Source organism: Phocoena phocoena, chromosome 16, assembly GCF_963924675.1.
Source record: "Phocoena phocoena chromosome 16, mPhoPho1.1, whole genome shotgun sequence".
Lineage (NCBI taxonomy): Eukaryota > Metazoa > Chordata > Mammalia > Artiodactyla > Phocoenidae > Phocoena > Phocoena phocoena.
In genome coordinates this window covers 27,974,637-28,086,463 of record NC_089234.1, presented here as the reverse complement: position 1 = coordinate 28,086,463, position 111,827 = coordinate 27,974,637, and the positions used below count along the sequence as shown (strand labels likewise).

General features: G+C 41.3%; 4 protein-coding genes, 2 non-coding genes and 1 pseudogene across 9 annotated transcripts; 2 read left to right on the top strand and 5 right to left on the bottom strand.

Moving 5' to 3' along the window:
* Nucleotides 1-2,460: 2,460 nt before the first annotated feature.
* Nucleotides 2,461-35,764, bottom strand: CHUK (component of inhibitor of nuclear factor kappa B kinase complex). Of its 2 annotated transcripts, XM_065894914.1 has the most exons (21): nt 35,660-35,764; nt 31,126-31,220; nt 28,867-28,981; nt 28,151-28,220; nt 27,211-27,299; nt 25,944-26,033; nt 25,680-25,804; nt 25,384-25,491; nt 24,645-24,780; nt 20,640-20,834; nt 19,509-19,611; nt 16,783-16,906; nt 16,243-16,394; nt 14,458-14,519; nt 13,387-13,496; nt 12,671-12,720; nt 7,041-7,137; nt 6,601-6,748; nt 5,531-5,661; nt 3,456-3,555; nt 2,461-2,490 (listed from the first exon to the last, which is right to left on the bottom strand). In XM_065894914.1, exons 1-21 carry the CDS (start codon nt 35,762-35,764, stop codon nt 2,461-2,463), a joined length of 2,235 nt encoding a protein of 744 aa, XP_065750986.1. The 2 variants fall into 2 exon arrangements, with proteins under 2 accessions (XP_065750986.1, XP_065750987.1); XM_065894915.1 differs by lacking the exon at nt 2,461-2,490 and having other exon boundaries at nt 3,487-3,555; nt 5,548-5,661.
* A 2,746-nt stretch (nt 35,765-38,510) lies between these two features.
* On the bottom strand, nt 38,511-63,470 carry CWF19L1 (CWF19 like cell cycle control factor 1). 2 transcript variants are annotated; one of them, XM_065894223.1, is made up of 14 exons: nt 63,384-63,470; nt 60,529-60,613; nt 59,219-59,297; nt 58,505-58,606; nt 56,871-57,085; nt 54,816-54,934; nt 51,876-51,960; nt 50,107-50,247; nt 49,086-49,200; nt 48,249-48,328; nt 43,788-43,997; nt 42,058-42,177; nt 41,512-41,609; nt 38,511-38,674 (listed from the first exon to the last, which is right to left on the bottom strand). In XM_065894223.1, exons 1-14 carry the CDS (start codon nt 63,404-63,406, stop codon nt 38,530-38,532), a joined length of 1,617 nt encoding a protein of 538 aa, XP_065750295.1. In that variant the 5' UTR covers nt 63,407-63,470; the 3' UTR covers nt 38,511-38,529. The 2 variants fall into 2 exon arrangements, with proteins under 2 accessions (XP_065750295.1, XP_065750296.1); XM_065894224.1 differs by lacking the exon at nt 42,058-42,177 and having other exon boundaries at nt 63,384-63,406.
* LOC136136777 (small nucleolar RNA SNORA70) lies at nt 39,405-39,539 on the top strand. Its single transcript, XR_010656706.1, has one exon. It is a non-coding gene; the product is annotated as a small nucleolar RNA SNORA70 (small nucleolar RNA).
* Nucleotides 42,369-42,516, bottom strand: LOC136136732 (small nucleolar RNA SNORA12). Its single transcript, XR_010656671.1, has one exon. It is a non-coding gene; the product is annotated as a small nucleolar RNA SNORA12 (small nucleolar RNA).
* Nucleotides 63,471-67,227: 3,757 nt separating the features above from the next.
* On the bottom strand, nt 67,228-73,669 carry BLOC1S2 (biogenesis of lysosomal organelles complex 1 subunit 2). Of its 2 annotated transcripts, none has more exons than XM_065894677.1 (5): nt 73,615-73,669; nt 73,124-73,240; nt 69,658-69,777; nt 68,879-68,983; nt 67,228-67,259 (listed from the first exon to the last, which is right to left on the bottom strand). In XM_065894677.1, the coding sequence occupies exons 1-5, from the start codon at nt 73,667-73,669 to the stop codon at nt 67,228-67,230; spliced, it is 429 nt and encodes a 142-aa protein (XP_065750749.1). The 2 variants fall into 2 exon arrangements, with proteins under 2 accessions (XP_065750749.1, XP_065750750.1); XM_065894678.1 differs by having other exon boundaries at nt 67,228-67,256.
* A 2,406-nt stretch (nt 73,670-76,075) lies between these two features.
* PKD2L1 (polycystin 2 like 1, transient receptor potential cation channel) lies at nt 76,076-109,724 on the bottom strand. The gene is given in 14 exon segments (XM_065893895.1): nt 76,076-76,249; nt 76,928-77,051; nt 77,305-77,423; nt 78,197-78,323; nt 79,476-79,597; nt 79,807-80,011; nt 80,986-81,167; nt 81,350-81,517; nt 82,198-82,426; nt 82,595-82,819; nt 83,771-84,021; nt 84,486-84,613; nt 108,965-109,078; nt 109,490-109,724. Coding segments are annotated over 14 exon segments (2,403 nt in total).
* On the top strand, nt 99,575-100,179 carry LOC136136316 (ras-related protein R-Ras2 pseudogene; annotated as a pseudogene).
* Nucleotides 109,725-111,827: the final 2,103 nt, after the last annotated feature.

Here is a 111,827-nt window from a genome sequence, read left to right as displayed (position 1 = left end):
GCTCTGTAACCTCTTGGGCAGGGAAGTATGGGAAAGCAGTACCTTAGGGCCAGTGAGTCTACAAAATGGCTTAGAGTGGAGACAGGAGACAGGGAAGCCAAGTTGTTAGGAAACTGCAGGCCCAAGGTTACAATGGTAGTAACAGTGGAAATGGGAAGAGGTAAATAGAATCAATTAAAATCTTCTTTAAAGGAAGCCCTCCCAGACCACCGTACCTTCTCCTTTCAATAAATGCACTTACCCGTATCATTCATTTGACTTCTACTACCTAGGAATGTATGGGACCGTGTCTGTACCAGATAAATGTTATTTGCAGAGCTTAGCTATTTTAACTGATAAAAAGCAAAGAGAATAAAAAATAACTTGTCCAGCCTGTTTTCTGGATGGATTCTCTTAGTTTTTCATAATATTGCTTGAATTAGGGAATGAAATGGATATAATGCACAACTGACACTTAACTCTGAAAAGTTGTCAGCCAATAAATAGTGTTCAACTCATGTATCATAAGCAAATTTGAGGTGCTCGCACTATAAAAGACTGTTCTGACTCACACCACTTGCCCTTACGTATCACACAGATCAGGCTAGCCTGAGATCATATCAGCCACAAACCACAAAAATGGTCCCACCCTCTACCAGATCTTTTATCAGTTATTACAATGATATTTAGAAAAACACATGATCATTTAAAAAATCCTTTAACAATAATTTCATTCCACATAAACATTCTTATTGTACTGCCTGTGTTAACTTTTCTGATCTTCCCATTTTGCTCAATATCTTCCAAGCAATAGGTACCCAATAAATGTTTATTGATTAAAACCTTCTAGAACCGGAGAAGCAAGAGAGAGACTGCCTATTTTAACAGCTGGTAGTCAGAATGTCCATATTCAGAGAAACAGTAGTACCAGATAACTAGAGTTAGGAGAAGACAACCCCAAGGTCTCAAACTTAGATGACTGGGAAAATGACACTACTAGCAAAAATGGGGATGGTGTAACTAAGACAGCAGTTTATAGGGCAAGGTATGAGCACAGTTTTTAGATATGGATAGTGTTGATAGGACATCTCAGGAGAAAAGAGTATATTAAAGAAGCTACCCAATACTGTCTTTACCATAAGTCCTGTTTCATTCCTAAGGAAAGTACATTATGAGAGCCCATTATGTTATTCTGTGCTCCAACTCTGCTTCACAGAATCTTCACATTTTCCCAAAGCATATTCAATTATTATAATCTGATTTTAGTGAATAGAGGTTCAAAAAGTAATTTAAAAATTATTTAATACACAAAGTGAAAAACTGTCTAGAATACAAAAGAATTTCACATTTTTCTTTAAACAAGTAACACCTTCTAAATTATTTAACAGATGATAGATCCACAATCCTTTATCTGAAACCCTTGGGGCCAGGTGTTTCAGAATTATGAAATTTTCAGATTTTTAGAAAGGTAATTCAGTGCATATACCATACTACATAAACCCCAGGCAGGGTCTGTGGCAGCACCCTACCCCCAAACAAGCAAACACGTTAATATTTCTACAGCAAAAAAAAAAGAATATTCACACTAAATGGGATAGATTCAATGTCAGTTCACGTTGGATGTGCAAGCAGGTGAATTCTGTCACCAAACTTATGAAAAACCTTGTTATCAGAGCTTCTTGGATTTTGGAATTACAGATCAGGAGTATAGACCTCTATAAATTTATATGACAAGACATGAAAGAGTCCTTAAACAAAAGACCCATTTATACAAATTAAAACATAGATAAGCTTTCAAATACATTATAAATTAACAGGCATCTTTTCTTTGATATTATTAAATGTACATCTTAAATACATATACACATAGCACACTTAACAAGATTTGAAAGAATCAACTGGTATTAAAGGCACAGATGCACAATCCCTTCTGTACGAAAGGGATACAGTCAAATGTACCTTTGGGATTGAAATTGAAAATGGGATTAAACTAACTCCTTATGATGCCGGGAAAAGCACTGTTGAGTGCAACACAAGGAGGTAGGGTTTATTCTTCAAGAAGTACAATTCTACTTGCAAACTCTCTTCCACAGAAACACAGGCAAACAATTTTTACTTAGAATACATGTTAGTTGAGATTTTCTTCTCTGTATACATTACTTTGGCCTTATGCCCAAAAGTTAAATGTTGAAAGATAGTCAAGTTAAATAAGTAATGTTTTATCAAGTTTGAAGACAAATGGATTCCAACGATGCTCCTAAGTAGCTGTAGTATTTAAACAAGTCCACTGAGTCATTAAATTCTATCTGTTCAGAGGTTAAAATTACCCAGTCAAAATATTGCACTGTGAAATCATGTGTAGTTTCTGATCATAGTCATTTCTTCCATTGATGGGTGTCTGAAGAATGGTTTCATAAGAGAAAAACGAACTTCCAACATTTGCAGCAACAACTTCATACGTTTGGGTCAGTAAGTGGCAAGTCATTCTGTTAACCAACTCCAATCAAGATTCTAAAACCAGGCATGAAAAAGATACAATTAGATATTGACTAAAAGTGGTAGGTATATGGGTGTTCATTTCTGCAAGTTTTCTGTATATTTGGACATTTTATAATCAAAAGTTGAAAAACCAAAAGTACAAATAAGTTGCAATTAAAGAGTTTAGTTTACCTTTTTTGCTAACTAAAAAAAATATTTCAGAGTTTTTATAAATATTTGAAGCAAATAATTAAAGAGGAAATAACAAAGAATTAACATCAAGACTAAATGTAGTGAAAGTTAATCCAGTAAACATTTTATTGTAGTTTCTCCAAGTTTTAACAAATCAATAATTCACAGTAACCAAATCTTCATATAAACACTTCTATAAATTATAACCATATTAACATTATTCATTTTGCATACAGCAGTTACTATATTTGAATTACAGTACAAATCATGTCCAATCTTTTTTTTTTTTTTTTTTTTTTTTTTTGCGGTACGCAGGCCTCTCCCGCCGCAGAGCACAGGCTCCGGACGCCCAGGCCCAGCAGCCATGGCTCACGGGCCCAGCCGCTCCGCGGCATGTGGAATACTTCCCAGACCGGGGCACGGACCCACGTCCCCTGCATTGGCAGGTGGACTCCCAACCACTGCGCCACCAGCGAAGCCCATCATGTCCAATCTTATTGGAGAAAACTGATTGCTGAAGCAAAAAGTACAAACCATTCGATTTCAGTGGTCACACTGCAAAGAAAGCTCACTACTCATTTAACTTGACCAAAAATGCTATTGTTGAAGATAACTGATGACATAATCCTAGTATATCCATGAATAAGAGAAGATGGGGAGTTGAGGTCAAGCATTCCTCAAATGCTCTTTCCTCTGACTTCTATTCCCCATCTGCATCCCAAATGCCAGATAAATCTAGCATGGAAAGTTAAATCCTTTGCACCCAACATACCTAAAACAGACATCCGTATCCATATAAAACTTACCATCATACTGTTGCCCTGTTTCTCATTTGCTTCATGCATAATAGTGCTTAAATGGCCAAGACAGTTCAAATTTTCTTCTATTATTTGTGCTAAAGTCTCCCTGTGGAATGAAAGCAAAGAGGCATACGAATTTCCTCTATTTTCTGGTCTTCAGGGTCAGGATGATTCTGCCCTTCCGACAACACTGCAACCCTGCAACCCAATGCGGCTGATTCCTGTAGTCTTCAGTTTCCTCATCCCTCCCACCCAGAGGCAAGAGTCCTGTTACTCCAAGCTGCTGCCTCTGCCCAGCTCTAATAATAATGAGTCCACTATAACTGCAATCTGATTTTCCTCTAAAATATAAGTGGCACTTATATACAACATTTTCCCCCTGAAAATGCTCACTGCGGGGAAAAAAAAAGAGATCCTGTGGCACAGCTAGATGAAAGATCTCTTTGTTTCTGAAACATTTCCCTTTCCTTATAAGTAGTAAAAACATCAGCATGCTTACTTCAGAGATACACATGTAGGGGAGGAGATACAAAAGTACAATCTTTTCTGCAAATATCAGGGAAGGTGAAAAAAACTGTTTGGAAAATACAGATGACAGCAATGAGAAAGCAAACAAGCAAGCTGATTCCTGAGGACAGCAGAAGAAACCTGTGACAGGGGAGCTGCCCAGAACCAAGAATTATCCCTGAAGTTTGTATTTGAAGGAAATCCTGAATTTGGTTTCCACCTTCTACACTTCCCTCTTCCATATGGCCTCCATCCTTACCTTTTACTAACCCTCAGTCCCTACCCGACTAGAATCAGTTCTAAGCCATGGAAGATAGTCATTATTAGCTTAGAACTAAATTCTCATTCAGCTTATTCAACAGATAGAAAAACTGAGGCCAACAGTTCCCAATCCTTGGTGGTTAAGTACCGCAGGTACATTTGAAGTTTTCCTTTATAATGTATTCCTACTGGAAAATGTATTTAAAAATTCCTGTTGAATATACTTTTGCAAACAACCACAACCTCACATTGAAAATCACTTGTACAGAGGTAACATTTGCAACCATTTGCATCCCCTAATAAACCTACATGCCTTTAATGAAAGCAAAAAGGTATTAAATGTTATTTGTGTCAATTCTGATTAATGGAATATTTCTTCAAGTCCATATAATTAATTATAGCCTATGCTGTAGCTGTGGATGTATTACATTGGGCCAAATGTATAATGACCCCGAGATATACCCTGGAGCTTGCTTTCTTTAAGAAGATAAAATACCTGGTATCAGCTTGCCTTCCTGCCATGTGCTTTTCTCTCATAAAAAGCAGAGTACAGAATGTGCAACTGCATGACCTCCTGAGCAGTGATGTTACATGGCTGCACCTCTGCAAAACTAATTATGGGCAGAGCTTCCAGGAAATGCTGGTATTATAGAGGTCTCCATGAGTTGTGAGAAAAGTGACAATACACAAGCTAGCAAAGAGCCAATGGCTCTGGATATGGCACATCTTATGCTGAGAAAAATAACAGAAATGGATAGTCATTCAGCTTTTAGCAGAAGAGTAGGAATTAAAAGAAAATATAGGACTTCAAACTTGAGTTATTTGCAAAAATGATTTAAGGCACTGAAAAAAGTCATTTTAGAAATACTAAGTTATAAAATGAGTAGATTAAACTCAATTCCATTAGAGGGTTGATCAAGGGCCCTAAAATGATAACTTCAAAAAGATAGCATAATTTCTCAGAGATAAATGGTTAAGTGAGGAATATAGTTTGGCTAAAAGATTTGATAAGCCAATAACAGATAAAGAACTTAGAACCTGGACTGAGCTAATAAGAAGTAAGATTTGCTGAAGATTCACTTCCCAAGCATTTTATATACACCGTCTAGCTGAATTTTCCTATTTTACAGGTAAGGAAATGTGAACATTAAAAGAGTCAAGTTAACTGTATAAGGTTATTACAAAAAGACAATCAGGATTCAATCCTGGTCTATAAGGCAGTGAAGAATATGTCTTAACCACTGCACTCTACTGCCTCATTCCTACCACTGCTCTTGAAAATACAACTATCTATTTTAACAAAGTGAACCCACCCATCTTGAGGAGTTACCACGCATGACAGAGGATGTTCACGTTCTGCTGAAGTTGTGGGCAGCCATGCTGATGCCTGAGGGGTTACACCTTCTAGACTGGATCCTACAAGGGACCGAGCAGAGCTCTGTGTCTGAAGGAAAAAAAAAAAAAAGATTACAGGCAAGCACCTCCACACATTCATATTCCTAAGACTTAACATTTCTATCACTACTTTTATGCATAACCAGACTATTTCTGTATGAATCTATCTCTACTCTTACACACCCCTATTAACTATCCTGTCCTTGACCCCTTTCTTCATTGACTAAAACTAAATGTATCTATCCTTCTATTCTACTTTAGTTGGAAAAAAACCCTCCAGTTGAACAAAGGACTGGTTTTTTAAATCTAGTCAGGCACAGCTACCCCCAAATTGGGTTGGGATACCACAGTGGTCTAGGGTTGAGGGGAGTATAAAAACAGGAAACCGGAAAGGAGAGAGATAATGAAAGATGATCAGGAAGTCCTGTATCAGAATTGCTAGGGAGACACCAAGCAAAGAACATGAGCATCAACCCAACATAAAATACACATGTCCTTATATATGGAATTTAAGAAAAAAAAAAGGTCATGAAGAACCTAGGGGTAAGACAGGAATAAAGACACAGTCCTACTAGAGAATGGACTTGAGGATATGGGGAGGGGGAAGGGTAAGCTGTGACAAAGCGAGAGAGAGGCATGGACATATATACACTACCAAACATAAGGTAGATAGCTAGTGGGAAGCAGCTGCATAGCACAGGGAGATCAGCTCGGTGCTCTGTGACCGCATGGCGGGGTGGGATAGGGAGGGGGAGGGAGGGAGACGCAAGAGGGAAGAGATATGGGAACATATGTATATGTATAACTGATTCACTTTGTTATAAAGCAGAAACTAACACACCATTGTAAAGCAATTATACTCCAATAAAGATGTAAAAAAAAAAATACACGTCTTCAAGAGGACACAGATCATGCTGATAAAAATCCCTTTTGCAGGGAGTAACAGCAAATCAATGTCATATTACATAATTCATTAAAAATTACTTACACAGGCAATTTTAAGGAGATGCCATATTTCTTTCTGCCTCTTTCCCTGCATAAACATGACAGTATTGTCAGCTTCTTTGATGTTACTGAGGGCCATTTCCACCTTGGGCAGTAGATCAATAATCTTCTGCTTACAGCCCAACAACTTGCTGGAGAGGTAAAATCTGTGTCAGACATTTATACATCCCCCAAGACTGTACCCCATACTCCCAAACCCAGCTGGGGGAATGAATTACAATCAGCATAGATTTAATGACTGATCTGCAAAGCAATGCACACAAACAGGACACATAAATGCATGCAGCTGTGGTCAGGGTTCCCAACGTACTGCCAGTACTCTTCCTGGTTCTAGTATATTTACCAGAAAAGGGTATTACACTTTGAAAGGAACATGATAAAAGTATCCTGGCTTTTCAACAGTAAGGAAAACAATATTTCTACCTCAAATGACCGAACAGCTCCTTGAGAACCCGGTCCTGACTCTGCACAGTATGCACAATGATTTTCACCATCTCCGTGCTGTCGCTGTAGGAGTGATCTATAAAAGATCTCAGTCAGTAGGTATAACCTCTCTTCTGCGTGAACATATCAGCCTCCAAACAAAAAAATTCCTAAAAATCTGAAACTAGTTTTAATTAACATCTCCATTTAATTTCAAAGCTAAATTAAGATAAAAGATTTTAAGATTATATATCTATAAATAATCATATAACTAAAAATGAAGTCTGTGTGTTTGTGTGTATATAATGTATATACAGATTTATCACTGTATCTTCAGTTTTAAGAAGAATCATCTTGGCTATCCTTAACCCATACTAACCCAAGCCCCAGACACATATGCAGCTTTCTGGACAAGAGATCATTTTTTCTTGGATGATTAACATAATTTGTTTAGAAGCAGTAAGACAATTCATCAAACTTTCACTGACTTAAAGGAAGGAATCCCAGCTAGGCTTGCTTGGAATTTCATGTTTATCCACCTGTTTATACCTATGAAAACGTTGAAAAAAGGTGACCAACTTAAGCCAAATCTGATGCACTAATAAAAGGACCTGTAGACACCTTGAAAATTCAGTTTGAGGGTAGTATGAAATCTTAAAGCAAACTGGCAGCTGACAAATGTCCTCAAATGGGATGGCTGTGTGGTCACAGTGAGTAGGTTCTACCGTTATAGATGCCATCTCATCATTAGTTTCAAATGCAAAACTATTATTATTATTTGCTATTCTCTACTTAAAATTTTCTCATTTAACCCTCACAGGAGTCCTGTGAGATGGCTACTGTTGTTACCCACATTTTACTATGAAAGGAGTATCGAAAGGTTTAAAAAAAGTTGTCCTTTGTTAGCACTGCAAAGACCTCGCCTAGCACTCAACTTGATTCCCCACACATCTTTTTCTTTGTCTCTCCCTCAACAACAACCAGATACAGAGACTCCAAAAAGGCTCCTCTCCAAACAGCACTTCTTCATAAATTCCACGGGCTAGGCCCAACAGCTTTCCCATATAACTAGCTCTTTTAGATGGTCAAAGACCTCAGAACTTTAACCTACTCCAATATAAAGAATGAAGAAAGTTGGTTTTCACCATTTTCAGCTGAACAAAAGCCTCAAGGCAACTCTAAACTGGAAAAGACACCAAAAACCATACCTCAAGTGTGATTACATAAGCCCCAACAATAGACAAAACTTCTTGTCACAACTAGTTTGTCACTCAAGGTGACTATCAGTTCAAAGAAGCTATCTGGATAGCAAGTTTATTTCTAGGCCCTGTGATATGCATGGCTACTGCAAAGTTTTTATAAAAATAATCCAAACAAATGTTATCAATGACTGTGGAAAGTTAATCCACTGAGTCAATGGATGGAATTTTATATACCTTCTTCTGCAATATCTGATTCATTGGCCAGAAGAGAGTAATGAATATCGATTAAAGAAAAAAAAATTAGCCTTGCTCTATTTGAAATCTTAAATTTCAATATTTTACTCTAACCACAACTTTATCACTTACATCACTTTTTTGTCAATATCTTCAACTCTTCTGTCCTCTTACTGTCAGCAAGATCCTAACCCTACATCAGTCTAACCACCTGCTCTATCAGTTTCTGTATCCAAGCTACTAACCACTACCAACAAAAAAAATTATACTATCATTCTCTCTGTTGTAACTACTAATTCACAGGGTTTCACTTCTGCTCTGGATTATTTTTTTTTTTTGCGGTATGCGGGCCTCTCACCGTTGTGGCCTCTCCCGTTGCGGAGCACAGGCTCCGGACGCGCAGGCTCAGCAGCCATGGCTCACGGGCCCAGCCGCTCCGCAGCGTGTGGGATCTTCCCGGACCGGGGCACAAACCCATGTCCCCTGCATCGGCAGGCGGACTCTCAACCACTGCGCCACCAGGGAAGCCCTGCTCTGGATTCTTAATAAATATCTTGGATCAGCAACATCTGCCATTGCACACACCAGCTTTCAAAAATCTTTAGCATACTCCTTAAATCTACGACGTCACACCTCTTCAATTACAGATAAACCCACTTCTTACTTCGGGATAGGAGGACATAAAGCAGTAAGATCCTCACCTTCCAACCCCTATACCCACATAAGTGTCTGTATCCACACACATTCCCCGCCCCCGGCAATTATCAGTGGCAACAAGCCCAAACCTTCCTACTATTCTCTGGAGTCAGCCTCTCAAACTTGTTCAGAGACTTCCCTCTCCACAGGCTTTTGGCCCCAAGCACATAAATAAGCTCAAGTCTTTCTTCTGAAAACTGACCTCCCTTGATTCTTCATCTCCTCCTAGCTGCTCACCTCTCTTCTTTCCTTAACAGCCAAGCTTCTGGAAAGAATAGCCTAGATAACCAGTTCTCAAACTTACTGGTCTCAGGACACCTACACTCAAAAATTCTTAACAACTCCAAAGTGTTCTTCAGGAATTAAACTGAGAAATACAAAAATATTAATTTATTCATTTAAAAATAACAATAAACTCATCTATTAATACATTTTTATTCAAAATAACTGTATTTCCCCCTCAAAATTTAGTGAGAGCATTGGCATTGTTTTAAATTTTTGCAAATCTTTTTAATATCACCACCAATCTTATCAGAAAAGCATTTAAGTATTGGGAAGCTGATAAATTTCAGCTGATGGATAGACATTTTCCTACATTTTAATTTTTTGCTGGAAACATGGAATTTTATCACTGACAATACTGTTGGTTTTTTTCCTTCAAGTGATAGGTATGATCCATTAATTTTTAGAAAATATCTGCCTCATAACCAAATCTGAATAACCGTAGTTTTTCTGACAGTCACTGTTCCAAGTAAAAATGGTGTTCCATTAAAGAAGAGGCTGGTCAACAGCAATGTAAACAACCGCCGAAGTGGTTTTCCTTAAGACAACGATCATACCTCAGTATGTAGCAGAAGCACTTTATGAATACTTCCCATTTTGTCACACAGAATATTGAAAAGACATATACTCAAGGGTTGAGATTTAAATAGAAATTTTACTGCTTTACCAAGGACACTCTTAAATAAAACTGGTATTTTTTTTAAACTATGAATGCATGTTAGTGAAAATCAATGACTACTAGCATACTTTGGTGCTCATGCCTTCATTCATGCTAAGCAAGGTGCAAGCTGTTTACCCACCAATGCTTTTGCAGCATCAGTGAAAATGTCAACATAGTAAAAAAGGCAAATAACATCCTAGTATTATGCAAACAGTTTTGACCTCACTGACTCCTCTGAAAAGGTTTCAGGAATCCTCAGGGGTTCATGAGCCACACTTTGAGAATTGCTGATCTAGACTGACTTCTCCATTCCCTCCTGTCCCGCTCCCTCCTCAGCCAACTACAATCTGGTTTCTGTTCCCAAAAGGCCGTTATTTTACCAAGATCACCAATGATATCCAAACTACTAAGTCCAGTGAATATTTTCATTATCATTTTTATTACCCATATCTCTGTAGCATTTCACCCTACTGATCACTTTCTTCTTGAAACTCTCTCTGTCCTATTCCAATATCATTCCTGCTACAAATTTGAGCCATTTCTCAATATTTGTAGGCTCTTCTGCTTCTAGCCATTTCTTGAATGTTGGTATTCCCTATGATTCCATCCTTGGTTTTCTTATTCAACATACTTTTTCAAGATGATCACTTTATTCCTATGGCTGATTACTCTCAAAATAGCTAAATATCTAGCCTGGACTTCTCTACTAAATCCATATATATATGTACACGTCTCTGTGTGTGTGTGTGTATGCATGTATATGTATGTATGTTTATATATACATGCATATATACATATATACATATATAATACTACTAGACATCTCTATTTGAATGTCCCACTGACACCTTAACATCAACATGTACAAAAATGAACTCATGTTCTTTTCCCATTAAGTCTGTCATTTTCCTATACTTCCTATTATGGTGAGTGGTCCTACCATGCACCCAGCTGCTCTAGCCAGAAACTTGGCAGGCATCCATGATTCTCTACCCCATCTACTCCCACCCATATTAAATCCATCACCCAATACTATCAGTTCTACCTCCTAAATCTCTCTCTTGCCCTTACCCTCCTCCTCTTCACCCCACTGCCACAGTTCAGGCTCTTTGCCTTAGCTAATGACCCACCTTATCCTGAGCCATGATTACTTCAACAACCTTATAACTAATGAGCATCTCTAGCGCAGCCTCCCTTTAATCCATTATCCACAATGCTACCAGAGCAGTATTTCTAAAATGCTAATCTGATCATGCCATTCCCCTGCTTAAAACTTTTTAGGGTTTCTCTTTGCCAACATGATGAAATCCAAAATCGTTACTATGACATACCAAATCCTTTATTATCCAGCCACATCTCTCCTTCTGAAACTACAATCCAGTCACGCTGCATCTCCTCAAACATGCTGTTACATGTATATGTCTTTACCCATTATACTTACATATGCAAGAGCCTACCTCCTTTCACTGAGCTACTGCTACTTATCCTTTAAGGCTCATCTCAGATATCATCTCCTGCAGGAAACCTCCTCTAACCAACCCTGACCTCCAGTCAGGGTTAGATGCCTATTGTATACGTACCTCATAAATGTAGAAATTAACTGAACAAATTCCACTACAATAAAAACCAACATAGAGGAGATTTTGATATTTGTTAAAATACAATTTAAGATGTATATTAATTTGCATGTGTTTGTAAATTTTAAGGTGTAAAACTTATGGGTTTTGTTTGTTTTTTTTTAATTTCAGTATATAGCAAATTAGGGCACAGACTTCACCTTTTATTTCTTCTATAACCCTTCAAAACAAATCAGTTTTTAACTGAAGGATAATATCTTGCACATACATAATACTTTATAGTTTTCAAAGCACTTTCACAAACATCCTCTCAAATACATTGCCACATACAGTCACTGAGTTAGGAAAGCTAGGTTTCAACCCCATTTTGCAGAAGAGGGAAATGAGATACAGGGAGAAAAGGTTATTTGCCTGAGGTCACTTGGTCAGTAAAGTGCCCTATCTAGAATTCAAGCCTTCCGATTCTCAATCCAGTGCTCTTTCCAGCAGAACATGCTCTGTATTCAGCAGATGTTCAACAGAATTGTTTTGCCAATGAAATAAGCAATCAGCGACCATGTGCAGATGAAGGCATTTTCAAAGTAAATGCTTTGGCCTACCACATGGGCATCCCTCTGCCCATTCCACACCTGAACACACAATATCAAATTCTTTCCAATCTCTTTAATTTTAAGCAGCACTTATTTTTTCCCGTCTTTCCACACATTTTCTTGCTTCCTCTTTCCCTTCTTTGAGTTCCTTTTTTCTCTTTCATTCCTTTCTTTCACTTCCTTTTAAAGTTTTTTCTCTTTCAATTTTCTTACTTTGCCTTCCTAATTTCTTAAATTCTCACAAACTTAAAAGCTGTTGTACCATAAACATCTCAATGGCAATACCAAAACTGGAATTTATTCTGCAGCTTATTTAAAATCCAGTCTCCTAGATTTGCTAGTGATGGTTTCCTAAAATGCCTTTGTGTACTGTGAAAAATTGTCTTACCTGAAGGTCTGTGCTTTAACTGCTTATATAGATCAATGGCACGCTGTTCCCTATGAAAGAAAAAGAAAGGTTCTATATGTGAAGATAGTTTAATGACTTTAATAATCCCCAACTTGAAATGAACAACATTATTTGAATAGAGTAATGATCCCATTTTAAAGCAAGTACATATTGCCAATGAATATTTTACAGAGCATTTCACTGGGTAATAAGCAAGATCTTAAGATGCAAAGTTTAATATATTAATACTTCATATCTGCTCTGATCTACTATCACATATATAATATCCTTGCACCAGAAACACTTAAATGGGAAAAAATTATGACCTGTGATTAGAGAAAAAAATCTCAAGTTTCTAATCAAAACACTTAGGAGGTTAACCTTATTTAGGGAATCTAATAGACAATATCTTCCTTGATCCAGAAGTATGGTAAATAGGGAAATAGTTTGTAACTTAGAATACTTGAAAATTTCTTAACACTCATATGAAAAGATGCTTCGATTTAAAAAGCAAAGATCAACCCAAAGAGTTATTTCCAAAATTTCCTGTGACTAAGAAAGAGCTTCCTTTTTAAATATGATGCCAATATATTTGGGGAAAGGAAAACTGCAGAAAAGAATCACATATAGACTTAATCTGCCAGAAATACAAAGAACGAATAATCTGCTACCAAAAATTACAGACACCAACACCAACAACATGAGTTCACCCTTACAGAGATTCCATCAAGTCTCCCTGACGTCGTCCATAGGGGCTCTTCTGTAGCTCCATGATTTCAGTGTGCAGGGACATTATCTGATCCTCCAGGTATCCAATGACACCCACCTAAAATATGATGAAACACAAAAGAAATGACAGGCTCACCACCACACAACACAAAGAACTCAGAGAATGACTTGCTGCAGTAACAGAACTAAGTGATTTAATGCAAAACACTGATTTTGGTGAACCCTTTTTATCTTTCAGATTATGACATGTAATTTTCACATGAGCCCCAACTTATTCCTAGGCTTCTCTCTTTTTTCTCCTGACAACAGTAGACTACTAGCATTTTCTTTTTCCTCCTGAGAAGCAAAAAGTTAAAAGTGTCACTAACAAGAAAAAGTGGCCATCAAAACCACTGCATCTCAGTTCTATGATTTTCATTGCCTCTTGTTCCCAACTGCCTTGAATAAGGATGCAGAAAGAAAAAGACATGGGATTCCCCAACCCAGGATACCAACTGCCCCACCCATGTCCTCAGGGAAGTGCTGGCATCAAGAAGAGCAACAACTTAGTGGGACCACAGACAGATGTACTGGATAAGGAAGGAATCTGCCACCTAGAGAATGATTTATAACTAGTGTGACCATATAATTTATTGTCCGAACTAGCATAATTTTGAGAGTATTATTGATAATTATGGCAAGACAGGTATAAACTGAAACTGTCCCAGGTAAACCAGGATGTCCAGCCATCCTATCAAAACCAGTCATAAAAATAACAGTGATAACTACCATCTGTTATTCACTCCCATTTAATCTGTATAACCCTATTTTAAAAAGGTACAGTCCCTATAATATCATATGGAAACTGAAGCTCAGTGCGACTTCAATTTAGTCTCTTTTGCCCAAAACCTTGGTTTTCATCCACTATGGTACTTCCCTTTATATATACAAAGTATCGACTAGATATTTGGCTGATATTCAGGAAAGACATGAAAAATACTCTACAAACCAAAACCAGACAATTTCTAAGGAAGCCCTCAGGAATTAATAAGCACACAAAGTGAGCTCAATGATTTTACCTCAGCATAGTGGATAGCCTTTTCTTCCATTTCTTTCCATGCTTTTAACATTTTTTCTGAGGCTAAAAAAAAAGTCTTAATTGGTTATCTCAGAAACAGCCATAGCTTTAATTACTGACCTACCCATCTCCTTGCCATATCAACATCAAAAACAGAGTTATGAGTTGAATTGTCCCCCCCCAAAAGATAGCTGAAGTCCTAACTCAGTACCTCAGAATTTGACCTTATTTGGAAAGAGTCACTGCAGATGCAATTAGCTAAATTAAGATGGACTCAATCCAGTATGACTAGTGTCCTTATAAGAAGAGGAGAAGAGACACAGACACAGACACATGAAGGGAAAGCTCCATTTGACAATAGAGGCAGAGATTTAAGTGCTACAGCTGCAAGACAAGGAATGCCAAGGATTGCTGGCAAACCATCAGAAACTAGGAAGAATCAAGGAAGGATTCTTCTCCACAGGTTTCAGAGAGAGCACGGCCCTGCCAACACATTGATTCTGGACTTCAAGCCTCTGAAACTGTGAAATGATAAATTTCTGTTGTTTTAAGCCACGCAGTTTATAGCAATTTGTTATGGCAACCCTAGGAAGCCAACACAGATGATTTTCTCTTTAAAAAAAAAAAAAAGAAAGAACATTTAAAAAGTAATACATGAACATGATCTTCTTAAAAAATCAAATACTATATTGGGGTATAAAAAGAAAAGTCTCTCTCTTCCCCTCCATCCTCCACCCTCAGGGATCCCTTTGTTAGTCATTTCTAACATAGACACATATCCTTTTCTCTCACAAATGGGACCATCTCTATATACTTTTCCTTCTTTGCTTTTTTCCCCAACTTAAAACATTGCTGCTGTTAAAGACCTAAGTGATCTTTTAACATCAGCACACATAGGGCTACATCACTCTTTTTAAACAGCAGTATAAGATATACAACTGACAAGTCAAAGATAATTTGATAAAAGAATTATAATGTTTTGCCATTCATCAGAATGCCTATAATATACAAATAGAAATAAAACATCAATCATAGAACCTGCTTTAGTGGGTAAACTTATTTATCCAACTAGACACTGCTGATCATTTATTCTGAAATACACATGCCTTGCTCAAGATAAATATACAAACCAGATTTATTTCCCAAAAAAAGATTTGTTTCATGAAAGAAAATAGAAATGCTGAAGGCGACCCTTTTGGTTTATTATTTGAATTTTAACTCTGCTTTTCACATTTCCTTAGTACATCTGAAGGGAGATAAACTTGGAGTGAAATACTGAAAAACTGGAGGCTGCATACAATAAAAAACAGTGGGACTCCACGGTAGGTGGTTTGGGGGAAACAAAAACTCTGGAATTATTTGTGTTATTATTTATAGAAAGATAAGTAGTTTAAGACTTCCCAGGCTATGAAGTCACCCCAATACAGATTTGGTATCTATTTTCTAAATGAGGTTTGACAATTGCAAATTCTTAAATCATTTTTGTATTTTTCTGAAGGTGAACAATTTTAGCCCAACTGTGGTGGTGGTGGTGGTGGTGGTGGTGGTGGTGGTGGTGGGGACGGGAGGTGGGGAGGGAGGGCAGGGGGGAAATAAAGTTGCTCAACTAAAGGTTAAAAAAAAAAACAACTAACATTCAAACCAAACAGGGTTTATGATGATCTGAGATGTCCTCTCTCTTGTTTTAGTATGAATGTAAGTGAAACAACTGGCTAAGAAGAAGGCAACATAGCAAATGGCTTTAAGAGACTAGACACTTCTTTCAAATACATTACCCAACACTTACATATCCCATAAGTCATCTGCTCACTATATCTTTCCAAGTCAAGCTGAATGCTTTTGTGAAAAAACTCCAATTTAGCTTTCAGTTGCTGAGATGCTGAGATTAAAGTGTTCTTCATTTTTGTCAAGTTAGCATTATATCTAAGAAGACTTAACCTAAACCAGAGCAAGAAAAAAAAAAAGATATAAGCATTTCAGAAACACCAGACAAAAGTTTAAAGACTCAAATCCATAAGCCTAAAGCCTATGTTTCTATGAGAAACAGCTGATCTCTAGAATCTGGTCTCTAAAGACTTCCTGCCCATGATACTCTGATAAAACAATCTTCTTATACTAGGACTGTTCAGGAACTACTGTCAAGCTTTTACAACTAGATGGTTTCAGACCATTAGTAAGAATTCTACAAGTCTGATCAGAATATTACATTTCAAATTGGCCCAGTATATAGTATTGCATGGGATATTGACTAGTGAAAACTGGCAAAATTAACTCTTGAGCATTAATGCACATGACATTGTGCGTGTAAACAAGAGAATCCACTTACATTGCTGCTCTCTGTCCCTGAAAGAGCCTGCTGTAGTCTTCTTTTAGCCCAGACACATAGTGCACTGCTTCGGCCCATACTTTACGCAGCTGTATAATTGGAAGCTGTATTTTGCTGTCCTGTACTATGTGTAAGAAGTTGGGGAAAAGAAGAGGGGAGTTACTTTTTAAGATTCTAGAGTTCATTTACTATTCTTTGTGATTTCCTGTCCACACAAATAGCATTCCCATAGATACTAGAAACAGATGCTAGAAAGAACCACTTGTTACTGTTTCATTCAGTCAATGTACATTTACCGAGCACCTGTACACCTAACATGAACCCTCCAGATACAAGGGGAAATAAAAATGAAGAAGACATAATTACTACATAATCGCAAAGCTTACAATGATTCCTGTCTTTTTTTTCCTTGCTTCTCTCCAACCTGGAATACTCTTTTTTCCTCTCCACTAATTCAAATTCTTTATTTCTCTGAAGATCTAAATCAAGTCCCACGTCCTCCACAATCTGCCACAGTCTTTTCTGCTTCTGAATAACAAATTTCATCTCCTGGACTACCAACCCAGCTTCAGGAAAACTTTATTTTTTACAGTATATGATTACAGGGTAAATAGCAGCTTAATAAGAAATGCCTTCCTCAATGTAAGACTTATGAAATTATCTATTTATGATTAGCTCTTGTCTTTTCTTTGGTAAAGGGAATGCTTCTTTCTAAAACCATGGCAGGTGTACATATTAAGTTCAATGAAATTCCATTTTAACATTATAAAATTCTCCAAGATTGAAGAGAGATTCATCTCATACTTAAGGTGGCAATTATATTCTCTGTCATTCTTCTCCAATGAAAATCTTCAGAGAAAGGTCACTACACTGGATTTCATATTGAGAAAACACATTATCTGAAACAGACTTCAAAAAAATAAAGCTGTGTATCTGGAAAAATCTTTGCCTCCCCTAATAATGATTAATAGCCTCAAATAACTTTTCTTCTGTTTTTATATACCCACACTTACTCCTGAGGCTTCCTATAACAGACCAAACAAAACAAAACAAAACCCACACCTTTTAAAAAAGAGTCTGGGTGAGGAGAGTCTGGAAAAAAAAATCATATACTGTCAAAAATAAAGTCTGAAAGGGCCTAGAAATGATACCCCAAGTATCATGCCAAGTATCCAGATTTTGGTTTCTAATACTATTCTCAATTAAAATGAAAGGAACCAGGGCCCCTTGGAGAAATGGCCGATTTTAGGACTAGGGCAGGAAGTTTAAAAGATGGTCCTGGAATACCATGTGGTGCCAGAAAGTAAGGAAGTGCTTAAAAAAACAAAAACCGAAACACCTTATTGATGGAGTAAGTAAAAGGGGCACAGGAAGCCAACTGAAAGAGCTCCTAATGTAAGCTCCAACAATTTGAACAACAAAATAAATAAACTAGTATTGGATTATAATCCATAATATAAAGTAAATATCCATGAATTCAAATTGATATAATAAATAATTGAATAAATTAATAAATGGGAAAGAAGAGATAAATCTTGTGTGCAAAAGAATTCCAAATAAATTATGTAGATACTCTACCCTAAAGGAGGGGGAGCATAACTCCCACTCCTTAAGTGTGGGTTCTTGCATAGTGATTTCCTTCCACAGAGTATAGTGTGGAATGGGGGGGGAAAGACTAAACTTTACAGTGGAGCAAGCTGACAAACACTACTTCAGCCAGGTAAGCAAGGCCAATACTAACAGTCATTAATCATGTTGACAGTATGTACCCTTTACATAATGTGAAGAAAACAGCACTTGAATTCTGTGATCTTTCTCTCAAAAATCCATTTTCCTACTCATGAGAAAAAATATCAGATAAATTGCAACAGTGGGGCATCCTACAAAATATTTGACCAGTACTTTCAAGGTCATCAAAAACAAGGAAAATCTGAGAAACTATCACAACCAAGAAGAGCCTAAGGAGACATGACAACTAAACATAATGTGGTAGGGATTCTGGAACAGAAAAGGGACATCAGATTAAAAACTAAAAGAAATCTGAATAAAGTATTAACTTCAGTTAATAATAATATATTGGTTCATTAATTGTAACAAAAGCATCATACTAATGTTTAAGTTGTTAACAACAGGGGAAGCTATATCTGTGGGGGAGGGGAGTAACATAAGAACTCTATACTATCTGCTCAATTTTTCTATAAATCTAGAACTGCTTTAAAAAAAAACTAATGAAAAGGAAGGATTATATAATTTCAGCCCTTATGCCCAGTTTTGTTCTTGATTTTATAATTTTGTGCTTGTTTTTAGTTTTGGGTAGACAGAAATTGATCACTTAACTTCTTCAAAAGAAAATAATTCTCTCAGGATAAATGAAATCATTTGAATGTTAAGCAGTATTCATAGGATAAAATGAAGTATTTGAACATGCTTAAATAATGAAGGAGAAACTAAAAAGTGGGCTTAATTAATAGTGAAGATTCATTTTTTTATATGTGAGAACCCTATCCACAGGAAAGTAACTCTTCTCTCAAATGAGGGATCTGGTGGTGATTTAGAATCTACCTCTTCACCTTTCAAACCATACAAACCCATCTTTCACCACATATAGAAACCTGAAGCATGAGACACAGAACAGAAACACCAAAGGACCATTTCTACTAGTCATTTTGAGTCAAAATTATATTATTTCAGATTTAAAGCTCAGTCAGTAAATGAACTATACTTACCAATATAATTTACACAGTCAGATAAACTTCTGGAAGCAAATGGTCCTTCATATACAGTCTTACTTTTATCAAACAAATAAACCATATAGCTATCACAGCCCCTCTGAAAGAGAAACAAACAATTAAGAAAAAAGATCCTTGAAAATCCTAGGTTCTCTGAGTACCTAAGCACCAGATTTCCTACTTTGAAATGCCAATGGTGAAGTCAGTTTCATTAGCATACATCTCACAGATTTAAGGTCTAAACTTTTGTTTAGGAAAAATAAATAAATAACTGTAGTATGGACTAAAGTGGAAAACAATCACCAAACCCAAAAGGACAAAAGCAAAAAGTCATAACAACATATATCCATAGAATGGGAACACTATTCAGCAATCAAAAGGAATAAAGTAATGATATATGCTATGACATGAATGAATCTCAAAAATATAACAGTATGAAAGAAATCAGACACAAGAGATTATAGATTATATGTTTCCATTTACATGGAATGTTCAGAAAAGGCAAATCTATAAAGGTAGAAAGTAAATTAGTGATTTTTCTGGGGTGGACAGAATGGATATTAACAGTCAATGAGGGCTTCCCTGGTGGCGCAGTGGTTGGGAGTCCGCCTGCCGATGCAGGGGACATGGGTTCGTGCCCCGGTCCGGGAAGATCCCACACGCTGCGGAGCGGCTGGGCCCGTGAGCCATGGCTGCTGAGCCTGCGCGTCCGGAGCCTGTGCTCCGCAACGGGAGAGGCCACAACGGTGAGAGGCCCGCATACCGCAAAAAAAAAAAAAAAAAAAAAGTCATGACCAAAATCATATTTTACCATCCATCTATCCTCTGACAGGACCTATGAGACTGCTGGTCTAATTTGAAGGTTCTAGGCTTTAGTACAAAAAGGGTAAAAAAAAGGGAGGAGGGAAGTGGCACCAAAGAGAAAGTCACGCATAGTTCAAAACAACAAATGTTTCATTTCTACCTTTTCACCTCGCAAAGCAATAAGCGTAATGAGTAGGATAAAACTAAAAGAAGAATTCTAAGATGTGGACCATCCCCCAAAGGATTCCAAGTATACATCAAAAACGCAGGGCATGCAATCTCTCTGTGACTTCTTATACTCTAGGTATATTAGAATTGTCTTACAACTCCATCCAAAACACACTGAGAGGCTGGTTTCCGAGGATCCAAAGAAATTCCCGTCTCTGAAAGAAGCTCTTGAGAACAAGTATTTATTCCAGTTTCACGCTCAATACGAGACTGTAGTGAATGAAGACTTTCATCAGGTGGTAACAGAAAAGAAATGATCTTTGCAGAAGTCATATTTAGGATGTGTACTATCTGTTTAAATAAGAAAAAAGAGAAATAAGTATTGATCGTTTGCTACATAAAAGATTCAGTGCTAGATACTAAAGAGAATTTAAGCAAAAGGCATTATCTCTGCATTAAACAAGGTTCATCCATTTTCCAAAGTGAGATCTCCTTCTATAATTATAGAGTGACAGTCTGAAAACTGAAGATAGAGTTTACTTTTCTACTGCAACAGATGTTAGTTCCAAAGAATAAAGTTTCAAAGTTCTAGGGATGCACAAAATCAAGAAATAAAACCCCCAATTTAAAAAGGTAACACTTATAGAAAAATGGTACAGATGAACTGGTTTGCAGGGCAGAAATAGAGACACAGATGTAGAGGACAAACGTATGGACACCAAGGGGGGAAAGTGGCGGGGAGCGGTAGTGGTGGTGGGATCAATTGGGAGATTGGGATTGACATATATACACTAATATGTATAAAATAGATAACTAGTAAGAACCTGCTGTATAAAAAAATAAATAAAATAAAATTCAAAAATTCAATAAATAAATAAAAAGGTAACACTTATTTTGAGAACTATATCACTGACCTGGAAGGAAATGTTTATGAATTGCCTAATAGATGCCAACAAGTTAAGTGCTTTCACATAACATCCTATTAATTAGATCTTCTAATCTCCATTTTGGCAAAGACTGAAACCAGAGCTCTGAGAACTTCTTGCCTAAAGCCCCAATGAAAGTAGCCTGATATAGGCCAAGTAAGTGTGAAACTGAGTTAGGCGGGGCTCTACCCCGGTAACCAAGGACAGCCACAGAGTTAGAGGTCAGTCTTTTGAACACAACGTAATTTTAAATCCTTTTCCTTCTACTGTCCTTAGATAAGCCATACAAAGTTAATACCTATGTTTCCCCAACGCCTTATATTGACCAGTGTATACAAATGATTAAAATTATCTCTGCTAGAAACGTTTATTACAGAAGTAAAGCACTAATTTTCTTTTAATATACAATAACCTTCTAAGTTTAAAAAACGTGGGGTGAAGAGAAGGTAATTTTCCAAGTTGACATGGATTACGGTACAAGCATACCAGCTGAGACCTTCCATTCCATCCTGGCCTAGGCAGATTTCACACTGTGACAGTGACCACTAAGAACAATAGCAGAAATTTAGTATGAAAATCCTAAGGTGGACATTTACTTTTACACAGGGTATATTTCAAACTAGGGTGGGGTGATCATAGCATCCCACTACTAAAGCCAAGCTAGAAGGGAGCAAAAGAAAGGGTGAGGAAACACAACCTAAATTAACCTTTTTGTTCACTCAAATATTTGGTAAGTACCTACTATGGTACATACTATTTAGTGTGTTGTGCTAGTAATGGGTATGCAAATTGAGTAACTTACTGATCCTTGCCCTCCATAGGATAACAGTCAAATAAAAGATATTAAAGAAACATTGAAAGAACTAAAATACAATGCAAAATGCAATAGGTACTGTAATGATGTAAAATATTGTGCCAATTCCAAAGGAGATTACTTGGTGGGAGGAGAGGGATGCTTTATAAAGGACGCACTATTTGAGCTAAACTTTGAAAAGGAAGAATGATTAGAACAAGAAAAGATTAAAGAAGAAAGGTTCTTCTAGGCAGAAAACAACAAGGTAGGCAGAGAGGTAGAAGGGGATGAGCATAATCAGAGAATAAAAATTACCCAGTTCAAATGTACCTAAAATGATGCCCCCTTAGGGCATAACAGGAGCTAAGCCTGGAAGTGCAGGATGAAATGAGACCAAGATAGATTCTGAATACCAATGTTAAGAGTTTGGACTTTGAAAGGGAACTATGGAAGGCTTTCTAAATTGAGAACCTGGCAAGTTCAGAATTGTTAAAACATTCAAAAGATACATGTCACAAAATAATTGGATATGTAAATTGAAGGACATGGAATAATCAGATAGCCAAAGTTTCCGACCTAGGTAACTGGAAGGGTGACAGTGCAAGTAAGAGGCACAGGAAAAGCTGCAGAAGTAATTAACGGAGCAAATGTGCTCAGTTTTTAATGAATTATGTCTTGGATAAGTGGGACCACCAAGTGTAGTTATAAATACTCTGCAGAGAGTTGTATAGTCACAACTAAGGAGATAAATTTGGAAGTTATCCATACTCAGTTTATAGTTAAAGTTATACAACTGGAGAGACTGCCAAAGAAAAGGAAGAAAAGTAATATGGAAGAAGAGAAAGCTAAGGAGAGACTGTTAGTGGCAAAGAATGTTCAGTACTCTTTCCCCATGCTCTACAACAAGCACATGCTCACAGACCCCTTCCAAGTAAAAGTGATGCTATGATTACCATGACAAGGCTAAAAAAAATCTGAGATAAAAACCGAAATTTTTTGAAGGCAACAAAAACTAAAGAGTGTCACCAAGTCCTGCTTGTCTAACACATTAGGGGATGATTTATTCCTTGGCACAGTAGAAGAAAACCAAATCATGATATCAGATATCTCTTCAATGTTAGCCAAGAATGACACCAACATGGCCTCAAGTTCCTATTTAAAAAAGTATGTTGGGCTTCCCTGGTGGCGCAGTGGTTGAGAGTCTGCCTGCCGATGCAGGGGACATGGGTTCGTGCCCTGGTCTGGGGAGATCCCACATGCCGTGGAGCGGCTGGGCCCGTGAGCCATGGCCGCTGAGCCTGCACGTCCGGAGCCTGTGCTCCGCAACGGGAGAGGCCACAACAGTGAGAGGCCCACGTACCACAAAAAAAAAAAAAAAAAAAAAAAAAAAAAACAGTATATCAACATGAGAGTAAAACGTTATATGACTAGTTCTTTCTCATTTCAATTTTAGAAATGCTACCTGCTACAAGCAATCAACAAATATGAAAAGACCATAGATGAGAGTTGTTTTGGGGTATACAGCATAATAGAACCTCTCATTCATATCACTGGATATTTACTGAGAACCTGGTACATGCCCTGCTTTGTACACAATGCCGGCATAGGGACGGTGTGGTGGTAGGGTAGACAACTGTTAATAAAAGTAGTAAAAACAATCCCAGCATTGAAAAGACAATCTGTATAGAGAGGCATGAGTGGAAGATGAGAAACAATTAGAGAATATATAATAGTAAAAATGATTAAATGACAAACTGTGAAGTAGAGACCATTCAGAGAAAAGGAAAGTTGAATACATGCCAGTGTAGGTGAGGAGATACACAGAGATAGATATCAGTCTGGGCAGAAGCATCTGTCAAAGCACAAAAATGCATAATGGACTTGATGGCATAAGGAGCAGTGACAAGCTGGTCCTAAGTGAAGTAAAGGGTAGAGAAATGAAACAAGCACTTGGATGGGGTGGACCTGAATTAAAAAGCCCCCAAAAGCCAAGCAGATCAGTTTAGACTTGACTTGGTAGGCAAGAAAGAACTGTTAAGTTTCTTAGACAGGAGAATAAAAAAGCATTTTCAGAAGATGAGACAGGCAGTTCATGTTGCATGGACTGTAGGATGGAAAGGAAATATAGAGGCATGAAAGCCAGGTAGGAACCTTCCTCACTAAACCAAATCTAGTACGATTAGACCTAAATGAATGAAATGGTACCAATATGAGAAAGGGGAAAACCCAAAAGATGCTACAAAGGAATAATCAACAAGACCATTTCAAAGTAAAACTGAGAACGCTTACTAAAGAAATAAAAATGCATCCACTCTAAGAATATCATCATCTTTTTCATATAAGCATCAGGAAAAGATTATTAAAATATATTTATGCCCATTTTCCAAATAAGTTTGTTAACTTCAATGCAAGTCTTATGAAGTAGACCCCATTCAAACTAACCTTCAAATTCAGAATGTGATCCATTAATACAAAACATCTTGGCTGCTTCAAAGTAAGATCAATAGGTCCTCCTCTCTGCTGAGGATCCCAGTTTAGCATCAACTGTAGCCAGTTTTCCATGGGTTCTACTATTAAACTAGAAAACATACAAAAATGGGATAAAACTCATTACGTTCCAATTTTCTTTTAGTTTTGTAAAAAAAGAAAAGGTAGTTTTACAAGTTGTCCATTTCCTTTGTCATTATTTGCATCATTTCATATCTTACTTTCAAATAATTCATGAAATGACACATGACAAGGCTTTTTTCCATAAAAAACAACCCCAAACCCACATATGCAAGTTACCAGCAACTCCAACAGGTGAATCCAGTTCCATTCCCTAAGGAACCCATTCACCACAGTATCCCAAGAGTGTTCTTAGCACCTAAGCCAATCAGTTGAATGGCAGTTCTTGTTCCCACTAGACCTGTGCTGTCCATATGGTGGCCACTAGTCACAAGTGGCTATCTGCATTTACACTTAAGTTAATTAAAATTAAATAAATTTCAAATTCAGTTCTTCAGTCATACCACCCACCTTTCAAGTATTCAGATACGCATGTGGCCAGCACAGATATAAAAATTTCCATCGTTACAGAAAGTTCCACTGGATAATGCTGTTTGAAACAGACAACTCTACTACTGTTCTTTTAAAACCCTGAAGAAACTGAGGCAAACTTCCTCAACTAAAATATACATACCTACAAAGGCTATTTGGTTGAGGTAAATGGCTACTAAACCGAACTTCTCCTGTCATCTCTTCGCATGCAAATATACACTTTGGATCCTTCTTCTTAATCTTCTCATGCCTATAAAAACAAAAGCTACCTCAGTCGACAACCTGATTCTCACAAACACTAAGAATTTTTGCCTTTTAATTTTATTCCACTATGTGTTAAAAAGCAATTATACCATTTAAAGAAAGGTTGGGGGGGAAGTGGGCAACTGAAAATTTCCATTCCCATTAATCATACCAAAGTTCTCTTCCATTTCTTACCAGGTAAATGGCTGCAGATGATGCAAAAAAGGCCTATACCCAGCAATACACTCAAACACCATGGTCCCAAAGCTCCAATAATCAACAGTGGCTGTGTAAGGCTTATTCTCAAAGAGCTCTGGGGCCTTAAAAAGAAAAAATGCTTTAAACATCAACACTGTAAGAGAAAAGCTACATGAGTTTTGAACTATTATATTCACGACCTTCAGAAATAAGAATGAGAATCCTGTACACTTAAATTCAAAGAAACAATACATGTCTTACCAGATATTGCAATGTTCCCACAAAAGATGTACACAGACTTCCTTGATCAACATCTTTGGCATATCCTAAATCAATTATTTTATGCATAATCTGCAAAATAGTAAGTATTAAATGGTTGAGAAATTTGAAAAGGAAAGGCAATGATGTCCTTATAAGGCTCTGGAGGAGAGGGTGGTGGTGAAGAGCATGGGCTCTGAAATAACACGAACATGTTTCAGGCCTGAGCTCCATCACTTAAATAGCCATGTGATCTTGATGAAGTTACTTAACTTCTCTCAGTTTCCTATGTAATGGTATTACTAACAATCCCTACTTCACAGAATTGCTATTAGGATTCAATGAAATAGTGAAAATAATTTAACAGTGTCTGACGTATGGTAAAAACTACATATAGACTGGCTATTAATTTTTATTTTGGTATATTCAGAATAAGCTTGATTCATTAAAACTGGAAGGCAAAGGCAACTTCCAAACTTGTAAGAAGCATCATACCATTTTAGAGTGGATCAATGTGAATAAACACCTATCTAACTTCAAGAATATCCTGAAGTCTCGGGATACAAAAAGACCCCAAATAGTTGGTGCAAAGCATACACAAAGAGCTTCTAAGAGAAGATGCATCATCAAGGTTTCATCATCTCCAACTGATCATTATCTTCACTACTAAGGCCACACAATCCAATTCAAGGTTTAGATTCTTGGCTTTATGCCTTTATTGGAATGGAATTTGGGCACCGGAAGCAAGAAAACTGCTCAAATTACTTTGATAAAAATATACGTTCCAGGAATCAATTCACAATTTCTGGTTCTTCTCAAGCTGACTCTTTTAGGAATCTGAGAAATCAAGGTTTTGAATTTTAATTAAACATAGAACTTAGGACTTTTGGGGAGGAGAGTTTTGTTTTGTTTTGTTTTTCTTAAATAAGAAACATACTTTAAACATATTTTTTTCTTAAAGCAGACCGAGGATGTGTGTGTTTTTTGGATGTGCTTTGTAAGGATTAACAAATTACTTACTCACTGCCTACTACCTCTGCTAGATACTGTGCTGGAAAAAAGAAATGAACAAGACAGGGGTAGTTCCTTCTCTAATGGAGCTAACTGTATTAGCAGAGGAGACAAACAACTAAACACAAAACCACACTTCAGTGTAGTGAGGGCTGGGATGAAGTACAGAATGCTATGGAGGGCACCAAACCTCAAAGACTAAACTACATCATGGAGACTCTATTCGATTGGCATGAACATTTCTTCAGGTTTTACCTACCTTTCCACCAACATCCTGAAGAACTATGTTTTCAGGTTTTAGATCACGATGTATAATTTTGTTTTCATGCAAATATCGTATCCCAGATCCTAAATAAAGTTTAAAATGTATTTTGAGGTAATAAACAACACTGAATTAAAAACAATTCATCTCACATTTTGTACAGATCTGCTCTGATGCTCGAATTTATATGGACCATCATAACTACATGATTAATGATTTAATAGAAGCTCAGATTTTCTCCACAGAAAATACAGTAACAAATACTGCAGAATTGTAACATGTATTCATTTAACTTATGAAAATTAATATTAAAAAGAAATGGAACAAACGATTGAGAAAATCCATGTATTTATCATTGGAGCCTTTCCTTCCGACCTAGATCACCCTCTTCAACTAGACTTTTGCCTCCATGACCTAAGAAAAGAAGCAAAACCAAAATATACAGAGAAACATAGTCTGGGCTTTTGAACTTCCTCCAAGGGCCTACGTCCTGGTTATTTTAGGAACTTTGCAGGAGTAATTATGATTAAAAAGAGACTTCACCCTAAAAGAACCTGGGCCCATGAGATGAAATGCCCCCTGGTAAATAAAGTTACTATGTTAATCAGGGAGGGAGCAGGAGTACAACTCAATAAGGTCATTTCACACCGTTTTTTTTTCTGGCAATTGGAACATCTATTAGTCAAATGGACACCTAGCCAAACACAAAAAATAAAAAAACAAAATATCCTAATTTTAACTTAGCATCAACGGTAATAGTTAAATTTTTCTAATAATTTCTTACAGATAAAAAATTTCTTATAAAGTTTCTTATAGTTAAAAACCTATGCTTTGTACAGTACATCAACAATTCTCCTAATTCCCAAGTAGTATATGGAATCTTTTATAGACCAAAGGGGCATTAAATTATGATGGCATTTTCATATTGATTACATACCTATATCACTCAGTAAAGAAAGTATCTGGCTTTCTTTAAGTCCACAGCAATTTTCTGGTTTGTTGAGTAGCTAAAGAAAAAAAAAGTCTAAAAATGTATATTGCCAATATTGCTGGGCAGTAATACCGATACATTAATCATTAATCATTATACTCTGAGAGAATACTCAAATAAGAAAATAAGTCATGATTAAGAAAATATAAGGAGGAAAATTACCAAATCCATACCGAGGACATGTAAATTTCATGACAAGGTTTATACAAGTAAAAATAAAGGGAGAAAGTTTTTGAAATCGAAAAAGTTGAAAAATCTCACAGATAAATATGTAAAGATAGCCATATGGTAGGCTTAAAATGAGATCAGAAAGATTTGCAACAGAGAAAACAACTTATTAATAAACACTTTCAACACTGATACTGTGGACTAAAACCATCAATACAGTCCCATCCTGAAAACACCACCACCAATAATAAAAAATGCGTGTTGTAAATCAGAGGTCAGCAAACATTCCCTGCAAAGGGCCAGAAAGTAAGTACTTTAGGCTTTGCAGGCCATATAATCTGTCACAATTACTCAACTCTGCTGCTATAGTAAGAAAGCAGCCACAAAAGCAGAGAACAGGCCATACACTCCTGACTCTTACTCTATTAAGTGGGATTCGAACACTGCTAAAGTTCATGATTTACTATCTCATCATCTCAAAACATCCACACTACCTTCCGGAGATCTCCTCCAGAACAATATTCCATTGCTAGAAGAGGCACATCATTAATCAAAAAATTCAATTCCTCAGGAACATCACAGGCCTTTACAACATTGGCGTGGTTCAACCTAACAAGGGGAAAACATTATAATAAAAAATTTGTTTCCAATGAAAAGGGACTGAGTTTGAAATGGTAGTTAATTGGGGGGCAGTGAGGGGAAGAACGGCTGACATTGTTTATAATATTCTAATCTCTCATTTGTATAATTAAAAATTAATACTTGTTAAAAAGAAAATTTAGATAAAAATACTATCACAATTACTACTATTACATTTTTATATGCCAAATAGTAAGCACTTTACATACATTAACTCATTTACTTATCACAATAATCCTACTATAGGTAGATTTATTAAGAGTTTCATCACACAGGAGAAAACTGAAGCACAAATTGGTTAAGTAACATAAGATCACACAGCGAGTAAGTGGTCAAGTAAGGATTCAAATCTGGCAGTCTGGCTCCAAAGCCTATATCATACTACCTCTCCCATAATCACTTACAGTGTCACCCAGCTGTGATCACTATTAAAATTTTGGCATATTTCCTCCCAGTTTTTAATTTGTGCACAAATACATTTTTTTCAATAAATATCGAATCACATTATATATTATTTCCTAACATCGTTTTTTAAACTTAGCAATATATCATCCCATCATCATCATCATCATCATCATCACCATGCAGTGGATCTCAAAACTGGAATAGATTCCCAGGGCCTAGGGACCTAAAGAAACAGAATTTCCATGTGTAGAGCCTGAGGATTTATATTGTTAACAAGCTTTCCTAGTGATTCTGCCACACAGCCAAGTTTGAGAACCATCATCGTGCATCAAGAACACTTTAGTCAGAAAGTACTTATTTCAAATCCAGACTCTTATTACCTACCAGTTGTATGACTCTATAAGCTTCAACTTCCTGCTTTATAACATAGAGATAATGCCTAAACTCAGGGTTGTTGTGACAACTAGAAGAATTATTTGCAAGCACATATTAGCACACTACCCGTGGAGGTTTTAAAATATGTCCACTTCTCCCTTCAAAAGCTTAATTCTCTTTCCCTTGAGTAGAGGCTGTATTTAGTGACTAATTTCTAACAAATAGAAATTATTTGTAGGACGTCCCTGGCAGCGCAGTGGTTAAGAATCCGCCTGCCAATGCAGGGAACACAGGTTTGATCCCTGGTCCGGGAAGATCCTACATTCCGTAGAGCAACTAAGCCCGTGCACCACAACTACTGAGCCTCCACTCTAGAGCCTGCGAGCCACAACTGCTGGGCCCATGTGCCACAACTACTAAAGCCCGCGCGCCTAGAGCCCGCGCTCTGCAACAAGAGAAGCCACTTCAATGAGAAGCCTGTGCACCACAACCAAGGGTAGCCCCTGCTCGCCGCAACTAGAGAGAGCCCGCACGCAGCAAGAAAGACCCAATGCGGCCAAAAATAAATAATAAAATAAAATAAATACATTTATAAAAAAATTATTTGTAAAGGATGGAGTGTTACTTCTGAGGAAAGATCATAAAGATATGTCAGCTTTCAACTTGCTCTCTCTCTCAGATCATTGACTTCGGAGAAAGCTAGCTGACATGTCATGAAGACATTCAAACTTCCCTATGGACAGGCCCATATGGTGAGGAACCGATGCCTCTAACGAACAGCCACTAAATAAGCTTGGAAGTGGATACTCCAGCCCCATTCAAGCCTCTGGAAGACTGCAGCCCCAGTCAACATTTTGAGATGTTTCAGAAGGGATCTCCTGAGTCAAAACCACCCACCTAAGTCATTCCCAAATTCCTAAACCACAGAAACTGTGAGATGCCAAGTTTGTTGTTTTCAGCCACTAACTTTGAAGATAACTTTTTACAAAGTAATAGATACACTGTTTAACAAAGTAGGTGAGAGTAAAGAAATGAGAGTAGTGATTGTTATTTAACTATAAAGTGTAATAGACGAGCACTGCCCAAGATCTAGAAGAAACAGATTCTGCTCTCAGAAAGCTGAGTCTGATAATACCTAGCTGACTTTTTAAACTAAACCTACTTAAGCATGATGTGATGTTATTATCTGAAATAGAACACATATATTTAATGAGAAAGAGAAAAATATGTTCGTCAAAATATCCTAAGAAGAATGGATTCCTAGCCTCCTTCCCTATGATGACATCTGGATGGGCTGCAAAACTGGGGAAACTTAAGTCATCAAGTACACTTACTTCTTCATGATCTGGATTTCATGGCACCACCGTTCTCTGTTTTTGGTGCTTAGCTCCAAGCGACAAGACTTAATTGCTATTTTGAGATCAAGTTCCTGCCAAAATAGAAAGTCAACAGAAAATTATAAATTAGGTTCTTGTGCAGATTTACTTGCTAAGAAAGAAATGCCAACCTGGGGAAACAAAACTCTTTAGCTTTACTAATTAAACATATTTATCCACAGTTCTCTTGAGCCAATGCTTTTGCCAGGTAAACCATGAGACCATTAAACTAATGCTTTAAAACTGACCTTCAAACACACCAAAGCACACAAGCAAAAAGTCACTGAGGCTGATCCTATAACAGATCTCTTCAGAACACTGTCTCATATATACTGCTAGAATAATACAAAGGCCCTGTCTCCCCAGTAAACTCTTTTTTGAATTTAGTCAAGACAGCTAACAAGGGCCCCAGGCTCCAGCATAACTAGAATGAAGAGAATAACTCAGGGCTCCCAAGCTCAACAGCAAGAAATAGTTTTAATATGACCAAATCTAGGGCTTTCCTGGTGGCGCAGTGGTTAAGAGTCCTCCTGGGGCTTCCCTGGTGGCACAGTGGTTGGGAGTCCGCCTGCTGATGCAGGGGACGTGGGTTCGTGCCCCGGTCCAGGAAGATCCCACATGCCGCAGAGCGGCTAGGCCCGTGAGCCATGGCCACTGAGCCTGCACGTCCGGAGCCTGTGCTCTGCAATGGGAGAGGCCACAACAGTGAGAGGCCCATGTATCGGAGTCCGCCTGCCAATGCAGGGGACGCGGGTTCAAGCCCTGGTCCAGGAAGATCCCACATGCCGCGGAGCAACTAAGTCCGTGCTCCACAACTACTAAGCCTGCACTCTAAAGCCCGCAAGCCACAACTGCCAAGCCCACGTGCCACAACTACTGAAGCCTGCGTGCCTAGAGCCCGTGCTCTGCAACAAGAGAATGAGAAGCCCCCGCACCGCAAGGAAGAGGAGCCCCCGCTCGCCGCAACTAGAGAAAGCCGGCACGCAGCAACAAAGACCCAACACAGCCAAAGATAAAAATAAATTTATTTTTTAAAAAATGACCAAACCTAATACAAAAAAACTCCAAAATTAGTTCCTAATCTTTGCATTCCAAATGACATTAAAAAAATCTTAACAATGATTGTATATTTCCATATCTATAAAATGAACCTAACAGCTCCTGCCTCTATGACTAGTAATTTAGCCAGTTCTAACTGAAATCAAACCCAACCTGATGCACATTACAGGAAGTAGCCAGGCCTCATCACATTCTGGCAACAGTAATAATGCAGCCCAGGAACAGGAAGCAAGACAGCTTGTATGGGATGGTATGAAATGGGGGATAGCTAGAGATAAGACAGCTGATGTATAGAGAGAGAGTAAGGAACTAGGACAGACTAAAATCCAACCTAACCACTGTCCTCCCTCCCTCCAACCTTTCTTTTGTTTTGCGTAGGCACCCGGTTGTTGCTAGGTCCCATGTAAGCTTTTACTACCAGGGAGTCAATCTAACCATGAACAACATTAAGTCCTAAATTATCATATATGAATAAGGCAGGAAGCTATCTATTTCGAAAAGATCCCACCCTATAGGATCCTTCAACTTCTCAGTTTATATTTCACCTACTCTGTGAAGGCCTTCTTCACTCTACCTTTTCACAAAGAACGTTCTGTGGAAAGTTTATGGATGTCCAGCAAAACAAAAAAAAGAAGAGTTCTGTGTTAAAAAAAAAAAAAAAGAAGGTAATATTCGGGAGATGGATGGGTGGTGATGGCTGCACAAAATGTGAAGGTACTTAATGCCACAGAACTGTACACCTAAAAATGGTTAAAATGGCAAATGTTATGTATATTTAACCACAATAAAAAAAAATTGGAAAATACTAAGTTAAATTAATTTCTTTACTATAGGACTTCACAGAGCTTTTAATACGCTAATGTGGGTTATGACTCTCCAAATGAATAAATATTATATGCAGCATTTATACAGTGTATTGATCACTGTGTCCTTTTTTCAAAGCATTTCACAAGGTTAGTTTTTCCAAACACGTTTTGAGATGTGCCACCCTATTCCCTAGGAAGAGTTCTTTGGTTATTTTGCCATGCTTCCACATCACTTTATCAATACCTTCATTATATAGGGTACCAAATTGTACTTAAAGTGTCTACTTTTCCCACTAGGCTTGAAATTTCCTTGAGGGTAGAAAATACTGTTTTTGTTGATTCTGGTACCATCAGCACCCAGCACAGTAATCAGCTAAATAAACCATCTCACATCCTTTTCCCTTTCTCGTTGTGATTTAAGAAGCATAGGTGAAATATTGAGATGTGGCTTCCACCAAAACACAAGGATCTTGAAAGCTGTAAACTCAAAGCTGTAAGTGAAAAAGTAATGATGCTGTTTCCAAGTCTTATGACAGAGTATTTCTTCTCTTCTCACTACAGGCTCAGTTGTCAAACGTCCCAGTTCTGGGGAAGGGTCACTGTGGACATCTGGAAAGTTTCTGAGAGATTTCTAAGATTCTAGAGGAACCCAAATCTCTTCCATTTAAAAAGTGATAAATTCCATAGAGACAGAAAGTAGAATGGTGGTTGCCAGAGGTTGGGGGGAGGAGGAAATGGGGGCAGAGGGGTGTGTTATTATTGTTTAAAGGATACAAAGTTTCAATTTGGGAAGATGAAAATGTTCTGGAAATGGATGGTGATGACTGTTGCACAACAATGTAAATGTACGATGCTACGGAACTGTACACTTAAAAATGGTTAAAATGGTAAATTTTATGTTATATATTATACTTTACCACAATTTTTTTTAAAAATTGATGTATTCATCCATCCCCAGCCAGGGACCAAGCAAAGCAGTCACATAAGCATGCTAGCATGCATGCTTCTTTTTCTTATGACCAGACTGAGGGGCAGGTTTAGAAAAAAAGACCACAGTCAATATTCTGCTGAAGTATTTGGCTCTCTCTCTTTACTCTTTAAGTGCCTTATGTCTGATGGTGAAAATTATTAAATTTACTACTTGTCTGGCTGTCAAAGTACTTAATGCCTTAGTCCTTCACCTTCCTTTCTCCCTGTCTCCGAGATTCCCTCCTATGCTCTATCTAGAAACCTGCTTCACAAAATGTCCTCAGTTATATCAGTGACATTTGTCATTGCAACTGCCACACAAACAAGCCTATTCCTCCCAGGTAGATTCCCATCTACCCTACCTCCCACCCTATATGGTGGGCTCTCTACTCACACCCATATTTCTTAGGACAGCAAATCATGCTTTCTCCTCTTCAACCCACTTCTTAATTCATAGGCCCATGCAAGCATTTTAGTAATACCTTAACTGTTCATCTTGTCCCATCTGTTTTTCCACACAGATTTATCTTTTACAAAATATCTTTGAGAACACCACTTTTACCTTGACATTTCCTTTTTTAATGTCAATTAATGATGATGAAGATGACGACAACAGCAACAACAGAGCAGCAGCAGGAGCTAACATCTGAGGGCTTACCATGGGCCAGGTACTCTATTTAGCTTTAGACATATCATTACCTTATTTAACTCTCAAACAGACCCATGATGTATATACATTATTATAAACATTTCATAAATGACAAAACAAAAGCTATACTGCAGGGATTATTATTCCAGGGTCTATAAACCTAACAGGTCTGTGAACGTCCTTCAAAAGAGCATGGACCCCCTCAAACGGCAATGCATAAAGTTGTGTGGGTGTGCATTTGTCTGGGGAAAGGGTTCATAACTTTTATTGGTGTATCAAAAGACTGGCTCAAACATGATTGTTAGCTGCTGCTACAATGGTTAAACATTTTCAGTTAAATCAAAGCACAATTCCCAAGTTTGATGTTGACTGTCTTCCACCTGCTAGAGCACCTCACCCTCAATCTATCTCCTTCCCTTGTGAAGCCATGATCATTTTTACCAGCTGATCCTCATATTGTTCATTACCTAGAACGCGTCCCCAATTCCGAAGCCTACCCAATGCGTCCAAAAGCTTAACTGTGGACCCACCATGACACCGTCCTTACCTACTCCAAGCACTACAGACATCACAGGCCTCCAGGTACACACATGAACACACATTGCAACAGGCAGGCCCATCTTCTCCCCCACTTATGCTCATAACACGCACCGATGTGCGTCTGCCTTACACACCCTGACCCTGCATTCAGAGGGACACATACGAACCGTCACGCTCAGTAAACACTTTGTCACATTTTGACAGTCATAACAAAAGTTCCCCATAATAGCTCTACCTCACACACACTGACCAGGACCTCTGGTACAACCTCGGACTCACACACCAGGCTCACAAACACAACTTGTGCGCTCTCTCTCTCTTACACACACACAGACACACACATACACGCTCACTGGCCCACAATACTGCCCAAGGTCTCACCACCAATCTCTCACATACTGACAGTCACTGTGTTCCACAGGCGCCCTGACAAACACGCACCGCCGCTCCCTCGCGCGCCCCGCCTCACCCGATGTTGGTACAGGCAAACATTCCCGAAGCCGCCGGTGCCCAGCCGCTCCCGCATCTCCCAGGGCCCGCCCGCGCCCGGCCGCAGCCCCGGGGGCCGCTCCATGGGGCGGGAGGGCTAGAGTCCTCAAGTCCCGCCACTGTTCCGAGGCCGGTTCCGGGCTGCCGAGGCTCGCGGGTCTCTCTTCTCGCGAGGGGATGCGTCACTTCCGGTAACTGCGGCAGGAGAAAAACCCCGCCCCAACTTCTCCCGGGGGCCGCAGGAGCCCAGCCGGGGAAATGGTAGTGGGAGGAGGTGAGCGTTTTCAATCCATTCTAAGTGCCCCGGGAATTTTCGTGGCTGAGAGAACCCATATGCGTTTTTCCAGTCTTCAAAAATATAAGATCCCTCCAAACCCTTCATTCCCTTTAAATCAGTTTCCAAACCAGTCTTTCCCGTATTCGTCTTTTCTAAACGTCACGTCGTCTCCACCCCTGTCTACACTTCACCTTTCTTCAGACCTCTGCCATCTATCCTCCAGCTTCACCACCCGCTGAGGTGGCACTGGCAAAGGCCACCAAGGATTTGAATATTGCGAAATCCGTAGAACTAGAAAGAATTCTGCACTAACAGGCCCACTGATGCATTAGGCTTCATAGTTTTTTTTCTTCTCTTAAATGATTAATCATCTTCCATTGACAGGTCAGCTCTTCTTTTGCTTGACTTCCTATACACCTGTTCCAGGATCTCCCCTATAACCCCAAACAACTCAAGGATGTGACGCTGTTCCGGAGTAAAGAATGCTCCTCCTGACTTCGGGAGCTTTTCCCTAAACGCCCTCACTGAGCTTGCTGTCAGGCATACCCCCAGTTGTGGGTTTGCCAGCTCGGTAGTTCCTCATTGTGGGGATTGTTTCCCATGAGCAATGCAGGGCTGCAGGGGCAAGCTTCCGAATGCTATTGGTGCAACAAGAAGTGTTTGAGTGGCAGATTGCCTTAGAATAGGGGAACCAGCTCCCCGTTTTCACTTTGAGTTGGTTGTGTGCTTCACGGAACTTGGGGATCTCATCAATCACTCCAAGGTATAACATCAGCATGGAATTAAATTCTCTAAAGAAATGTGTCAGCTGTGCTAAGTGTGGTCATTTGAACCTCACTTGAAATCATGTGCACTTGAACCATCATTTGCGCAGCCCGGCCTGTGAGCTACATAGAATTCCAGCTAACACTTTGTGACACATGACTGTGCCACAACAGATGCAGCATGTTGAGACTTCTCAAGGTGGATACAGCATGCACCCCACAGCAGTGCTACTGGCTGCTTTGAAAGCACTGAATAGGCTTTGGCAGAGCAAATGTCTGTTGTCACCAGAATCCCTGAATATTGCAATGAGAATGTTGAACACTGTATGATACAAAACGAGTCGTGTTGTAGTTGTTCATCAGTAACCTGTGTGTGGAATCAGAGATTCTGGTTTCCCATATGTGCTTGCTAGCCATGGAGCTGGAGCATCAGACTTGGAAGTGGCAAATGGTACCTCCAAAAACATGTCCCTTAGAGCTGGGCAGACTGCACAGATGATTGTGGCAGCTTGTTCTAATAGTATGAAGCCCTCACTTGCTAGGTGTATAGCATCTAGCTCTGGAGTGTATCTGATTTCCACAGGTGGGGCCAAAATCCCATAATTCTCACTTGGAAGAGCTGCGAAGGGATGCTGAGGACCTGAAGACCCTGAAGCGGCCATTTTCGCAGGAACTGGGTTGTTTCCCATAGTTCACTTTTTGAGGTTTTTCTGAATTAAAAAAAAATCCTGGCAGGTTAACTTCAGGCTCCGTAATCTTCAAGTTTGCCAGTTTGTTTTCTTCGTGAAAAAAATGGAGGTAATAATACCTACCTCGTAGATATTTTGTGAGGATTAAGTAAAACAGTGTCTGGGCCATAAATGCCCAGTAAATAGAAGCAATTATTTTTCTTTTGGCTTCCAAGATCTGGCATTCTCCTGTGATCACTCTCTGTCTCTCTCTCTCTGCTCTTTCTCCATGTACTTATTGGATCACTCTATTTCCGAGCACTCCTTAAATATTGACATTTCTCAGGTAGTCATCTTCAGCTTAGGACTGTATTCACCCTACTTCCATCCATTCTCATAATTTCACCTATCCTATACCCTGATGAGCCCCAAAACCCTATCACCAAACCAGATCTCCATGAATTTGTAACTATCAAACAGCAACTAAAACTCAGTATCTAAAGGAGAACTCGTCTTCTTTATAAAAATCTGCCCCTCCTCTTCCCAATTAGACTGTAAATTCTGGACAACAGGGATCACACTGGGACACGGCTATACTCCTGGAGCCTGAAAAACACCTGGCACATTGGAGTTAAGTATTTGCTGAAGGACTGAATGAGCTCTTCTATATCAGTAAGATGACTGCTATAAGAGAAAAATGGCAAAGGCCTTCATCCTGGGTTGTTCAGTGAGAAGCCACCTGTGAGATCCTGGGATAACACCTGGGCCTAAAGCCCTGGCCCCTCCTACTATACACACACACTACTTCATTTCAATGGTTATAGGTAACATGAACACAAGACACTTCCCAACCATGAAAAAGCATTTGGATTTTATATGATAGTTTAAATATTTTTGAAAATGTTGATAAAAACAAGCTGTACTTGGAGTTTGATGACGGACATGCTTTTAACATAAGATCTTCATCCTAGAATGTGACTTTTTCTAAAAAATATTCAATCTTAGGCCTCTTGCTGCAGGCAGGTTCCATGGGAATACACAAAAAAGAGGCAGGGAAACAGTCCCCATGGGAGACTGTTGTTTCTCAAAAAACAGGCTGCCATTACATCCTGTGAAGTTCATAAAGTGCTCTTCCCTTTGCTCAGTCATCCAGAGTGAAGTCAAAGGGCTCAAAGTCTTTCCGGAAGTGACGAGCCAGGGTCTCCTCCTCTTCCTTGCTGATCTGACACTGCCTCCAGTCAGACTTGTCAGGAATATTAAGGATAGCTTCACTAGCCAGGACCTCCCTGCAGAAAAAGCACAAAGAAGTCAAAACGGACAGTATCAGTCCAAAACCCCCTCCTCCTTTGATTCCTCTCCAGCCAGAGAGCTCCACTCAGCATCACCCAAAGAAGGTATGCAAATTTCTCTGACTTAGCTCATACCATTTTCTCTGCCCTGAGAGCCGTCTCTGCCATTCTATCTATCAAAGTCATGTCTGTTATAAGTGACCAGCTCTTAGCTCTTCTAGCCCCTCAAATTCCATTTACTTCTCTGAACAACTTGGAACTACATTACTGGTACCTAGAGAAGCAACATGGCACAGTAGAAAGAGGGCATCCCCTGATATCAGAAATATCAGGGACTCGATTCCATTCCTAGCTCTGCCACTTGCTATCTGTGACTTGAACAGATTACTTCATCACTGTGCCTTGATTTCCTTGCCTATGAAATGCAAAATAAGGGTTTTCTGATGTATGGAGACAACATAATCAAAGCACCAAACTAGCTGTAATTTTACATCCTGCCTTAAACTCTAGTTCTGCCATCTCAGGTCATTAGTGTGCTGAGGCGAAAAGTCAGGCACCTAGTCTCATATCCCACTCTGACTTTCTGCCTCTCTTTCTAGTGCACTCAGGCCTACGTAGGCACAACAGCACAGGCTCAATGTCAACAAAACCACCACGTACACAAGCTACCTTTTAAATGCCACTGCTTTATACTTTTACTTATTTTGATATATTAGAAATAACTCCTTTGCAGCCAATTAAGCTGACTGTGCTCTTTTCCCCATGGGGCCCCAGTGTGCAATGACTGCAAACAGCAGCATTCTTAGTAGTGTATGCAGCCTGTTGCCTCTATGGGTTGCCCTAAGGGACCCTGGGGACAGCCCTTTCCAGTGGACATTCATGACTGGCATGCTGTCCCCTATCTAGGCTCCAGACAGGTACGCACGGTGCCTTGGGAAAGCCCCAGGGCACAGTGGCCAGGGTCCACATTGGCCAAGTCATAATGTCCATCCACAACTGTTCCTGCAGAACAAGGAACATGTGATTGAGGCCCTCCACAGGGCGAAGTTCAAGTTCCCTGGCTGCCAGAAGATCCACGTCTCCAAGAAGTGGGGCTTTAACTAAGTTTAAATGAATCTGAAAACATGGTGGCAGAAAAGCAGTTCATCCTGGATGGCTGTGGGGTCAAATACATCCCTAATCGTGGCCCCTGGACACATGGTGGGCCCTGCACTCGCGAGAGCCTTGGCACCGTCCCCTCCTTACTCGTGCCCACCAATAAATCCTTTCTTGTCAAAAAAAAGAAAAGAACTCTATTTGTACATTTGTATGGTTCATTTTCCACTTTGAAGCTACAGTAAATAGAAAGGCTGAAAACAAATCACATGAGTCTTCTAAAAGTCAAAGGACCTAAGCTCAAGTTCTAGTTCTCTGGGCAGATCATCAGTCTACCTCTTCATCTGTAAAATGAAGACAGAACCGCCCTTCTTGTGCAGCAGGAAAAAAAATATGTCTTTTCAAGTATTTCGTTAACTGTAAAATGCTATGTAACTGTAAGTTACTATTGTGAAAAATAATGTTGAAAATACAACCAACTACCAAGAGCACAAAATCATTCAGAGACTCTATCCTTTGTGAGCTTATGTGCCTGTGTCATCAGTGTCCACACCTGTGTCTGTTGCTGAATCAATAACACAAAGATAATGTCAGATGTTTGAAGCTCCTAACACATTTCTTCTCATTTATTATCTTTTTGAAAATGTAGACAACTACGTTTACTGGACTTATCCAATGGTGGCAATCTCTTGGAGGCTTTCCAAATTGCTCCAAAAAGGGTTCAAGATTGACTCAAAGCTCAGTTCTAACTAGGGAAAAAACCACTGCAAATCACAGACACCAGCATCAGATAACCTGTTCCGCACATTTTCAACTCCCCTCCATACTCTCTCTTCTTGCCAGCAAATTCCTGTCTTCATTCTCTACCTAATTTATACCACTCCCTGTATAGTTCTGCAGTCATGTTCTCCATGATATGAGGAGCAAAAATGAAGCCTCATCCAGACCTTTAGGACACTACAGAGTAGTGAGTTAAGACCTCACATCTTTGGGGTCCAGCAGGCCAGGTCACTGTGTGACCATGGACAAGCTACCTAACCACTCTAGAGCCATGCTGTCCACTATAGAAGCCACTAGCCTGACATATTTAAATTTAATCCTAATTAAATTAAATTAAAAATTGAGTTCCTCAGTCATATTAGCCACATTTCAAGTGCTCAGTAGTCACTAGTAATGTGGCTGGTGATTACTGTATAGGACAGTGTACTTTTATAAAACATGTCCATCATCATGAAAGTTCCATTGGCACTCCTCCAGAGCCTCATTCTTCATACTGGTAAATTGGGATGACAGTACTTACCTTACAGAGTTTGGAAGATTAAATGAGGCAATGCATGGAAAGTTCTTGGCACAGTGTCTGGCACAGAGCACACGTTCAATTAATAATAGCATTTTCCTCCCTTGGGCTAGAATGCCCACATGCCAAAGTTTACCCTCTAAATATCTCTCTCAGGCTCAACTTCAGCCCTTTCATGACGCCTTCCACCACGTAGAAATGGGCTCTCCCTTCTCTGAATTTCTAAAGTACACTGTTCCTCAAAACTTTGTTACGGTACTTTTCACACTCTGCATTGCATTACTGTCATATATGTAAACATCTGACTTGCCCTAAGACTACTGGTTCCTTGGGGCAAGGACTGTTCCTTGTTTGGCTTTTTACTCAACTGGCCATGCAGCCCACTACTTCGTTCAGAGTAGGTCTAGTGAAAATACATTTAAAATAAGAAAAATGTACAAACCTTCCAAACTGCAAAGGAAAATTCTTTTTAATTCTGTGGAAAAGTTTCTCTCCTGTGTCAAGTTCAACATAAAAATATGCTGCTCCTGGCTGTGCAATCTAAAGTAAACAGAGTTATATGAGGACATGCAATAGTGCTTTAAAAGTCAAAAATCCCAGCCCATCTCTTTAAAGCTTTAATTTGGCAAAGAATTCAGCTTAGAAGCACAAGAAAAAGGATGTGAGCAGATATAAATCCCAAGTCACTTAGTGGAACTAGAGTTTAAAAAGCCAAACTGGCAGACATTACAAAGATCCTCCCAGTAGCACCTACCTTCCTAAGTTCCTGCCTTAGGAAATTTCTAATTTCTTGCTCTTCCCAGGAAAGCATTAAGGCACTGATGTAATACCATCTTCATCTCTAGTCTAATCAATACCCCATGCTCTAGTACCAAATTGTCACCTGCCCATTTAACATTTTTTAAACACCTTTGAGTACCTCAGGCTCAACATGTCAGAAACCAGGTCTTTACTTCTCCTGGAATATGACCTTCCCCTCCTGTTTTACCTGCTTGATGTCTGAGTGCTCTGGGATTTCCAACAGCTCTATTTGTTGCTCCTGTGCCTGAGTAATGAAGGCATCTTTAATGTCATCAGTAGCACAGCGGCTGAGGGGCACAGGAATGACCTGGGGTGGGGGGGGGAGCAGGAGAAATTCTTCATGCAGGTCTCAGAGAGCTCATGCCTCCTGCACAGTCCCTGAGACGTAGCAAATCCATCACAGGGGTGGAGAAACACCCCTCAGCAGAGATTCTCCTCAGGCCAGACAGGTCTATGTCAGCCTGTCTGTAAGGACTTAAACTTATGAGCTTGTCTGCCACATGTGGGAGCCCATCTCTGATGTGGGAAAGGCTAGAAAGAGATCTCTTTGTCATTAAGCCTTTGCCAGCTCCTATATAATATATGTGGCAGAGTCAGGCCCATTTGAAAACTTAACAAATGTGCCAGAAAGAAAACCACCACAACGACAATCAAATTATCCATAACAGTCTCTGAATTTCTGAGCTGCTAGCCCCAGGCAGGATCTGAGACTATTTCCTACCTCTGAGCTGCCACTCATGCTGAGCTTCACACAAAATACCCACTCTCTTCCAAACTCTATCTATCAAGGCCCACACCTTTCTTGGAACCTTCCTCGAATACCCATTCCTTTTCTCAACAAGGCACTTACTATCTGTGCTATTCACTTGTACTGCCATGCACTACCCTGTGAATCCCTATAAAATCTCTGGACTTATCACCAGAAACTCTTTAACCTTTTAAATGAATATTATTTAAATATTAATATGAAAATTCATATTAAATATTTTAAATATGAAATCAACTATTTAAATACCTAACCTTATATTAGAATCAAATACTTAAATATTAATTAAAATTAACATTATTTGTTGATGGGCACTTGGGTTGTATCCATGTCTTGGCTATTGCAAATAGTGCTGCTATGAACACTGGCACACATGTATCTTTTCGAATTAGAGTTTTCATCTTTACTGGTTATATGTCCAGCAGAGGGAGTGCTGGATCATAGATAGCTCTATTTTTAGTTTTTTGAGGAACCTCCATACTGTTTTCCATAGCAGCTGCACCAATTTACACAACAACCCAAGTGCCCATCGACAGACAATTGGCTTAAGAAGATATGTTATATATATATATATATATATATATATATATATATATATATATATATATATATATACACAATGGAATATTACTCAGCTATAAAAAATAATGAACTATTGCCATTTACAACAACACAGATGAACCTAGAGAATATCACACTTAGTGAAGTCAGACAAAGAAAGACAAATATTATATGACATCACTGATATGTGGAATCTGAAAAAAAAAATACAAATGACTCTATATACTAAACAGAAACAGACTCACAGACATAGAAAACAAACTTATGGTTACCAAAGGGGAAAGGGAGGGGAGGAAGGATAAATTAGGAGTATGAAATTAACAGATACAAACTACTATACATAAAATAGAAAAACAACAAGGATTTACTATATAGCACAGGGAATTATATTCAATATCTTGTAGTAACCTATAATGGAAAATAATCTTAAAAAATATATATATGTAAAACTGAATCACTTTGCCATATGCCTGAAACTAACACAATATTGTAAATCAACTATACTTCAAAAAAATTAACATTATTTAAATATTTATCAATATCCAGGTCCCCATACAGCCTTTCCAAGTTCTTGGGCAGAGACCACCTACCTGTAGCTGGAGGTGATGGCTCTTATAATTTCTCTCAAATAGAATACATCGTTTGCCTTGACTCTTAAAGAAGCGCCTCAGTGTAGCCTTATACTGCTCAACCTCTTCCACCACCTCTGCTGAAAGCTCCACCACTGACTGGTAGTGTCCAATGGGCAGGATGAGGACATGGTCATCAGATAAGCCTCCTTTGGCCAGGGCAAGGTAGCACTGAAGAGGAAGCACACAGAAGTGAGACATCAATACTGCATGTGTGATTCTTCAGGGAGAAACGCCTCTACAGAGCGTGAGCCCAAGGGTGTGGGAAAAGTGCTCAAGAGGCTCAGTAGAAATTCTCCTCTTAAAAAAAATCTGATTTTAGAGGTTATAACAACAATGTTGTCAAGCACCTGCTGAAGAATGAGATTAGATGCAACAAATTTCTTTTTTTCTGGCTGCACGGCTTGTGGGATCTTAGTTCCCTGACCAGGGATTGAACCCGCACTCTCGCCAGTGAAAGTGTGGAGTCCTAACCACTGGACCGCCAGGGAGTTCCCAGATGCAACAAATTTCTATGCAACTATCAAATGAACTGGGAGCCAATGAGCAGCACGCAGACCGGCTTTTGGCTACAAACACACCAGAGCTGAAGGAGACTGGAACAGATGGTTGGTTTTTCCTCCCAGGCTCCAAACTTGAAAGCAATTTTTCAGTTTATTATCACCTCCAGCCAAAGAAAGATACCACTTCTGACTTCAAATGAACCACTTTCCTTACAGTGACACCCAACCTCACCCCCTAAATACACCTCTTAGGCTCACAAAAAAGGCGAAGATGACATGATTAGCATCCAGTGTCCCTACAGCCTTAAGCTGCTGACTAACCTCTACAAAATGAAAGCAAACATAACCTAACAGGGAAGGAAGAAGAAGAAACCTCAAACTCAGGTACATCCCAAAAAACTGTAGTTCCCAACAATGGCTGCCGGCAGCTAAACAGCAACTAAAAATATTTCTGTCAAAACCTAAACATGCAAGACTGCTCTACCACTCAGACATTCTTTGAAGGGAAGACACTGAGTGAGTAGAGAAAGGGCCAGTGAATATCAGCGCAGGCAAATGAAGGTACTGGAGCTTTAGAAAAACAATCCAAAGTATACTTTTAGTGTGGTGGGTTCAAAGTTAAGGCTGAAGGAAGGAGTCATTTATTTTTCATCTACACTGAGAAAGCCCAATAGAATGACAGGATAAGTATCAGAAACAAACTAAAGCATGATCATCCTTGATCTCCTTGGCACAGAGGACTGAACACATCTATAGAGTTAATATCCCAGATGACTAAAGTTCATCAAAACCTCATATGTGCTAAAACATTAAAAAAAAATTTTAATAACCATTTTGATTGTGTTTGTTTTAAAAGGTTACTCTAGAAGCCTGAGTTTTCTAGCCTTTCCTTTTTATACTGTGATGTGCACTGAAGTTTCTAGTCTAGACTAAATAGCACCCCCCAAGGCAGTACCTTCTAGTTCTTGTGAATAGTTTCACACTTGGCCGATCTCTTCCCTTCTTTTCAAACTCTCAACTTGTAATCTGTTCTATACTTGAATTATCTCTAACTTTATCTCAAATGTATAAGTAGGACCTGAATGAATATTTCTCCTATAGACAAATGCATGGATTTTGCAATAGTTATTCTGGACTCTTAGCAGCCCGCACCTGCTTTTACCAATTTATAGCCATTAGCATACTTCTATGTATATTCCTTGAGGAAGGCATGGCAAAGACGGAGAAAAAGCCAGGGGAAAAAAGTAATGAAAGGAGATCAAGAGGAGTGGCTACAGAGGGGACTCCAAGCCCTATGCCAGACACCCACAGGTCACCAGAGGTTCCCAAGAGGTTTCTAACAACAAAGGACAGCGCAGGTAAGTGTAAACTTGATTACTAGGTAGGCTCTAGGCTAAAATCATCATGTGACCTCCTACTTGGGGTGCTGGGTTGGGCCACAATCAAAATCTGAGATACTTTTTGCCCCTCTAGCTTTAGGTCAAGATGAGAAGCAAACAGGTTTCCTGATTATCCCCTAGGCTCATACCCTAAGCCAGATACCCTAGGCAATAGAAAGGTACAATAAATGGAAAGGAAAGGCCATCTCTCCTGGAGGCCCAGAGCAGCACGGAGCTAAGTCACCCATTCCAAATCTCTTGTGCCCTGCATGGCATTCTGAACCTACTGTTTCCGAAACAGAAGGCAGTCTGAAGCCTTCTCCCATACCATACCATATGGGAGAGAAGGATAGCATATACTAATCCAAGGAGGAAACCAAGACCCAAGAGAGTTAATCCAAAAAGGTATTCCTATAAAAAGAAGTTTTTGAGTTTGCTTCTCTTCCCACTGAAGAGTTCATCCACAGGCTCTATGGCCCAGCTGTGTCACAGGCCTTGACCCCATTCATGCACCCCCTACCGACAGGAGTGTGCCAATATGCAAGACATAAAAATTAAATGTAAATGACTGGGACTCTTCAGTCAAACAATAATGGCAGGAGAGGGATATGACTTCGAGTGTAAGATGACACAGATTCTAGTCAGTCTACAGGAGCCCACAGAAGAAGGCCCTCACTGTCAGGATAAGCTGAGGAAAAGGTCATCCCCAGGAAACAAAATTAGAATAAATCAGTGAAAAATGGATGAAAGTATCTGTCCGCAGAAGCATCACACACTAAGAAATGATTTGTAAATATTTTCCTCAGGGGCCTTGGGAAATAGCCAATTCTAGTCATGGGAGACTAGGGTGCAAATGTTAACCCTGAAAATTAAGCTTCTTTCATTCTAAATGAACGAAAAAGAAGAATAATGGTCTATATGAATCCCAGAGGAATGAGGGTCAAAAACTAATATTATTTAATACCTAATCAAGCCCTGCCCAAGGAAAAGTATCTGGGGAAATCTGAAATAGGATGACTTTACAGTGAGACACACATAGTTCATCAGAACTTTCCACAGCCTGAATAAAATCCTTCTCAAAATCATCCAGTCCTCATAGTCTGATTCAGTGCTTACCAAGCAATCTTGTAATTATTATCTTGGGTTCCCAGATACCCATACCAGGAATGTGGATGTGGGTATTCCCGTCATTAGGAAGCTATATCCTCTACTACTAGGCAAAACTGAGAATTTATCACTTTAGTCTTTTATATAATCAGTGTAAATCAGTTCTCAACATTGCATAATTATCACAAATAAAAATTAATAAACTCAAGTTTTTAAATCTGAAGATATAAAAAAGAATACCAACATTTTTAGTCAAATATGAGTGTAAAGGCAACAGAAGACTCCCTTTTTGGGACAAAGAAAATCCTTGTGTTTGTACTTCCCTGGTGGCACAGTGGTTAAGAATCCGCCTGCCCATGCAATAGACACGGGTTTGAGCCCTGGTCCGGGAAGATCCCACGTGCCATGGAACAACTAAGCCCGTGTGCCACAACTACTGAGCCTGTGCTCTAGAGCCCGTGAGCCACAACTACTGAGCCCGCGCGCCTAGAGCCTGTGCTCCGCAACAAGAGAAGCCACCGCAGTGAGAAGCCCACGTACCACAACAAAGAGTAGCCCCTGCTCACCTCAACTAGAGAAAGCCCGTGCGCAGCAACGAAGACCCAACACAGCCAAAAATAAATTAATTAAAAAAAGAAAAGAAAACCCTTGTTTTAAATAGTAATTCAAAAAAGTAACTCATCACCCCCAAGTAGTATGAAATAAAAACACATAAAGTTCAAGAATTACATAAAAACATCACCCTAGGAGAGCCATACCTATTTGTCAGAGAGGAGGGAGAGAAGGAGCAATCTTGTGAAACTGGCTCTACTAAACCACAGGAGAATTGCTATAGTTGCTCTAGTCAAAAAGATAGAAAATAACAAATGTTGGCAAAGGATGTGGAAAAACAGAAACCCTCATACATTGCTGAAGGGAAAACAAAATGGTATAGCCATTTTGAAAAATAGTTTGGCAGTATCTTAAAAAGTTAAACATAGGGCTTCCCTGGTGACGCAGTTGTTGAGAGTCCGCCTGCCGATGCAGGGGACACGGGTTCGTGCCCCGGTCCGCGAAGATCCCACATGCCACAGAGCGGCTGGGCCCGTGAGCCATGGCCGCTGAGCCTGCGCATCCAGAGCCTGTGCTCCGCAGTGGGAGGGGCCACAACAGTGAGAGGCCCGTGTACCACACAAAAAAAAGAGACTAGTGGTTGCCTGGGGCTGTGGGTGGGTATGGAGACTAACTGTAAATGGGCATGAGGAATCTTATTGGAGTGATGAACATGTTCTAAAACTATTATGTGATGGCTGTACAATCAGGGAGTTAACTAAAAATCACTGAATTGCACACTTAAAGTAGGTAAATTTTATGATATGTAAATCATGACTCAATAAAGTTAACAGAAAACAAACAGGTGTCTCCTCTGTAAAAGGTTCATGGAAGTAACTCACATGTGTGCCAATGCTGACCACCAAATGCTTTTCCACTTCAGGGCTGGCAAGGCAAAACCAGCAGGGTCCTGGAGGCTGAGCTTCATGTGGAAGAAAGACAAATGTTACCATGGTCCAAGCACTCCAGCACATAACCACCCTATAGAATTCAGCCTTGTCTGATCTTTGCAACCTGCAAACACTGATATGTACACAGTACTGCCACAACGGACTGTGTCTGCTGTGCTCCCACTATGACCCCTGCCCCCATCACCATTATCAATGAAACTAAACCTCTATTAAAAGTTCTGAATTTGTAACCAATCCACAGGTAGGTGATCCATGTGATAACCATATATTGACTAAAGTAGCATGTAACTGGCAACTAACTGCAATGAGAGAACACTCAACTGGGTGTCTGGAGCCCCAATTCCAGTTCTAGTCATGCCACCAGCTATCCACATGACCCTGGGAGTACACGTACCCTCCCGAAGTCAGCCTCTTCATCTTTGAAACAAGGGGTGGAGAAAGAGGATCTCAATGTAACAGCTGTAAGTCTTTTCTACCAGTTTGATTATTCTATTATTTTATAAACCCAAACTGATTTTGTAGGCTCTTAACCTTACGTTTACAGACATGACGGAAAGGAGCTTTTTCCATAGTTCTGACAGGAATAGCCTCAGACAGCCTCAAAGTCAGGCCACCTTTGCATTCTTTTATTTTTCTTATTGGTCCTAATGATTCAATATACAATCTTCTTCTGCCAGAAGAGGCTCTCTTAGCAATGCTGCTTCCCAAACAAGACCCAAAATAACAGTTTTTGCTCACATAAGAGACCTCTGGAACCAAGGTACTTACGAAGTTTGCGAGGCTGCTTTGGGTGAGGAGAAGACTTGCTATCTCTGCCTGTAGATGAACGCTTCCTTCCCTGCTTTTCATTTAAATCAAAGAAAAACTGACAGGCTGAATCTTCCTGGAACAGCCAAAGGTAGAAGAGTAAATGTTATTAAACTAACCTTTAGACAAGTAGCCAACCATCCACATACAAGGGAATGTTCCTGCCATGTCATGTCTTTCCTCCCTGCCCTTTCTGCCTATTCTAGAGAAGAAAAATATTTTCCCAATCCTGATGCCTGGACTCTCAGTCATACCTCTCAACACTTATCCAAGCTACCACCAAATTTATCCCTTTGGAAAAGTGAATTGAAATGCAAGTTATACAGCAACTCTTGCCTAAAACAGAATAGCACGAACCCACCCACATTCCTTTCCCTTTCTCTCTCAGTAGGGCCATGGTGCAGTCTTACAATTTCACAGATCAAACAATTCTGAGTTTTAATTAAAAAGATAAGAAAAAAAGTCTGAGAAAGTAGACAATGCATACTAGTAAGGAAACTTGACATTCCTTGCTTTAGTGAAGGGAAAACGAATTTCAGAAAAGTCTGCTATTAAGAAATTTCTTCAGAGTAAATCTTATTCACCTATACCACTCATTATAAAATCACAAATTACATTGCTACCAAGCAGTTGGGATCTTTGCCTGAAGAGTTAAGAACAGAGAATTAACTTTAGACAAGGAAAGACTCTACATGTGTAACGCCAACATATGAACCAAGTTTAGACAATGAAAGACTAAAAATATGAAACTGTTAACCCCAAACTATAATTTAAAAAACAAACAAAAACAAAACAAAAAACACATTGAGCTTACTGGAAATCTACTAAGGCTTTCTAATCACCAGCATGATTATCCAAAGGAAAGAAAAAGATTTAGATTCGAGGGATTAAACTTGCCTTATGAATTAAACTATAACTAGGAAAAGGACACCTGTAATGGGCAATCCTGCCCAGAAAATGCCACCTCTCAGTCAGAACATACCTCAGGGGCAGGTATTTGCTTTTCTAAGGATGCTTGCTTCACAAACTTTCTGTAAGGGTTTTCAGTGACATCTGGAGGCTGTTTTACCAGTTCTGCTACATCCATTAGTTTCATAGGAACAATACTGAATGCATAAAGATACTTTGGGAGAAGAACAACATAATATTAAGGGAAATACTGTTTGTGCAAATGTAACCAACCTATTTTATTATAACATTTCACATAAAGCTTCAGAAACTGAGTAAGATTAAAGAGCAGCAACCAGCCCATCTGTGGTTCAGAGAATCCATAGCAATGCCATTTCAGTGATCTCTGCAGGGGCAAACCAAGGGCTGATGAAGTAACAAGCAACTAATCAAAGCCCAGCCCTTACACAAAACAACTATCACTGCAAGGCCCAGAGGGACTTGCTCCATAACCCTTGAAGACAAACTGCTTCTGTCTCTGGGTCCTTTATCTTTGTGCACTTTGTCCATAGTCACTGCACTGCCCTTCTTTTTTTCTAATGAAAACTAAATTGGACAACTTAGTGTTTCCCTCTGATTTTATACAATTTCTGCTGTATATGCTGATAGATTTTCTTAGGGATTAGTAGCAAAGAAATAAATACTCACATAAATATCTAAAACCATGGACTAATGGCACAGATACTGAAAACTACGTGAGATATCAATAGATGCTTAACCTCACTACTGATCAGGGAAATACAACTAATTAACAATGATACACAACCTTCTTATATCATAATGGCCAAAAATGTTAATAAAAATTTGACACTACCCATTGAGAAAACAGACTCATACACTGCTGGTAGGGGTGTAAACTGGAACAAAATTTTGAAATGAATTTACTAATACTTTCCAAATTTTAAAATGTGCATATTCTTTGAGTGAAGTATGCATTGCTTAGGGTTAAGGCTAACATGTCCCTGAAAGTAAAGCAATAGACTAAAAATACTGTGAGTGATGCTCGGTCTTGAAAGGGCAGTTTAAAAAAAAGGAAGAAAGGAAGGGAGGGAGGGAGGGAAGGAAGTTAAAAAAAATTACAAATCTAAACTTGCTAAGAATGCATTGGGCCTAAAAGTTTAAGATATTATGGAAAAAGAAACAAAATACTTGTTTATCTTTTGCATGTACATTGTTTATGGCATATTATAGTAGGATAATCTTCAGATAATTTATATATTTTCCCACGTGACTGACTGTTCTGATCTTTAGCTATTCCAATCCACAATATCCTGCTTTTGGCCCTACAGAATCAGAAGTGCTCTCAGGGAAGTGAGAACAATATACTTTTCTGGTATACCCTCTTTCATTCACCTGCACTGTTTTCCAGTATAAAGACAGATTCAAGGTATCACTAAGATTCCCAAAGCCAACGAGGGCTTAGGTAAATCCTTGGGAAGGTTTTATTATTTCTGCTAAAAGAAGTTGCTAAAAGAAGCAAAACAAGAGTACCATCTGAGGTCAAACTCATGAAAAATACCCATAGAGACGACCACATGGATGTGGGAAGAAAGACATCATTCATTTGAAATTTTGCCTTTGTTCCACTGGGCCTATTTTCCCAAACCCTTCTCTAAAATCTCCTACAAAGGACCCAAGGAAACCTGACCTTTCATTACCATATTATTATAAAGAGTAAAGTCACTGAAGTACTGGGACATCGCAGTTGGGGAGAAGAGAAGATCTGAATGCTAAACTTGGCAAGAGGAACATTTATCAGGCAGACAATGAATATTAACCAAACACCAAATACTCAAAATTTACCTTTTTCTTTTCTGGATTTCCAACATTTGCCAGAGCTATGAACCTGGTGGCGTGCTGTGCATTTTCCTGCAGAATGATGTGGTTTCTATAACATATTGGAAAGATAATAGGTTACCAACAAACTTTACCTTTTTTTTTTTTTCTGGCTGCACCTCGAGGCTTGCGGGATCGTAGTTCCCTGACCATGGATTGAACCCAGCAGTGAAAGCGCCGACTCCTAACCAATGGACTGCCAGGGAATTCCCACCAACAAACTTTACTTTTGATCTGCAATTATGAAATATGTAGACTCCACGGGGCCATGAAAAAAGCACAGGTCCTAAGTCTATCACTACATCACCACCAGTAACATCTCAGATGTTACCTGTCCATCTAGTAGAATAATCACCCCTACTTCCCGGGGCTGCTGTTAGGAAAAAAATGAGGTCACGTATTTGAAAAGCACAAAAAACTCTAAATTTGGCTTTAAAAGAGTCGGAAAATTGGCAAAATGTTGATAATTGCTGAAGTAGGTTATGGGTTCAGGAGGGATCATTACACTATTCTCTCTTCTTTTATGTAATAAAAAACTATAATAATGAAAAACAAAGAGAAATGAGTTTTAAGTGGAAAAAAATGCTTCAAATGGGGCTTCCCTGGTGGCGCAGTGGTTGGGAGTCCGCCTGCCGATGCAGGGGACGCGGGTTCGTGCCCCGGTCCGGGAGGATCCCACATGCCGCGGAGCGGCTGGGCCCGTGGGCCATGGCCGCTGGGCCTGCGCGTCCGGAGCCTGTGCTCCGCAACGGGAGGGGCCACAGCGGTGAGAGGCCCGCGTAACGCATAAAAAAAAAAAAAAAAAAAAAAAAATGCTTCAAATGGCAATACATAGCATGATTTCATTCTCCTAGGAAAAATATAAAAATACATGAGTGTCTATGTTCCCTGGAAAAAAAATGCCAGTATTTTTATTATGATAGGTATGGGTTTTTGTTACAGCTCTGGTCAAAAAGTTGTACAGGGAAGAGATATGGGAACATATGTATATGTATAACTGATTCACTTTGTTATAAAGCAGAAACTAACACACCATTGTAAAGCAATTATACTCCAATAAAGATGTAAAAAAAAAAAAGTTGTACAGGGTTTTTTGTTGTTGTTTTTTTAACAGCTTTATTAAGATCTATTTCAAATACCATACAATTCACCAGTTTTTAGCATATTGACATATACTAAGCCACTAACACTATCTAATTTTAGAACATTTTCATCATCTAAAAAAGGAAACCCTGTATCTATTAACAGTCACTCCCCATTTCCCTCCAACTAGCCCCTGGCAACCGCTAATCTACTTTTTATCTCTATGGATTTGCCTATTCTGGACACTACAGATAAATGGAGTCATGTAATATGTGGTATTTTGTGTTTGGCTTCTTTTATTTAGAATAATCTTTTCAAGGGTCACACATGTAGCTTTTATCAGTACTCCATTCCTTTTACTTACTGAATAACATTCCATCATATGGATATACCACCATTTATTTACCCATTCATCTGGTGATGGATATTTAGGTCATTTCCTCATTTTGGCGATTATGAATAATGCTGTTATGATCATTTGTGTACAAGTTTTTTGTGAACCTATGTTTACATTTCACTTGGAATAGGAGTGGAATTGCTGGGTCATATGGTAGGCAAATGCCAAATATTTTTGCAAAGCAGCTGTACCATTTTACGTTCCCACCAGCAACGTATGAGGGCTTCAACTGCTCCACATCCTCATCAGCACTTATTATTTGTCTTTTTGATTATAGCCATCCTAGTGGGGTGAGAAGTGGTATCTCATTGGTTTTGATTTAGATTACCCTAATGGCTAATGATGCGTGAGCATCTTTTCATGTGCCTATTGCCACTGGTTTATGCTCTTCAGAGAAATGTATATTTGGATCCTTAAAAGTTTTGAGTGGCTTATTCCTATAACCTTTCTGTTTTTAGTGCATGGTTTCAGAGAACAAGAGGTTTTTCTGGAATGCATATATGGAGATATAAAAGAAAAATCCGTAGTACCTATGGTTATATCTTAGGCTGTGGGATTATAGGGAAAGGGCAGGTTATATTCTTCTTTTTGTTCACCTATATTTTTTGAACTTTCAACAACACATATGTTGCTTTTGTATATTAAAAAAAAAGGTTTTTATAAATCATTTTAGGGATTACCCATGCCTTTAAAGTGAAGATCTTTCAGAGTTAACTTTACTTAGCTCTATTACTTATAAAACACTGGTTTTATTTTCTCTGTAATACATCCTTTAAAAACTCCATCTCCAAGCTATACTGAAAAAAGAGAGAGAGAAAAAAAATTGATACAAGTTCTTGATTCCTAAATTGAAATACTTCTTAGGTGATTATCCTGAGTTTAAGACTATACAAGGGGGCTTCGCTGGTGGCGCAGTGGTTAAGAGTCCGCCTGCTGATGCAGGGTACACGGGTTCGTGCCCTGGTCCGGGAAGATCCCACATGCCGCGGAGTGGCTGGGCCCGTGAGCCATGGCCGCTGAGCCTGCGCATCCGGAACCTGTGCTCCGCAACGGGAGAGGCCACAACAGTGACAGGCCCGCGTACCGCAAAAAAAAAAAAAGACTATACAAGGAGTAACGTTTAACCTGATCAAAACAGGACTTACTGTACATCAAGCTATGATAGTTAAACAGCATTGTTATGTCAGACCCTCAAACCTTTAAGGGGCTTTAAATGATACATTGGATGATACGGTATCATCCAATCCCTTGTATTTCAAATTAGGAAACCAAACTCAGAGAATTGGAATGATTTGAGAGTCACTCATTTCATGCCTGAGTAACTAAAAGAAACCAAGATATTATATGGCTGAAATGAACATGAGAAGTTTACACAGAAAATCCAGGCAAATTCTTCAAAAAAACAAAAAGAATGAAATGCTACTCACCGATATGGAAGCCTCTCATAATAAGTCTTTTCCAATGCAGCAAAATGATATCTTGGTTTCAAGCCTGTGGCAAGACTGGAGATCAAAGCAGAGCCACATTTTTTGGTATCCACTTCTCCCTAGTAAATAGAAACTTAGTCATCATAACAGACCTAAGAGTTATCATGAAATGCAGAGATATAACAAGATACTTTGAAATGTCTTTGGAATATTTATGTGGCTACAATGTGGGCAGCAGGATTTGCGTCATGAATTCCATACTTATGGCAATCAGAGAAATCTCAACACATAAGTGGAACTGGGCTATTACAAATGCAGAAATAGGAACAGTTGTTGGAAGCCAGAGGTTAAGGGAGAAGGTAACTCCTCCATACTAATACCCAAAACAAGGTTTATTACAATCTTTTTTTGGAAAGTAACACTCTCTCTGGAGCCCACAGACAGTAGTACATCTATAAGTTGCTTCATTGTGCTCCTGTAGTTCTGACAATGCAGACAGTCATAGTCATTGCAGAAGATCAAAATTAAAAGCTAGCTTTCAGGGCCCCTAAGATCCATAGAATATTTGCCGTAGAACATTCAAGGACTTCATCACATAACCATACAATCCTTTATTTTGCTTCAGTCAAGGAAGGTGTGGCTTGTGGAAGGGCACAACCGTGCCCTTGTCACAGTTTGTAATACAAAGTCTGTCAAAAGTTAGGTTTGTTCCCAGAGCTTCCATTAACAATAAATTATGTGCTCTCTCATCCATAACGTTATTTATGAACTTCATTCTAAGAGAAGGTATTAACTGGAAATAAAGAAATTACCAGAGTTAATTTTCCACTAAGTAAAGCAAAACCTTCCTTTTGTCTTATGCTTGCCTCCTTCAGGTGTCTGCTGAAGGGCAGGGAACTGGCCTTGAGGTTAGTTACAGTACCTTAGGGACTAGTGAGATATACTGTTTTCTCCCCTATAAATACCTTGTATGATTACTTATAAACTTTCATCAAAATCTACTTTAATCAAAAATTGTAAACTTTTTTAGCACTGCTGTTCATTCTTCCTTATAGACTATCACGTGTCTTTCTCTCATCACCACTTTAGTAGTCTTTCTCTGGATCTTCCCTAGTTCTGCTGTATCTTCTCTACGCTGCAACCAGCACTGCCTATTGTATACTAGTGGCAGAATAACCATAGGTTTGTGGAAGGGGAAGAAAGTGTTGTCCCTTCTCCCTTCAAAATCCTGACAATGCCTGGTATTTTGTTGGCCTTTTTAGTCATGGACACATTATGTTGAAGTTGGCAGAGTGGTCTACAAGGCCCTTTTCTGGATCATATCTGATAACTCTACATCTAGGAGTTGATATTTGTCCCTAAATGCATTCTTACATTTTCCTTCACTGAAGTTCAGCTGATGCTTTCTGCGCTCACATACAACCTTTCAAGGTCTTCCTTAGGCTGATATCCACCAAGGTAGCTCCCCATGATAGCTGTCACTCACCAACCTGGTGTACATCCTCTTCCTACAAAAATATTTAGATCGAACGCCATGGCACGCTCCAATACATTCCAACATTAAAGCTTTCCCGTTAGAAAAGTACTAAGTTTTCAATATATTGTTTCCCAACTTTAGATCACTATCCTCAATCCCATGATGATTCCACCTTTTAAAATATGTTGATAGCCAAAAAGATATAATCTGGAATGGAAAGGTAGAAATAAAACTACAGAGCTGCCACTAGCTATAAATCTTTTCACTGAAAATTAGTGACCCCTCAAAACTTCTTAAGAAGAAGCTTGAGAAAGGGTACTTGAAGCAGAGAATATAATTTTTTTTTAAAATTCATTTATAAGTAAGACTTCAGCATTCTCTCTTCAGTGAATCATGCTTTCATTAAGATCAACTTTTGCTTTGGTCAGCCAATAAGGCTTTAAGTAACCTGAAAAATTCATAAAAGATTTCTACTGAAAGGAACTAAGAGCTGAAATAGTCACATAAAGAGCAAAAAACCTCAAATTAAGCCACTGCAATTTGCTTTTAGAAATTCCAACTGAACAAATACTACTCACAGAAGAATTCCCAAAGTTCCCCACATACTTGGGCCATGGGGATGTGAGCAAGATATCAACACCCTTAAACTGGGAGGTTGACCACAGCGTTGTTCTCAGGGAAAACACATCCTTGGGACTAAAACTGTAACCTGGGACAGGTTCATTTAAGGACTCTGTCCCACTGAGGTACACAATCTGCAGCCCCGAGCTTCCAGTGAAGACACCTTTACGACCTGGGTTCAAAGAAAAATGGACAAGTTTTAGTCAAACTGCTGAATGAAATGTCACTCTGGTGATGAATCTCTTTCCCCATGCCCCACTTCCAGCTCCTAGGTCTCAATGTTGGATGGCTACAACAGTATTCCTGTTCAGTAAGTAAGAGCAGTCCTTATGTGAAGGCTGCTGGAGCCCACAGTCTGATTGCCCCAGGTGCCTCGCAAATGAAAAAACCTAGGAAGCACTGATTAAGAAAAAGGCTTTCTGCCTTCTAGAGACTCCAAAGGGACTAAAAGATCTAGACACCTGGATACAGGGAGAGGCACTGAGAAGAAAAATAAATAATTGCATCTGTGAGTAAGCTATAGTCTAGAATAAATGTACTCTTCATGAAGGTAGAAGCTTCCAAATGAAGGAAAACATTTGGAAAAAGCAATTACTTGGGAAAAATTAAGAGACTCTGCCATCTTCTAAATTTATTCATAGCTTGTGCCCTTGATTCCGTTTCCTTCTTGTTGCCGCCAGAACCCTGTTCCTTCAATTTTCACTTCCCTTTCATCTACTGAGTCTCTTCTTCTCAAATGGTTCTTTCCACATACTAACTCATAAAGGAACACACATACTAACTAATAAAGGAACACACATATTGACTAACAAAGAATAATAAAGTAAAAAAGGAACACACATACTAATAAAAAAACTGTAAAAAGAGCATTTATAGCAAAGGAAATGTAGAAGCTTTCTAAAGAAATGAGAGACCGAGAGGAAATGTGAAGACCAGTTGAGCCATTTTAGATAAAAGTGAGTTGAATGATCCAAGAAGCAGTAGTGGTGGGGGGAGGGGAGCAAGTGGAGAAGAAAAGCAAAATTTGACAGTGCTTTTTACAACAGCCAGACACTGAAAGAACCACTAAGAGTTTCAGGGGGTTGTGGAGGAACAATTTTAACCTGGAATTGAAGAGTGGACCTGGAATCAGAAAAAGGACAAAAGCAGTGAAAAACCCAAGTATCAGCACTAAAAACTTGAGTTTTTCAAAACCTCAGTGAAACCTAGAGCTATAGCAAATTAGGAGTCCAATTAACAAATAAGCTGTGTACATCTAGCAATGTTATATGGTGAGATCACATACATAGAATTTTTTTTAACACAATTTATACCTGAAGTACTTCAAACACTGTAGTCAAATATTTTATTCCTCTAGTTGGCTGAAAGAGTATATATTGGGTTGTGAAAGTACAAGGAGATTGGGGAGAGGTGGGAGACAACATAGGAAAAATGACATAGTCTTAAAGGTATAGACACTGACTTTAGAAAAAAAACCCTGATCCCCATTCTCTCAGGCAGTAATGGCAGATGAATCCAGCCACAAATTTCCTGGGAGGCTAATTCCTGGGACACATTATGTTCATTACAAACACACAAGATATCAACTTACCCAGATAAGTAATGTTTTCAGCTAATTCACACCCATCAACATCTTGGAAATATTTTACTGTTTCCTGGTTATTGGCACCCAGCACATATGTCTGAATAGGAGCTAGTGAGAGAAACAGACATGACACCAGCTAGTTACCAGATCTGCTTTGGAACCTGAGAACTGTATCCCCATAGGAAAAACACTTGTAGCAAAAGTAAAGAGTCTGCAATTCTAGGGAATTCCCTGGCATGGGTTTGATTCCTGGTCCCGGAACTAAGATCCCACAAGCCACATGGCATGGCCAAAAAGAGTCTGCAATCCTATACATGGAACATGGTCACCACATAGGATATCCTACAACCAACCTTGTGGCTTGACTATTAAATGGTATCACTAGGCTGATGAAGTAACATCTTGGAGAGGATAGTCAATGTATAGTTAGGAAAACACAGACTCCAAAGGGCTTAATAAAAAACACTGAAACTAGGGGGGAAAAAGAACACATATGGTTGCATTATTCAATTCCTTCCTACTGAGAAGAGAATTCTTTTTCTAGAACTAAATCCAACCAAATTCAAAATGTGAACATTTAGATATATAGGCATTCTTCCCAGGTCAATGCAGAACTCAAAGGCAAACTCTTCAATCACTAACGTGTGAAAAACAACTAGGCAAGAACCATGTAGCCTTGAAACTTTATTAGAAATCATATGTTAAAAATAAGTTCTGTACCTTTCTTGATGCCAGTTTTATATTCCTCCCATTCAGCATCTGGAGTGGAGCCAAAGAAATTTCCTACACACAACAGCAGCTAAAATGAGTTTTTTAAACAGATATATGAGATTTTTTAATAATATCAAATAGTACATAATTAATTGATAATAACGTTATTGAGCTAATTATCCTATTTAATGATCTCAGTTTTTTCCTTAATCAATTTACAGAATTTCCTTAATCAATTTACAGAATTTCTAAACATAATTTTTTTACAACAATTGTAGTAGTTACTGATTCTATAAATTCCTAAATTTTGGCTCCCTGGATGTCAAATACAAGCTGGGGAAAGAGACAAGAGGGTCAGGGAAAAATGGAGACATCAACCTTAAAAAATCTCTCTGCAAAATACAAAACAATATTAGATACCCTGAGAGATACAGGGCATAAAGGACACATTTCCTGCTTGTTGTCTTACTCAACCTTTAACCCAATGAACAAATTATCCCCATAACTAGAATACTCTTCTGTACTCTAAAAATTTACAGTCTAGCTGGCAACAACACATAACAATTACATAGGACTCTTTAGTCTGTGAAGCATTTGCACATATGCTACCTGAGTTCACTCATACCATATACCCATGAAATAGATCTGTGCTTCCCAAACCGAGGGTCAGAATCACTTAGGGAGGTTCTGCTAGTCTGTTTTCAGTTTTGCGTACAGTAATAAAGTAACAAAATTCAAATTCAAAAAAGTATAGAAGGGTCTACAGTAAACACATCTCCCTTCCCACACCACTTTTCAGCTACTAAATTCCCATGCTCAGAAAAGGAATTCAGACTTCCCTGGTGGAGCAGTGGTTAAGAATCTGCCTGCCAATGCAGGGGACACGGGTTTGAGCCCTGGTCCAGGAAGATCCCACATGCTGTGGAGCAACTAAGCCCATGCACCACAACTACTGAGCCCGTGCTCTAGAGCCCACAAGCCACAACTACTGCGCCCACGTGCCACAACTACTGAAGCCCGCGCACCTAGAGCCCATGCTCCGCAACAACAACGGCCACGGCAATGAGAAGCCCGTGCACCGCAGAAAAGAGTAGCCCCCGCTCACCGCAACTAGAGGAAGCCTGTGTGCAGCAAGGAAGACCCAATGTAGCCAAAAATAAATAAATAAATTTGTATACATAAGAAAAAAAAAAGGAACTCAGTCTAACAAAAAAGGAGAGTATGTGTTCGACTGAGAAATGTATAAAGGAGCCCAAACTTTATTTTACTATGTTTGATTACAACAGTCAAATTAAATGCAGTAAAAAGAAACATCTTACATCAAAGTTTCCACTTTTCTTCTGAATTGTTCGAACTCTATTGAATAAAACATCAAACTTTCCTTCAACATCTCCACATGCCAAGCTGCAAACAAGACATAAATGTTAAGGCAATGCAGGACACACAAATAAGCCTGCCAGGTTTGGTATACACCAGTCTTCCTGGATTAGGGAGATATGTGATCCAGTCTCTGAGGTTACCTGAGAGGTTCACTGCATGTGCACTATTAATGACCACTGGGCAGCTCCACCTAAAGGTCTCACCAATAACTTCACCATATCTAAAATTTAACTTATCATTTCCTCCAAAATTGAACCAGCTTATTCTCACTTGCCAAGTTTTGTGGCTGAGTCTACTGCCAACTTGGTTACCAAGACCCAAAAATCCCCCATCCAGTCATCGTCTCCTCAATTCCTTTTTACAAATATCTTTCAAAGTCATCCTGTCCTTTTCGTTTCCACTACCACTATCTTAGCACAGGGCTTCATTCATCCATTCAACAAACACACTCACGACATCTACGACATGCTTGCTAAGTGCAGTATGCCAAGTACTATGCTAAGAACACGTTAGGAGTATAAAGAAGAGGGAGACTCAGTTCAAGCCTCAAAGAGTACACAATCAGGGAAGGGGAGATACGCTGATAGTTATAAATTTATATGAACAAGGGCAATAATAGGAGGTATGTGTAAAGTGTTATGGGGTAGGGAGATAGAAACCGACAAGACCTGAGGTTTGTTAGGCAGACTGACCCTACGTTTTGAGGTAACTTGTTCTATAATCTCGTTTCTGAGTTTTTATACTTTTGACTTACATGGTTTTTCCACTTCTCATATCATTTTCTTAATGTCTTTTAACTCATCTTGAAATATTATAGTTCTTGTTTTGTCAGTATGTCTTTCTGGTGTGCTTTACTATCCATACCACTGAACATTTTCAAGGTAGTGAAAATGCGAGTAGTGAAACGATCATATCTGTTTTAGAAAGATCATTTTAGTAACAGACTGAAAGATGGTCTGGAGGAACAAGTGACTACAAGCAAAAATACCAGCAAAGAGGGCAGTGTCAAATGAAGATGGGGAGGAGAGAAACAGACGAGAAATTTAGAATTCTGAAAACTTGAACACAAATTGGAGTGGAGAAGTAGGAATGGAGGATAATTACAAGGTTGAGCAACTGAGAGTCCTGTAGTTTATGCAGAGGCAGAATCGGAGAGAAATACGGCGAATCTGGTATTGGATACAACGCAGAGGATATACTTACATTTCCTCTAATATTCTCCCTTCTTCCTGTCCACCCTACATAAAGCCAGCGGTTTAATGTTCTTTCCTCAAAAACATTAAGACAACTCCACTGCCTGAGGAACCACAGCTTTCCACAAGTCCCTGATCTCTCTTCCCAATGCTTTCTCCAAGTTTCCATAACAGAAACCTTCCCTACTGTCGATCTGATCACTCTCTGTCTCTGCCATTCCCTTGGGGTAGTTATTTCTCCTAACAGTCCCACACTACCCATCTTGAGTCTAAAATTTTCCCATCCTTCAAGGCCTACCACATCTCTAAAGCCTTCCTGACCGCTCAGAAAGTCCTCTTCTCAAAACATCAGAAACCCATATAGCTTTTCAGAGCAATCTCTGTAATAAATTATTACCACTTTCACTTATTTGCTGAGCACCACCTCTTCTAGGAAGCCCTCCAGCCCCTATCAGTCACCAAATCCTGGTGCTCCCACAGGATCCTGCACTTCCTCTCTCATAGCAGTTGTCACATGGAATTATCTCTGTTTTGGGGAGAGCCATTGTCCAGTTTGTACATCATAAGACACCTCCAAGTTCATCATCTCCTCATCTGGGCCCTCTTCCAGTGTTTCCTACCCCACTGAAGAAAGAAATCTAGGACCAGGACAATGCTGACACCTTCTCACTCATAACCAAACCACCTCCAAACCCTGCTGATGTCCTCTCCTTAATAAAGCTTGAACCTCCTCTGCCTTTACGCTATCTAATCCTAGCTGTTTTCTACTTTGGCTATAAATTTTTCTTCACGTTGCAACCAGAATCGCTTTCCAAAATGAAAATTTGATCATGCCAAGGCGTTCTTAAACATTCCAGTGATCCAGTGACTTTTTTAGGATAAAGACAAAACTATTAATCAAGCCTCAATCCTCACTACCTTGATTCCTCACATTAATCCAAATACCCTATACACCCTCCCAGAACCGTGAACCTTTTCCTCCTGACATTTATCAGGACCGTAATTCAACATTTATCTGGATTATTTGATTAATATACGTTTCCCTAAACTGTAAGATCCATTAGGGCAGGAACTCCATCTGTGCAACGCCTAACACAGTGCCCGGCACACTGCAATTGTTCAATCAATACTGTCGAATGAATGAATGAATGGAAATCCTCTCTTCACCATCCCCTCAAAAAGCGCGCCAGGGCAAAGGCCCTGTCTCTCTCTCCTGTCGACCACTGCCCAGAGCCCATCAATGGGCCCCATGCCTACAATTTTTGGCTAGTAAATATACTGCGAGGAGAAACGAAGGGGAAATGATGTCAGAGACCAAGACGGCCTAATATGGAGAAGGCCTGACGCTAGGAGCTTCCTCCTCTCTCAGCGAGTGTCGCCAAGAGTCCCCCTCTTCAGAAGCGAAAACGGCCAGGAAAAGAGGCCGGCAGTGGCCAGGCAAAGACGCGATCGAAGCTCACCAGCAGCCGCCGGGCTTCCGCCCCCGCCTTTAGAAAACCCCCTCCAGCGCGCGCGCGCGCACACACACACACAGACACACACACACCCCGCTTCAGGCTCAGGGTCACACACACACATGCTTCAGACTCAGGGTCACTCACAGGCGCAGCGGTTTCTCAGCCATCTGCCCTTATAGCCTGGATTGGGACGACCACCGAAAATACGGAAAACGAACCCACGCTCCTCCGGAAAAGGCGGCCGCACTACGATAAGACGTCAGCGCTCCCAGCCAATGAAATCTCAGTTACCTACGGAGAGCGCCGAGGGACAGATACCTCTCTCAGGTGGTTTTGCCTCGAGCTGGAATCAAGAAACCAGGAGCGTGGACAAGAAGGGACAAAGGACGAAAAACATTCCGATTGTAATTTTTTACTTGGGGGCAGTTGAAATTATTGAATTGCTAGAAAACTCTCTGCACGGTGTTGGCCCCAACCTAATGATGTAACTCTCGTGGGCAAGACAGACCAAATAAATAAATATTTTTTTTAAAAAAAGAGTACATGGGAAATTTGTAATACACGATTTTATTTTATTTCATTTTTTTGGCCACACCAAGGGCACCTGGGATTTTAGTTCCCCTACCAGGTATGGAACCCGCGCCCCCTGCAAGTGGAAGCACGGAGTCTTAATCACTGCGCAACCAGGGAAGCCCCTCTAGTCTCCTTTAATCTACAATGGCCCACCTACCTTTTGTTTTTCATGACATTGAGTTTTTTTGAGAATTCAGGCCTTATTGGTTGGAGACAACAGTGTTTAAGGAAATGGAAGAGTTCCTGACAACTGAGGGGCATGGGAGACTCACGAAATGCAGCCAAGCAATTCAAAATTAACTAAAACTTAAAATAAGTTTAAGGAAGAACAACAAAGTTCTGATTTTCCTCACAACTTCTACAATGCTTTTTTGGGAAAAATCAAGTTAACTGCCTCAAAATATTGATGGCTCTGTACTGCTGTCACATTGATATTCTTTCTGCTCTGGGGGTAATACAGCCCAGCCTAGCAGTGGAGGTCAAGATGGAATCTTGAAGAAGAGTAGAAGTTTATCAAGCATGGGCAGGTGATAATTTCAGGAATAGGAAACCTCAGTTAAGATATGAAAACTCATCCATAGAATTCTGTGTTATATTTTTTCTAAATTGAGGTATATGGAATTCAGTGTTATCTTTGCAACTTTCCAGCAAATCTAAGTCTGTTGTAAAGTAGAAAGTTTATGGGAAAAAAACTCATCCATTCGAATTTAAGGTAGCTCAAGATAGCCCAATACAGTGTTAAGTGTCAGAGTAACAGGGAATGAAATTGAAAAAAGGAATAAAATAGGGGCCTTGTATGCATGCTAGGAAATCTGGCTTTAGAAAACACATTCTTCCCAAGCACACATGGAACATTCTCCAAGATAGATCATGTATTAGGCTTCAAGTCTGAATAAATTCAAGAAGATAGAAATTATATCAAGTATCTTTTCTAAGCACAATGGCATGAAACTAGAATCCAGTAATAGGAGAAAAATTGGAAATTCACAAAAACATGGAAATTAAATACCATACTCTTGAACAACAAATGGACAAAAAGAGATCAAAAGGAAAATCAAATGAAACAAATGAAAATGGAAACACAACATACCAAAACTTGTGGATATAGCAAAAGCAGTTCTAAGAGGGACGTTTACAGCTGTAAATGCCTATATCAAGAAAAAATAACCTCAAATAAACCTCAAGGAACTAGAAAAAGAACAAACTAAGCCCAAGGTTAGCAGAAGGCAGGAAATAATAAAAATTAGAGCAGAAATAAATGCAATAGAGAAATGGAGAATAATGAAACTAAGAGTTGGTTTGGAAAAGATAAACAAAATTGACAAAACTTTAGCTGGACTAACCAAGACAAAAAGAAATTAGGACTCACATAAATAAAGTTATGAATTAAAGAGAAGACTACAGAAAGACAAAGACTATGGAAGCAATTATCTGCCAACAAATTGGACAACCTAGAAGAAATGGATACATTCCTAGAGACATATAACCTACAAAGATTGAGTCATGAAGAAAAAATCTGAACAAGTCAATAATATGTAACGATTTTGAATCAGTAATCAAAACCTCCCAACAAAGAAAAGCCCAGGATCAAATGGTTTCACTGGTGAATTCTAACAAACACATAAAGAATTAATGCCCCCCCCAAAAAAGAATTAATGCTGATCTTTCTCAAACTCTTCCAAAAAAATTGAAGAGGGAACACTCCCAAACTCATCTTATGAGGTGAGCATTACCCTGATACCAAAGCTAGATAAGGATACTGAAAAGAAAACTACAGGCCAATATCCCTGATGAATATAGATGTAAAAATTCTCAACAAGATACTAGCAAACCAAATTCAACAGCACATTAAAAGACTTACATGCCATGATCAATTGGGATTTATCCCTGGGATGCAAAGATGATTCAACACACAAATCAATAAATGTAATATACTACATTAATAGAATGAAAGATTAAAACTGTGGTAATTTCAGCTCTATCTTGGGAGAACCCTATATCATAAATATAATTGGGGATGTTGTCCACTTTATGTATATCAATTTCAAAATGCTAGTTTGTGTCAGGATGTGTATCCGGCTAAATACGTCAAATCTTGTATGAAAAAGTTATAGAAAGTTTAATAAAGAGCCAAAGAGAATTACATTAGACTAGTTCACCCTCAGAAACACAAAAGTAATACGAAATATTTATTTAAAGTTTGGTTTCTAAGTTTAAAAAGTCTGGCTTTTTCAAAGAGGCCAGGAGAAGTCATGAAAGAAATCTAAGCAGGAGAAATGTGGCCAGTTTACATTTTAGAAAGATTGGTCTGCCAGCAGCCTGGACTGCAGGTTGGAGGGATATGTAAGGTAAGACCACAGCAATAGTCCAGAGAAGAAGGGGATACATGATGGTGGACTAGAACTTAAATGGTGGGAAATGACAAAAACAGAATTAAGAACTCTTTTGGAGATGGAATTGGGGACCTCAGGCACCTTCCTAACCACTAACACCCAACTCTGGATATGGTTGACTGTCTTCCAGACTAGACTGGTCAGTCAGTATCCTCCATCCACTGATGTCTTTAGTCTGAAAGGAAAACAGGTCCCTGCGAGCCCCCGCTGACCCTGCAGACACAAGTAGGAAGATATTTTATAAAAATGCTTTATTTAATGAGTAGCAGCCCGAGTGGCAGCCCTACCTCCCCACCTAACACGTACACACACGTACACATCCTGTCCTTATATTTCCAAAAGGGAGCACATGCCAAGATGATATCCATCCCCAGCCATCTGACTCATACAGAGAACAGACAGGAGGGGCCCATCACATACACCAAACTATCGCAACAACACTCCTTTCACTGTTTCTCTTCAGTCTGGAAGACTTGGCCTGAAACTGTTTTAAGATTTTCTGTTATTTGCAATGTTATGGAAATGTAAATTACTGACATTCACAAGGTGACAAACTGTCAAGAACAAGACTTTTGTTTTCCTTTTTAAATTTAGAATCTTGTTAGCAATACATTACATCCTTAATAGAAAAAAACAACCATTTACACAGTAACTCAAAAACCAACCATTTAAGAAAATAATGTAGTAATCAACTGCTACCAGGGAAAACAGGCCCGCTCATTTGATTCTACTGGCAAGTCCAGGTTTATGCAAATTTGAGAGTGTCTCTGTCCTGAATGGATGATGAAGCATTCAAGTAAAAGGTAAGGAGTTATAAGCGTGAGTTTTTGAGGGATTCTGACTCAGAAGTTCTTCCAGGAGTAGCCACAGTCCTTCAGTTTACTCCAATGTTGTGAAGTTTCTGGGACAACCAGCATAGTTGCCTTTTGAGGAGTTTTGACAATTCATCAGCCTCAAGATTCAGGTCTTACAAAACATTCTTCCCACATTAAAAAAGACTTTGTCCCACAGGAATAAGTTTTTCATCGCTTCTCCAGCTTCTTGTATTTGGCTTCTGTAGGGGGGAGAGGGAGAAGAAGTTATACCTTTTTAAATTGGCTCTTACAAAGATACTTTTCAGTTAGCATTTCTAGGTAAATTCAAAAACGTCTATCACATTAAAAAATATCTATTAACTTCAGTCCTCTTAGCTGTCCAAACTGTAGCCAAATTATAGGCATACCTATATGGCAACTATCATATTAGCTAAGGATAGATATTTGGATATCTGTCCAAATATAGTCAATGTGCACAACTTAAGGAGTCAAATATACACACACAGAACTGAGCACGTAACATGAGTTTCCAAGTTCTAACCCTATCAACAGTACCTGATCAGATGCTCCACCAGGGTTAAGCAGACCTACTGGTGGCCCTACAAAGCACAGGAAATTGCCTCTCCAGGCTCTGTCCCAGGCACCCTCTGAGAGCCAGACTGGGACTTTCAAGAAGTATGTTTCACCTTTTATTTTCTTATCCCTACCCCTCACTCTAGGAAAACAATTTTGAAAGATACAGAAATTTAAAAGACCATCAAATAAACCTCAATGTTATGGATTCCCTTTTTCTTTAAAACCTTGAAAGCATTTGGCACAAGGCCTTCTAAAGTTCACAGTCACCATTTAGTAAATTTAATTGTGGACAATGAAACTGCTAACTACCACACATGTCTCAGTCTGCTACAAACCAATCTTTTGAAGTAGTCAACTACTGTCAATGACAAAAATAAAATAATCTGTAAATTATATCTAGGCTAAAAACAACTGCATTATTTTTAATCATGGATATAAGAGCCAGAGTCAATTAGCAAGGCATCAGTACTAGTACCAGTTTCCTCCTTAAAGGAAAAGTAACCCTTCAAGAAAGCCTTGATTGACTACTCTGTTTCTTTTTTTTTTGTTGTTGTTGTACAAATTTATTTGTTTGTTTTGTATACAATACTTTGTTTCTAGTCTCAGTTCTCAGAATGGGCTCCTTTGCTGTCTTCCCCCCCACTGGGTACGCGGGCCTCTCACTGCCGTGGCCTCTCCCGCTGCGGAGCACAGGCTCCAGACGCGCAGGCTCAGCGGCCATGGGTCGCGGGCCCAGCCCCTCCGCGGCATGTGGGATCCCCCCAGACCGGGGCACAAACCCACGTCCTCCGCATCGGCAGGCAGACTCCCAGCCACTACGCCACCAGGGAAGCCCCTACTCTGTTTCTTAAGACATGTATCTACGTTATTAAAGATGCTTCAGCCTGCTGAACCACAATAAAGAGCTTGAGCTTTGTAATCAATCAGACGTGGTTTGAAATACAGCTCTTCTATATACTAGCTTTGTGTCCTTAAGTTATAACCCCTTCAACCACAGTTTCCTCTTCAATAGAATGGGGATAAAAATCATGTACTTACCTCAGAGACTGAAGGATAAAAAACATAATAGACGCAAAATATTAAGAACAGTGCCTGATATATCATTAAGTACTCAGGAAATGTTATTTTATTATTGTCACTAATAAAAAGTTACTTTCAAGAGGTTTTGTGAAGATTAAAATAGATCACTGTAGGCACATCATAAATGTTAACCATCTTATTATATAAGGTCATACTGGCAGGAGGGTACTCATCAAATCAAAACAGAAATAAAAATGGTTACCCAGTTTTTTTGAATATGCATCCAACTTGTAGGCTGCCTGCTCAAGAGCTGCTACCTGCTCCTCAATTACATTGATCTGATCCAGATAAGGCTGTAGTCCAGCATCTTTAAAAACAAAGACAGACCACAGGTTTATACAACATCAACAAGGAGTGCAGAAAAAAGTGGAAGTAAGCATGCTAGTGTCTCTCCAGCTCTGCCTAAGACAGAGTGCGTGGAGTGACATGACTCTGATCGCTAGCAGGCAGACGCCTTAGAAGACAGTAGCTAGCTGATCAGGTATGACGGTGACCTAAACAAAGTTAAGTCTCTCTCATCTACTGGTTTTCCTCTCTTAAATTCCTTGCTCCTCAAGCAATCTTTCCGTTACTGATTCGGTTTCTTGGGTACTTCCAGACCAAGAAGGAGAGCCCTAAAGACAGGGAACACAAGTATAAGTCAATGGGAAAATATATTCTACCAGTCTAAAGTAGCATTTTCCAATTATAGATGTTCTGGTTTTCTGTTTATAAAGCAGTCCTTTATAGGTTTCACTGTTAAATTAATTCACTGTTTTTCCAGGAATAAACGGATCAAATCAAAATTCAGAAGCAGAAATAACCATACCACCAAAGCATGCTAATCCTCACAATGGAAGAAATTCACCTTAATTTTCTAATTCACTTTTAGAAAATGAGCTCCCTGAGGACAGGGGCCATGTTCCCTTCCCTTCTCCACTGCCCCAAGCACAAAAGAACATTAAATACAAACACGTTTAATTGTAAAAAATTATTACTTACACTTCTGGTTTAAGTCCTTTAAGTTTCTACTAATGTTTATAGCAATATCTTTCATTTCAAGATACTTCAGGCTGGTTAGTTTATTCATATTTTCCAGAAGCTTATAGTCTTCACTGGTGGCTTTAAAACAAACAGAAGAAAAAAAAAAAAAAAAACAGAAGATGTGATGCCTTTAAGATCTGTTTAGATAACAAGAATGCGGAATTAACTACCAAATGGTAGCTCAAGGCAGGACCTAGGGATTGTCAAAGAAGCAGGCCACTTTTGATCTATGACATTTATACTCAGCCTATGTACTCTAAATGTCTAAGTAGAAATTCAGGCAACAATCAGCAAACTATTTAAACCAAATAAAATCCAGAAGCTTCAGGATCTTAGTTAGAAAGGAAAATGATAAACTCATGTACCAAGAAAAGGGAGGTGAAACAGTCTTGGTACTTCTACAACATGAAAACTATAATTTGGCAGACTGCAGCATAAATACATATATATATCAAAATATATATAAAGTCATCTAGGACCTCAACACTTCTTAGTAACTCATTTATTACTTGTGATTCTGTACTCCATTTTATACACTGGCTTCCAAACCATTTGCCTGCTTCTCACATCCTCAATTCCCTTCCCCATCCCTACTCAGACAAATGGCCTTTACTCCAACTTTCCCCAAAGCCAAGCCCACTTACATAAACTGCCTCAATCTTTCTGCCTCACTTCCAAACTTCTCTGTACCCCAGTGTCTTCTCAAGAGGCAGAAGCGTTCCTTTTCTCGCCACGACAGTTCCTCCTCCCGTGCGCCGATCCCAACCCTTCTACCTCTTCAGGGCCTCTCTTCAGTATCTCCTTTCCCTTGCCCTTCCAAACTCTCTCTCCATCCTGGCACCTTCCTCTCTATCTAGAAATATATTCCGGTTTCCTCCAGCCCCAAAGCACTCCCTCTATTGTACACCTACATCATTTGCTCAGTAAAGCAAAGGAGCTTCACTGCTAACCCTTCTGAAAGAGTAGCTTACACTCACTGCTTCCTACTCCTCACCATTCACTCATGTAAACCCTTCCAGTCTGGTCTCTGTCCCCACCACCCAGAAAAATCACAAGCTCCAAGGTCATCAGTGCTCTCCGAACCACCAAATCCATGGCCTTTTCTCAGTTATTATACTCCTGGGCCTCTCCATAACATCTGACACTACTCATCTCTCTCTCTTCATGAAACACCCATTTCCCTCGGCTGCTATAGCATTTTCTAACTGCTCTTTTTGAGTTTCTATACCAGATCTCTTCTCATCTAACCCCCTTAACTATCAGTTCTCAACTTTCCCTCAGCTGTGACACATGGCCGATGTTTACATGGGTGGCACATTTCCATGGGCATTCCCAGGGTTATGCTAGCTTCCTTTCAAACTCAAAAAAGTATCTGTATAGGTAAGAAGGACAATCATAGGGAAATTACAATCCACTTAAAATTCATTTTGTAATAAATCATTTGGAAACCTAGGGACTTTAAGTACTGTTAATAAAAACAAATTAATTGCCCAATACAGGCATTCCCTGAGATTTTAGTCCAGGTCCTCTTACCTACCTCTATGCTCTTCCCTTGGCAGTCTCATCCTGCACAGCCTCAACTCACTCTGCTATGCAGGTAACTTCCAAATCTGTTTCTCCTGCTCTGATCACTCTCTGAGCTCTGGATTCACATGTTGAAGTCACCTGGATGTCTTGATAACAGTCACCTGAGTGTCCCAGTAATAACTAAAATCAGCCAAGTCAAAACTGAAAATATTATTTTCACACTAAACATGGTTCCTCTTTCCAACCTGCCTATTTTGGCAGATGACACCACCCAGGCTTAAAACTGCAGACACATCTTAAGCTGCTCCCATCCCTTAACACCCACTTCAACAAGTCCTATAAATTCCACTTCTATAATGTTCTTGCATCCATGCTCCCCTCCCCATTCCTTTTACCATCACTCTGTCACAGACGATTACTTTTCATCTGAAATATTGCTTTTCTGTGTCTCCTCCATATCCATACTCTCACTGCTATCAAATGAGTCTCTCTCAAACAAGAGTCACACACTCAAATACCCAGGAGCCAACAATATTATGTAAATGAGTGAAGCAAGCCAGGTGTTTGCATTTTAAATGCAAGATTACTCACTTCTACAAAGAAATACACTCTCCCACTTCTTGGAACCTATGATTCTCTTAGTCTTAGTCTATCATTTACTTTCCCAATTTTGATAGACATTGGTACAGAAAACCATTTCTGTACCACTACTAAAAAAACAACAATAAGAACAGTAATAAATGGCAACCGACACCAGGTCTCAGTAAAAGGGAGAAAACAGGGAGTAGTTGGGGACAAACTGCACAGCGCTGGTCCATTTAAAGGAGACAATGCCCAACTCTAGCCAATTAGAGCCTTGCAAGAATGGGGGACTACTACTGCCAAATCTTTGGAATTTTTAAAGAAAAGCCAAAAAAAAAAATCTAGATTTTGTTGCTTGGTTTCTTTTGCTCAGAAATAAACAAACAAATAAATAAATAGGCTGTTGGAGACACAACCCCTCCTATTCTGCACCAAGCATTTTCCCATACATTCTGGTTCATAAATTTAGCTCACAGCAACTTCCTGGGGAAGTGAAACAACATAACAGCCTTTATGGAAAGCCACACTGGACCAGACTTCATTTTTTAGATCCTCCTCCACACATGGGTCATGTGTTCACCTGGAAATACACACTGGATCAAAAAATTAATCATGTCCCAAAGGGTGGGAGAGACGAACCTAATAGATCCTTAAATCTGCAGGTCACTCCCTATTTCCCTTTAACCTCGTAAATACACCTGCTTAGCCAACAAACTGCTTGCTTATACCACCTCACTCACCAGTCATTTCCCACTTTTTGGCCAATCAATCGCTTTACAGCCCTGTTCAAAATGCACCTCCCCCAAAGAAGCACTTCTTGATGAATTCTTTTTTGTTTTCTCATCCTCAGTCTACACTACGGAGGCCTGCAGGGCTGTATTAAGTATTCTTATGTGTTTCTGTACCGATTTTTTTTTTATTCAAGTACAGTTGATTTACAATGTTGTGTTAATTACTGCTGTACAGCAAAGTGATTCAGCTATACGTATATATATTCTTTTTTCTTTACATTCTTTTCCATTATGGTTTATCATAGGCTATTGAATATAGTTCTCTGTGCTATGCAGTAGGACCTCGTTGTTTATCCTGTGTTGCTGAAAGTAATTCGTGAATTTCTCCAGGGAACGGATGGACTTCTTTCCTACTCATTCCTGACCTCCCCAAACTTCCACCAGGCATGTTTCGAGCTGTGTGGGGTTAGGGAGGGAGCCGCAGACTGACGCTGCTAAAGCACCTCACAGGCCTACCAGGGCCAAACCCCAGCTCCAGCGAGTGGTGCCTGGAACTAGCGGAATCAGCCCGGACCCCGCCTCACCCGTCAGTTCCCCAGTCAGGTAAGTTGCCATCTTGGAGAACATGTCTCGGCAGAGTTCAGTGATGTCAGCCTCAGCGGGCTCCTTTGCTTCCTCAGCGGTCTCCACGGCGGCATCATCTGGATCAAAAGAGAATGAGTAAGTGTCCCGCCCTGCCCTGGTCCTAATCCAGCCACAGACGCCTCTCCCTACATCCCTCCACCTGTCCTCATTGCATCAAATCGGCTCCATTCTCCACGTGCCGTAATTTCGAGTCCCTCACTTCGTCCCTGCCCCACCCGACACACCAACTCTGCTCCCTTGCACCGGCCTCAGCTCACACTCTACCCCGCGGCCAAACCTTCTCAGTCGCCCGGACAGGACAAACACGCGTACACACAGGCGCGCCCCTCCGACCTGCCCGCTCCCGCCAGGTGAGCCCTGGCACCTCGGACCCGTAACCCAGAGCCCCAGGCCTCCCACTGGACACTTCGTCCCCATCCACTCCGCATACCCCGAACGGGCTCCTCGCGGTGGGTCTCTGGGACACCCTCGGCCGCCGCCGCCATGCCCGGCCCCGCGCTGCTTCTGGTTCTGGGATGCCTGCGCATGCGCGCCGGGCGTGCCCCGCCCTCCCCGCCCGGAGTTCATTGCCCCGTGATTCTGCGCTTCTGGGCTAAGCCATACCGCAAGGAATGAGTGATAGCCAAGCGTAGGCACCAAGCCGAATTTGAAGCTAAAATAAGCTTCGTGAGTCGATCAGATGCCAAGAGGTCTGATGTCTGGAACAAAGGATGCGCTCAATTCTGCGGCCACTCCCTGGCGGAATCACTAGCCTAGTAAGACCTCTCTGGGACGGGTCGAGCCCAGTGCGGCCTGCTGACTAAAATGACCGGAGACAAGTGAGCCCCTCCCCAGAGAATCCTCACCCCGGCTGCTATTAGTCACTGAAAGACTGCTCAAGGAATCCTTGCTTTTGAAGATAGTCTCATCTAGGCTCTGGGAAACCTTCGGGCATTATCCCTGAGCCGAAATACTCTCCCTTCCTATGTCCTAGGTTAATATCGGCTCATTGGACCTTTTTTCCCAAACTTCAGTCTGGCACCTACATCTCTTGGGTTGATACAGCGTTTCTTTGTTTATTTATTTTTGGCTGTGTTGGGTCCTTGTTGCTGCGCATGGGCCTTTTCTAGTTGCAGCGAGCGGGGGCTACTCATCATTATGGTGCATGGGCTTCTCATTGCTGTGGCTTCTCTTCTGGCGGAGCATGAGCTCTAGGCTTGTGGGCTTCAGTAGTTGTGGCTCGCAGGCTCTAGAGCACAGGCTCGGTAGTTGTGGCGCACGGGCTTAGTTACTCCGTAGCATGTGGGATCTTCCAGACCAGGGCTCCAACCCGTGTCCCCTGCACTGGCAGGCGGATTCTTAACCACTGCACCACCAGGGAAGTCCCAAAACAGCCTTTCCTGAAGAAAGCTTAGACCATAATTTTTTAGGACTGAGGATACGCTCTGGTTATCTTAATTGCATTCAGCTGTTTCACAAGACTTCTGGGTGTATAGATTGTATTTGATGGGATGGGAGAATGCAGGTGGGTGAAGGGAATGGGCGAAAAAAGAAACTGGAGAGCAATGGAAGGTGCAGAATGAGGGAGGGATAAAGGTCACAGGGGCAGAGAGAGGGGATAGATATCAGGTCTCAGGATGCAGGCCTATACATCCAGAATCTTGGTGTAGGAGTTTTTTGTCTTATTCCTACTTATCCTCCATCTGCACTCTCACTGCCCACACCCAACAGCGCACACATGCACACACAAACACACACACCATAATCTCTTCACTCTAAGGACCAGGCCTCCCTAGGTCACTGTCTCCACTCCCTCCAATGGTAGTGTCCACTATTTCAAACTATTCCTATGAGTTAGAAATTTTTCTTTCAGAACTCCTGGGGCAGCCAGCTTCTTCACATTGTCACTGCCTCAACTCTACACCTCCCAGCAGGGATGAGCTTTCTCTAGCCCAGGTACAAGGATGGTTCACAGTTCTGGACTCTCTTCTTTCCCCTGCAGTCCCCGAAGCAAGTGCAAAGTCCTGGTTTTCCTAAGGGTTTTTATTGATAATCACCAGGCAAACCCACATTGTCCTATGGAAGAGAGTCAGAGTCCCCCACATTATATCCAAATATCTTGGAATCCTGAGGTCACTTCTTTGCCAGCTTCTCCTCAGGCTCCATCTCTGTCCTGGTTTACAGCCCCCTCACTGTTCAGTGACATGTCTGGAGGTAGGCTCTTCCACTGAGTCTTCCTGGACTTCTTTTTTTTTTTTTTGCGGTACGCGGGCCTCTCACTGCTGTGGCCTCTCCTGTTGCGGAGCACAGGCTCCGGATGCGCAGGCTCAGCAGCCATGGCTCACGGGCCTAGCCGCTCCGCGTCATGTGGGATCTTCCCGGACCGGGGCACGAACCCGTGTCCCCTGCATCAGCAGGCGGACTCTCAACCACTGCGCCACCAGGGAAGCCCATCTTCCTGGACTTTGCTGGGGAAGGATGGGGGAGGTCACCACTCCAACACCTCTGCAACATTGTACTCTCCCCACGAGAGAAAGTGTCCTCTCTGGCTTCCCCTTCTCTTTCACGGGGAAACCCTATAGGGAAGACATGAACCCCATGGGTACTGGCAGTAGACCTCTAGATGCACAGAGGAAAAGGTTCACTGGCAAGTAGGAAGACATCTAGATATTGCTGTTCTCTCAGCTTCTACTTTTTTCACAAATCATGGCTATCCAGATGCTTAGGAAAGTTATTACCCTCCTTTCCTTTATTATTTTTTATTGACTTTAAAAAAAATCATCACAGCAGAGTTCAGAGCACAGGGAGTGAGAGGCCCAGCGGGAGGTATTTCACAGAGTTATACACAGAAACGTTGGCTCAGAAGGCCAGGCACAGGGCGGGACTCAGCAGCAGTGGTGGGACCCGCTGCCCTAGAAGTGGAGGGCGTGTGCTGAGGGGGCTTCTGGGGAGGTGGTGACAGAGGAGCCTGCTGTCTGATGCTTTAGGACCCCTCCCCCACCATTCTCCTGCCTTCCCTGGAGTCCCCAGGAGGCTGGAGTCACAGCTGGGGCTGCCTGCAGGTGCTCCCAAATGCCTTGTTCCCGCTGTTGGAAGAAAAAGTGACAGGTCATTTGGAGGAGGAGTTTGTGTCCCACTTTTCCTTTTACCTGGATCTGTTTCTCCAACCCCAGACCCTCTCCTAGAGGCTAAGGCTGCCCTCAAGGCCAGAGCAACCAACTTCAGGTCTTCCCTCCAACCCCCACCTCCACGATTTACTGACTACTGGGAACATGTTGCCCCAGGAGCCTGAAACATTGGTCTTTCAAAAATGTTTTGCCTCGGGCTTCCCTGGTGGCACAGTGGTTAAGAATCTGCCTGCCAATGCAGGGGACACAGGTTCGAGCCCTGGTCCGGGAAGTTCTCACATGCCTTGAAGCAACTAAACCCGTGCACCACAACTACTGAGCCTGTGCTCTAGAGCCTGCGAGCCACAACTACTGAGCCCACGTGTCACAACTACTGAAGCCTGTGCGCCTAGAGCCCGTGCTCCGCAACAAGAGAAGCCACTGCAATGAGAAACCCGTGCACCGGAACAAATAGTAGCCCCTGCTTGCCGCAACTAGAGAAAGCCCACACACAGCAATGAAGACCCAATGCAGCCAAAAACAAATAAATAAATAAATGTATTTTTTTAAAAAATGTTTTGCCTCTACCCACTGAGTGGAAAAGATGGTAGAGTTCAACTGTGGGAGCCGAGAGGATCCAGGTGAGAGACCACTCACCATGCCTGGAAAGGGAGCCAGCTGCCCTTTCTTCTCCAGCATCGGCAGCTTTGAGCCCATGGCATCAATCTGGGTCATGACTCCTTCCAGGACAGTCTCCAGCTGCACAACTCTCCTTGTGAGCCTGTGCAAGGTTTGAGAGAGACCAAGGGAGCAGAAATACGTGTGTGGAGGGCTGGGTGATTCCAGGGGTAGCGGGTACAGAAGAGTATGTGTCTGGATGGGAGCAAGGAAGGCAAGGCCCAGCCTTGTCAGGAGAATTAAAGGGGGAGAGGGGTTTTCCCTGCGGTAGTACAGGGAATTGGAAGGTTGTGGAAAGAAGCTCAAGGTAGGATGACATAAACACAGTCAGCCCCGTGCCCCCGGGCTGCACGTACATGTAGAATTCTTCTCCTGAAACCCAGCCACCTGCTTTGGCAGCCTCTGGACTCGACTCGCCTGGTGGGCTACTCACAGTGGACCGGTGCAGGTTCTCAGTCTCAGCGGTCAGGGCCACCTGATCAGGAGGTCAGAGAGCAGAGAGAAGACGACTGGGAAGCCATCAAGTCCTGCTCCATCACCTGCTCTACCGGGCTTGCGGGACCGGGCTTCGGGCTCCAGTGCTTGCTATTCCCCTTCCCTCTCAGACTCTGGAGACAACAGAATCAGAATGGTCATGCTGAACACAAAGCTGGCCTAACCTCTGGGAGAGAATCACCTCCAGAAGAAACAAAACACAAGCTCCTTGAAGCATTGATGAATGAGGCACTCACTAGAAGCCAACTCCGTTTGGGAGAGCAGGGACTGTGTCCTGGCACTGTTCCTTTTACCCTTGGCTTTTTGGTCTATACTGGATAGGGATGAAGCAGGCATAGCAGGGGCAGCTAAGGATCAGAGTTGGAGAACCCCAAGGAGGAGGCAGCTGCTGAGAAGGAATTGTCAGGGATTCTCAGACAATTGGTCCTTTTCTCCCTAAGACGACGTTTTAGAGCAATGGTGATCAACCTTGGCTATGCACTGCAGTCACCTGGGGGGTTGTAAAAAGGGCTGATGGCTGGGCCTCCCAACTCCCCCAGAGATTCTGGTCTAGGGTGTGTGGCCTGAGCATGAGGATTTTTTTAAAGCTCTCTGGGGCTTTCTAATATGCGGCAGTTTGAGAACCACTATTCTAGAGAGCTCTTTCCTGCCCATCTGTCAGAGGATTTCCAGTTTGGGCTTGTGTTCCAGGTGTGCTGGCAGGGAGGGTAGGGTGAGCAGTTTCCTTGTAGCCTGTCCACCAGCCAGGCTCACCCTTTCCTCCTTCAGGTCCTGCCGCATTTCTTCCTGCTCTTTCTCATCCAGGATGTGATTCCCATCTTAGTCAAACCTGGTGAAGGCAGCCGTGAGCTCAGTGATCTCATGCTCTATGTGCCCCAGCCTGAGGAGAACATGGTGGTGAAATGACTTCTGACCTGCCGTGGCTGGGAGCTTTCCGTTATGGACTCCCCACTCTTTTTTGCTAGACTCTGGCAAGAGCCTTGCTCTCTAGGGAAGAAGGGGGCCACACGAGAAAGCCAGGATATCCAAGATGTAGCGATTTGACCCCCCAAGAAATCACTTGAATCTACTTCTTCCTTCCCTGACTCCTGCTGACTAGGTTCAGGCCCTCATGATCTCCTAAAGGAATTACTGCAAAATCTCTTTGCCTCCAGATAACCTGCCCTCTCCCCCACCCCCCCTGCCCTATGGTCTTCCCTTCCCCTGAAATCCATCCTTCATAATGCAATTAGAGTAATTAACCTTTCTAAAGTACAAGACTAAATATACCCTTTCCCTGCTTAAAATCCCTCCTGGGCACCCTATTCTTTGAATAGAGTAGTGGTGTTCAAGGCTTTTCCCAGTGTGACCTTAGCCCATTTCTCCGGCCTCATCTGCTCTGCCCGACCTTTCATCTGATACCTTGCAATGCTCAGCTACTTATTACTCCTGTATATGTTGCTCAATTTCATACCTCTTTGCCTTTGTATATGCTTTTATTACCCCATGCTCCCTCTCTTCTAGTTACTTCTATTGTGGAACTTGTTCAGTGATTCTGTTTATTTGCTTACAGACTCTATGAACTCCTGGAGGACAAAGACTTTGTCTCATTCAACTGTGTGCCTGGCTCACAGCTGGTGCTCACAATATATTTGTTCAATGCTTGTTAATATGTTTAACTGGGAAGCAGGGAGAGGATGGCTAAGGAAATAGACCTGTGTTTGTGGGGGAGCACAGAAGTAAGATCAGAGTTTTATGCTGATCTTAGTTGGGAATGAGGCACGTATACGATGATTAGGGTATCATTATTACACTAGTCCTAAGAGTTGTTCAACAAGGTCCAGAATATCATAGAACATTGTCAGAGTCCTTTAAACCAAGGGCACAGTTCTGAAGGTCAGGATCAGAGACCTATAAACCAAGGTCAAAGGCCTGTAAACCAAGGTCAAAGGCCCACTGTCCAAGATCAGAGGCTTATAGGCAAAGGATGTATGCTTGAGGGTCAAGGACTTACAGACCAATGTCAGGGAAGGTTGGATCTCTGGGTGCTCACTCCTTCAAGGTGTTGGTGAAATCCTCAAACTGGATCTTCTGTTCCCCACCCTGCAGGACCTTCTGCACGTCTGAAACCTGCTCCTTCCTCAGATGCAGCCTCAGGAGGGCCTTGTTGTAGCCCTGGAAGGGGAAAGGAAACAGGCACCAGTTCCCACAGCCTCCTCTTCATCTCTTACTCCCACGCCCACCCACAGGGTGACAGGATCCCAGGGATAAGCTGAAGGCACACATGGGCACAGGCCCCTAACCAGTCAGGCACAGACCAGGACACAGAGCCTTGGACCTGGGCCCTGATGCACATGTGTGGCTCAAGGAGACTAAGTAGTCACCTGTTTCAGGAGGTCCGAAAGCTGTAGCTCATCCTTCTGTCCAGCCAACTCCTCTTTGACCTCTGAGTATGTGTCATTGATGATGGCCAGAAACATATTCTGGAGGATAAAACAGGGACTGGGGTCCTCACTCCCAGACCCATTAACAGCATCGAGCCCATTGACCCTATTAATGTCCCAGACACATGTTCTAAAAGGGCCAGTGCTTTCAGCCCCAGCTCTGCAGCCCACTAATCCCCACATCTCTGGGTACCCAGAGCCCAGCCTTTCAGCACAATTCTGTTACAGATGGGTCATGCTCCCTCATCAACCGGATGTCCTCACTCAACTGCTACAGTAACGACCACAAAGATACCCCAATATATGCCACAGACCCCCTCTGTGTAAGAGTCCACCAGTCACTGAAGCCAGAAACTTTCCACGGTGAGAGTAAAATTGTGCTCTCTTTACCATCCATCCCCAATCCATGTCTGTATCCCCATCCACTGATCAAATAAAGAAACACACTGGCTTTTCTGATAAAAATCAAACCCAGATCTTTCATGGTTGGCAGGGAGAGAGAGCAAATACAAAACAGTGGTAGTAGAAAAAGCCAGAGATCCCCAGAGGAAGGGGAGTCTTAGAGAACAGGCGGAGAAGCTTCTAGGGGCAGTCTCATCTCCTCATGAGGCACTTTTCCTTCTCTTTCCATCCTTGGAGGATAGGGGTTTGATTTTAGTGAGGGAGCCTGAAGATTTCCTTATACTCTGCAAACTGCCTAACTGTGCTGACCACACATTAGCCAGCTCTCAGAAGATCCGGAAGCTCTTCCCTCCCCCACCTCTCCACCCTTGATTTGAGAAACCCATCATAATCATTAGTGCAGAACATGGAGGGGGGTCAAACCCCCACCCTGCAGGCCATCCACGTCTCCACCCCTCAGGTTCCCAAATCCCCATCCCAATTTTCTCCCTACTGCTCTTCAGTGAACTCAGACACGTCCCTGCACCTCCGCCCAATCTGATGGAGACAGACAGGGTGCAGAGACACTGAGCACACACACCAGGGCTTCCAGGAACTCACACAGATGCTTAAGCACAGACATGCCCACGTCCACATACCCAGCTGCCCCAAGGATACACACATCCACAGAGCTGGAGGTTGAGGGGCCAGGGAGGAGTGAAGGGGCAGAACACACACATGCACTTGATGAAAGTGTTGAAGCTTTCCACTTGGGTCCCAAAAAGCAGGTAGCCCAGCTGGGCGTAGGCGAAAAACACGATGAAGAACATGACGGCGAAGCCCAGGATGTCCTTGGCACAGCGGGCCAGCATGGAGGAGAGCTGGGTCATGGTCTTATTGAAGCTGATGTACTTGAATATCTGGAAGGGCCATGTTGAACCAAGCGATTAGGGAAGAAAACAGAAAAGCCTGGAACGGTCTATCCCAGGGGCCTAAGGGGGCCACAGGAGTTGCCACACCAGACAAGGAAAATGAGACAAGTCCTGAGGAAGGGAGAACGCGTGCCCTGAGGTGTTGCTGGGGGTGAGGAATCCCAGGGTACCTTGATCCAGGCAAAGAAGAGGTTGACGGTGTTCATGTTGTATTGTGTCTGCCAGAAGGCGAGGAACTCAAAGTCACCGTACGTGTTTGGCTGGTGCAGAAGCTTCCCCATCAGCCAATTCACCTCGAGGGTTCGGAATATGTGGAAGCCCACATCCACGATGGAGAGCTGTTACAACAGAACCCGGGGGGTGTCAGAGTCAAGAGGATCTCAAGGGAAGTTCAACAGTGAGGTCCCAGGGGTGAGCTACGGTGCGTAAGACAGGTGGGGAGAAAAACCACATCCTTCCCTGCTGAGTTGTTGACTATCTCAGGTTCAAAAGGAACTGGATAGGAGGATTGGGGAACGTCTTAAAGCCCAAGAGAAGGCTTTAGGGCCAGTGGTAAATATGTAGGTTGTAAAGGACCATGGAGAAATGGAGCCAAGCAATTTTATTTCCCCCACCACTTCCCAGACTTGGTCAGAAATTAATGTGTCCTGTTAATAGGAAGGTGACGAAGATGAAGAGGCAGAAAATTTTAATAGGAGTGAAGAGAAAAGGCGGGGGGGGGGTGTCAAGGGGACAGGTCATGAAGGCAAGAGACAGAAGAGGAACTTAATATCAAGTACAAAAATAAAAGAGCAGGGCCTGGATCATAAGCCAGAGGGAGAGGGGATATAGAGACAGGATTTTTCCAGGGCTGAGCCAGGGGAACATCAGCCTTTGGTTTAGGGAGCTGTTACTCAGTGATTTGACCAGAAGTCACAAGGAGGACTTGAGACTCCAAAAGGAAGAACTTGGAGCCCCTATCAGGGTAGATCCCTTCCACCACCCCATATGTCCCAAGTCTAAGATATCTGTCCCTCACCAGGATGACCACCAGGTCCAGAATGTTCCAGATGCTGCTGAGGTAACGAAGCCGGTAGATGTGGAGCTCCAGGCTCTCCTCCACTACGTAGTAGAAGATGAAGATGCAGAAGATGATCTCACAGCCAATGATAAAGAAGTCCCAGTTGCTGACACAACGGATCAGCTTAACTGTGCAGATTTGCCAGGATGGGATGGCACCTCCTGTAGCTGGAAACTCCACCACCAGTCTGTGGGAGGAGGGGGAGATGTCTGGTAGGGCCTGGGCTGGAACAGTTCTACCCATGCCCTCCCCTCCCCACCCCCACCATAGGGTACAAGTTTAGGGAAGGGTCTCCGGCAGAGGAGAAGGGAATCAGCAGCCATGGATGGAGGGAAGGCAGGGAAAGGAGACCCACCTCAGAACACAGAAAAGATTAATGTTGGCATTGTAGACTGAGAAGTCAATGAAAACCACCCGACTGCCCTTGTCCAGCCACAGGCCCTCCTGAAGGTCCCTGAGTGCCTCTGCACTAGCCTGTCAAGATCCTGGAAGGTCCAGGTGGTAGCCACCTCCGCTGTAGCTTGTGAGCTGGCCCCAGTGAGAGGAGCCCCCCAGCTCATCCTGCGAGTGGTAGGTCTATCTGTCACAGAAGAAGCCATCTGAGCAGAGAGGTCTGAACCAGCCCCAGAAGCTGGTCTCCCAAGGCAACGGCAATACTTTATAATTGTCTTGGCTTTACAGTTTCATATATATATATATATAATATATTTCACATATATTACCTTGTTTAATATAACTATTTGAGGAGGCGAGGGTAAATATTATCTACATTTTACAAATGAGGAAACTAAGACTCAGATATCTGAGATAATCCAACTAGTTAGTGGCAGAACTGAAACTCAAATGTAAATCTCCTGATCTTCACGTTGTCACCAAGCCTACGGATGACAAACCCAAGCCCACTTTTGACTCCAGCCTGAGTAGTCCCCATAAGGGAAGCACCCGGCCCACATAAGCCAGAAAAGACCCCTTCTGCTCTTGTAGTTTTGCACCTGTCTACTTAACCCTATGATTTTCTGTTCTGTCCACAAACTTTCCTCCCTGGACCCTTATTTCCTTCCCCTTCTTCCTGTCCTATCCACACATCTCCCGTTTCTTCCCTAATTCCTCATCCATCCGTGGCCCCTTTCTGCCTTCCGCTATTAGTTCCAAGGGTCAGACTCTACCAAGCATGACTTGTGTGGCAGCATCAATGTTTCATCCATTCTCCATACGCCTGAGGGAATTCTGGGCAAGAAAGGATGCTTCCTCTGGCAGGACTGCCTCCAGAGTAGGGCAACTGTGACTGTGACCTGTGTGTGGAAACAAGTCCAGAGGCTATGGCTCTATCTGCTAACACACCCTCTCTGTTCCTCAGTGACCCCAGACCAAGGTCTCCAAACAGTCACAGATGGGTCTCAGAGAGATGCCTCCCAGCTCCCCCAAGTACCCCCAAGGCTCCTTAAGACTCAATGGAAGTGGTTCCCAAAGCTGGGATGGTGTCAGGCTCAGAGGGGCAAGCCCTGCGACACTGGTGGGGGGACTCACTCACGCTATGCCATTGAGGAGACCAAAGGGGAGCTGTTCTTTGTCTGGGGAGTAGACGTCGTGGCAGCTCAGAATGTCCTCGTGGAAGTCCTCGTGCACCACTCAGGAGTCATTGTGGACCCTCAGGTGCCACAGCCTCGGAGCCCCCAGCAGCAGGTTCTCATAGTAGATGAAGGAGTAGGAGCCGCGGCCCAGGCTCTGGTTGTTGTACCATTTGGTCCAATACAAACTGTCCAGTAGTGGGCCCTGGGCAAACTCAACCACAAACTGGGTTGAACCTGACCCAGCCTCATCCTGACCCTTACCCTTAGAATGACCTTTTCCCACACTCCCTGACCCCTCCAGCTTGTCTCCAGTATGCTTCTGTTGGACTCTTCAGCTGAGTCATGAACCTTGGCCAGATCTTAGCCTGATGTGGCCTTATTCTTTATTTAAAATACAGTTTGAAATTCTGCCTTACCTCTGATTCTCAATACTAGTTGAAGTACTGACTTAAATCTCTGATTATCATCCTGATTTCTAACCTATCACTACCTGAACTCTGTCTAGTCTGAGCCTTTAATTCATGCCTGATCCTTTGACTCGGCCTGATTCTGGAATGACCTGGTCTTTGGATATGGCCTTATCCACTGTCTGACATCCCTGAACCCTGGCCTGTGGCCTCAGGCTTTAGGCCATTGAGAAGAAGAGGGGAGGGACAGAGGAGATCTCATACTCACATCCCAGAAGTCTGCCATGCTGCTGATGGCCTGGAAGGAGACTCCAGTGTCTGATGGGGTATGTAAGAAGAGCTCAGACCTCACTTTGGTGTAGTAATAGGCGCTGGAGCTTGTCATTCCATAGGTCACTAGAAACCAACCCAAGAGGCTGTGTCTTGAACACTGTTCCCTTCTCCATTATCCAGAGGGGACAGGAAAGCCTCTGCCCTGAGGCCAAAGATGCCACCTGGATGGGACCTATCCCCTAGAGTTGGCTAAGGAGGCTGACGGTTGCATTGGGGAAACCAGGGAACACATTAGGGAAGAGTTGTGGTTATAAGCTCTCTTTCTCTCTTCCCAACTCACCTCAGAAAGACTGAACTCCACTCAGTATTTATCTCTTGACATCGTCATTCTGAATATTCACTTTTCTCTTCCAGAACCAGCTTAACTTCCTAGTTCTTACTCCCCAGAGCCAGGAAATTTCTACCTTCTGCATCAGGTAGTGCTTCCTTTTATTTGTCCTCTATTAATGCCCTTGGGAAAATGCCTCCAAATTCTAGGGTATGCTAAGGCCCTGGTCAAATATCGTACAATGGAGATGTGGTATCCTGGACCTTGAAGTCAGCGACTCTGCAGTCATGGGAGTAGGAGGTAGGCATGGCACCTCTGGCCCTGGTGCATCCTGATGGGCACAGTTGTCTCCTAAGAGAGGGACTCAGAGCATCCCCAGATCAAAATAAAACCTGGCCTTTGCCCTGAAGAACTAGATCTCCCTTGACCACCCTAATACAGACATCTGAAGTAGGGCTGTCAAGGGACGCTATAAGTTTTCTGGTTAAAGGCACAATTTGAAGAGTATAAGCCATTTACTTCATAGATTGCCCCTCAATTTAGATTTGTTTGATATTTTCTTGTGTTTAAATTCAGATTATACATTTTTGGCAAGGAATATCAAAGAAGGAGACCGTGTCCTTTTCAGTGCATGATATTAGGAGGCATAAATTGTGTAACGGTATTACTACTGGTGATATTAACTTTGATCCCTTGTTTAGGTGGTATCATCCAGCTTTCTTCAATATACAATTATTATTTTTCTCTTTGTAATGAATACATATTTTGTGGGGAAATACTTGGAAACTATGCAAATATCCTGCTATTCATCAATCTTTCACTTACTAGTTTTAGCATCCTTTGACAACTTTTGCCTAATTATTACTATTAAGGTTGTCAAGCCGTGATTTTCTCATTCCATCATTCCTTCTGCATTTATTAGTTGGCATTCTCTTCAGGAAGAGCTTTTCCTTCTTCCTCATTAATTTATTCATGTATATATATCAGTATGAACTCATGGATTCCTGTCTTTTCTTTAAATTTTTTATAATTCTATAAAACTTTTTATAATTTGTCAATATTTTGAATTGTTACTCTGTTTTTTAGCCAGGTCATGAAAAACAAAGAAATTGTCCTAAAATACTAAAGAACCATGAAAACTACATGCAATATGTGCATCTAGTTAGGATTACATCCTGGACCATAATTTTTTTCTTTTGCTGTAAAGGCTATTAGTGGAATAATTGGTGAAACTGTAATAAGGTCTGTTCATTAGATGATAGTACTGGATCATCGATAATTTCCTGACTTTGATCATTTCCTTGTTTTTACAAAATACACATTAAAGTATTTAGGAATAACAGGACATTATGTCTGCAGTTTACCCTCAAGCAGTTGTGTGTGTGTATGTGTGAAGAGAAAGAGGCGGGCAGAGAGAGAGAATGATAAAGGAAAAGCAAACATGGTAAAATATTCGTATTTGGGAGATCTGGGTGAAATATATGTAAGAACTCTTTGTATTACTCTTGTAACTTTTCAGTTCACTAATTAAACTTTAACTCAAAAAATTAAACCAAAAAATTTAAAGTAGGATTTGTCAGCCTCTTGTGAGCAATTCCCTTTAAGAATTTTATTTTCAAATCTTGGAACATATTTTATTCCCTTTCTGGAAAGGGAATGCTTTGGTGTGGACTGAAGTTCATCCACAGTCTTGGGGGAAAGAAAGGCCAGTGAGTGGTCCCAGATTAGGCACAAGCAACATCATACGTTTCCAGGAGGAAATCAGCAGAAAGAAAGCATTATTATTTCACATTTCCGCATTCCACTCTATTAATTCCAAGAAATGACTTGACTTCTCTCTAAATAAAATCTGTGATTCCCATCCTCAGTATCTGTAGGACTCAGACTCAACTCTTCTGGATCTGGAAAATTGGTTGGAAATCAAACTTCTGTCTGCTGAGGGTCCGCCGCAGTTAGAACTGATGGTCAGCGAGCTGAACTTTTCCTAAAGACATTGCTGATTAAATTGTTATACCTCTAGGTGGCCACTAGGTGGTAGTCACGGCTATATCTTTTCCTCCTCTCCAATTCTCCAAAGTTACCACTCAAAATCAGTATTGCTCTGAACAGATTGTCAACCCTTTACGGAGGCATAACATCACTGATTATTATCCAAGACAGTAAAGACTATGTATTCTGAGAAAAATGGTTTCACCTAGTCAAATGCCCACTGATACTCAGAACACCTAATATGTGCCCTATGTTAAGTGCTTGACATGCTTATTTCATTTAATCCTACAACAACCTTATGTATTAGGTGCTATTATTTCCCAGTCTCAGAGGGCTGAAGTCACTTTCCCAAGGTAAACAACTAAGGGAGCCAGGATTCAAATGCAAATCTGTTTCCCTCCATAGTAAACTAATTCTGTTCTGCTTTAAGGACAGCACTATATCCAAAAGGTAGAAGTTACAGGAGGGAAAACTTAAGTTTCATAAAAGGCAGAGATTCCTAACCATTAGTGCTTCCTATTAAGAAAAGGACCACACTTCACAAACATCCATTTTGCCCCTGAGAGTGTCAGCAAAGGACCATCTGCTGAGGATCACGTGGAAGGGGTTCCTGCAATGGGCAGTGTCTGGCCTTCCTGGAGCCTTCCTTTAAGATCCAGTGAAGGAGTGGAGTTGCTCTGTGTGCTTCAAAAGGTAACACTAGGCCAGAGAAAGGACAGGAACAGGGAGGAATCAGAACTTGTGTCAGTATATCAAATGTCAGTATGTCAGCACTTTAACACCTTTTAGGTGTAGTGAGGGCCTCATTCCAGGAAAGTTTCAGACACTGGACAATGACTGCATGAGAATGCTGTGAAAGGGATTCAGAGACCAGGTGGCCACATCCACTACAGGGAATCTGATGTTTTTTCCCTTGGACAGAAACTAAATTCTCCTATACATTATATCATGCCTTTTACCCTTGGTTTCAGGTCAAATTCACAGTTGCTGAATAATAACGATAAGCACTACTATTGACACTTATTATTCACCAGGCTTTGAATACATTTTCTCCCATAATCCTGAAAAAAAACCTCATAAAGTAGTAGGAACTATCTGTATTTTATGCAGATAACTGAAATCCAAAATGTTATTAAATAATTTGTCCAAAGATCAGATAGCAAAGAGGTAGACTTGAATTCAAACTCAGGTCTGATTCTCTCCAAAGACCCTGAATTTAGCCACTGCTCTACATTATACTAACATGTCACTCCACTACTCAAAATCCTTCTGATTAGGGACCTGGCTCTCCTTCCAAAGGTCAATCCAAATGGTTAGGATTGTGCATGTTTATAAGGTATCCTTATAAGAAAACTATTTGAAGAGTTCAATATCTGAGTCAGGAGGCAAATTATGAAAGCAGTTGGTAAACTCAAAAGATCAGCATCTTAAAAGAAGCTTCAGGGACTTCCCTGGTGGCTCGGTGGTTAAGAATCCGTCTGCCAATGCAGGGGACACGGATTCAATCCCTGTTCCAGGAAGATCCCACATGCTGCGGAGCAAAGATCCCACATGCCACGGAGCAGCTTAGCCCGTGCGCCACAACTACTGAGCCTGCATGCCACAACTACTGAAGCCTGTGCACCTAGAGCTCGTGCTCCGCAACAAGAGAAGCCACTGCAATGAGAAGCCCGCACACCGCTTGCTGCAACTAGAGAAAGCCTGCGCACAGCAACGAAGACCCAATGCACCGCCAAAAATAATAATAAATTAATTTTTTTAAAAAGAAGCTTCAAATTTCTTCATTCTGGTATTAGTGAATAAATGTATATAAATCTGTATGAAGAATCATACTCTGACATAGATGAGTCTCGAAGGAAAAAAACGCAGGCATAAAAATGTTACCTGGGTTATTTACAACATCAAAAAATTACAAGCAACCTAAATGTCCTACAGAGAGGCAATAAATTATAGATAATTATAAATAACTTATATCACTGAGCCACTTAATGGAGTATGATACAACCATTGAATTGGTAATAAAAGCAAAATGCAAAATTGTTTCGCTGCTATCATTACATTTAAATATTTTAAAAATAGTAAATATATAAAACCTTAAAGGAAAATTGGACTTTTTAATGAACAGTATAATAGGCAGATTTTATTTTTCTTCATTCCCATGGAGTTCAATTAATGCTGTAATAATAGAACATAAAAATAATAAAATCATTTTTAAAATCTTTCTACCTATTTGTTTTCAAGTCACAGGATGAAATTTCCAGGTGCTGGATGCTATATTGGGCTTTGTGACTACTTCCTAAGACCCTCTCTTGGTTCATACCATGATTTTATTTGAGGTATCACACCTCTACTAAGCATCTCACATATGTTGCCAGATGCTGAATCCACAGCTGGCTCTAGGGCTTGGAAAGGGAGCTCAGTGCTAAGCTAATCCACAAATACCCCTCCCTTGGTACCATTATCAGTTCAGGGATGGGCATGTAATCCATTTGAGATCAAGGACTCATGAAGAGAGATTTCTGGAACATTTTGGGACCTACTGTCTCTTACTAGATATGAATAAGAAAGCCCCAGATGATCCAGACTTAGCATGAAACTGACTGTGCAGCTGACAGAACTGAATAACAGAAGCAGGTGAGTCTTTGATGATGTCCTTAAGCCACTGGATTGATCAGCCCTGAACCCTGTCCTCCTTTGGACTTTCATTACCTAGACAAAAAATTCCATTCAGGTTTAAGCCTGTTCTCACTGGATTTTATTTTATTGTGACATACTCCTTACTTATAGGAAAACCACGACATTTTCAAAAAGATTGCATTATTTCTGAGGAAAATGGAGCTAGAAAAGCTTCCGCTACTGTCTGAACGTCTCTAGAGGGCTGTGGATGACTTTCGCATATCTGTGACAAAGTCTACATTAATTAAAATACATTATTACCCTATATTGAAGAGGGTTTGCTGACTAGGTCAACTGAGGATGATATTCTAGGAATACCATTCATTTCTCAAAGCTTTCTGAACTATATTTTTGGGTAAAGTCAGGTTTCTAGAATATCATGAAATTTATACACACAAACATATATATGTGTGTTTACAAATATCTAACTTGTACATATATGCACACATACATGTATAGAGATACATAAATATATATATACGTATGTAAATATATATCCCTACTCCTAAAAATTGCCTTTATAGAGTAAGGATATTATACAGATTTTAAGGGAGGCAGATATAAAACACAGTCAAAAGAAAAGTAGCTCCAATCTTTAACATTGCTTTTATCCATTATGATATTCCATGTTTCTTACATAAAATCCAACAAAGCCAATTCTTCCCAGAGTTAGCATCTTCTTATTAACTGGTGTGCTCTTTCTTACTCACAATGAGAACTACTCAATCTATTTGTGTTTTCTTCTTTGCTTTGGTTTCCAGGAACCCCAGGCTTTGTTCTCACTTGCAGTGCATTTGTTTATCTTAAGTTATCTTCCTCCCCTATCTCTTCCCAGTCTTTTGTTAAGTCTTTTTATTACAATTCTAAAGGGTTATATTTTATTGTATCTGTGTTTTAAAAACATTTATTTATTTATTTATTTGGCTGCTCTGGGTCTTAGCTGCGGCATGCGGGATCTTTTTCTTTTTCAGTCATGGCATGAGGGATCTAGTTCCCTGACAAGGCCCCACATTGGGAGCGAGGAGTCTTAACCACTGGGTCCCCGTATTTGTGCTTTTTAATGTAAGTGACTCAGATTCCTTTTGGACATAGGTGGGGCATAAGTATATTGTAATTAACTAAGTGTGACTGTAATAATTATTATTAATCATCACCATCGTGAGCTTGAATAATAATTTGATTTTATCCATTCCAATATTCATAGTAGAGACCAAATATTCTTGTCCTCTTTTTTGAAGTGCTGGAAGACCTTCCCAGATCAGAGCAATAAGAAGTCAGCAGTTGCTTTGTGCCTCTCCTTTCCCGGGTGATTGCCATACAGGTCATCATCGTGCTACTGAGCTCCTTCCCTGTCCCTAATCACCATTTAAGGGAACATAGCCATCCTTTTCTAACAGCACTCTTTCTGAGCAGGAACGAGATCCTTTCTCTCAACTAATTGACAAAGAACCTTGAAGAGCTGCGGTGCTTCTGCCAGCAAGTGTATAATTCCTTTATGTGTCTACACTACTCCTCTGTTGGAAACTCTGTGCCTTCAAGTGTTTGACACGCAAAAGCCAACTGCTAACTGGCTAGCTCTGAAGAAAAGCATTGAGGATGCTTCTCTAGAAAAATGGAGGTCTCTTTCACCCCAGTCCCAGCCCTGGCAGTCATTATGTGGATAGAACATCCACTGTGATAACAGTCCTCCAACTGTTGAAGAGTTGGAAGTTCCTTGGGCTTTACCAATTCTATATATTTAACCAACAGCTCCTCTGATGGTCTTTTCCTGAGCCTCTCTTATCAGAGATCTTGCTGAGAAGCTCTCTGAAATATCTTTACCTATTTATTAGGACACTGGATCCTGTTTGGCTTTGGTCATGTAAATAATTTGGAGGGAAATAAGGTCTATGATTATCCCTACAGGGTGAGTCTACTATCTTGTGAAATAAAATACAATGCCCTGAAACTCACCCTTCTTAATGCCTCCCCAACAGCCTCTGATGATAGTTTCACAATAGCTTAGCTAAACATTTTAATACTCACTCCTGATGGAAAAGAACCATATCTCATCAGCTTCCATTATGATTTATGTCAGGGAGGTTATAAATTCCTTGATTTCTCCAGGTTCCATTAGCTGTTACTGCTCCCATGCCAAACTATGGGCACGATTTACCCTTCCCCTACCTGGCACAAACTGCTAGTTATTCCCCAATAGCTTTCCTCTCCTTCTTGCATAATAATATAATTTTATCTAGGGGCACATGGCTGCCCAACTAAACATCACATTATCCAACTTCCCTTGCAGCTAGGTATAGTGACCATCTGAATAAATTTTGGCCAATGGAATACAAGTGGAGTGACATGTTCCCATGTACATCTCTGACTTATGTCCTTAAAAGGAAGGAAAATGCTTTCCCTTTCTATTTTCCTACTTCCTGTTGGCTAGAGCATGGACATAAGAGCAGGAGCTGGAACATGAGACAGATGCCATATGTTGAGGATGGCAATAGGGTAGAATGAGCCTGGGCCCCACATGATTGTGGAGCCCCACATTAGTCCAGGGCTTCTTATACCTCAGATTGTTACATGACAGAGAAACAAGCTTCTATCTTATTTAAGCCACTGTTATTGCAGCTAAACCAACATCCCAACTGAAGCAATTCATATGAATACATCCATATCAGAAGGGTACTTTGCAAAAGGAACTTTTCTAAGAAGGATAAGCATAGAGGGAAAAAGAGCTGAAGTCAACAAGCTGTTAGCACAAAATTCCTATCCTAAGAAAAGCCAAGTCTAATCTCAGACCTCTTGGTTAAAACCATTTACTGGATACACAGAACATTTTTCCTTTTCTTAATACGATGTCCCCTATTAAGAAATTCTTTTGTTGTCAGGACTTCCCTGGTGGTCCAGTGGGTAAGACTCCGTGCTCCCGATGCAGGGGGGCCGGGTTTGATCCCTGATCAGAGAACTAGATCCCACATGCATGCCGCAATGAAGATCCTGCAACTAAGACCCAGTGCAGCCAAAATAAATAATAAATAAATAAATAAACAAATAAATACAAAATGAAAATCTTTTTTTGAAAAATTAATTATTTTGTTGTTCTTCTTGGGCAATTCCTCCCTTCACTCTCTTCTTTGCTTGCCATTCCACTGACACATTCTGATTAATGCTATTGGATCATCCAAAGTTGGATTCCAAATACCTTATGGTTCTTAAGATGGAGAGTAGGCAGAAGAAAGTTGGGACCTGGAAATGAGGGAAGGGTTAAGTCCTCAGAGCGTTCACTGAAGGATTTCACATCAGTGTATCTAAGAGAATACAGCTGAGAGAACTATATCACTCACAGCTGCCTTGGTAACTAAGCATTATCAAGCCTTTTAGGATTTACGCTGAGAGGATTAAAGTTGTAGAGAACCTATGACTACACATGGCCCGTTTCTTCTTAGGAAATCAGATTCACGGCCAATGGGTTATGAGTTGCTTTTGAAGGAATCCAATCAGGCTGAAGGTGATCATTCTGAGAAGTGGAAAACGAATCCAAGAACTGACTAGTGATCCCCCTAAAATTTCTGACAGCTCTGAGATCTTAGGACAGGGGTAAGAAAGACCTATAAATATGTGTCCATGCTGAATCAATTTCGTAACAGATCATCTCAGGGGATGAAATACTGAAATAAGATACCTACATGATTGAAGATGGGACTAGGGAACAGGCCACAAGAATACACTTGTGATCAGCTGCTGGAATTTCTCTGTTCTGTTCAATTTCTTAGTGCAGGTACAAGAGCAAGCAAAAGCAATTGATTCTTATAGATTTAATATAACCTTAGCTGATGGATTGTAAACTGTTACATGGTTTCAGAACCACTTGAAAAGTTTATTAAGACAGCAGTTAAACCAGGAGGTCAAAGGCCCTGAGGAAGATGGATGGTCTTCTTCAGGGCCATCCTGGAAAGAAAAATACTGCCCCCCAAATAGCATAGTTCTTGTCCAAAAACCTCAAGACATAGAATGAACTTCAGCAATATCAGGAGAGATATATGACATATATAGCTTTGGTCTTTAAGAAGGGCACACTGTTTCAAGAGAAGATGCCAACTGGGGTATAACATAAGAGACCTGCCTCAGTATGGGTTTTTTTACTGGCTGATGAGTCAGAAGTGGTTCTACACATATCCTCCTAGAAGGTTATAGAGTAAGACTGTGCTTGCTCTTATCTGTGTTTCCTTGAAAGATTTCTCTGAGATCTCCCAGAGACTGATCATCTTGATAAAAGCCAAGGCCATGGAGAGTACTATAGACCTGATGTTTAAAGACTTTGCTGCCTAGGACTTCCCTGGTGGCGCAGTGGTTAAGAATCCGCCTGCCAATGCAGGGGACACAGGTTCGATCCCTGGTCCGGGAAGATCCCACATGCCGGGGAGCAACTAAGCCCGTGCGCCACAACTACTGAGCCTGCACTCCAGAGCCCATGAGCCACAACTACTGATCCCACGTGCCACAACCACTGAGGCCCACGAGCCTAGAGCCCATGCCCTGCAACAAGAGAAGCCACTGCAACGAGGAGCACGTACACTGCAACAAAGAGTAGCCCCCGCTTGCCACAACTAGAGAAAGCCCACGTGCAGCAATGAAGACCCCACCCAGCCAAAAATAAATAAATTAAATAAATTTAAAAAAAGACTTTGCTGCCTATATCTACCTACACCAAAGAGATATTTAATACTAAAACTGAGGAAGCATTAAGAGAAGAGCCCTTGATGTTAAAGGGTGCCATGGCTAGAGTCCTTGAAAATGTGGACCCAGGAAAGCTGGGAAACCAGGCAAGACATACCTAAACCACATATATCGGGGTTACCCCAATTATGATGCCACCGTTTCACGCACTATCCTTATAAAAGATTACAGAAAGGTGACTAAGGTATAGTAGAATTGGTAATGAGTGATTTCACTACAGAGAAGCCATGGACTTCACCTGTAATTTTGCAATCCAAGCTGCATGCATCAATGATTCCGTGAAGACTGTAGGATAATCAATACCATGACCAAACCGTATGTTCATCCAATGCCAAGAATTGATTCTCTCTGGAGTTACAGGGTCTGTTAAGGGTCGCCCATCATTGATTGGCTCATGTGATATTGCAAAATTAAAGCAGTCCAGGAAAAATGTATGAAGACTGCTTCAGACACGGCAGATAAATGCATCACCTCCTCTACCACAGGGCATGCTCACTCAGTACACAAAAGGAGGCTCTCAAATTGTTCTATAGAAAGGGAAGACGTATTTAAGTAATTAATATATGGATTGATTTTTAAATCATTTAAATAGAGACCATGTCATTATCGCTTTGAAGGGCGTGAACTCCTTGAAATACATTATCAAACTTTTCCTATGTAAGTTGGTACAACTGAGGCAGGAGATAGATGGGCTCCAGGCTAGACATTTACAACTGGTCTCCTGTTCACACTTCCTGGGGTAAGAAGAAGATGGGCTCCAGGCCAGACATTCATTACTAGCTCCCTGTTTACATTTCCTGAAGCAAGAGACAAGTGGGCCCCAGGACTACATATTTATGACTGGTCTCCTGTCTATATTTCGAGATCTGCACCTCATAAAAACCAGCAACAGAAATAAGGTAAATAACCAGACATTGGACATTTTTATGGCAGGGACAGAGTGGGACTACACCCTGTTAAAAGATCAAGAGGTCATACATTTCCCATCTTGGGGCAAGGGAAACATCGCACATGCGCAGAAAGGCTCCTTGGGGGTCAAAAAGGAGGGGGCACCACCCCATAATACGTGATGCTAAGGCCATCCCATAGGCCTCTGGGCTGTAATCCATCTTGGAAGAAAGTTGCACACGCATGTTGGGGAGGCCCCTAAGGCAGGTCAGGTGTGGAAAAAGCAACCAGATAATTGGCCAAAGGTAAACAAAGACCCAGAAGAACTGACCTATATAAATGACTTAACCGCCTCTTTACTGCACTCCTCCTTATTAGGGAGGATGCCCCACCCTTTCTCTCCAGGTGTGCATCTCTGCCTTGCTTCTATCTTAACTAAACAAAGTGTTTCTCTGTGCGCTCTCCCACTTGTTGCTGTGCTATGTCTCTAATAATAAACTTTGTACCTGTTTTTACAGGTTTGCCTCTGTGAGAAATGCATTTTTCACTGGGGGCAAGAGCCAGGGGGTCTGGTGGCCAGGATTCCTAGTTTTCATCCAGGCTACCCAGGTTCAATTCCTGGGCAGGGAATTAAGATCTCGCTTCACAGCACCACTCATTGCTGCCTCGCCGAGATCACAACCACTATGGAAAACAGTATGGAGGTTCCTCAAAAAACTAAAAATAGAATTGTCATATGATACAGCAGTCCCACTTCTGGGCATATATCCAACAAAACTCTAATCCAAAAAGATACATGCACCCCTATGTTCACAGCAGCACTATTCACAATAGCCAAGACATGGGAAGCAACCTCAACATTCACCAACAGATGAATAGATAGAGAAGATGTGGTATACATATACAATAGAATATTACTCAGCCGTAAAAAAAGAATGAAATAATGCCATTTGCAGCAATATGGATGGACCTAGAGATTATCGCTAAGTGAAGTAAGTCAGAAGGAGAAAGACAAATACCATATGATATCACTTATATGTGGAATCTAAAATATGACATAAATGAACCTATCTAGGAAACAGAAACAGACTCACAGACATAGAGAACAGACTGGTGGTTGCCAAGGGGGAAGGGGTTTGGTAAGGATGGAGTGGGATATTGGGGTTAGCAGATGTAAGCTGTTATATATGGAATGGATAAACAACAAGGTCCTACTGTATAGCACAGACAACTATATTCAGTATCCTATGATAAACCATAATGAAAAAGAATTTTAAAAAAGAATGTATATATATATATATATATATGCATAACTGAAATACTTTGCTGTACAGCAGAAATTAACACAATATTGTAAATCAACTTCAGTTAAAAAAACAAAACAAAACACACCTTCCCTGGGGCTCAAGAACCAAAAGTGAACAATGTTTCCCTGGAGTTCCCATCAGAAAGAGCCTTTCAAAGAAATCTCAAGAAGCTGTGTCAGGGACAGGAGGACTATGGACAGTGGACCAGAGAAAAAAGTCAAAAGGAAAGAAGCGTCAAATACTGTGGGCAGAGGTAGGTGAGAAGAAAGCAAAGTGGACCAGAGCTGGGGAAAGAGACGAGAGAGAAGAAAGGAGATGCTGGGAGAGTCAGGCCAGGATACAGAAGTACCCAGCAAGAAGCACTGCCCCTGATTCCTGCCTTCACTGCAGGCTGGCAGTTCCTGGCAGATATTTTGAAGTGTGAGTTAGTTTCTACAAAGTACATCAAGAGATCCTCCTATACTGAGATTATTGCCATCAGCCATCAACACCTTGGGAAAGCCTCCTACACTTCCCACCTTTGGTGGACATTTCATCTCTGTTTACACAGACCGCCTTCTAGTATAAACCAACCAAGGCCTCTTATTTAAATTTATGTATATCTACATGTGCCTAGAAAATGGCTGAAATTATATACACCAAACTATTAACAGTGGTTAATAACAGTGGCCCTATTGGACTTTTTAAAACAAGGACTATGCATTAGTTAAAATTACATTTTCCTCTCATACTTGCCCTTCCAGACTCAGCAAAGCTCTTGCATTTCCATAGTCTGAGGTCTTAGCTGGCTCTTGCTGCCTCCTTCGACCCCTGCCTCCTCCAGGCTGAAAGCCAGAGATGTTAAAACAAGCAAGCAAGCAAACGGCAATGACTTTAGGCTTCCCTGGCATTGACTCGGGGCTTCTCGGATGTGAATGGTTGCCTGCCTCTGGGACCTGCAACAGTTCCCAGGTCTCTCTGACCATTCTGCCCCTCACATCTTGCCATGGTCCAGAGCACTCCTTCACTATTACATTCATCACACCACATGTCACTGTGGGTTTACATGTCCACCTCTTTTGCTCCTTGAAGGCAAAGGATGAGTCTCTCTATTTCAAACCCTTTAACATTTGGCCTAGGGCCTGACACATAGTAGGACTTCATAAATGTTTGAATGTATGAATACCCAAGCTCTCATTGGCTCAACTGTCCTTTTCCTTCATGCTGTGAAATAATCTGCTCACCTTTGAGAACCACTGCCCTATGCCTCATTTCTGTGACTAGCACCTCCACCCAGACCTGAGAATCTGCCTGAACTTAAAACCCTAGACTTCCTGCTGCCACCACTCCATAGTGTAAAGAGATCATTATCAATATTATTAAAATCCCTTACCTGTGTACCACACTGCATAGCTTTCAAAGAGCTTTTCCATGCAATATCTTGCTATAGCCGGTCAGCCATGGCCTGATTGTTCCGCCTTACCCATGAGCGGTTTCCTATGAATCATGAAGTTCAGAGTTTATATGATTAGCTCAGGGTCATTCAGCTGGCGAGAGGCAGAGTCAGCACTCAGACTCATGCCTTATGAATACGTGCTATGTGTCCTTTCTCGGGCCACTTACACTGGTGGTGCCCCAGATTTCATCAGCTAGTGCTGCCTGCACTTCTGTGTTTGACTGAAGCATAGCTCTTCTTAAAAATCCTTTCCCTGATCCTAAGATCTAGCACTTAAATGTACTACTGTACTTCTAGAGACCAATGACAGTCCCACGTGGGGGAAACTAAATGACAAGTTGTCACTCAGCATTGGACAACAGGATATGTCCAGGCCCACCGGTCTTGTAATACTGATCCATGCCCTGGAAATTCTGGGACACCAGGGAATTCTGCTATAGCAAATACAGGTCAAAGCCTGCTGGTAGGGCCTAAATCCCTATCATTGAAGTTGAACTGACTCAGATCACCTCACCCTAGTACTAGAAGGACTTTGTAATTCTCTGGGTCTGGAGAGGCCAAGGGTAATTGAGTGTGCTGAGGCATGAAACCATCATCCCATGGCCATTCTTAATCCTTGGCAACCCTTTCTAGAGGGCTAATCTTTCTTATCCTTGCTAAGCATTATCCTGGTGTTTTCAAACAGACCCTGGGCTTCCGGTGTGTTAAACTTTACATTTCAATATTTTCCAAATTTATGGAAACGATGTGGAATGACAACTGATATTTATTGAAAGCCCACTATATGCCAGGCACTGTACTGAGTGCCTTATTTGTTTTCCACCAGAGTCTCACAAAGGCAGACATTATCCTCACTTGAAATACAAAGATAACACAACATTGCAAATTAACTATACCCCAATAAAATTTTTTTTTAAAAGGGGGACTTCCCTGGCAGTCCAGTGGTTAAGACTTCATGCTTCCACTGCAGGGGTCACGGGTTCGATCCCTGGTCAGGGAACTAAGATCCCACAAGCTGTGCAAAAAAAAAAAAAAAAAGAAAAGATATACAAGGAAATCAAGGCCTCCAGAGATTTAAGTATCTTGACCTACATCTTGTCAAAGGCACGTGTCTAGTAACTGGTTATACCATCATTTGAAGCAAGTCATCTTATTCCAGGTCCCATGCTCTCTCCATCACCACTGTGCCTTCACTAATGTTATGATACTATGTGACCAATTATCTTCTGCCATCATTACAGCCACATGGGGGTTAGGGGCTCACCCACAGATACTTCCTGAACGTCCAATATCTTTCTGTTCCTTTCTTTGTTAATTCTAGGAACGCTCAGTCAAGAAAGACATCTTCTATGATGGTTTCTCAAAAAATTAAAAATAGGACTACCATATGATCCAGTAATTCTACTCCTAGGTATTTATTCAAAGGAAATGAAATCACTATCTCAAAAAGATACCTGCTGAGAGGGCCATTTGTAGCGGCGCTGGAGGCTGCGTTTGGCAGGCACTGCGAAGACGTGCGCAGGAGTGAGGCCCCCCCGGCCGCTGCAGCCCCTCGCCGCTGCGGTCACCTCGCTTCTCCGCGTCTCAGTCGGGACCCGGTCAGCCCGGGCGCCGCGCTGCCGCCCGGACCGGCCCTCCAGCAGCTCCCGGCCCCCGGGACCCCCGCCAGGCCGCTCGCCCACAGCCCGCCGGCCGCACAGGTCCCTGGAGCCGGGCCGAGGGCGGGCGGCGTCCCCATGGCCACCGCCGGCTGGCGGGACGGCTCCTGCCAAGAGACGTACTGGCTAGTGGTGGTCGGCAGGGGCGGCGGGGGCAAATCGGCGCTCACCATCCAGTTCATCCAGTCTTATTTTGTAATGGATTATGATCCAACCGTCGAGGATTCCTGCCTAAAGCAGTGTGGGATGCGTGACCGGGCAGCCCGGCTAGATATTCTGGATACAGCGGGACAAGAGGAGTTTGGAGCTATGAAAGAACAGTATGTGAGAACTGGCGAGGGTTTCCTGTTGGTCTTTTCAGTCACAGAGGCAGTTTTGACGAAATTCATAAGTTTCAAAGACAGATTCTCAGAGTAAAGGATCGTGATGAGTTTCCAATGATTTTAATTGGTAATAAAGCAGATTTGGATCATCAGAGACAGGTAATGCAGGAAGGACAGCAGTTAGCACTGTAGCTTAAGGTAACATACATGGAGGCGTCAGCAAAGATTAGCATGAATATAGATCAAGCTTTCCATGAACTTGTCCGGGTTATAAGGAAATTTCAAGAGCAGGAATGTCCTCCTTCACCAGAACCAACGAAAGAAAAAGACAAGAAAGGCTGCCACTGTGTCATTTTCTAAGAATCCCTTGAATTTTAGCTACCAATTTCCAGGAAAAGTCCTCATCTTCTCCCTCTCTCCTTACAGTTTACATCACGCTGGTACCTTTCTAGCCTTAGATAAATGATCACCGTAGTAGCCTTAGACCAAGAAGCTGACTAATCCTTTCCATGAAGCGAATCCAATGGTCATTCAAGACAGATTTAAAGGAAACACTAAGGCTGCTTCAAGGATTATCTGATTCCTTTAAAATGGATATCTATATACACAGACACATTCTTTTTTTAAGGACTTACTTTTAATAGGGATGAATCAGTTTTGGAACCTAAGCTGTTTGCCAAACTGAAGTCATAGGTTGTGAAATAACTTTTAACTTATGGAATCATATTTCCTACTGTTACTCTAAATAGAAACACAGGGAGGTTTTTTTAAATGTGAATTTTTGCCTATCTCTAAAAATTTTGATGTCAACTTTAGTTAACCTTAAATACACTGAACTGAATCCACAAAAGTGAGACATCTCAGACCTTTACCGATGCTATAGCCTTTGTTTTCCAGTGGCCAAAATACCTATTGTATTTATAGGTTAAAAACTGTGTGTAAAGCCTTTACTATTATTCCTAAAGATAATATTCTATGTGGCCAAATATTTGGACTTATTCTGGACTTAGTCATTTTAGTGTTCTTGGTTTTTTAATTTAACCCTTTTCACAGCCATGTTGAGAGTAAAAATAAATAATTCCTGTCTGTCTTCCTTTTCAAGTATTTCTATAAGGGATTCAAAAAAAACTAAAACTGTTTTTGTTTGTAATATAAAATATGGAATTGATCTTTCCAGGGTCAGAGATGATTAATGTTTTGCTATATACTTTTATACATTATTTTCTTATCAAACCAGTTAACAAGTATTTTTACATGTTTGTAAGCAAATATGCTTTCACAGCATACCTTGTGTATATGTAAAGATAAGTATTTAATTCTCGCTGTGCACTTTTAGCTGACAAAGGAAAAAAAGTCAAAACTACAGAAACTGTGGTAGAGCCTTACATGCTGTTCTGGTCCTGGCTGTACCCACCTTTGGCCAGTCACATAGCTACTCAAGAAACCTTCCCAATAGAGTACAACGGGATGAGAATCTGAAATCACTTCCAATATCCCCTACTAGATATTGACTGTTATATCAAATAGTAAGCGGTAAAACTTTAAATTGACAATTAGTATAACTGTGGATAACTTCTGGTTTTGTTTTTAATTCTGTGGATTGTGTTTAAACAATTCAAAAGTATATTCCTGGTTTTGAGATACTAAGTGGTATTGCACAGTTGTCACTTTATTGAATGTGTACAACAGTTCCATGAAGTTTTTAAAGCATACCCTTGAATAGCTTCAGGTGCTAGAATTAAAATTGATCTGTTATCACACACACACAAAAAGATATCTGCACCCCTAAGTTTATTGCAGTATTATTTACAATAGCCAAGACATGGAAACCACCTGAGTGTCCACTGATGGATGAGTGGATAAGGAGACGGTGATGTGTGTGTGTGTGTTTGTGTGTGTGTGTGTGTAGAGAAAGAGAGAGAGATTGTATGATCTCACTTATTTGTGGAATCTTAAAAAACAAAGAAAACAAAACAAACACACAGAAAAAAAAAAACCCCAAACAAAACAAAAACAACCCCCCCCCCCCGCAAACTCATAGATACAGAGAACAGATTGGTGGTTACCAGATGCAGGAGATGGGCAAAATGGGTGAAGGTGGTCGAAACATAAAAATTTCCAGTTATAAGATCAATAAATCCTGGGGTACAGGACTGGTGACTATAGTTAATAATACTGTATTCTATATTTGAAAAGTTGCGAAGAGAGTAGATCTTAAAAGTTCTCATTACAAGAAAAAAAACTGTAACTGTGTGGTAATGAATGTTAACTAAACATTGTGGTAATCCTTTCACAATATGTAAATATATCAGATCATCATGTTGTACACCTGAAACTAATACAGTGTTACATGTCAATTGTATCTCAATTTTAAAAAAGACATTCTTCCTGATCTCCAAGCTTACTTCAGCCTCTCCTGTTAATGCAAGATTCCACCAATCTATGGACAGAACCTTAAAATTCTCTACAAGAAAGCAGTGAACAGAGGCAGGCATTTCCTTACAACCAGTAGCGAATAAAGAACATCCAGTTGATGTTAGTTGGTGTGTAGATACAAGTCACCAAAGGCCAAGGGGTCTCTGCCCTCCTCCCCAGCTCCATGGTGACCAGACCCAGCCTTGTCTTGGCTCAGAGCCGCTCCTATGGGGGGGAGTGGGGGCAGTCCCAGGTGCACCTTTGAGATAACAATACTGTCTCCTAAAACAAACAGCCATTGTTTCCACACAAAGACCTTCAATGTTTCCTCCATCAACAAAAGGCTACAGCCATCCTGCCAAGAAGACAAAAGGCTGGAAGCCCTTTCAGAAACAGCATGACAGTGGGAGGGAAGGGGTGGAGGCAGGAAGATCATTCTCCAGCACTTTCTCTGCCCAGGAATAGGACTGACTCCACCCATCAGGGACCTTTCTGAATTACTGATCACTCCTGGACTATTCATAATGACAATAATAACAGCTTCCTAATCTGTGAAACGGAAGTAATAATATCTATCCCTTACAGGATTGCTGTCAGGATCAAATGAGATAATAGGTATGAAAGCTCTTTGTAAGGTTTAAAGGGCTGCACGACTGATATGGTTATTATGAAAAGATCGATGGTTCACCCATAATGCCTGCATTAAAAAGATAGATCTATTTTAGCCAGATGAGACTCCAAATAGCCCTGGTGTCTAGACGCACCCGGTTCCTAGAATAAAGCATAAGGGAGAAGAAATGTGCTCAGTATGGCTGACCACTATAGTTTACTGGGGCCCATCCCAGGCCAAACTGCTGTGCAGGTGATCCCTGACTTAGTTGACTGTTCTTTCCAGCCCCAGGAACCCACATCCTGGAAATAAGCCCTTTGATGGGTGGTCCCTCACCTAAGGTCTAATGTGCCAAACTTCACCCCCAATCTTCTTCTTTGCCTGTCTTCAAATATACTTCTTATGCAATTTACACAAAAGTAAATACACATAGTATATTAAAACATGAGAAAATTGTCCATCCTCACTCGTAACCAAAGACCAATAAATTAAGGTAAATTGTACTATGTTATGCCTATTCAGTAATAAAAAATATAAATAAGAATATCCGATGTTAATGAAGTTGTGACAAAAATTGGTATGATCTTACAGTGCTAGCAACATAATAAATTTACATGATTGCTTACAGAGGCAAAATGACAACACATAGCAAGTACCAAGAATACATTCCTGTCTTTGTAGTAATTTTCTCTCCCTGGAAATTCCGAGATAATTCAACAAAAGTGGTGAAAAAAAGCAGCAAGCGTAGATATATTTACCTACTCTAGGCAAATATTGAAATAACAAGAGAAATGTTTTAGCTAATTGTGGTGTGATTGTAGTCATTAAAATGAAAATATAAAAACAACTTACAAACATGAGGAACTATGATATAATTGTAAGTGGAAGTGTACAATATGATACAACTAGGCAAAATATGTAACTATATGGATAAAGTTTGGTAATTAGAAAGTAACCTTTGGTACTGTGGTGGTGAATTGTATTTCAAAATGTTCCTTAAGTTTTTTTATCACCTTTTAAATATGGCAATAAAAAGAAAGAAAAGTAATCAGCTGGAAGAATTCTCTCAAGAGTCTGCTTCTTTTAGGGTAGGGCAGGGAGTTACCTTGATAAGATGTTGATGGGTGTTAATAAATTAATGTATAACAAATTTGCATGCAAAGAGACTGCTTAGAATGTGAGTCAGGCTGCTAGTCCCCAGTTGGATTCCTACTTCTGCCACTTATTTGCTGTGTGGCCTTAGGCAAGCTATTTGTCATATCTAAACTTTTCCCGATTTGTAAAATGGGAGTGATAACAGAACCAATTTCTTAGAGTTATTGGGAGTAGTCAATGAGATAATGTACCTGGCACTGTGCCAGGCACATTGAAAAATTATTCAATAAAGCTTTGTTGTTTGTGCTGTTGATAATGACGATGATGATGGTGGTGGTGGTGGTAGTGATAAACTGGGGTCTTCTGGAGAAAATGCCTTAACTTAAAGTTTTAATGTCAGAAGTGGATGCTGCTCAAATGATACTATCCCTAAATGTGGAGCCAACTACAAATTTGAAATGTATTTTAAAATAGACATTCTAGGGACTCCCCTGGTGGTCCAGTGGTTAAGAATCCACCTTCCAATGCAGGAGACGTGGGTTCAATCCCTGGTCGGGGAACTAAGATCCTACACGCCACGGGGCAACTGAGTCCAAGCACCACAACTAGAGAGCCTGCGTGCCACGACTAAGACCCAACGTAGCCATAAATAAATAAATAGATAAATAAATAAATAATTTTTAAAAATAGACTTTTTTAAAAGGACTTTAATTTTTAGAGCAGTTTTAGGTTCAAAGCAAAATTGAGTGGAAGGTGCAGAGATTTCCCATACACCCCTTACCTCCACATACACACAGCCAGAGTGGTACGTGTTACAACTGATGAACCTATGTTGACACATCACCATTACCCGAAGTCCATACTTTACATTAGGGTTCACTCTTGGTGTTGTACATTCTATGCATTTAGACAAATGTATAATAATGACATGTATCTACCATAATAATGTCATACAGAGTAGTTTCACTGCCCCCAAATCCTCTATGCTTTACCTACTCATTTCAGCTTCCCCCAAGACCCCGGCAGCCACCAGTCCTTTCACTATCTCCACAGTTTTGCCTTTTCCAGAATATCATGTAGTTAGAACCATACATTATATAGTCTTTTCAGATTTGCTTCTTCCTTGAGAGGTATTTTTTACAAACAGACTAAAAGATCAAGTATTTTGAAATTCCCCTAGATAACACAAAGATAAATACTATCAGTAATTGTGTTAGATTCTTTATATATGTTATGTCCATAAGATAAGTATTATTCTCCCTGTTCTACCAACAAGGAAGTGCCTAACATCACAAAACCAATAAGCAGAAGAGCTGGTAACTGAATCCCGTTAGTCTGACTCCAATGTTCTATCTTTCCATTAATGCCAATATGGGTCCTGGAGCATCTGAACCTAGTTTCAGGAATTGACAGGGAAAAGCAAACTGGTACAGTGCATATCCATATCATGGCAGCATATCACATGTCATGGCAGCTCTTAGAAGACAGCATCCTGATAGAACAACACAACAGCCACCCTGCTTTATACCAGATTCTATGGCCAGGACTTGCACCCCCGTCCTTAGGTAGGACATCTTAGTCAGCACACTGACTAGCAAAATTAGGTGGGTCTATTTTAGTGTTTCTTAACATTTTTTGTATTATACCCTAACCCAGGAGCCTCTTTAGACATTGTCTTCCTAATCACCCTCCACCCTAATTAAATTTTAATACCACATATATTCTCTACATTTGCTTATGTACTATAGCCCTTTGGAGAGCCAAAAAGCTATAGAAATATCTAAGTGGGATTTTTTTGCCCTGAAAGAAACTACTTCCACCCCTCTGGGGGCTATATCATCCCCACTGAGAATATATAGTCTAGTTGCAGGTGGCCAGAGCTCAGGGAGGCTGAGGAAGCGGAGATGCCAGACAGGTGAGGTCAGGACCCTGGAGAGCACCAAAGAAGCCCTACTGAGACCATGTCCAAGGCTCAGTGTTGCCTGAAGATTAGCCTGAAGGAAGGAAGGGGCTGGGAGAGCATGGGGCCTAGGAAACTAGTTTTAGTAGTATTTTGTTATGTGTTGTAGGAGCCATCAGAATGTGAAGGCCTCCAAATTCTCTTTCATAAGAATGTTCTAGAGGGGGCTGGAAGTTTGTGCTTATAACTCTTCAGTGGCTCCCCACAGGGTCCTCAGGATAGCATCCCAATTCCATATCATACCTTATAAGACCCTTCATGACCCGCCCCTGCTTAAATGGCCAGCTTGGTCATCTTTTACTACTTTGTTCTTCAAACTGTCTGCTCCAGCCACACGGATGCACTCTCACCAGACCGTGCCCTCTGTCACTTCTGGGACTTGGTACATGCTGTTCTTTCTCCCCAGAAACGTCCCTTGTCTTCACCTCTCTTTCAGGGAGCTAAATTCTCCTCATTTTTCAGCTTTTAGTTTAGAAATTATTTCCTCTGCATGTCCTCATATATTCCACAAATCTGGATACAACTGAAGTAACAGCATCACAGAACTCTGAACTGGTCAGACTGACTATGGAGTATTTTGTCCATTACTGGGCATCATATAGATCAGGCCTAGAGACAGGCAACCAGGATGGTGAGCGTTATGGAATATTTTTTACTATATGCTAGGCACAGAGGTAATGACTTCATGGATATTGCCTCATGTACCTTATGTAACAATCTTATTGGATTGGGTAGGTACAGATGAGAAAACTGAAACTCAGAGAAGTTAAGCAACTTACTCAAGGTCCCTCACCTGGTAAATGGTAGAACCTGGTGTTTGAACCCAAGTCTGTGGAAACTCAGAGCCCATGCCTTCAATCTCTGCATAATATCACTTCTGGAAACCATATTATAATGACTGGCTTAGTGAGAAACTAGAAGGTAACTAATCCAGAGAACATATTACCAAGGAGAAACATGATAGCCACATTCAGTCACAGTGGAAGGGTTGTCACTTCAGAGAGTAACAGGGAAGTAGACGGCTCAATAGAAGGAAGTTCTCAAAAGGAGAAGGCTCAAGGATCAGTCATCTCTGTATATCTCAGTCCAATGTCTGGCATAGAAAGGGGAGCTCTGTGGATGAAAGGAAATAGGGCTTCCCAACAGTAGAAGAGCTGCCCCATGAAAGAGTGAAACTCCCATGGATGTTCCCCACGATGGGGCTGCTTGGTCACCTGACAGAGAACCACAGGCGGGATCTTGGAGAAAGGATTTCTGCATCCTTGAACTAGATGACTTCTAAAGCTCCTGGCCACTTAAGGATTCTGTAATTATTGGACTGAGTCCACGACTCAGACTTTGGCAAGTTACAGACCATCTAGTATTTGTCAGTGCATTGAGATCTCAAAAAGTAGAGAACACGAGTGGATAGAACTTAAGCTTCCCACCCTGAAGCCAGAATGGTTCAGTCTAACTCTGGGGAGCCAGGAACCTCCCAATCTTGCTCCAAAGGCTAACCTGGAAATGGAGATATTTGAGTCATTTATAGAGAAAGGCTCTGCCTGCAGGTTACAGCTGTTGTCACAGGATCTGAAAAAGGAGAGAAACACTCCTTCCTAGCAGATGGTTGAGACAAAAAGTCAGTATGTCAACAAACGAATTTCTGAGAGTCATTGCTGAAAGGAATCAAATGGGCCCCCAAAAATGTACACTGGGTTGACTGTTGTTCCCCATACGCTCTGCCTCCTTTCACTCCATGCTGATGGCCTGTGGTAAACATGCAGAACTGTCCCGTCTATCCCCACAGAGTAAGTCCCAACAGAGTACAACCAAAACAAGTGTTCAGCTTTCCTAGAGGGCTCATACACATGTGGATAGCTCACAAAGATGATGAAATTTTTAACCAAGACTTATATAATCAGACCTTCAGAGTCTACTTGCAAACGATTCATGCATCCTAAAAAGAACAGAGGCTTCTGTGGGGTATAAAGCCAGCTAGTAATGGAGGCACCTTAGTTGCAAGGTCCAAGCTGCAGCTTCAATCAACACACGCATACACACACAACTCTATGAAATTAGCCAAAATTCACTTATGCAAACATTTAAAGAAGCAATTAATAGAAAAGCAAAGCATGTTTATCTGTAGGCCTTATAGCATCTGTTTGGTCCACCTTTATTATTATCTCTAATTCTTTGACTCTATTCTTCCATGGTTCACCGATCTATCTATTCACTTGCTTCTCTCAACTTAGAGACCAAACCTTCCCAGCTTATATCTATAGATCTTCAGATAAGCTTCCCTCAAAGCCTGTGGCATGGTGCTCTTTCACATGGGAGAACCTTAGCTGCACTGACTACCACACCATTTGCATCTTTAATCCTTTTATTAGGGATCTGAGCTCTAAGGCCTGCTGAATCTTTTCCCTCCTGCCTCCAAAGAAATGTGGATCAGACCTAGTATAATAACTCTGTGAAACCCACCAAACTATTTTTTCTGAACAGAAAAGAGTGTCTTGGGACTTCCCTGGCGGCACAGTGGATAAGAGTCCGCACTTCCAATGCAGGGGGTCTGGGTTCGATCCCTGGTCAGGGAACTAGATCCCACACGCATGCCATGGCTAAGAGTTCACATGCCACAACTGAGGAGCCCGGGAGCTGCAACTAAGGAGCCTGCCTGCCACAACTAAAACCTGGTGCAACCAAATAAATGAATAAATAAATAAATAAAAAGGAGTGTCTTCCACTCTTTACAGAAGGGTAAAAACTTCCACCTGCTAATAGAAAACAGTGGCTGTTAAGTAGATATCAGGAACTTGAACTTAAAAAGTGGATTCCCCTTATAACACTTGAAGAAGTAACCTGTATTAAAAGCTTTCCAATAGTCTGCCTTTTTCTCCTGAACTCAGTGACAACTTCTTTTTAATTAAAAAATCTTAAGCTGAAAAGGTATAAAATAGACCAGGGCACAGCCTGCTCGTACAGATGGAGGCTGTCACCACAGATGTTGCCCACAGAGGTGTGTGCCCAGTTGTTGTACACATAGATGTTCTCACACACAGATGTGCACAGAGACAGATGTTACTCACAGAAACAAATGTCCACCAGGAACACGATGTACACCAAAAGCTCCTGCAGGGTGGTCTTGACATAAAGTTCCTGGTTCTCAGCTGTGTTCTCAGTCAAGGTTGTTCCCCAAAGTCCTAAGGGAGGGACATTGGAAAGATGCCCAGGATTCCCAACAGCAGGGCTCCTTCCAGTTACCCTACCTATCAGTCCCTGGACTTTATTCTCATTTCCACCCCAGCCCTTTTACCTGTCACCTTATCCCAGTGGGGCAGTCTAAGGCATCATCACATCCGTGTCTTCCCTCAAACTAGCTCCCTCATACCCTTCTGGGTCCCCAAGAGATGACTGTGCCAGGCTCTCCCTCTGGGAGACCACTAAACTAGCCTCTGTACTCTGGGGCATTCAGCTCTAACGCAGACCATTCACAAACCCCAAAGACACACTGAGATTCCACCTCTTCTTCAGACTGTATTCCCTTCCAACAGCTTCTGTGGACCCCTTCTCCTGACTCCAGTATCTCAGGAGAACCCTCCCCCACCAGGTACCTCTGATGCCACGACAGATCTGAAGGCAGCAACTGGACACCAGGGTCTTGCGTGCCTTCTCCTGGGGTCCATCTTCAGGTTTCTTGGGTTGGGATGGAGGAGGCACCGCACTGGAGACGGTACAGATCCTTGGTGTCCCACGCGGGGAGGGGGCGCCAATGTAGGCAGCGTTGTCCCAGGCTCCACTCCCCAGCTTTTGTAGCTCCTGCCCCTCGGGACATTGCACAGCATTCATGGGGAATGAGGCAGGAGACCTGGCACCTCAGGTACCCACTCTCACCTGGGAGGAAGAGAGAACAAAGGCACAGCCCAGCCTTGCCAGCAGAGGGCAAAGGAAAGGGAGTGTGAGAGCAGCTGGTCTCACACAGCCTCTGTCTCCTGCCTTTTGTAGGAGGAAAGCAGGTGCCTGTTCAGGGGAATAGGAGGGTGTGGAGACTGGGGCTGGAAGGAAGGAGGGGTGAGAGAGGTGAATGTTGTGGGGAGAAGAGGGCTGCTTGCAGATGGGGCCTGGGAGGGATGGTCCTGAGTCAGACAAAAGAGGTGATAAAAGAGGTGATGAAAGATCAATGGGTGGGGCTGGGAGGAGAGGGAGGCTGGCCGACTCCACAGCAGGTCTGAGTTCATGTCCACTAAAAGCTCCTGAAAGGGCCGCCATGGATCGGGGTGGGGACCAAGGGCAGGCACAGGAGACTGAAAAGTGTTGCCTCCCTCCCAGGCTCAGCCAACAGCGTCTGAGGCTCTTTTACTGTCTCACCTGGAGCTGCCCCCTCTCCTACCTCGTTCCACCCCCACAGCTGGGGGAGAAGGATAGTGGCAGGAGGACCCCCTGCTTCAGATACTTAAGGGACAGGCTTTCTGGCCACTCATGAGGAGGGGAAAAGCCTGCAGAGTTCCAGCTTATCTGTATCCTTTTTTCCGAGGTCTGCCCTCTTGTAGCTTATGGGTGAGCTATACTGCTAGAAAGGTCTTCTTTGAAGAGGTAGGGCTCAGCCTAGGAAAAAGGCTAAGCACTGACTGGGAAGATGGATCAGAGAGCAAAGGGCAAGGACTGTGTGACCTGAGACTCCTTAAGGGGAAGGTATATCTGGACCCAGCTCAGCTGACAATCTTATCTTGTGGCCCTGCTTAGTACTGGACCTAGAACTGAACTCAGGAGCACAAAATGCTCATAGAAGAGGCATCCAGGCTGATCTGCTTTTTATCCAGTCTTGGTTTCTGAATCAAAACCCTGGCAAGGACCCTTGAGCACATCCTTGCCTGTGCCCGGATCCAGCCTCTGATCACATGCCCTGGCTCGTTCGTCTACAGGCTCAGTACGGGGCTGGTCCCACAAGGGCAGGTGCTTACCTCCTCCCTGATGGCTGGAGTGGGAGCTGCCCTCTCTCCAGCTCCTGGCTCCCCATCTGGGCTACTCTACTGATGCGGTGGCCTGAAGCCCACCTTTGTGCTCAGTAAAACATCAGCCTGGTGGAAGTCACCGGTCTTCAGTGTCCCCATAAAGAGATCCTGATCCCAGACAACCCAGGGCTGGGCTCAGCTCCTTGATAAATAAATGTACCTCAGCATCTGAGATGGCGCCTGTCCTACCCCTGGGTCTGCTGCATGGAGCTCCTGCCCCAGGCCCAGATATTATGAAGGGAATTAACTGTCTAGGCTGGAGCTAAGGCCACTCTGTGAGCTTTCCTAGATGGAGGAGTTCCCATCTTTCCATTTTTTGGGTTAGTGGGACATACATTCCAAGGTGTTTGTTTTCTTTGGGAAGACAAAGGATCAGGAACTGGGCCTGTACTGCTCACTTTGTCTGAAATCATCTGATAGTGAAGGAAAGGGAGCTGCTACCTCTCACCCACATGCTTTTCAAACAATTGCAAAAGGACCCCCGGCTTGCAAAACTGAACTCTGGGACAGAGGTGATGAACAGGAAGCTAGCAGTAGAGTCCAGAGAAGTGGGGAAAGGCACTGGAGATGGTTTCTGATTCCTTTGGGGTAATTTTGTATCCTAAGGGAGGCTTGTGAATAGCAGGGGTTTGGATGGACCCAAGGAGGTTCATCACGTGACAGGTCCCAGACCCCTGATGATGCTGAAAGCTCAGCTTCTCTGTACACTGGTGCCGAATCAAATCTTAGAGACAGAGTTTGGGGTGAAGTAGAAAAGGACAGCTTTATTGCTTTGCCAGGCAAAGGGGGACACAGTGTGCTCCTGCCCTTGAAAACTATGTGTCCCTCTTGGAGAGGATAGTGAGAAGTTTTACAGTAATGGTTCAAAGAGGCCGTGATCAGCTTGTGGACATTCTTCTGATGGGTTGGTGGTGAGGTAAGTAGGAGTCAGCATCATCGA

Excerpts from the sequence above, each read along its gene's own strand:
- CHUK (XM_065894914.1), bottom strand. The coding sequence starts at position 35,764 with ATGGAGCGGCCCCCGGGGCTGCGGCCGGGCGCGGGCGGGCCCTGGGAG. Across the intron at positions 28,221-28,866 it reads CTGGAGGAGATCTCCGGAAG|CTACTCAACAAACCAGAAAA; the intron begins GTAGTGTGGATG and ends TTTTTTCTTTAG. Across the intron at positions 25,805-25,943 it reads TGGGAACATTGCAATATCTG|GCCCCAGAGCTCTTTGAGAA; the intron begins GTAAGACATGTA and ends TTTCTTTTTAAG.
- CWF19L1 (XM_065894223.1), bottom strand. The coding sequence starts at position 63,406 with ATGGCTGAGAAACCGCTGCGCCT. Across the intron at positions 59,298-60,528 it reads AGAAAAGTGGAAACTTTGAT|CTGCTGTTGTGTGTAGGAAA; the intron begins GTAAGATGTTTC and ends AACTCATTTTAG. Across the intron at positions 49,201-50,106 it reads AGCAAATACCTGCCCCTGAG|GAAGATTCAGCCTGTCAGTT; the intron begins GTATGTTCTGAC and ends TGGCTGTTCCAG.
- BLOC1S2 (XM_065894677.1), bottom strand. The coding sequence starts at position 73,669 with ATGGCGGCGGCGGCCGAGGGTGTCCCAGAGACCCACCGCGAGGAGCCC. Across the intron at positions 73,241-73,614 it reads CCGCGAGGAGCCCGTTCGGG|ATGATGCCGCCGTGGAGACC; the intron begins GTATGCGGAGTG and ends CTTTTGATCCAG. Across the intron at positions 67,260-68,878 it reads TGCATATTCAAAAAAACTGG|AAGCCAAATACAAGAAGCTG; the intron begins GTAACCATTTTT and ends TCCCCCCTACAG.